Source organism: Labeo rohita, chromosome 6, assembly GCF_022985175.1.
Source record: "Labeo rohita strain BAU-BD-2019 chromosome 6, IGBB_LRoh.1.0, whole genome shotgun sequence".
NCBI classification, from domain to species: Eukaryota; Metazoa; Chordata; class Actinopteri; order Cypriniformes; family Cyprinidae; genus Labeo; species Labeo rohita.
The window spans coordinates 34719470-34830895 of NC_066874.1; the positions used below are offsets into that span (position 1 = coordinate 34719470).

Sequence of the window (111426 nt, forward strand, 5' to 3'; positions counted from 1 at the left end):
AACATGCTCGGGTTCTGCTAGTCTTATCTCCAACTAGAAACCGGTTGCCAACGATTGCATCATTCCTTTCATGTGACTCCCTTACGCCCCAAATTCGTCCTGGCCGTCTTATGACTGCATCACATCTTCCTGCTCACACAAACTCGCGCAGAGCGAGACAACCAGCAAAGTCATCAAGTCCCACCCCTCCCGCCCAGCGCGGCTGCTCATTGGATGTCTCTAAGCAGAAGAATTTCCACCGCCCCGCGCGATTGGCCCACGCTACCGACCATCTCCTGTCAGTTTCTCGTGATCTCGGCTAGGTTGCACCCCGAGATCCTTCCCCCAGAGTTCGGTTGGAGTCACTCTATAAATGTCCCCGGGAGTTTCCGAAATCCACACTCGGTGACTTCAACTGAACAATGGTTAACATGAGCTATCACCAATCTCTACAAAAACACACACAGACCCTGAATCCAAAACAGCCGAGGAAAAGAAATAATAAAAAGAAAAGGGTGAGTGTCATCTCTCTATTTCTCTATTATTTAATGTGTTGTGTTGTACTTTTCTTGCTGGTGTGTGTCAAGCGTTTGCTTTTGGAAAACGGGAATGCGCATGTTTTGGCGACTATCCCGAGCTGTTTTTGGAATACAGTTGCTCAACTCACATTTCACTGGAGATTTTTTTTCCAGATTTACGCCCGTTTCCTTTATTTCGCGCAACGCTGTTGCGCTTTTTGTTCTTGTTTAACAACATTTACTTTAGAGTTACTTGCTTTGAGAGCTACGCGATGACAGCTGTCACTTTGTTACAATCGCGGCACTTCAAAAGCGCACGCTGAAACTTTTTAGCGAACGTTCGATTTTTGTAACATTTTTGTTACAGCGATCGCCACTAACGCTTCCTCAGCGGAACTCAACTTGTTACACTTTAACAAACCAAGCGGCTGCGGTCGTAATGGACAACGCTATGCGTTTTTATATCGCTAAAGTACTTTTAAAGTGTGATTTCGGTCCGGAGTGTTCGCCCTTTGTTTCCTCACTCCTGTACTTTGATTCCATGACGTCATTGGCTCGCTGTCAGTTTCGCGGAGCGCCGCTCCAGATGGGCACAATTAACAGGGTTTATGACAGAAAATTCATTTCAACACATTAAGTGATATAAGAAGTCGCTTAAGGTTCAATTTAATGGCTGTCTAGTCATTTAAAAAAAAAAAAGCCAGAGTAAGCCAGACAACAACAAATAAACCACACATTTTAATGATTTATTAAGAGGTTAATAATATATATTAAAAATGCCTCAGTTTCATTAGGATTTATGTAAAAACAACAACAACAATAAATCACAGGAGTGCCTCAGGAGTTTATGTTAGGGCTGTTTTCGTTCTCACACCGACATCTAAACTAGTTTGTTTGCCGTTCTCTGGTCGTATTTATAATTTAGAAATGAGTTCTACTTTGTTTTGTTTTTTTAACCTGAACGTCTTGGCGTGTTGAGAACGAGAGTCGCTGGGTTGTTTTGACAGACGCCGTGAGCGCACGCAGACTCACGCAGGGGGCGCCATCGAGCACACAATGCGCCTTTGTTTACATAAAAAATACAATGACCTAATTTTAGATTAAAGATTAAACAATCACTAATCGCTGTGGGTCATTTTATCAAACATGTGATCACTTGTAATGATCCAGAAGTGCTCTGTGTTTTTCCATTGTGCTTTCTCTCTTGTTTGTTTCTCAGCTTGTGTGTTTTGTATGAGAATGATTTGTGTTTTATTTTTAAATAGTTTTGCAATCATGTCCTGTGGCTTGAGCTGTTTCATGTTTTACTTTTTTAGAATCATTGGGACAATATACCGCCATCGACTCACATTCAAACTTGATTGACAGGAGACACTTTTGAGGTGAGCATTTTTATAGCTTTGATCTTTTAATTAAAAGCCATTTAATAATAAATGTAATTATTAAAAAAAAAAACATTAAATAGACTAAAAATACATACACACATAATACTGAACAGAAACTTTTGTCAGCTAATGCATGCACTGTTTGAAAGCGCTGGGTTTGTTGTTTGTTGTGCAGTAACGCCGTTCGGCCACTATGTGTCCTTGTTGCACCCGGTGCCCGAGCAGTCAATCTTAATGTCGCGTATAATAGCGGGTCACCCAGATAAATCGGCTATTCCCAAACCCGCCTGCGCAGGTGAAGCTTCACTCCGCTGATGCGTTGATGCACTGAAGCTCCCACTAGACGTGCAGCGCAGCTCAGCACACGGAGGCTCTTTCCTACTTCTTTTAGACAGTTTGTTGGTTTTTTCCTGGTCAGGTCTGGTGTGCTAGGTGTGGGAGCATATCGTGTTGTGTCTGTGGATAGCGACTGATTGGTGCGATGACTGCGGAGTGGCTGTACCCCCCTGGCGTGGGGCCGCTGTGTGGTGCAGAGTTGGAGGCGTGGTATGAAGACCTACAGGATATACTGGGCTCCGACGCGGGCGGGGCCAAACTCACGCGAGCCCCGCCTTGCTCCGAGGTCAGTAACGTCAAACGGCGTTCAACGGTCGCGTCCCTAGACTTCGTCGTTCTAACGGTTTCTCTTGTTATGCAGAAGGAGCCCGAGTTTCTGGATGTGTTGGAGAGCTGCTCGCTCACCTGGTTGACCGAGGGGCAGGTATGGGGCGACGGGGTGCAACGGGTCACCGACGAACCGCCCGTCCACTCGCCGCCACCGCCGCGACAGGATGACCGGAGAGGCGGCGGAAGTGACTCGGAGCACACCTCCTCCGGAGGAGACCTGCTTCCGCCAGAGTTCTTCGAGCTCCTCAGCGAAGGCGGCGTCGGGTCGGTGGAGACGATGGTGACCGGCGGGTACCACGTTTCGCATCACGCCCCTTCGTCGCCGTCCGCCAGCGAGGAGGAGCTCCCGACGGTCCCGGACACGTCGTCGTCCTGCTCCTCGGCGTCCCGCTCGCCCTCCCTCAACTGCTCCCCGCCGCCGTCCCCTCCCGTCTCCGCACGGCCGGGAAAGAGAAAGCGGGCCGGCGACAAAGGAGGAGGCGCACCGTGCTCCCCATCCCCCGGGAAGAAGAGCAGACGGGAGCGCGAGCAGGAGAACGAGAGGAAGGTGCAGGAGCTGACGGATCAGAACGAGCGCCTCAAAGCCGAGATCGAACGGCTGGGAGAGGAGGTGCAGCGGACGCGCCGGGCGCTCATCGAGAGACTCGTCAACACCAGGAGGTGAAGAAGCAACAGGAGGAGCCGAGGGGCCGAAGGGAAACCAACAATTGGCGGAAATTCATCTCGCGGTGACCGTGAAATGCACATTTAGAGGGAGATAAAAGACACGTGGGACGGGGGGAGAGAGAGGAGGTTCGCTGAGCGACTCCCGCCGAGAGAGAAAGAGAAAGTCAGATTGAGCCGTAGAAAAGAAAGAATGTGGAGCCCAACGGAAACGCGGTCAAATCTCAGCCCGAATCCAAAGCAAAGAAGAAATGGTTTTTCACTAAGAAAATAAATTTGTTATTTAAATAGATTTGTTATTTTAGTAAATTAAAAGCAGGGATACATTTAAATCAATGTAACTAAATCAATGTAAGGCGGATGCTACAAAATGTTGCATAAATGTTGCAATTTAACAAATTGCAAATAAACTAAAGAATGAAAAGTATCAAAAGCAAAAAAAAAAAAATAAATAAAAACCAAGCGCAAATCAAGTTCAATTAAGACTTTTTTTGCTGCAGTAAATTAACTAATTTCTTAAACATTAAAATCAGCATAAAGGCGAATACTACAATGTATAAATGTTACTGAACAAATTACAACAGATTTAGATTACAGCAATAAATCTATCAAAACCAAATTAGATTTATCATTAAGAAAATTAAGCATAATTTAAGGAAAAATCTAAAATGACAAGTGAACTTTTTAAAAATGCAAATACCGTTTATTCGTATTGTAACAATAACACATGCTACAATTTAACAAATTATATTACAAATAAGAACAATATGATTTACATTACGGCAATAAGAGTATTAAAAACAAATAAGAAACTTGAAGCGTAATTTAACGAAAAACGACGAATGCAAATACTGCTATTTATTTGTAATATAATTTGTTAAATTGTATCATTAATACTTGAGTAACAAATTATGTTACAAATAAAAACAAATATGATTTACATTACGGCAATAAAAGTATCAAAACCATAAGAAACTTGATTTTTCATAAAGAAAATGAAACCTAACTTAAGGAAAGAAATCGTAGTTTTTGCAGTAAAATAACATTTTTTAAACCATTTAAATCATCATAAATTAAATGCAAATACTACGGTGATGCATAAATGCTAGAGTGTAATGACTGACATTAGGAAAAGATTAAAGAATAAAATGCAATAAAATTAAAAAATGATGCATAATTTTACGAAAGCTTTTTTGCAGTAAATTAAAATGAGTTTAATGCAATGTTTTAAAGTTTAAACCAGCAAAAATGAAAGAGAGGAAAACAAATCTTGTCATTTATGGATATTTTTTTAAATCAGCCAATTACAGAAACATGTTCTGCATTAAATGAATCAAAATGCAGCGTGCAGTTAATTGTGTTTAAAAAAAAAAAAGAAACTGTTACGTTACTAAAAACCGCCTTTTTTCTTTTGCATTCGGGATGTTTTTGACCGGTTTTGTGAGATTGGCCCGCTAATAGCGCTGTATTGTTTGGTTCAAGCACCAACTTTTATTAAACTACCCAAAGGTTAATCAACTTTCTGTGTAATTGAAAGCTGATTGTTCATCAGTGCCGAGGAGTCTTGAGGGAATGTAGCAGAGACGATGAGAGAAATGGCAGAACTGCAATAATAAAGAGAAGAAGAAGAAACGTGATTGTATCAGTGACGGTGATTGTAGGTGCATTTCATTGTAACCAGCCTGTTTTAACTGGTGTAACGTGTTAACGAAGGGCTTTAACCGTGTAAATCCACCCCTAGTTGACAGAGATTAGTAGCTCAGGACTGTTATAGTGAACGACTGTGAGCGTTTCTCTCTGCAGCTCACCATCAACCCGAGGCCTCTAAGAGTGTGTGTGTTTGAGTGTGTGTGTCGGTGTGTGTTCAGATGACGGGGAATTTATGAATGGATGTCCGTGGCGATTTTGCTCTCACTTCCTTCTCTTGAAACTTTTCCAGAATTTTTAGAGCTAGCAGTTTATAACATGCTCTCTGCCTCTGATCATGCCTATTTTTCTATACGCATCTCATAATCATCATTACATATCATCATTTACCTTATATTGTAGTTTCTTAATCTTACAATAAACGTGCATGCCGATTTACTGTATTAGAGTAGCAAACATTTTTATCGGAATTTTATTTAGCCTTACTTAATACGGAATTGTATTACACTCATTTTGTTATTAAAATTTTTAAAAGAACTGAGTCTTTGAGTTTTTTTTTTTTGTCTTTGTGTTTATTGATTGTGTGAATAAATGTTCTTTCAGAGTATTAAGAAACAGTGAGAAATACACAGATTTTATTGCATTTTAAAAAGATCATTCAACAGACTTCATTGCATTTTAAAAATGTTTGGTTGCAGTTTTTTAGGGAGTGGATATATAGTGCAGTAAATCATGTAGTTTTCAGAAAATATTCCTTGTATGATGGATTTTTTTTTTTGCTCATGTTCACCTTTTTACTTCTTTTTTCCTTTCTGAGCGGCCGGCTCTGGGTTTTTGCCCTCCGCAAGAGAAAGCTGTTTTTTCAGTTCCAGTAATTTCTTGACTTCCTCGTCAATAATAGACTTCTCAGCTTTCTGGGTTTTTAGGCCTCGTACTTTAATGCCCTGAAACACAAACACACAGCGATTAATCGCAAACCAGCACTATCAACCGTTAAACACGCCTGTAGTTAACCAAAGAACATGAGCGATTAGAGTAAAACCAAATACAAATATCACACCTTCACTTAACTAAATGAGAATTAAACAAGAAAATATTTTGAAAATATTAATCTCAATATCAGCGTGTTCTCGGGTCATGGCACTGTTAACATAAGGAAATAAAATTACTTCAGACTTCAATAAAACGAGAACAAATTAAATAAAATTAATAATAATAAAAAAATCTTCATGTCAGTGTATTCTCAGGTCACCCGTGTTCAAAAAAATGGAAATATATATTAGAAAATAAATATATACTTATTAAATTTCTACATTTAGTTTTATTTTGTAATATAATCTGTAATATAAATATAAATTCTGGGTTTTTTTAAATAATAAAGATACATTTTCTGAACAAAAGCGTGCTGTATGGATGTTTAAACGGTCCACTGCTATATATAAAAGCCAAAAAACAAATACATAAACAGTAATTTCAGTATATATATTTGACATATGCATGCATGCATGTAGGTGTGTGTGTGTTCGTACTTGTTCTGTCACTAAAGCCGTCAATTGTTTGGCTCTCTCTGGATCCGCGTTTACATTCAGCGAGGCGTCCTGCGCCGCACCAGCGCTGGGTTTGGTCTCGACTGCAGCGCTGCTGGAACTCGGAGTCTAGAATCAGAAAATAAAAATATTTCAAATAGTGGATCATATGTGCATTTTTTAGAATCGAAAAAAGATAAAAAACAAACCCACACAATTAATACATGCATTTGTTGTTCATGTTTTTTAATAAAAAAAAATTTATTGAAAAATTAAAAAGGTAATTATTGATAAAGGGTAAAAAAAAAAAATCATGCATTTAATCTTAAAAAAATAATTTAATAATTATATGAAATATTTTAACTACTAACAAATATATGCATTTTTTTTTAAATCTTAAAATATAATTCAATAATTATGTGAAATATTTTAATTACTAACAAAAATGCATGCATTTATTTTTTCATCTTTAAAAATGCAACTGAATAATTGTATGAAATAGTTGAATAAAAACACAACAAAATTACATTCCGTAATCTAATTTGTGAGAGCAACCACACAAACGCACACATGCAATAATATGCGTTAGTACACACAGGCGTTGAGCGGCTCTGTGAAATCATCGCTCTTAAATACACGTTAAAATGAATCTAAAATGCGGTTTGTTGTCTTTCAGATGTTTTTTTGCTTCGAGCAGCCAGAAGCAGATTGTGCGCGTGTGACTGACAGCATAGGGCTTTGATCCAGAGCTGCCGCTCTTTGAATATAGACATCATCACTGAATCGATTTCACAGTCAGTTCTAGTGAAAACGGAGACACAAAGCCGTGAGCACACAGAGCGTCACACGCACGTCTACCTTCGCTTTTACGCTCTCCTCTTCTGGCTGAGAAAGAGCAGATTAAATCACACAATCAGACAAACAAGCCGTACAATCAATGAGAAAAACCATCAAAACCTGAAGCCGATCTTCATCAGATCATGTTCATGTAATAACCCGTCTGTCCAATGAGTTTCCATTACTCCTCCAGTCGTGCATGAGCATTTTTAGAAATCATTTAATAGAGACAATGCTCTAAAGTAAGACTATATATATGTGTGCAAACACACACATTTTTGTCCTTGTGTGTATTGACTGTATGAATAAAATATGTGGTTATACCAGAGCAACAATGCTGAAAATGAAACGGCTAATACATAAATGATTCCATTTCATAAATAATAATTCAGAATAATTCTCAGAAACTGAAAGTCGTGCACAGGCATGTTTAGAAATAATTCTATAAAGATCAGGCTCAAAAACAGCAGTTTTTAGTTGATAAAACTATATATATGATATATATGTGTGTGTTTGAGTGTGTATATGTTGTTAAGAAACAAATTTGGATACACTTTTATATATTTGAAGACTTTATTTGCAAACAGATAACTCAGTTTTTTAACATTTTAAAAAATCATGTTTTTTTAATTATGTTATCATGTTTATTGTGTTTTATTGTGTTAGCTGTATTTTTTAGTACTTTATATCAATATAACCCAACCACAGTTTGATTGAGATTAATTGGAATGTACAATGGAAAAACATTTTTAACATGACCTGTTTTTGCAAATTATATATATATATATATATATATATATATATATACACATATTTAAATTGTTGTTGTTCACAAAAATATTAAAAAGTTTTCTGTTTAATTTAATAGCATTTTCGTTTTTGTTTTTCTGAGCAAAAATTAAATATCATACATTTTCCCCTAATTTACAGAAGACACCCACTAAAATGTAATATGCTCCCTTAATCTTTTATATATTTTAATATGTATAAGCATGTTGTTTGAATTTTTACATCAATATTGTGTTGCACTGAATGACAGTGTAGCATTATTTCAACCAAATTTTGACATTTTATCCTCCAAAAACATGTTTGAACCTTAGAAGTAGACACTTTCCTTACATTTATTTGTGTGTGTGTGTGTGTGTGTGTGTGTGTATATATATATAAGCATAACTACAGATATTCATATTGAAATATTATTTAATATATTTTAAATTACATTTTTTTTACATTATTTAAAAATATATTTACACATAGTTTCCACTATATATATATATATATATATATATAAATATATATAAAACATTTCAATGACTTCTAGAAGCTGTTTCAGAACGTTAATTTCCATAAACATGTCTGAAAACACTTTTATAGTTTCTGCACAAGAACCCTGATTAATAATGGATGAATGTCTTTTACAAACCTGTTGTCCTCCAAATCTTTTCCTCAGAGCCTCAATCTGTTCGTTCTCCAACTTTTGGAACAAAGGACTGACCTGTAGGAGAGGTCAAAAAACAATTTACAATTTAATAATTCAAATAAAAAAATAAATAAAACAACAATACATTATCTGGCACTAAAGATTAGGTTTTCAATATTTCTTTTTAATAGTTCTGTACTTTTTTTACACACTACGTCACTTAATATTGAACTAAAAATGTTCAAATGAATAACTAGTAATAGCTGGTTTAGTACCGTGCCGATGCGATGTCCGGCGGGCAGCGTGCAGATGAAGGTTCCCGCGGCCTGCAGCATAGCGCCGGCGCAGGTGGGCGGAGCCTGCAGCTGCTCGCGGATGGTGTGACTGACGGTGGGCATGTACGGCTCCAACACGGCCGACAGGAGACACGCCACGTTCACTGAAACGCCCGTCACGGTACCGGCCCGCTGCCTACGGCACAAACACACGCAAACATCACACAACCGCACAGCAGGAGCTCAAAACTGTGGAAGCCCATTACCAACACAGGATAAATATCACACAATTCTGACTTTGTATCTCGCAACTCTGACTTAACCTCACAACTGCAAAATTAAATCACACAATTCTTACTTTATAACTTGCAATTGTGAGGTAATGCCAAAAAAAAAAAAAAAAAAAAAAAAACAGAAAAAAGTCGTAATAAAAAGTCAGAACTGTGAGATTAAAAAAAAAAAAAAAAATTGCAATTATTATTTTTATTTGTTATTCAGTGGTGGAAACAAACTTCCATGTAAAAATCTAAATGAGAGTGTGAGAATGAATTTGTGCTCATGTAATCTCAAATTACTTTTTTCTCTCTGAACAGTTTAGAATTACAGTTTTGTTTAGATTTCATTAACGGCGTGATCGTGTGTCACATGACGTCTCGTGACTTGCCTGTCACCGTCTCCTCCTTTGATCTTCTTCCATGGTTCGTTAACCTGAATGTACTGATTCCCGTGACGAGAGATGTTCAGGATGCACTTCAGGGCGTCACGGATCCTGAACAAACACACGATGAGACCGTAACACACTTACGTCTTCACATGTGCATTATTAAGACAGAAACACGCTTGATGAGATTCTCATCAGAATAAATGCTGCCACTTCCAGTCATTTCATAAGCAGGGTTCTCACTGTTTTTCACAGGGTTCTCAACACATTTCCAATTGTTTGTAAGCAAATACGCAGATGAGGCACAATCTAAATGAATATGCACTAATTAGCATATATTTACAGAACATAAATCTGAAAATTGAATCAATTAAGTATCAAAAGTCTTGTTTGATTTTGTTTTCATTTTAGAGTTGAAGGTTTTTTTCCAGAGGGGATTTTTGATTTCTCTTCTTATTACTTCATAAATCAGAAAATACTGTCAACAGACAGAAACAAATGCATCTGCACCAAGTTTTTAGACGTAAAATGTTATAAATAATTTGCATCATAAATAATGCAAGTGATATGCGATAAGTTTGGTGAAGTGCTGCTGAAGAGGAGAGAAAAATGTAAAAATAATTCAGAATAATTTAACAGTAAATTTGTATACATTTTTATAGTCATTTAGCATTAAAAAATATATTATTTTTAAAATAAATATATATAAATACATGACCTGGATTGACCTGCCTGTCCTTAGACATCTTCAAGAAACCACATTCCTTCCATCTTTATTTGGCCCTCTAACTCGAGCACTCTCTATTCTAATTCTATTCTTTAAAAAAATAAAAAATAAATAAAATTGACCCTTTAACACTTGCACACTATTTGTTTTCTAACTGCTTGTTTTCTTAAAAACAATCAAACAAACAAACAAAATGTAAATGTAAAAAAAAATCTCTATATATATTTTTTATGTAATTGTTTTATAAATTTGTGTTAATGTTTTCTTTTTTTAATATTATATATATATATATATATATATATATATATATTTTTTTTATATTTTTATATATATATATTTTTTTTTTTTTTTTTTTTTTTTTTTTTTTTTTACATTTAACAGATGTTTAAAATAAGTTTTCTTTCCACTATTCTGAAAAGTCAAACAGCACCAAATCTCCAAATTGACCAGTGAAAAAAAAAAAAAACAGTTTTTTTCGTTTATTTTCGTTTATAGTGTCTTGGTTTAAGGATCATTTTATGCAATAATTTTCTAAGCTTTGTGAACCACCAATGACCTGATATTTCCTGGTAATGCTGATTTATAGAGGAATTACTGCCTGCTCAAATATTACAGAGCTGAGCACAACCAGACAAATGTAATTACAGGCTGGAAATCAGAGCTTTAATATTCCCAGATACTGATGTGACTGTGTGCCTCCTGCATCATCTGAATCTGTGAATCTGTTTCTGCACACGTCCGTGAGGAATCGTGGGTAACTGACCTGACTTTATCCAGCAGCTGGATGTACTGCTTGAGCTCCCAGCAGACCTGAGCGATGAGCCGCTTATCGTCTTCATTCAGGAGCATCTCAGGAACGTGGCCGTCAAAAAACTTACTGACGAACATCCCGGCCCTGAGGAGAGACCAGAAGCTGATGAAAACTACAGCTAAACATGCTTTCAGATCAACTGAGATCAAACGTTTGCACGAGAATGATAACCAAAGTGCAATTATAATGTGCACTATTGAAATGCGGGAAAAAAAGCATTTAGACAGAACAATTTTTAACAGATGCTGGATGGTGTGATTTAAATTACATTGCATGCAGACTTTTTACTATTTGTGCAATTATTAATATTAATATATTTTAATCTAAAAAGGGGACATCTGCACATTTTTACTTCACGGCAGTGTCATTTTAGTATAAATGAAATACTATAGTTTTTAAGCAATATTTTAAATCCGTTTTTATATTTATATTTAGCTTTTATTTTAATTTTAGGTTATGTTTTTTGTATTTTTTGTTTTTATGTATGTCTGTAGTTTTTATTCTTTTTTTCTCAGTTTCAATTGTAGTCATTTTAGTACATCAAGTTGTGTGTGTGTGTTTGTGTTAATATAAGATGCTTTGTTTGCTTTTTTAGGGTGCCTTTTTAACATTCTGTCAAGGGTCTACAGATGAAAAATAGCCTTTTAACTAATTCTGGCACATTCACAGTCAAGTACATTGCATTGTCCAATAAACAAATAAACTTGCAAGAAATGCTGCCCTGGCAACTATTTAAAATAAAGTTTTTAAATATATTTTAGTTTATTTTATTTAAAGTTTACTTTACAAGCAAAAATGCTCGTTTAATGTTTTTACTTTTTGTTTCAGTTTGTGTCAACTAAAATAACCCTGCCTTATGTGTTTTTACTATATAACTTGTGGCCAAGTGTAAGTAAAAGGTGCAAACTGATTGAAATCTGATGCATGTGTTATCTGAACAGAAAAGAAAACAAATTTCAAATTTTGTAGACCATAATAACCCTGGGAAAAAGTGTGTCAGTAATTCTGTGGTTTAGTTTAGTGTGTGTGTGCGTGTGTGGACATATTTATACCCAGAATCTAAACCTGACAAAACCTCATTTTAGCAGTCCTCATTTATAAAAACAGTATAATAAATAAAGTTGTTCTGTTTTTTTTTGTGTAAAAATGCACATTTTTTTCTAGCAGGAAAATTGAGAATTGTTGTTTGCAAATAGAGGTTTGCTGAATCCTGAAAGTACATATAGCATCATATATATATATAATTTTTTGTACTTTTTGTTTTTATCAGTGCTGGATGGTCTGGTTTTATAGTTTTGACTATTTAACTATTTCGATCAAGAACTGGATCTATTTAGATGGAAACAGTTTAGTTGACATAGTTTGCTGTTTTATGTGAAAGAAAAAAAGAAAATTAAAATTAATACTGTAAGTACATAGAAACGAAAAAGAGTCATTTATAATGATCAAAATGTGCAAAACCAATCAGAAAACAATCTGATGAATCATGTGTTAATGTGAACTGAAAAGAAAACAAATTTCTAATTTTGTAGATCATAATAACCCTAAGGAAAAGTCTGTTTGCATGTCAGTAACCTGACAAAATGTCATTTCAGCAGTCCTCATTTATAAAAACAGTATAATTATTATTTTTTTTACATTTTTAATCAGTGCTGAATGGTCTGATTTTATAGTTTTGACTATTTCAGTATTTTGATCAAAAACTGCATCTATTTAGATGGAAACAAGATTGGCAGTTTGCTGTTTTATGTGATGTTTAGGGTAAAAAAAAAATAAAAAATTAAATTAAATTATAATTTGAATTAATACTGCAAGTATTATAAAATAAATGGGTATTTATATTGATCAAAATGTGCAAAGACAATCAGAAAACAATTTGATCAATCAAGATGCATGAAGTGACTAAATATAACCAAACCTACTAAAATCATTTCAAAAGAAAAAGAACTTATGCAATTGTAAAAAACAAAAACTGTGATATCCCTGAGAGTGTGTGTGTGTCAGTGATTCTGTGCTGATGTGTGTTTGACAGTTCACATGATAATACAATAATTCTGACTCCAGGAGCACAAACCTGTTGATGAAGTTGCCGAGGTTGTTGAGGAGCTCAGAGTTGTTTTTAAGAGCCATGTCGCTCCAGGAGAAAGCAGAGTCCTGGCCTTCAGGCCGCAGATACAGAAGATAAAAGCGCCAGACGTCGGACGGGATTCCTGTGTCTTTAGCCATGTCACCGAACACACCGACACCTCGACTCTTGGAGAACTTGGTGTCCTCGTAATTCAAGTATTCTGAACACATGAAAACAAACAAACATTACTGTTAAATATCAAAATGTCAGAACATTTTTTTTTAAAGAAATTAACACTTATTTATCAAGGATGCATTACATTGATCAAAAGTGACAGTAAAGACATTTATAATGTTACAAAAGATTTCTATTTCAAATAAATGCTGTTCTTTCGAACTTTCTATTCATCTGTGAATCCTAAAAAATAAAATGTATGACAGTTTACACAAAAATATTGTGCAGCACAACTGTTTTCAACACTGAAAATAATCAGAAATGTTTGTTGAGCAGCAAATCAGCATATTAGAATGATTTCTGAAATATTGTGTGACATTGAAGATTGGAGTAATGATGCTGAAAACACAGCTTTGATCACGTAAATAAATTACATTTTAACAGATATTCTCATAGAAAACAGCTGATTTAAATTATAATAATATTTCAGTATTTTTACCGTACGTTTAATCAAATAAACTGAAATCATCTGTATGGTTTCATGTTATGTGAATGATGTGATCCGTGCTGTGTCGTGAACGGGTCTCACCAGTAGCAATGAGGTGATTCACCAGTGTGTAGTTGTCTTGAGCTCCCAGAAGTGAACAAGGGAAAACGACACTGTGGAACGGAACGTTGTCCTTCGCCATGAAGTTATAGAGCTCCACCTACAGGACACACATCAACATTACAGCCTCAAACAGACCTGTTACGGACAACAGCATTTTTATCAATCACATTAAAGAATTCATGGTTTTCATTAAACTTAGAATTGACACTTGTAATTAATCATAAGCATTAAATCAGCTTTCATTTTCTAAAACACTAATATGACTGCAGCTACACTGATTTTTCAAAGTAGTAAATAAAACAACATTTATTGGAGTAACAAGAAAATACTGGTTCAAAATGCTCTGCTTCAAAATTTCATGTGAATCAATGTATTGCTGTATCTTTGTAATTATTTGTGAAATTCACTAGCAATTTCAAAGTGAAAAATGTTTTAAAGTAAATCCCACAGCATTTTTTTTTTCAGTAAACATCTTAAACATAAGTAGAAACTTCAAGTAGTAAAATTTTAATTCTTCAGAACAACTCTCAAAATGAAATGTTAACATTTTTCTCAAACTAGTACTATTTTTGTAGTATTGAGATACTGCTATTGTTTTCAGTTTTTTGTTTCATAGTTTTCTTTTGATTTTAATTTTAAAGTTCTACTAATGTTGTTGTGTATTTTTGTTATTTTTAGTAGTTATTGATTTTGTATATGTGCATGTCTATATATAGGTTTTATTCATTTGTATTATCGGTTCACTTCATGTCGGTTTCATTTTTAGTATCACTGAGATACTATCAGTTTTCATTAACATTTTGATTACTGTTTTATTTTTTCATATGTGGCTTTCATTTTAATTTTAGTTAAAGTTTTAGTAATTTTGTTCCATGTTTTTGTAATGTTTGGTTACAAAAAAGTATTTTAGTTGTTTTTGTTACAAAAAAGACAGATATGATTTACATCAAATTCAGGAGGATAAATATGATACGTGACCCTGGACCATAAAAGTAGCCTTATGTAGCACGGGTATATTTGTAGTCAATTATTCTTTTATGCCAAAAATCATATTAAGATATTAAGATCATGTCACATGAAGACATTTTGTAAATTTCCTACCATAAATATACCAAAAGTAAATTTTTGATTAGTAATATGCATTGCTAAGAACTTCATTTGGACAACTTTAACGGTGATTTTTTTTGCACCCTCAGGTTACAGAATTTCAGATAGTTGTATCTTGACCAAATATTGTCCTAACAAACCATTCATCAATGGGAAGCTTATTTATTCAGCTTTCAGATAAAGTATAAATTTCAATTTCAAAAAGTTGACCCTTATGACTGGTTTTGTGGTCCGGGGTGACAAATGATTAAGTGATATGTTATTGATCAGCACCTGCTGAGGATTCTTCCACCATTTCTCCCATTGGTCGGTGTAGTTTGCGGTGATGGAGAGGTAGCCAATCGGAGCGTCAAACCACACGTAGAACACCTTCACAGAGGAAAACAGACCGATGACTTCAACACATATTAGTGAAATAACATCTTTTACCACACAACTGTGCGTTCGTACCTTTTCCTTGAAGTCCTCGTGCGGCACAGGCGTCCCCCACTGCAGGTCACGTGTGATGCATCGCGGTTTCAGGCCGTCGCGGAGCCACGAGCGCGTGATGTGCTTCGCGTTTCCCGTCCAGTCGCCGGCGCTCGTCGACTTGTTGAGCCACTGCTCCAGCTCGTCCTCCAGCTATCAAACACACACTCAGACTGAGCTGAAGTCCAACAGATTCACATTACTTCACACAGGTGTGTTTATTACCTTCGGCAGGTTCAGAAACAGGTGTTTAGAGGAGCGGATCACCGGCGTCTGCTTGCACACCTTACACTGGGGATTCTACAGGAGAGACAAATATCACATAGTAAACAGTAAGAAATTAATACTTTAACAAAAGATTTTATTTAAAATAATCGCTGTTCTTTTAAACTTTCTATTCATCTGTGAATCCTAAAAAATAAAATGTATGACTGTTTCCACAAAAAAAAATTGTGCAGCACAACTGTTTTCAACATTGATAATAATCATAAATGTTTGTTGAGCAGCAAATCAGCATATTAGAATGATTCCTGAAGGATCATGTGACACTGAAGACTGGAGTAATGATGCTGAAAATTCAGCTGCGCATCACAGAAATAAAATACATTTTAACATATATTCACATAGAAAATAGCTGTTTTAAAACTTAATAATATTTCAAAATTTGTATGTATTTTGATCAAATACATCATTGATCAAATGAACAGAAAAGGCTTCTGTTTCAAACTTTTAAACAGTAGTGTACTGCTTTGCTAATTCAGTATGCACTACTCTAGAAACCATAAACATATGCAGCATACAAAAATATTGGGTCACTATTAATATTAGTCAATTTTAATGAGTTCCATTTTAAATTTTAAATTTAATTCTCAAATATGGTCAAAATTAGGTTATTTAGAAATGTAATATTTCATAATTTTTACATATTTTAACATATAAGTCCTGGCAAGCAGATTTTTGTCCCCCAGATTCTTTCAGGTTTTTTTTTTTTAAATAAATATATAAAAAATAATAAAATTTAAGAAGTGAAGTTTAGACTGTAATTGCCTATAAACCATTAATAAAACTGTTTACTCATGTCAAGTAAAGTCAGGTTTATTTATATCAGTTTATACAACAGCTAATGTTTGATAATGAAAATCTAAAGTCTTCAGAAATTAACTTGCCTTGAAATAACACAAAAACATCTTATTTGGTCAGGAAACTCATAAATAAATGACAAAACTAAACATGTCATAGTATCTCCAGAGCAGATATTAGTGTTTAAATAAGAATTTTGCACTTAGAGTGAAATATCTGGATAAATAAAGGTTAAATTAAATTCAATAATAAACAAAAGAAAATATCTGTACTGCTGTTCTATGTATTGTCGGTCTGGTTGTGGTCACTGCACAGTGGCTTTTACACATCTCACGTCATCAGTGACACTTCCTAAAAGCAATTCTATGCTTCTCCAAATGCATCTCGAGACGTCTGCGTTTAGCGAACGGCCCCTAAGGCACGTGGCGGTCTCGAACCGTACCCTGAGCTCCACGGCGTTGATCAGACGGCCACATTTGTCACACTGGTCCCCACGGGCCTCTGGGTAACGGCAGTGAGGGCACTCGCCCTCCACAAAGCGATCGGCCAGGAAGCGCTGACAGCTTTCACAACGCAGCTGCTCGACCGTGTCCTCCAGCAGAAAATCCCGCTCATGCAGACGCCAGAAGATGTCCTGAGCGATCCTGAGGAGCACAGACAATCATTCACAGTTTAAAACCTGCAGATCGTTTTGGACTCCTTAAGTCCTGCTAATATGGTGACAGAGCTCAATCAGGAGATCTCCAAATCGTCACGAATCTTCTGACTATAGAACTGAACAATGATGCAAATAACTACATCATAAACATGCAGCGTCACAAGCTTTGTTTATGAGAGTTAAAATATTCTGAAAATATATTTTAGCATCCAAAAATCATTTAATCTAATGTTTTATACCATCACAAGTTGGCTTTGACTGAATCCTTTTATAAAATAAAATAAACAATCAATTCATGCATGTCTAAAAAAAAGTTAAAAGGTTAAAATAAAATACGATAAAAAATTAAATAAATAAAGCACATTTCTGCACTGATGACATCGACATATTGTAAGTCAAATTACATGCAAAATTTATTTATAAAAAAAACAAAAGAAAATAAATGTTAAAAATACTAATTATAAATATTAAATTGAAATCAATTTCAAATTTACTTATAAAGCACTGCATAAAACAGTGTACCAAAGTGCTGTTCACATTTAAGATGATAAAATAACATAAAAGAAACAAAAGAAAATAAAAAAAAATAAACTAAATTCAATTAAAAATTTATTTATAAAGCATTTAAAAAACCGAAGTGCATCAAAATGGTGTACAATTTTAAGAAACTATCATAAAAGAAAGGAACAAACAAAAAGTAGGCCAAAAATAAAATAAAATAAATAAAATAAAATTTCTTAGTAAAACAAGTTAAGCTAAATTAATACAAAGAATAAAATAAAATTAAAAAGAAAATCATAAAAAGGTTGGTTACACTTTATTTTAAGGTGTTCTTGTTACATTGTAATTATACACTGAAATACTGAGTAATATTAATTAACTACATGCACTTACTATACAGTTAGGTTTAGAATTAGGGTTTGGCTTAGGGTTACTTGCATGTAATTATGCATGTTATTACAAAAGTAATTACATGTAACATGTGTAACAAGGACACCTTAAAATAATGTGTTACCAAAAGTTTTTTTTAATTTCAGGTAATATTTATTTAATGAAATGTAATGAAAATATTTTTTATGTTTCATAACACAAATAAACAAATGAAAACTAAAAATACATCAGTTTAAACTGATGGTAACAAAAGGTTTGTCCTTACTCAGTCTGGCGTTCAGTGGTGGTGCGACCGAAGAAATCAAAGTCAATCTGGAACCACTGGTAGATGGCGGCGTGGATGGCGTGATATTTGTCGCAGATCTCCTGCGGCGTCAGACCCTCCTCACGGGCCTTGTTCTCCGTCGCCGTCCCGTACTCATCTGTACCGCAGACGAACAGCAGATTCCAGCCTCGCAAACGCCCATATCTGCAAAGTTTGCACCCGAAAAATAATTTTATTAAACAGTCATACAAAACCAGCAGCTTCTCATTAATGACTAATTGCAAAAAAAATCTAAGTCACCGTGTTATTACTGCATTTACCCTTTTTTAATTTTTAAAAATAACTGTCAAAAAATTAAAGAAAGTAAGAAACAAAGAAAGTGTATTTTGAGGGTTTTCATAGTTTTCTTTCCTTACTAAAAAAAATGCATTTTTAAAAAATGTATATGCATCTCTTCCAGGACAAAACGGACCCGAATGTGTTATGATGGTTAAATTAGTGACTGAGTTACCTGGCGAACACGTCGGCGCTGAGCACACAGCCGATGATGTTTCCCAGGTGCGGCACGTTGTTTACGTACGGCAGAGCGCTGGTGAGCAGCACGTTTCTCTTTCCTTCCTGAGGGAGACTGAGAAAATCACACAATAATGTCACTGACCAAACACCGGCTGAAAGGGCTTCATGTGCAGTGATGAGGTTATAGTCGTACATTGGGTGTTTCCTCTCTGTGGATGCAGGAGAACCTTTGAGTCCAGCAGACCAGACCTGAGCAGCTTCTTCAATCTCCTCCACGGTCATCACGTGCTCGGCATCTTCAGCCTGACAAATCACAAATCGCACAGTTAAACAGTGTATGTGACAATCATCTGGACGACTCACAACATCTCACAAATGTCTCACGAACATCTAACGTATATCTCACAAATGCCTCGCAAATATCTCATAAATGTCTCACGACCATCTTACATATATCTCACGAACATCTCATGAATGTCTCTCGAACATCTCACAAACATCTCGTAAACGTCTCGTAAACATCTCACAAACACCTCATGAATGTCTCACAAACAACTCACTAACATCTTGCAAACATCTCAAACTTCCCACTAACATCTAACATATATTGCACAAACATCTCAAGAATGTCTCGCAAACATCTCACGAACGTCTCACTTCAAATTAACCTCCAAATTCTATAAATAAAACATTATGAATCTCTAGAAACCTGTCATGAACATGTCCAAATCATATTTTACATCTAAAAAGACTGAATAAATATGAAATAACATTTTGCATGAAGAAAATTAAGCCTATTTTCAGACCAGGGAGATATTATTTGCATGACAGAATGTATTTTTGTTATTTTATGTTAACGTTATTTAATGCAAATCATAATTTCTTTTTTTATTTTGGGGTTGAATATGAGCTGGATATTTTCACTAAATCTAAAAATACAATTATTTAAAAAATTAGTAACTGAAATAAAGCTGAAATAAACATTTAGAAATAAAAGTTATAAATATAAATATTAGAAGAAAACCTTAAATGTAAACAAAAATTTGTAACAACCGAAATAAAACAAGTTTCACTTGAAGTACCAGAACTTAAAAATAAGTTGAATGAAGATAAGACATAAGATACATATATATAAAAAAACGTATATAGACATATTAAACCAAAAAAAGAATAAAAATTATAAAAGCACATAACAAAATTACTAAAACTTACAATTTAAATGAAAACTTAAAATATAAAAATAAAAGCAATTTCAAAATATGAATAGATATTTCAGTATTATATAAATATTGCTGGGATTCCTGTGCACCTCAGTGTTGTTGGTGGGACTGTCCCGGTGATGTGTGACTGGGTGTTTCTGAAGGAAAGTTTTCAGGGCTTCAACACCTTTTCCATGCAGGACTTTGTGAGCGGCCGTCTGACACGCCGCAAGATCACCGACACGGTCAAACCAGCCATGCACGGTCCGCAGCTCACCTGCAGAAGAAAACCACGTCAGATACGAGTCCTGCAGTCTGAGCAGACGAACAGATGATTGAGATCTTACCGGCATCAAAACCGGAGTCAGATATGAGAGGATACAGCGCCGCCCACAGGACGACATCTGCAACTGACACGGCCTCCTAAAACACATCAGAACTCAATTACACATCAAACCGTACGCTTAAGTGTGATTACTTCACTTACAGGAATGATTTTTTTTATTGTCTTTTTTTTAGGGTTTTTATTTTATCATTTAAGACAGTAATTGGCAAAACAAACAATTAAAAAATGTTTTCATCAATTCAAATGAAATAAAATAATAAAAAAAATATTTTAAAAATTAAAAAAATAATAAGAATAAAATTAAAACTTATGTGGTCAATGAATTAAGGTTCTCAAATAGCATTTTGACTGCAATCAAAGATGTTTCAAAATGCTTTATAATGTTTTTAATACGCGTTTATATGTTTATACATCCTATATTGTGTTTGCTGTGTGTCGTATCGAGCCCTCTTGCTAACTAATTGCAAACTAAACTAAATTAAATCTATAGTATCAGGCTAAATAAATGATATTTTAGGCGAGATTTGAGATCATTTTTACTGTGATGTCCTCAGTGTTTGTTCTCAAACATGCAGCACAACCTGTGTAGTCTGATTCAAGAACAAATGACTCTCATGAACTGATTCTTTTAAAGAATCGATCTGTCAGAACATTTACTCTCAGCGCTGTAGAACTGATCACCATGATTTCATCAGTCCTGTTTCTCTTTCCATACAAACACAAGTAAGAATAGCTAATTGCTGCCATCTTGTGTCTCAAAACTGCTACTGACAATAAAAATATCCTAAATAGTGAAAACCTTTGATAGATGGACAGAAGTACAGGTTCCAGACAAAACAAAACGAAATAAAAACAGAGAACAGAAGAAGAGCTAACATGTCATGTCCATGCATTTTTAGTGGTTTATAATTGCAAATTAAACAGTTCAAACCCGATCTGTTGTTTAGGGCGTGACGACTGTGTTGTTAAGATTTGCTGAATGTTTTTCTTTCTCTTGGTTTACTTAAGGCTTTATTTTTTGATGATGATCAGCTGACTGTATATGTTATTACATTATTATCCCTTACACATTCTCACAAGTTTATTGCATGTATTTTAAGCCCTGCAGGAAGCACATGTGACACAGATGTGTGCGTTTATGATGATCTGGACTTACTGCAATAAGAAACGGCGTGTTTTTCTTGCTCAGATTCTGTTCCAGCCAGTTCAGCGGCTCCTTCATTACAGCTGCCGCCTCGGCACGCTTCCCCTGCAGCGCCACCATGTGCAGAGACTGCAACACTGCAGGCTGAACACACACAAATGCACATTATAAATCAATGTCTTTCTATAACAAAGACATGTTGGTCACATCTTGGTCCAGAACAAACCTCTCCAACTAACCTAAACCTGAAGCATTGGAGTGTTTTGATCAGAATGTTGTTCTGTTAGTTAAACCCCGTTGTGTGAACATGCAGACTTACAGAATGTCCAAAAAAGCGAACCTTTATTCTAAAGGTGTGTTTTTGATCCAGTGAATCTGACGCAGCTACTGTAAAAATGATTTCTGCATGCTTTATTTGCAAATACATTGTGCTGTATATGTAATCTGTTGCAGTTACCAAATTCTTATAATAATCTGTGTTGTCATATTCATCATTAATCACCTGTAAATGTGTCGCTTCCCATTCCAGCCACTGGTTAGTTGCATCAGTTGCCGCCTGACCACTGACGTCAAACAGGTATCTGTGGAAACATGCAAATTCACCACCGTCATATTTACACGTCTTTGTAAATATTTGTTTCACAAAAACACAATTATGTTTAATTAAATTAGTAGGCATGTAGTCAAAGCTTGCTGTCATAATAATGCTGCTTTTTAAATAATACACCACATTAAATATCAAAAAACTCACATCAAGTAATCAAGGACTTTGTATTACTTTATCTGGTTATGTTTGTCAGTATGAGGCTGTGATAGATGTGTAATGATTTGTACATTAAAATAATTTGATAACTGTCTCTTCAAACAGTTCTTTTTAGTGTTGCATACTGTATATAACTTAAATGAACGTTTAAATGTGCACACAGAGCAAACTGACTAAAATGGATTTATCAGTGAACTTTAGTTCATAAAATCATCTGATTATCAACCTGTTTATCTGCATTACATATAAACTGGACCAGCCGCCTCTGCTGTTTAGGGAGAAACAGTTTTGTTTTTCAATCTTTTTACTGTTAATTGTAGATTTTTTACTTTCTCTTTCGGTCTTTACCCACAGGTGTGTGCTGATTTTCCTTAGGGGATGAATTAACATTTTATTTTGTGCTAGTTTCATTTCGTGGATAATTACGAGCTGAGAATTACCTCAAGACTCAACTTCAGACATTTTTTTTGTTTGCACAAGCATGTCTTTTAATATATATTTGCATTATACTTGGACTAGTAATTTTGGGTGACTTGTAAAACTGGAAGTATTTAAATCTGTACATATTTGTTTAGTTAATAAATGAACTTTTCATACAGATTGTACAGTGCAAATATTGAATACTGAAAAATCTTACCAACATATACAGTCATGTGAAAAAGTTCGGACACCCTATTGAATTTCATGGTTTTCTGTATCAGGACATAATAAAAAAATTGTCTGGTCCTTGGCAGGTCTTAAAATTTTGAAAATAAATCCTCAGATAAATGTCATCACATGACATATCACACAGTGTCATTATTTATTTAAGAAAAATACAGCCAAGATGGAAAGGCCATGTGTGACAAAGTTAGGACACCCTATGAGTCAATTACCTGTAGATCCACTTTTAACAGCAATAACTTGAAGCATTCATTTTCTGTGTGACTTTATCAGTCTCTCACATCCTTCTGGAGGAATTTGGACCACTCTTCTTTTCAACGTTGCTCCAGGTTATTGAGGTTTGTGGGCATTTGCTTATGCACAGCTCTCACCACAGCATTTGAGTCAGGATGAGCTCTGGACTTGGACTGGACTATTGCAACACCTTGATTCTTTTCTTTTCAGCCATTCTGTTGTAGATTTGCTGATGTGCTTGGGATCATTGTCCTGTTGCATGACCCAGTTTTGGCCCAACTTTAGATGTCAGACAGATGCCCTCACATTTGACTGTAGAATATTTTGATATACAGAGCAGTTCATGGCCAACTCAATGACTGTGAGGGCTACAAATCAAGCCCAAAATGATCAGCCCTCCTCCAGCACGCTTGTCTTTTGGTATGAGGTGTTTGTGCTGATGTGCTCTTTAGGTTTTCACTGTGCATTATGGCCAAACATCTCCACTTCAGTCTCGTCTGTTCAAAGGACATTATTCTAGAAGACTTGTGTTTTGTTCAGATGCAACTTTGCAGACCTAAACTGTGCTGCAATGTTTTTTTTTTTATAGAAGAGGCTTTCTTCTGCCAAGTCTTCCGAACATGCCATTTTTGGCCCATAATTTTCTAATGGTATTGTCATGAACTTTATCATTTAACATGTGAACTGAGGCCTGTAGAGTCTGAGGTGTAGTTCTTGGGTTGTCTGCCATTTCTCTGAGCTTTACACGGTCTGATCTTGGGGTGAATTTTCTGGGACGTCCACTCTTGGAAGGAGAGGTGTCTGTTTTAAATGTTTTCCACTTGTGAATAAATGTCAGATTGTTTGGAAATGGCCGTATTTCTCTTTTCAGATTGATGGCAGCAACAATTGCTTCTCTAAGATGATTGCTGATGTCTTACCTCCTTGGCACTGTGTTAACGCACACCTGAAGGCTCCAGACCAGCAAACTGCCAAAGCTTATGCTTTTATAGAGGCGCTCAGACTTGCTGATGATCAGTTAATCAAAGGTATTTGATCAGCAGTGCTTGACTGTTATTTACCCTCTTAATTCCAATGTTGACAGTAAGGGCGTCTTAACTTTGTCACACATGGTTTTTCTATTTTGGCTTTATTTTGGTTCAGTAAATAATGACACGGTGCAATTTCCCATGTGTTTTTGTTCATCTGAGGTTTTACTTTCAAAATTTTAAGACCAGCCAAGGACCAGTTTTTTTTAATGATGTCCTGATACGGAAAACCATGGAATTCAATAGGGTGTCCAAACTTTTTCACATGACTGTATATATATATACATAAACATATATATATATATATATATATATATATATATATATATATATATATATATATATGTGTATATACACTACCGTTCAAAAGTTTGGGGTCAGTAAGACTTGTAATAGTCTTTAAAGAAGTCTCTTATGCTCATCAAGGCTGCATTTATTTGATTAAAAATATAGAAAAAAAACAGTGATATTGCAAAATGTTTTTACAATATAAAATAATGTTTTTTTATTTTAACATACTTTAAAATGGAATTTATTCCTGTGATGAAAAGCTGAATTTTTATCAGCTGTTACTCCAGTCTTAAGTGTCACATGATCCTTCAGAAATCATTCTAATATGCGGATTTATTATTAGAATGATCAATGTTAGATATTATCAACAGTTGTGCTGCCAAATATTTTTTGGAACCTGTGATTTTTTTTTTTCAGGATTCTTTCATGAATAACAAGTTTAAAAAGTACAGTGTTTATTCAAAATATAAATATTTTATAACAATGTAAATTATTTATTATTAACTTTTAAGAAACTTTTAATTATTAACTTAATAACTTGATGAATAAAAGTATTAATTTCTTAAAAAAAAAAAAAGAAACAATAAAAATGTACTGACCCCAAACTTTTGAACAGTAGTGTATATATATATATATATATATATATACACACACACACACACACACACATATATATATATATATATATATATAACAACATTTTATTTTTAAAAAAATGAAAGGAAAAAAAATAATATGCTCATTTACAATAAAAATCTCCTCTTTAAAGTGTAATGATTGTACTGTAATGTGCAGTCCGGCACTCACTGGCAGATGCTGTTGGGGCTGAAGAGATGCTGACCGCCGGGTAACAGCAGGACAGGTAACACAGGGTGACTGAGGTGAGGGACCACTTTCTCTGTAGGACAAAAACACAAAGAAACACACGTAAAAGCACATCTGTGAGAGATTCAAGCTGAACAAAAACACACTGAGCAAATACACCTTTACAAAAGTACTGGAACCTACCATAGTACTAACATGGTGCTTTGCTACATACTATAGTACTGTGGTACCACCATAAACAGACATATTGGCTATCACACTATGCTATTATACACCATGGTACTTTTTGTTTACTATATATCAATAGACAGCTGCATTACCATCAAGCTAGTGTCAAAGACATGCTATTATTAGTCTGACTGAAAGTAACAAACTCGATATCTGCTGGACAGGAAGCATCAACAGCATCGACTAGCAACAGAACATCAACAAAAAGTTCGCCTCAGACTTCGGTAACGTCTCTCACCCTCGTGGCTGACCGTTTCTATGTCACATTTCACTCCAGTGAGGTCCAGCGCCGCCAGCACTTTAATACAGTGCGGATTCCCGTCGGCGATATACAGTTTCATTTGACCCTCTGTCACTTTTGGACACTCCTGAATGAAACTACTTTGACAGGTCAGACAGACACACAGCTGAAATCGACTACAGTGAACGGAACCGGTGTCTGAAACTAGTATTCACGCTGATGCAACCGCGCGTCAGACCACGTGGCCGCGTCAGAGGAAATTGTAGTTTTTAATCGTCGTTCGTCCTTCGGAATTGGCCTGAACTCACGTTGGCGGAAGACTACAATGCGCATAATGCACCAGCGCAGGCGGGAACCTCTGCGTCACGGCGGGGTTAAGCTTATTGGTTAAAGAGCGTATCGCCTCAATATAATTGGTCAATGCCGTTATCGAATCCTCAAATCAGTGCGCACGATTTTTATTTTGACATTTACTGTTTAAAGCGATATCACTCATAATTCCGAGAATGTTCATTTGTTTATGGAATTTGTTAATGTTTTCTTTTTCTAGAAAACATTTATATTTATATATTTAGACTGGGCCAAAAATATGAGATGCCTAGTTAAAATGCTTCTCTTTTGAATTTTTTTCTAATTTCTTAATTTGGACCACAGAACCAGTCACAAGGGTCGATTTTTGAAAATTTTATACATAATCTGAAAGCTGAGACTCAAATATTTGAAAATCTGGAATCTGAGGGTGCAAAAAAAATCTAAATATTGAGAAAATCACCTTTAAAGATGTCCAAATGAAGTTCTTAGCAATGCATATTACTAATCAAAAATTAAGTTTTGACAAATTTACATAATATCTTCATGGAACAAGAAAAAAAAAAATCAATAATTTTGACCGCGTAAAAAAAATTACGCAATTGTTCTTTACAGTTTTTTATCAGTATAACAGACTGAAAGTATTAAAAATAAATGTGCACAAATTGTGCAAAATATGAAATATTTATTTATTTATAGTGTATTTTTTGTACATACAGTCTCTAAATGAAAGATAAATTGTTTAGTATTTTATTTAAAATAACCTATAATATTTATATGTTTAAAAAATAGCAATTTTACAAACTTTTTAGTGAAATTTTAAGCTTTGTACACCAGCAGTAATGTGGCACATGCAGATGAAAATTATTTATATGTAAATTTATATTTATATTTAAATGTTCCAAGAAAATCTGACCTAAACATAGAGCAGAATCTGAAATATTTATTTTGTCTTTTGGTTTTATACCATAACATTTCTTTGTTACATGTGTGTGTGTGTTATTTTATTTTATTGTATCTTTATTTTATTTTATGTTATTTTATTATTTAATTTAATTACATTTTTAAATTGCTTTTTTTACTCTTGGTCCACACTGTATGTACTAACATTTATACATACACCTAACATTGCCTAGTGTTTTTTTTTTTTTTTTTTTTTTTTTTTGGTTTGTTTGTTTTTTTTTTTTTAACATAATATAATATCATTATGTTACATTATTATATAGTCATATGTTTTTTCAATATATATATATCAATTTGTATATATAAAAAAAAATACTTTAAGGGTGCAATGAGAAGTTATCAAATAATATACTTTTAATTATAAACAAGCCCCAAATATGCTGTGAAAAATGACTGCAAATAAATTATAGGAGTGTGTTTTACAAGATAATAATATTTCAGCCTTTCAAAATTTCGCATTTGGTTCAATTTGTAATTGTTTGTAAAATTTACTAGCAATTGCTAGAAAATTGTTTCAACCCTTATTTATGGGACTCTTGTTTTAAAAGGTCTACGCTTTGCTACAACCATCTACAACATATTACAATATAAGTAAACACTGTCATAATTCATCAACAGTAAATCATAAGCAATCTAATGTCATAAATGCATGCTATTTTTTTATTTTAAAATGGTCAGACTGAGAAAATGCACAACAACGCCATATTTTTACTTTGAAACATGCACCACGTTTTTTTTTTTTTTTAAATATAGTTAATTGTTTTAAACAACATTTATAATTTTCTTTCATCAGAAAAAAAGGACAGTTCTCAGGCTTAATAAGCAATATTGCCAAAGCATTACACAACACAGTAGTACAGGAAACGAATAACCAAACAAGATGCAGAAGGAGTAAAACAACACTGGCTTACGATGCCTCCCTCTGGTTGGCTGTTCTCTGTCACGTGACAGCACCCAAACAGCCCCGCCCCTCGCTGAACGGAGGCCGCTCGTGAGAGTTTGAGCTCGAGCGCCGTCCGGTTCACTGACACCTGGAATAAAGCGCGCGGATGCACCTGCAGTTACCGGTAAGCCACGAGCACAGCATCACAGCTCATAAACAAACACTTTTACGACCAACAGCTACTTTACATTTCAAATATTAATTATTAATGCAACACTTAACAATTATGGTATAAACAAATAAATCATTTGCATGTCTTATACAGAGATAAAAAACACTTTACTAATATTTACTTCTTCATTCCTACTTAATCATACGTCATTTGCATTGTCTACTTAATAGAAATAAAATATTATTATAAAGTGTGCATGCTATTAAAGTAGAAATCTGTACATATATCACTAAAATGAGGTGTTTATGTAAATTGTTCACTATATAATTCACAATAAACTACAGTATTTTCAAGTTTTAATAAACATTCATTTAGTGCACCATTTTTTTCAACACAGTCATGTGGCAAACACAGATAAACAGTGTGTTTCATAACAATGTGCTTTTATCTTATGTTCTATTGTATTTTAATCTCTCTCTCTCTGAATATTCAGATGCATGTTTGACCAATATGATTTTTTTTTTGTGGTTGAGTTATTCTTGAGTTATTGCATTTGGTAACATGTGATGGTATCTTAGGCTTGCTCTAAGTGAGACTCCCGCTGTGCTGTCACTTCGAATCTGAGAGGAACCATCGAGCCGTGAGACGTTCTGGGTTGCGTTCGGAGTGAAATATACTGTATGACACGAGTGTGAGCGTCACGGGCCGACACGAGCCGATGATCTATAAGCTTGATCGGCTCACTGATGGCATTTCATTGCTTTGAGACTAGATTATAACATGACACAGATGAGTCACTAAACATCACAAAGTAGACTTCAGAGCTCTAAAATGAACCCGAACAGCTCAGAGCATAAAATGTCAGAGTTTATGTTGAGATCTAGAACTTTTGATGGCAGGCTTTAGTATTTAAGTTGAGCACAGTTGAGATCTTTTGTGAGAAGCAGGAAATGGAGAGACAATGAAGGCTTGTTGTCTGTAGGAGAAACGATTCAGATATTTCTGATTTCTGAAGAGTTTTCTTTCCAGGCCGGCTGGAGTCTGATCTGGTACCAGGAACAGCATTGTGTTCATTTATATAAGAAGTGCCACGTTTAATGTAAAATTGCGTAACAGTCTTTTGCACAACTGGAGAACAAAGCAAATGTGCTTTGCTGTAAAGTCGTGCCGTCATAAATCTGGTGCATAAACGTTTTCTTTCTGAAAATCCCATGAATGAAGCAGATTATTTTTTGCAGCGTTTCCTCGCCTGTTAGTTTCAGATTGACTGTGGCTTTATCATCTCGTCAGAACTGCTGAATGCCTGCTGTTTGTCCATCCGGTTTGTCTTATGAAACGTGTCCTAGAACACACACTCACACAAATCCGAAACGCTGTACATAATCTGTATATTTAGTGCGTTTATAACTTGAGCTTTCGGTTGACATCCAGTCGCAGTCGAAATCTGTGATTTTAGGGTGAAGTTCACTGACTGTTCTTAAGAACTTTCTGCACTGCCTTCTGTATTTCTCCAAGCTAAATCACAAATGAATTGCTGCCTCAGTTCTGCAGTTCCTACATAAACAGGAAGAGGAAATATGCCGTAAAACATTTCAGCCTACTAAATTTGAAACGTATGTTTAGTTGATGCCCTACTTTTATAAAGTGCTGCCAAAGTTCATTGCACTTTCTTTACCAGCCAGTTAAAACTCTAAATGCTCAAGCACTCATGACATAAATGATTAAAGAAATGAAAACAAAGACGTTTTAATGGCAAAATCATATTTGTTATTGTGTAAGATTATGAACAAATGCACTTGTGTGATTGATCTGTCTATCTGGGTCGTGTTTCACAAAAACAACAGAAGCGGTTGAGAAATTTAGGAGTGTGATAAGAGAAGTTATCAAATAATATAGTTTTAATTATAAACAAGCCCCAAATATACTGTGCAAATAAATTATAGGAGTGTGTTTTACAAGATAATAATATTTCAGCCTTTCGAAATTTCACATTTGCTTCAATTTGTAATTGTTTGTAAAATTTACTAGCAATTGCTAGGTGAAAGTTGTTTCAACCCTTATTTATGGGACTCTTGTTTTGAAAGGTCTATGCTTTGCTACAACCATCTACAACATATTACAATATAAGTAAACACTGTCATAATTCATCAGCAGTAAATCATAAGCAATCTAATGTCATAAATGCATGCTATTTTTTGATCGGGAACTGCTTTAAAATGGCCAGACTGTAAAAATGCACAACAACGCCGCATTTTTACTTTGAAACGTGCACCGCTGATATTTATTTCATGAAATCTAGGACCTAATCTAGACTTACGAAGTTTAATTAGCACATTAGGCTATATCACAATTCCTGTTTTCTTTTCTGACTCTAAACTGAATTTTTTAGACTTTTTAGTGAAATCTCATGCTGTCAAGTTCTAATAAGCCAGTTTAGATCATCAAACCCACTGTCAGCAATGATTTTATGATCTACTTATACATTTAGGTGCATCTGTCTGTTACTGTAGTGTTGATTTAGTGTTGGATGTGTCTGTCTGTCGCTGTAGGTCGATCTGACTGTGTTCAAAAGATCGTAATGGAAAAAGCTTACAGCCATGGGGCTCTTCCTGCTGAATGCACACACACACGCACACACACTCTAAATGAGGACACATCATAGACTTCTGTTATTTTTATGTAAATCTAATTATAACAACTGCAAACTAAACCAAACCCTAAAAGATTTTTAGTAACACTTTGCATAAAGCCTTTATATGCATGCATTATAAAAAGACTTTAATGCATTAATTAAATATGCCGTGCAGTGCACCTTATAATGCATTGTATGATCTCTTGCAATTGCAATCACAGTTATAATGCATTATAATACATTGCTACAGCGTTATACAGTATAATGCATTCAAACACATGACAAACAAAGCTTCAGATATTAGTATGCATTTTAAATGACAATTATTTGATAAAAGATATAATGCATTATAATGTTTATTATGAATACCTTTATAATGCATTATACATAAAGGCTGTAAAGGGTTTTATTTAATTAAATAACGTGTTTAATTACCTTTTCATCAAAATGATTAATATATTAATGAAATATTTTATTTAAGAACAGTTTTTCTGATTGAGCGCATCTCTGGATGTCTCCAAAGGCAGTTTCAGTCAGATTTAACCTGGAGCTATAGCTAAATAAACACAAGTTCATCTGATAAAGCTTCAGTATCCAGCAGAGACGCTCAGAGACATTTAGAGCAGCTTATGAGCTGAAGCTTTATATCACAGCAATATAATTCATTAAATTAGCTTGATTAACATCTATTAGGCTTGTCACACTTTATGTTTGGGTTTTGGGGTTTTGTGTTTCTGTTTCTTATTTCACACATTAGTATCTCACACTGTTTATCTTTGTTACTATTAAAATTCAGTGTTATCGCCAGAGCAGGACACTGTTATTTCAGTATTATTTTTTAATATTATAGTTTTTGAATCACGTATCTTCATGTTTTCAGTTTTCTTTAGTTAGTACTTGTTTTATTTTAACAAAAGTGTTTTTTTATTGGTTTAGTTTAATTCTAACAAAGGAACAGAGCATTGTACCACAGGCTTAAAAGCAGTGATAACATTATTAATATTATGCTTGTAAAACCCAAGGTTCACTAGTGGCTTTAACCCAGGGTTACATACTCATTAAATACTGTTGCATGATTGCTGTAGAAAGGCTTATGCTTTTTATGACACAAATACTTTCCACTAGCTGTACTTTTAGAGTCGGCATGTGACATATTTGCATTTTATCAACGCTTGTTCTCTATAAATGATGCCTCTGGCTCTCTGAGCTGTTGGATGTGATAGTTATAATGTCTGATCTCTATAAAGAGCTGCGTCAGAGTGTTTGTCATGTCAGTGTCAAACTACAGATGAACTACATTTACTGTACACTAATGTCTCTTCTGCTCACCAAGGCTGCATTTATTTGGTCAAAAATACAGCAAAAATTGTGAAATATTATTAAAATTCAAAATAACTTTTTTCTATCTGAATATACTGTAAAATGTAATTTATTTCTGTGACGCACAGCTGAATTTTCAGCATCATTACTCTGGTCTTCAGTGTCACACGATCCTGCAGAAATCATTCTAATATGCTGATTTGCTGTTTAAGAAACATTTCTGATTTGTCGTTATTTGAAATAGTAATCTGTTCTAACTTTATAAATGTCTTTTCTGTCTCTTTTGATCAATTTAATGCGTCTGTGATGAATAAAAGTATTAATTCCTTACACGTAATAATTCTAGAAGTTCAGTTTAATGCCTTCTCAGCATGAGCGGAGTTTAATGGTTTTTCCCTGAAATTGCATAATGATGACTAGTTAAGTCTGTGAATTCTAGTTTGTGGGTCACGACCAAATGTGACGTGTTTGTTTAGCAGTTCAGATGTTTAACCATAAGTTTACCGCCATCTGATGCGTTGATATTATTAGACATGGTTGCTGACGGGGTGTGTGTGTGGTTTTGTATTTGAGGTTGAACAGGATAACATGAAGAGGTAAATGGCACACTACAGCAGCCACAACCTCATACCTCAGTCCTTATTACCTGATCAACTCGACAATATAGAGAGAAAACACAAAGACACAAACACACACTCACACGGATCAGTTCGCATCAGTGATTCATCCATTGATTTGTGCTCGCTGTGTGTTTGTGGATACCAGGACTCATCTACACAACACTAGTCACATGTAGTGTCCAGAGTGGACAACAGCGGAGTTTTGATACACACACAATGCAATCGTACACTCTGTGCCTGCAAACGAGGTTAATCAATTAATTCACCAGTCAAACGGATCATAATGAGTCATTGTACAGTGACCGAATGACACAGTGTTCCCTTATGTGTGTGTGTGTGTGTGTAGGGTAAATGTCTCGCTGATTTAAGATCATTGAAGACAAACACCAAAGCAAACGCTGTAATTATGAAGACAGTGAAAGTGAGTGTACGAATGTCCCAATCTTTGCATCACATCAAGCAATATCATCTTTCACGACTGACCAATCAGCAGCGCCGAAAGATTTCAGGCGGAATTCTATTGGTGGATTCTGACGCACAGATCCCGAGCAACACAGCAACAGGGCAGAAAGAGTGAAGGGCAAAAGTGGAGCTCAATGGCACATCAACAACACCATCACACACACGCCGCCCGTATCGCACATATAAACTTTTCTGAATGTTAAAGGAATATTCTGGTTTCAAATTAACTTAAAGGAATAGTTTAGACAGAAATAAAGATTCTGTTATCATTTACTCACTCTAATGTCGATTTCTTCTGAGAAACACTAAAGGAGATGTTTAGCAGAATGTTCACGCTGCACTTTTGAATATGAATGACTTGCGTGCTGTTACTTTAGAACAAATTAGGAACTTTGTAGCAGTGCCCTAGCAACCAACTGGCAACCACCCAGAATACCCTAGCAACAGACCAATTTGGAGTAGACGTCACAGTTACTTCACCTGCAGCTGCGCACGCATAGTGGTTGCAGAAAAACACTGGTAACAAGTGGAGGCAAATGGGTAAAATCCATGGAATAAGAGGAAAAATCTATGTTTGTGCCTTTTGATGTCAAAATCAGAATGCAAATCATTTTTATGAAATACTGTCATCAAAGACGCCATTTGAAGCTAAACGCATATATTTAAACAGACATGCTATGGATGAAAACTGCTATGAATACTGTACTTTTAAAGCATAAATTTGATTTAAACAATAGGTCTACGTAATATTCACATATGCTGTTCACATATTAGCCCTACAATTACTTGTAACATTTTTAAATAACATTTATTTATTTTATCTCACAATTCAGACTTTTTTTTTCTCACAAATGCAAGTTCATATCTCCTAATTCTGACTTTATAACTCGACTGAACTCAAAAATAGTGAGTTTGTCGGTGAGTTTTTTCTGAGCCGAGGGGAAAAGAGAGAATGACGATTTGTTTTTCCTTATTAGAATTGTGGGATATAATCTCTGAATTGCAAGAATAAAGTCAGAATTTTTAAATATAAATCAGATTTACCTTTTTATCCATTGCTCTATAGACTGCCACTTGAAAACCGTCATCTTCTGTCACTAGATAAAAACATCATCCCTGTTTCGGATCTGAAAGACTATCCCACTATTTAACATCAATTTCGTTTAATAACAGTGCTTATCGCTGGGTGACAAGCTCTCGTAATATGCAGAGAATATTTCGAAAATTACATCTAATCAATAAAATCTATCATCTTTTTAAATGTGACTATTTTGTACCGTATCTGTGTAATTGCATCCCGAATGTTTACGAACTTATAGCAGGTTCTGGCAAACACCATTTGCACTTCCTTCCACAAATGTGAAATCTAGTTTAGCGTTTGACATTATTTTAACATTATCATGCAGACGCTGTAGGAGTAAACACACGCGTGTTCGTGTGTGTTGAGATGGAATCATGTCTCGTTTTCTCTCTTTCTTCATGTAAGGTCAGGCGTGAGATCGGTGACCTTCACTCTTGGCACAGATGGAGCTTACAGCAGATTTGAGCTGCTCTGTAGGAAATCACTTGTTTTTGCCACAATGCGTGCGTCTGTTTTTGTCTGTGTGAGTGTGTTCTTGTTTTGACTATAGTTGTTTTGGACCAAATGTCCTCACTTACAGTGTGACATATTTTGCCAACCGAATAGTGAGACATCTGACTGCTACTCACTAGTTAAAACAGCTTATAAATCAAAAGATGTTCTGATGTAAATCTAGTGTTCTGCACATGTTTGTGTGATGGGTAAGTTTAGGGGTACAAGGTTATGTTTTCTGATAGAAAATATCCTTAACCTGATAGAAAATCAGTGGAAGTCTGTGCAATGTCCTCACTAAAACAGCCAAACAAACATGTCTGTGTCTGTTCTTGTTTCTGTGTGTGTGTGTGTGTGTGTGTGTGTGTGTGTGTGCTTGTTTTTGCTACATTGTGGGGACCAAATGTCCCCACAAGGATAGTAAAACCTGAAATGTCCCCACAATGTTAAAAAATGATTAAAAATAGTAAATGATGTTTATCTGAAAGTGTAACGATGCAAACATGTTTTCTGTGAGGGCTAGGTTTAGGGTTAGGGTTGGGTTAGGGGATAGACAATATCGTTTGGTCAGTATAAATCTATAGAAGTCTATGGAAAGTCCCCACAATTCACAAAAACAAACGTGTGTGTGTGTGTGTGTGTGCTCAATCCTTCAGTGTGAAACTATGAGGTGTCTGTGAAGGCCTGTCGTGTGCGTGTGTGTTTTTTAGCATATGTTCTAAGTGAGTCAGGCCGGTGAATGATGAAGGAAGGAGGCTTCTGAGTGTTTTCTGGTTAGTTTCTCGTTGCTGGAGCCGCTGTGAGTCTGTTGGACTCTGGTGCCGGTGAAGCGCGTGTGGTTTCCTGTTTTCTGCATGTTACGTTTCATCTCCTTATTTCTCACAGAGACAATGTTTGCTTTTGCTATCGCACACAACCGTATTACTCTGACATTACAAAAGGCATCCGAGCGTTTGTGTGATAGAATCACTACAGAAACACACAGAAACCATGAGCTGAAAATCTGAGATTCAAAGCCACATTTAAAACGAATGTTTATTGCTTAAAAAAAAAATAATAATAATAATAATTATATATATAATTATAGATTTTTCTTTTATGTCAAAAATCATTAGGATATTAAGTAAAGATCATGTTCCATGAAGATATTTTGTCAATTTCCTACCATAAATATATCAAAACTTAATTTTTGATATACAATTAATTTTTCATTTGGACAACTTTAAAGGTGATTTTCTCAATATTTAAATTTATTTGCACCTTCAGATTCCAGATTTTCAAATAGTTGGATCGCGGCCAAATGTTGTCCTATCATAACAAACCATACATCAATAGAAAACTTGTTTATATAGCTGTATCTATAAATCAGACGGTCATTAGGTGTGAAGAACATTTTAATAATCCAAATATTTTTCCATTATAAAGATGCTTCTGTGCATTCAAAAAGGTCCATGGATGTTAAAGGTACTTCATGGAACTATCAATGCCAGTAAAGCAATAAAGATCCTTTATTTTGAAGAGTTTAAGTAGATGAATAATTGATCATTTTACAGCTGAAGAGACAAAATACGGAGACATTTTCATATAACGCAACTCAAGTTGTTATGTTGCTAAAACAATTTGTAATGAAAACAATTAACAAGAGATGCATAAATGCATTTTCTCTTGTGGTCTCAGACGTTTGGAGCCCATGTTACATTAAGGGTCATTTAGCATCCTACTTTGTAGTGAGGATTATCAGAACATGCTGAGGATTATCAGTAAACCCACCCACCCACCCACACACACACACACACGTATTCCTATCATTATCCTTTTTTCTACTGTCCAAACTGTATTTAACCTAAACCTACCCTTCACACAAAACTACAGGCATTTTTACATTTTCAAGCACTTCATTCTGTGATGTATAAGCTTGTTTCCTCATTAAATATCTCAACAAGGACAAGGATTTTGGATATTTCCAATGTAGGGAACGTACTGTGGGGAATACCAGGTACACACACACACACACACACTGAATGTTTGTGTTAAAAGCCTTTCTGTGTTGCCAGCGTAGAGCGTGCAAACTCTCAGTCTATCAGCCATCAGTTCACACACCACAAATATCGGCGGTGCATTAATGCCCACGTTAGCATCATCGTTGCGAACTGATGGTTGAGCAGTTCTTCTGAAGTGTGGATGGACTAGATAATGGATTCTTGTTCATTATAGGACTGTTGTTGTAACTTACTTTTATTGTCTGAGATTTTAAGTTAATATTTTAATAAAATATTTAAATATTTGTGACCCTGGATCACAAAACCAGTTTAAAGTAGCACGGGTATATTTGTACCTAGAGCCAAAAATACATAGTATGGGTCAAAATTATCAATTTCTCTTTTATGCCAAAATTCATTAGGATCATTTTGCAAAATTCTTGTCGTAAATATTTCAAAATTTCATTTTTGATTAGTAACATGCATTGCTAAGAACTTCATTTGGACAACTTTAAAGGTGATTTTATCAATATTTTGAATTTTTTTGCACCCTCACATTCCAGATTTTCAAACAATTGTATCTTGACTGAATATTGTCCTATTCTAACAAACCATACATCAATGAAAAGCTTATTTATTTAGCTATCAGATGATGTATAAATCTTAATTAAAAAAAAAAAAAAATCGACCCTTATGACCTTCCACGGACACATTTAATAAAATACTTCATGATTCAGTTAAGTTATTTATTCATTTATTTATTCTTCATTTTCTTTTTTATGATATACTTAATTATTAGCTTTTCACCAACTCTCAAGCCTCAGTTTGGAAAACCCTGCAACTAGACAATGTGTTTTTTTAATGTTAAGTTATTTTATGATCACTAACATGCCAATAACATACAGTTACACGGACAAGTAAATTTTGAACACAAAATAGATCAATATATTGGTCAAACCAATTAACTGTACATTTTGAGCTTTCAAAATTTGAGTGAATTTTAAGTAAAAACAGCATTTATTTCCAGTTTTCTAGAAGCTACTTTTCATATCCTGTCATATGAAAATGTGCTCACCCTTAGTTCATCCAAGATGTAGTTGAGTTTGTTTCTTCATCAGATTTGTACAAATGTGTCATTCCATCACTGTCTCAGCAATGGATCCTCTGCAGTGAATGGGTGCCGTCAGAACGAGAGTCCAAACATCTGATAAAACATCACAATAATCCACAAGTAATCCACACCACTCCAGTCCATCAGTTCACATCTTGAGAAGGCAAAAGCTGAAACAAATCCATCATTAAGACATTTTCAATCCATTATAAAACTTCCTGCAGTGAAAAAGTGGTCTGGTCTGAATCAGGAGAGAAATCTTTCAGTGTATAGAGTAGTATTTTGCGCAGTGAATGTTTGCCGTCAGAATGAGAGAGAAATTTTTAAAATTTGCTGAAAATGTCCTCAATCTCAGGACATCCAAGATATAGCTGAGTTTGTTTCTTTATCAGATTTGGAAAAATGTAGCATTCCATTACTGTCTCAACATTGGATCCTCTGCAGTGAATGGGTGCCGTCAGAATGAGAGTCCAAACAGCTGATAAAACATCACAATAATCCACACCACTCCAGTCCATCAGTTCACATCTTGAGAAGACAAAAGATGAAACAAATCCATCATTAATGAGTTTTTAACTGCAAACTGTTGCTGCTGGATAAATTATGAGTCCATAAAATGATGCTTCCTTCAGTAAAAATTCAGTCGGTCTGAATCAGGAGAGAAATCTGCACAGATCAAGCACCGTTAACAGTCAAAACAGCTCTAAACAAATATGTGGCTGGATTTTGATGTGAGAAACAACAGGAGAGAATAGGAGATTCACTGACATTATCACTGGAGGAAGTGTTATTATGGATTATGGACTCAGATTTGAGTTAAAAACGTCTTGATGGATTTGTTACAGCTTTTGTCTTCTCAAGATGTTAACTGATGGTCTGGAGTGTTGTGGATTATTGTGATGTTTTTATCAGCTGTTTGGAATCTCATTCTGACGGCACCCATTCACTGCAGAGGTGTGATGGAATGACACATTTCTGTGTTTACTGGCATAATATCAGTATGTTATTTTGTGAGTGTAACAAGCCTTTTTGTTTCAGATCATGGCACTTGTGTTGTCGCCCTGCGTGCCCGTCCTCTCATCTCACTCTGGCGGTGTCCGTGTCCAACTATCACCCTCCGCGTGTCACTGAGAGGAACCATGCTGTCGGGCAGCTGGCGCCGTGGAACCGTCATCCCGTCCGTGAGCAGCCCGGGCGCGGGTAAAAGCGGGTCGGGGTCCAGGCTGGGCAGTACTGTGATTCTGGAGGCTCAGTATGATTACTCGTACCGCGCCGCCGACGGCCGGCTGGTTTCCATACACGAGGGCGAGCGCTTTCTGCTGCTGAAGAAGACGAATGCGGACTGGTGGCAGGCGCGGAAGATCGGGGTCGGAGCGAAGGTCAAACCCATATATGTGCCGGCGACGTACGTCATCGAGCTGCCCGTCAGCCAGTTCCGCCCCGCGCTGTCGTCCAGCCAATCAGCATGTGAGAGTTTCAAGATGATTCCACGAGGTTCCCTCACACCCTGTATGCAAACGCACGGCTCAGGTATACAAGCTCCTTATATAGTTAATTAGAAACAATACCATTCAAAAGTTGGGAGTCTGCTTCTGCTCACCAAGGCTGCATTTATTTGATCAAAAATACAGTAAAATTGTGCAATATTATTAGAATTTAAACTAGCTGTTTTCTATGTGAATATCTGTTCAAATGCAATTTATTTTTGTGATCAAAGCTGAATTTTCAGCATCATTACTCCAGTCTTCAGTGTCACATGATCCTTCAGAAATCATTCTAATATACTGATTTGCTGCTCAACAAACATTTCTGATTATTATCAATGTTGAAAACAGTTGTGCTGCCCAATATTTTTGTGGAAACGGTGATGCATTTTATTTTTCAGGATTTACAGATGAATAGAAAGTTCAAAAGAACAGCATTTATTTGAAATAAAAATCTTTTGTAACATTATAAATGTCTTTACTGTCACGTTTGATCAATTTAATGCAGTCTTGAGGAACAGAAGTATTAATTTCATAAAAAATAAAATAAAAACTAACCCCCCCACAAAAAATGTTTTTTTTAATGTTTTGGCAACATATGTATTAAATGTGAGCACAAAGTTCATCCAAAAGTGATCAAATTTTTTTTTTGAAAAATATAAACTAAAATTCTAAATCTAAAATATAAATAGGTATATTATTTATTTATTTATAAATAGGTATATATTATTTATATTTGTGGAACAAGCAATATTGAATTAGTTGAAAAAAATTAGACTGAAAAAATTATTTATATATGATAAATATATCAGTAAAAATGTATAATATATGTGTATAATTTATACAAGCAATTTTTATATATAGTTGGTAAGTTCACTTCATTTCTGTGAATAAGTCAAAATTGTTTGTGTTTTCACTCCAAAATGCACTTGAAAGTACAAAAGAACATACATTTTAAGTACATAAGGGCGAGTTTTGGATGAACTGTCTCTTTAAGGTCTAATTTGCCTGTTTTGTGTGTCGTTTCTCTCAGTGCCTGATAAGCAGTTCTGTCGTTCCATGGAGAATCTCAACTGCAGCAGTGCCTTGATGGACAAACACTCCGGCGGAGTCTCAGCGCGAGGACGTTTCCCGACGTTACCCCTCTCCGGTTCCTCCGCCTCGCCCTCGGGTCACCTCTCGGTTCCGGCCGGCTTTTTGAGTCCCGGGGTCCCGATCGCCCGCAGCCAAAGCTCCAGCAACCTGCCCCAAAACCCGTACCAGGACCCGAACCGGCCCAACCCGGGCCCGAGCAGCCCGACCAAATCCTACAGCCAGTGGGACGTGAACGCGGCCACACGCAGACACACGCAGGGACACATACAGGTAACGCACGGGAGTCATCAGATTAATATAACTGACGCTTATAATCTCTCAATATCATGCAAATCAGCTCTTTTTCCTTTCTCTCCAACTGTTTGACTGTTTTTTCTGGTTTCCTCGTGTCTTTAAACTCAATAATCAGGGATTACAGACACATTCAGGCCACAAGATACTCATTTCTAAGCAAATGCTCTAATTCATGTAGTAAATTGTAAATAAAACAAAGATTGCTGGTGTGTTTTACAAGAAAAAATTATTTCCGTCTTTCTCCTTTAAAATGCAATATGTTTCTTGTTTTTCTTTTTTATTGTGATTTTAAATTATTTAACTGTTTTCACATTCATTCAAGAATCTGCATCAATGTTTATAATGAAAACATAATATAATATAATGTAACTATAAAATATATATTTTATGTAAGATATATACTTTTAAAAATCAGTCAATCAATTTCTTATTTTCAAAATGCACTTACTTAGAATCAGCATAAATGTTTATTATGAAAACAAATACATTTATTTAGTTAAAATGTATGAACATGGTTGAAATGTATATAATATTCACTCAAAAAATGTTATAAAATCATATTTTCAAAATGCATTTAAATCGCTTAGAATTAGCATAAATCTGTAATTATGAAAATAATTACAATTAACAATAATTAGAATTAATTAAATACATACAAATTAATTAATTACATTTTAATTACTGAATTAAAAAGTATGAATATAGTTAAAATGTCTGTGGAACAAGCGATATTCAATTGGTTAAAAAAATTAGGCTAAAAATTTTATTTATATATGATATATATATCAGTAAAAACGTATCGATATATAGTGATAGATATATAATATATAATAACAATATATTATAGATAAAAAGCAATATATATATATATATATATATATATATTTGAGTTTAAGTTTGTCTAATATATGTGTGTACTGTGTGCAATAAAAAATACAATATATAAATTGTAATTAATAATTATATTAATAATATAATAAATAATAATATAATATATGTTATATAAATATATAATTACAAACACATTCATGTATATATTTAAGAAATATTTACAAGTATATGTATTTATTATAATTTTTATATAATTTCTAAAAAATATTTTGTACACAACATATTTCTCTTAAATGTATACATTAATTTGTGTGTATTTATATATACGTAATAATTACACAGTGTACACACAAATATATTAGGCAAACTCAAACTTGTATTTTGTGTGCGATTAATCATGATTAATCAGTTGACAGCCCTAATATATTTATAAATCACTCATTTTTACTTTGAAATCACTAATCATAATTAAATCCCAGACTTAATTTGATGTAGAAACATTTTTTAGTCAGAAATTGCTAGTAAATTTCACAAATGATTACAAAAAATGGAAAGTACCACTGAATTAAATGGGAAAATGTATAGCAGAAAGACTGAAATAGTATTTTCTTGTAAAACATGTTTGAATATTATTTGATTTATTTACTTTTTGGCTATATGCACACAAAACAAACACACACTCTCATATTTCACATAAGTGCGTGTCTCACACTCGTACTGGAGTTTGAATTTTTAAGCAGCTCTCGATATACTGTACAGTAGATCCTTAAATACAATCCCTGCTGAAAGCCGTGGTCGCGGTGTGCCAGAAAAGACTTTTTCTAGGCGATCAAACACAGAGGAGCCGTTACACAACACACACACACACACACACAGAGCGATGCCAGCCTGTGCCGGACCGGCCCGTCCCGTCCTACATCCCGCCTGAGATAAAGAGGCCAGCAACATCACTGACAGCCAATCGAGCAACACTTACACACACCACAGAGAGAACGTCACCCAAACGTCGCTCTTTATAGCTCACGAACCTTGTTTCATTTGAGTATCAGGTTTGTCTCCTAACATTCCTCTGAATGAGTTTGTCGTGTCAGCCAATGTAAATTATTTTTATGAGACATGTTTGAGCTCATATTCAGACTTTGGGATCTTAATCAGTTTGAGACATCATCGAGATCTCTTCTGGAACTCTAAAGGACCAAAAAACAGTCTTAAGTAGCATGGGTATATTTGTAGCAATAGTCAAAAATACGTTGTATGGGTCAAAATGATTGATTTTTTTTAATGCCAAAATCAAGTAAAGATCATGTTCCATCATAACTTAATTTTTGATTAGTAATATGCATTGCTAAGAACTTCATTTGGACACTTTAAAGGTGATTTCCCCAGATATTTTTATTTTTTTTGCGCCATCAGATTCCTGATTTTTAAATAGTTGAAAAAAAAAAATTTACGCTTATGACTGGTTTTGTGGTCCTGGGTCACATAGAGAGAAAGATTGAAGAAGCCACAAAAGTCTTTATTTTGTCTCATTGCTGCCTATGAGAAACTACGGAAGCCTGTTTCTGCCATTTATTCAAAAATAAAAAAGGAACTGGGATTTTTTTTCCCTTGCTATTCTCACTCTTTTCTCAGAACAGTGAGATACAAACTCACATTTGCATGCTGCAAAGTCAGAATTGAAGGTTTGAAGGTCAAGCAATTCTGAGAAAAAAAGTCAGACTTGCTTCAGATAAAAGTTTCAACTACCTTTTCATTTTTTATTCAGTGGTGGAAACAAACTTCCAATAACTGTGTGATTTTTTATAGTTATTTATTTATTTATTTTAATTCTATCTTGTGGGTTAAACAGATGAAACAGCTGAAAGCATCAGATTTCTTATAGCTACTATTAAATCCAAGGCCGTAATCATGTCTTGTTAAGTAAGCAGTTTGAACCGTTTCTAAGTCATATTTGTATGCTTATGTTAAAAATGCAAAATATTGTTTTGTCCAGTCACATTCAGTTATGAATTAGTATATTTTCAATTTAAAACAGTGAAACAGTAAAGCCCCGCCCTCTTTGAGGGTCAATTTGATTGGCATCTCAATCATTTTGTCATCGATGAGGCAGAGCAGCCTGAAAATGTAACTTTTAAACATTGTGATTCTAATAACAAGCGGAGCGTCAGTATCAAATATTGCGGGGGATAATTTGTCCATTTCTACTAATTGCTGAAGACTTGTGCCACTCATGGTGATTTCAGCGGTTTAGATTGTTATTGTTGTAGTGCTGAAAAGCTCTACAGTCCTGCAGCTGAGTTTAGAGCATTGCCACATAGAAACTGACAGGAAGTGACATCACTCTGCATGTACACAATAAAACGGTTACTTCAGTCTATATATATTTGGACACTTAGAGATGGCACATGCACACTTTATAACTCTACAAAACCAATTTCTAAAGCTCTAAATGTTGCACACATTTTTATCAAGTAAAAGTTCTTATAGTGTAATTGTACAAACGTCCACATCTGATTTTTCTCAAGTAAACGTCAGAATAACTATAGTCATATTTCCAGACTGAACACTTACTGGACTGAAGCAGCTTGACTTGATTCTCCATGAATCATTTTTTAGTCTCAAATCTGATCACCAGGATCTTTTGAGGAACATTTGTTTGTTCATCTCTCAATCATCATTGGATTGCATTGCATTATATGTTTGGATCATTTCAAATTCATCTTACTAAGACACATTATTGGAGATATAGAGTGACCACTCATATTTACATCATTTTATGCAAGTATCTGCTCTACTATATTAAAGAAGTTCACTTCCAGAGCAAAAATTCACATATAATGTAGTCACCCCCTTGTCATCCAAGATGTTCATGTCTTTCTTTCTTCAGTCGTAAAGAAATTATGTTTTTTGAGGAAAACGTTTCAGCAGTTTTCTCCATATAATGGACTGATATGGTGCCCTGATTTTGAACTTCCAAAATGCAGTTTAAATGCAGCTTCAAACGATCACAAATGCGGTTGTAAACGATCCCAGCCGAGGAAGAAGAGTCTTATCTAGCGACACAATCGGTTATTTTCATTAAAAAAAAAAAAACAATTTATATACGTTTTATTCTCAAAGACTCATCTCGTCTTTCTCCCCCTGAACTCTGTGTATTCTGACTCAAGACAGTTCGGGTACGTCGAAAAACTCCAATCATATTTTCTCCCTCAACTTCAAAAATCATTTTAAAATCATCCTACATCGCTGCAGAAGAACAGACACAGTCTTTGCAAAGTGAACATGCAAAGAAGATCAAACACCCTTAACAAAAAAGGTAAAACAGTGATATAGGATGATTTTGACGTTGAGGGAGAACATGAGATGGGAGTTTTTCGACATACACTAACTGACATGAACCGGAACAAAAACAGTCCAGACAGAGTGAGACAAGACGAGCATTTGACATTAAAAAGTATTTAAATGGTATTATTTTTATAAAAATAACCAATCGTTATGTTAGATAAGACCCTTCTTCCTCGGCTGGGATCGTTTACAACCGCATTTGTGATCGTTTGAAGCTGCATTTAAACTGTATTTTGAAAGTTCAAAATCAGGGGACCATATCATTATGGAGAAAAATCCTGAAATGTTTCAAAGAACAATTTCTTTACGACTGAAGAAAGAAAAACACGAACATCTTGAATGACAAGGTGGTGACTACATTATATGTTAACCTCTGTTTTGGAAGTGGACTTCTCCTTTAAGATCTCATTGATTTACATCACAAGCATTAGAATTTCATGATATAAATATCAGCATCTACAGCAAATTCATATTTTTGCTGAGTTTGAGTCTCTGAGTAAAACAGCTGTTCATCTCATGGATCAGTAATGATACATTTGTAACATTTAATAAATACACTGTTGCATTTTAAACATTATTTCATATAATGCCAGGGTTAAATCTCGTCATGTTTCATGCACTAGTTTGTTTAACTCTGTCGATTCTAGTGTTTAATTTCTGCATTTACGGTGATAATGTCACCGTCTGCTTGTGTTTCCAGGGTGTGACGCTCTCATACGCTCACACACGGCTCAGTGGAAAAAGTTCAAGGCTTCATTTTAACCGTTTCCCCTGCAAAACAACATCAGTGTTTGAGCTTCAAACGAACCGACTCGCTTTCAACAGCCTGTTTTATTCCGTACTGAAGCCTGTAATACTCCTGAATACTGTATTGTGATCCAGGAGTCAAACGTGGCCGATGTCAGAGAGAGAGACACCTGCTGTTTGTCTGTGGCATGACGCTCGTCCCGCTCACGCCGCGTGGCCATATGGCATCACAGAGATGAGTTATATAATCCAGATCTACAGCGTTCTCACCTCAGGAAACATCCGTCCGTACGCAGCATCTCCTCAGAGATTTACAGCACATAAACGCACCCTAATCCAGTCGCCAGAGCTTTTAAGTGCATGAAATGACATCAGCAAACCTTTTATGTTCGGCTTTTTTATTGTTCGCTGGCATCTAATGGTTTTTCTTCCTTCTCTCTGTATTGTTCATATTGTCGTGTCTGTCTGTGTTTTAGGCCACTTCCTCTTGACAGTTGTGGCTTCAAGCTGTTTTCTTACTTAGTGCTTGTACGTCTGAAACCGCACTGATACACCACGCTCGCTCTTAGTCCAAAAATGCACTCTTTAAGTTCACCTCTGTCCACCTTTAAACCTGGATAATCTTGCATACGTACTAATTAGTCCCACATACACAAATTAGACGCACACTAAGAGGATTGCATCAGAAATCATGGTTGCATGAACCAAAAAGAAATGCAGTAATTGCTTTTTAAACAGGTTTAAATCCCGTGATTGGCTCAGTGAGTGTTGCTGAAACAGAACAATGTTTTGAAAGCAAAATTACATCAGCGTTAGGGCTGAACTCTCACTCTCTGAGATTGATTTCATGCATCCTTGTGCTCCAAAATGTGTTAGAAACACTGTTGTTATTCTTCACTAAAACTATTAAAAATGGTTTGTCAGTAATTGAAGCTGAAATAAAATATTTAAAAAATAAGAAGATTAAGTACTAAATTAACTGAAATGAGAAAAACAAACTGTTCAAAATCATTTTTGGTAATAAAGCTGAAATAAAATATCAAATATGCAAAAGAAAAACTGAAAAAATAGAAATGAGAAAACTGAAAAGTTGAAGTACTAAAATAAACTAAAACTGAAATAAGAAAACTGAAACTAAAGCTACTGAGGATCACTTTTGGTCATTAAAAAATAACTTAAATAAAATATAATGTGGAAGTACTAAACTTACTAAAGCCGAAACTAAAATAAGGAAACAAACTAAAATGATTAAAATCTAAAAGATTATTTTTGATATTTTAAAACCACAAACTTAACAAGAAAACTAAAAAAAAAAAATGGTGAAACTGAAATAAGAAAACTGAAACTAAAACTATTAAAAATTTTTGCGCAACTGAAAAAAAAAACCCTGAAATAAAATAAAAAAAATTGAAGTGCTAAAAATACTAAAACTAATACTAAAATAAGAAAAACTAAAAATATTAATGTTTGTAGTTCCTGAAAAAATATATACATTACATGAACTTAAAAAAAAAATAGTAGCTGAAATAAATGAAATGATACTAAATAATACTATAATAATAAAATCAAACTACATAGAAATGTTTAAAAATAAAAAAATATCAAATAATATTACTAAAATGAATATGGAAACTGAAAATAGAAAAAATAAAATCCAATTAAAAAAAATAAAAGTTTAAAAATATTCATAAACGCCATAATAATAATTCTGTGACTGTACATGCTGCATTCGCAGTAAAATATGGACCGTATTTCTGTCTAATCTCTTTAACATTTCTATCCTCAGATCTCATCCTCCGCCTACATTTCCCAGAGTTCTCTGTCAGAGCAGGGGAAGCGGCAGTGGGCGGAGCCTCCCAGGCCGTTGCCAGGTCAACGGCCCCTGCAGACGCTGCAGCTGTGGGACCAGTACCGTGATCCCGGCACCGGACGCTGTTACTACGTCAACACCGTTACCGGGGAGCGCTCGTGGAAACCTCCGCGTAGAGCCCGAGAGAGCAACACCAGCGAAAAGGTAAGCGACCAATCAGATTCCAGAAACAACGACTGTACCAATCAGAGACTGTATTAATCAGCCGTTTGAACGAATTGAGTGAGTCAATGATTCAGTGACTCACTAATAAAGGCAGTCACTCATTCATAAAGAGTCGCTCGCTTCTTTCTGATTGTATCACTAGTTTGAACAGAACCAAGCGAGTCAGTGATTCAGTGACTTAATCATAAAGAGTCTCTCTCTTAGTTTCTGCTTTGTTTCTGAATGATTAAGTTGTTTGAACAGAACCAAGCGAGTCAGTGAATCAGCTGTTTGAACAGAACCAAGTAAGTCGGTGATTCAGTGACTCATTCTTAAAGAGTTGCTCGCTTTGTTTCTGAATGTATCAGCTGTTTGAACAGAACCAAGCGAGTCAGGGATTCACTGACTTAATCATAGAGTGTCACTCGCTTAGTTTCGGAATGAATCAGCCGTTTGAACAGAACCAAGTGAGTCTGTGATTCAGTGACTCATTCATAAAGAGTCGCTTGCTTTGTTTCTAAATGAATCAGCTGTTTAAACAGAACCAAGTGAGTCAGTGATTCAGTGACTCATTCATAAAGAGTCGCTCGCTTCATTTCTGAATGAATCAGCTGTTTGAACAGAACCAAGCAAGTCAGTGATTCAGTGACTCATTCGTAAAGAGTCGCTTGCTTCATTTCTGAATGAATCAGCTGTTTGAACAGAACCAAGCGAGTCAGGGATTCACTGAATTTATCATAGAGTGTCACTCGCTTAGTTTCGGAATGAATCAGCCGTTTGAACAGAACCAAGTGAGTCTGTGATTCAGTGACTCATTCATAAAGAGTCGCTTGCTTTGTTTCTAAATGAATCAGCTGTTTCAACAGAACCAAGTGAGTCAGTGATTCAGTGACTCATTCATAAAGAGTCGCTTGCTTCGTTTCTGAATGAATCAGCTGTTCCTATAGAACCAAGTGAGTCAGTGATTCAGTGACTCATTCGTAAAGAGTCGCTCGCTTCATTTCTGAATGAATCAGCCATTTGAACAGAACCAAGTGAGTCAGTGATTCAGTGACTCATTCATAAAGAGTCGCTCGCTTCATTTCTGAATGAATCAGCTGTTTGAACAGAACCAAGCAAGTCAGTGATTCAGTGACTCATTCATAAAGAGTCGCTCGCTTCATTTCTGAATGAATCAGCTGTTTAAACAGAACCAAGTGAGTCAGTGATTCAGTGACTCATTCATAAAGAGTCGCTCGCTTCATTTCTGAATGAATCAGCTGTTTGAACAGAACCAAGCGAGTCAGGGATTCACTGACTCATTCATAAAGAGTCGCTTGCTTCGTTTCTGAATGAATCAGCTGTTCCTATAGAACCAAGTGAGTCAGTGATTCAGTGACTCATTCGTAAAGAGTCATTTGCTAAATTTCTGAATGAATCAGCCATTTGAACAGAACCAAGCAAGTCAGTGATTCAGTGACTCATTCGTAAAGAGTCATTTGCTTCATTTCTGAATGTATTAGCCGTTTGAATGAATCTATTAAGTGAATGATTCAATGACTTACTCATTAGGTTTTAGTTTCATGTTTAGAGTTTTGTTTAATTTTTAAAAAAATCATGTCATTTTGCAATATTCATAAAAACATTAATATTCATGTATTTTCCTTATTTATGCAATGCTGAATCTAATTATTTCTTTTTAAGGCTACTTTTTGTAATGTCACTTTAGTGCTTAATTCTCAGCCCAAAGTGATGTGTGATTAATTTGTGTTAAATTTGATTAATTAACCAGCAAATAATGTAATTAATGAGATGTAAAACCTTTGCTTGAGGCTCTATAAATTCTGACCATGCATGCAGCCTGTTTCTGATGCACCTCCGCCTCTCTCTCTCTCTCTGTCTGTCTGTCTGGTGTGTTTGTAGGTCGGGGTGGTTCAGCGTGACATCAGACACCTGTCGCTCCCATTACAGAACTCAGGAAGCAGCTCAATGCACAGGGTACAGCGCGTGTGTGTGTGTGTGTGTGTATGTGTGTTTGTGTGTTTGTAGGTGATTATGGTGTTATGATGTGATGTAATGCTGTATGAAAGTACATCATCTGTTTAATGATCTACTATCTATAGAAAGTCCATTACTGAGAGATTATATGAACAAAGAGCATTAGAAACACTAGAAACTCCAGCACACACATTCACAGTCACAGATTGTTGAGGCCGATGCAGGAGAATCTGCTCATGTCACGGATTAGAAGAGGAAACACGGCCAAATGAAAAAGGGGATTATGCTCCCTGACACACATTTATTTATTTATTAAGACTGTACTAACAGATTTCTGCGCTGAGCTCATCTGCACTGAGCTTCTTTTAGACCCTGTTAATGGTTTGGGATGGATAATCGTACTTAATTACTGGAGTGATTGTCCTGTTCGTACAACAGCATTGTTAAATATCATTTTCATTCATGAAATAAAATGTAAGTATTAAATGAAAAATAATAAATGTGACATTGGCAACCAATTATATATAAAATATATATAAAATAAGATTAAGTTGAAGTACAAAAAAAAATTATAATAATATTGGTTTAAATTTAAATAAATAAATACATTTTATATATATATATTATGTAGAGGAAATGTTTGCAAAAAAAAAAAATAAATAAATAAATTATTCAGTTTTACAAATGAAAATAAAAACTGAAAATATATTTTAAAAAATATTTATAAAATTGTTTGGGATTGACAGTTTTACAAATGATCCTGTTCATACAACCGCAGAGCAGTGTTGCTATTATTAACCTAAATTATTAAATAATTAATTGAAATAAAATATACATATTAGATGAAAAAACATTTAATTAAATAGAAATTATAAATATGACATTGGCAACTAATTATATATAAAATATATATAAATAACATTAAGTTAAAGTACTAAACAAAAAAGTGTAACAAAATTACAAACAAAAAAAGAAATGTAATAATATTGATTTAAATTTAAATAAAGTATTAAAATGTAAAAATGAAAAGGAAACCTGAAAATATATATAAAAAAAGTAAAAGAAATGTTACATAAAATTCTAAAAAAAAAAAAAAAAAAAAAAAAAAAGAAAATCAAATTGATTAAATTTATAAAAAGAAATGATTCAATTTTAAAAATATAAATATATTAAAAAATGATTTGGGATTGAGAATTTTGCAAATGATCCTGTTTATACAAGTAGAGCAGTGTTGCCATTATTATTAACCAAAATATTAAATATAATTTTCATTAATTAAATATTTATATTTTATTTCAGCTTTATTTCAATGAAAAACTTAAACTTAAAGAAAAATTAGAAATGTTGCTTTGGAAACGAACTGATATAAAATAAGGTTAAAATGAATGACATTGAAATGACTAAAAATATAAAATAATAGTAATAACAAAATATAAAATACTAAATATTAAATAATTGAAATAATTAAAATAAAAATTGAATTGAAAGTGAATTCCTATATTTATAAATATTTGAATAGTAAGATAATACTAAAGTAACACTGCAGTAGACAATGAAGTGGATAAAACAGATGAAGAATGTGTCTATTTCTATTATGTCCTGAAGGATTTCATTTTATTGCTTTATACTTGGTCTATATTTTGACTCTGATCGTACAGTTTCTCGTATTTTCTGCATTTCTTCATAACCTGAGAGATTTGATTGATCGTTAGTCATTGGTTAGTGATGGTCATATACAACTAGTCACCTCAGTGTGAACAATCCGCATCTTGAACTCGCCTGTAATCGTAATGATAAAACAGATTCTATTTGTCCTGAAGGATTTAATAGATATTTTGCATGCATGTGTGGTGTATGTGGATTCCAGATCTTTCGGAGCGAGTTCAGTCTGGTTCGTAAGCGAAGCGCGTGTGAACAGAAGCGCGTTTGATCAGAACTGCGTGAATGAAGCCATAGACGAGCAAATTTGTCAGTTAAAGAAGAGCTTCCTTCATGCACGTGTGAATTTGACTTTCACACCCTTAACGACTCAACTTCCTTATTGACACAAACGTTTCGAGTGAGAAACAGAGCGATGTCTTCCTCCTGCGAAGAGGAAGTTGATCTGGCCGTGAGCTGAGCTGGATCTGACTCTGACAGACAGATGAGTGTGTGACTTTATGAAGACCGGATTAAACACGGCTCTCGCTGGATTACAGGAGATCTGCGGCTCCGTAAGTCAGCCTGACGCTTTCATCTTGAAAGAGGAAGAAACGCTGAGTTTCACATCTGACACGACTGATAATCACACACACATTTGCATTGTCGTATTTCATGCGTCCTCATTAGGAACAAAAGCATAAGTGTTCATTTCTCGGATTGTTTCTTGAAGTGAATATGAGTGTGTTTGAATTGATTTGTGGATATTGAGGGCTTTGGTAAACCGTTTTGCGTCCCACTTCTGGTCTTGGTGAAAGCAGAGATAGAAGAGTTTCCATCATTTCAAACGGTCGCTTTCAGTCTGACTGTTTCTTCCATTCTTATGTCAACTTTCTCAAATCAACCAGTTCATCTTTTCTTTCAGCTCTCGCCTGACCTCACCTACATTACCCATGATGCCAACGGCTGGCAGCTGAGTCAGGTGAGACTATCTATCTATCTATCTATCTATCTATCATCTCTTTTGTTTTCTGCTTTTTTCCTTTTCGTCTTGTTTCTCGCTTTTTTTCACTTTTTTTGTAAATTCATGACCAGTTTCACTTTATTTTACCATTTTAACATTTTAATGTATTTAATGGTATATTTATTAAAGCAAAGTCATTATCTTAATAATTTCAAACTTTTTAAATTTATTCCAAAATGTCTATTTATTGATTTCTTTCTTACTTCCTTCTTTTCTTTTTCTTTGTAATACAATACTAATACAAAAGCATTTAATTTAGTATTTATTACAACCAAGTATTAATCTCAGTTTTTCTTTTTCAAGCTTTTTTTCTACTTTTGTATTTTCATACTTTCCTTGTTTCTGTTTTATTTAAATTTCTTTTTTTTTTTTTTTTACCTTTTTTGTATATTCATCTTCTAATTTCAAGTACACTGTAAATTTGTTGAGTCAGCTTAAAATAATTTGTTACCCTGTTGCCTTACAATTTTAAGTTCAGTCAACTAAAATAAGTTTAGTCAACTTGAAATGTTAAGTTGTACTAAGTAACAACTTAGATATTTGTGTTTGCTAAACTTAACAGATGGGTAAGTAACCCAGCGGCCTTAAAATTTTAAGTTGATTCAACTCAAATATCTAAGTGGTCACTTGGTATAATTTAACATTTCAAGTTGAATAAACTTTTTTTTTTTTTGAGGCGGCCAGGTAACAAATTATTTTAAGTTGACTCAACAAATTGTTTTTTACAGTGTAGTTCTGACATTTTTCAGGTAAAATAAATGTGAAATCCTTTTCTTTTTTAATACAAAACAACCAATACAGTAGTATTTTGTGTTTATATTAACAATATATTTAATGTAAGAACAATTGTTAATCTAAACATCTTTTATTATCTAAGTATTTATTCCAAAATATTAAATATAAGAATGTGGCAATTTTATTAATCTCCTTTTTTTACTTTCCTTTTCTATCAGTCTTTTTTTTTTTACTTTTAATTTTAACTTTTTTGCTTTTTTTGTAAACTTAAGTTGCAGTTTCAATGTTTACATAAGCATTGTATTTATTGGTATATTTATTAAAACAATGCAATTATTTTAATAATTTAGTGTTTTTACATTTATTCCAAAACATATATTCATTGCTTTCTTTCTTCCTTCTTTTCTTTTACTTGCTAATACAATACTGAGGCAATAGCATTTTTTACTTTTTTTTGCAAACTCATGTTTCAGTTTCAATGTTAACATCAACAATGTTAATGTTTAATGGTGTATTTATTAAAGCAATGTATTTAGTGTTTTTAAGCATTTCTACATTTATTCCAAAATTTCTATCACTTTCTTTCTTGCTTTCTTCTTTTCTTTTTTGCACTTTTGCAGTACGGTTTGTTTATTTATTTATTATTTTTAATTACATTTTAATTTAGTATTTATTAAAACCAAGTATTAATCTCAGTCATTTAGTGGGGGTTTTATCGTGCCGTTTATTTTAATAGCATTTCCATTTAGACCATCAGTCGTCAGAGTTCTTGATGCTCACAGACCTTTAATTTCACTCGCTCTCGGATCATTCAAGTCATTCAAGTTTGATTGTTTGTAAGAGAAATGCATTGCTTCTGTCTTGTATTTGTGCTGTTGTTTCTGGGCCGTGAGCGTGTGATCCGGGTCTAATCCGCAGCATATGGACGGATCGCGGTCACGCGCCTCACTGGGGTTTCAGTCTGTCCGTTAAGCCGCTTTTGAGCACTAGCGCTGTAACTGAGTCTGCTAATTGAGTTGAGTGGTTGGAGGATAAACAAATTAAACCCAACATTATTGAAATGAAGTGAGGCGGATGTAATGCGACTGGACCGAATCTAATGTAATTGGATTGAACTGAGCGAAGCTAACCTGATGTCGTCTCGCGGCAGAGCATGCAGCGCGCGGCGTCTTCTGACACACTCAGCTCCGCCTCCAGCGCGTTCGAGGATGCTCATAGGAGGAACTCCGGCTTAGCAGGGGGCGTGGCACATGTGGGCCACTCCTACTCCATGTTGCTGCCCTCAGAGGCACAGAGAAACCCTGCAAATGGCAAGGTAAGAGGAACTGCATTTGAGAGCTTTTACATGCATGCTCAAATGTTTATTCCCATTCATTTGAATGGCAGACGCTCACCTGCTGAAGTATGAGAGCTGTGTGCAGTCACCTGCTGTAAATGCCATGTGACTAATTACACAGAAGTCCTGATTGGCTGGAAGGCAGCAGACAATGAAATGAAATTAAATTAAAAAAATATTTATTTGTTTATTTGTAAATAATAATTTAGAATAAATAAAAACAAAAATAGATAATGCACAAATAATAAATAAATATTTTTTACATTTATTCCAAAATATTAACTATACGAATGGGGTAAAAATTATTTCATGTGTGCTGTTTTTTTTTAAAGTCAATTTCAATTTAATTTAATCTAATTTTAATATTATTAATCTAAATAATTGGGTTTATATTCCAAAATATTAAAAATAAGAATGTTTTTTTTTTTTTTGTAAACTTATATTCCAGTTTCAGTGTTTAAATCAGCAATGTATTTATTGGTATATTTATTAAAACGATGCAATTACTATAATAATTTAGTGTTTTAAGCATTATTTATTTATTCCAAAATTATTATCGCTTTCTTGCTTGCTTGCTTGCTTTCTGGCTGGAAGCCAGCAGACAATGAAATTAAATTATATTAAATTAAATTAAAAAAAGATTTCTTTGTTTATTTCTAAATATTAATTTAGAATAAATAAATACATAAATATATAATGCACAAATAATAAATAAGTAATTTTTGCATTTATTCCAAAATATTAACTATAAGAATGTGGTAAAAAATTTCAGATTTTGTGTATATTTTATGTGTGCTGTTCTTTTTAATAGTCCATTTTAATTTAATTTAATTTAATTTAATTTAATTTAATTTAATTATTAAATTCAAAATGTAATTTAAGTACATTTAAACAATAAATATTTAATTAGAAATATTTGTTATAAATACACATTTAATTATAACAAATAATAAATACATAAATAAGTTTATAAGTAATTCTTCTCGTCTCTACAGTCAGATTACAGGCTGGTGGTGGAACCTCCTTCATCTGACAGCTCACCAGACAGTGAGGGAGTCACACCGGTGAGAAATGCACAAAGTCACTATATATATAACCAACCTGAAAATTCAAGATGGTCTTAATCTGCTTTTTCCAGCAGGGTAGATGCATGTTTAAACAGTTTAATCCAAACTATTTTTGATGATGTCATTCTAAACCCGTTTACAACAAAAACTGAACACACACTCGTGACACACACACACTGACCAACTGTGTCATGACAGGAACTAGAAAAGGCCGGTCTGCTGAACAAAACCAAGATAGCAGAAGGAGGCAGGAAACTGAGGTGAGCTTATCTACACATGCACACACACACACACACACACACACACACACCTGAGCTGCAACAGGCAAGACACACACAAGACCCTAAATAATATCACTTCAGATGGATCGAGATTACAGGCCGAGTTTGCCTTGTGCTGCAAAAAAAACCTGCTTCTTAATCAGCATTTTGTCTTGTTTTCAAGTTAAAATGTCTCAACATCCTTCAAACGAGATCAGAAGTTCTTGAGAAGCAAAATTGCAGAAGTTATTAAGACTTTTTCTGTCTTAAAGTGTTTTTTTCTGCCAGATTGGCCAATAGTTTTTCTTCTCGTTTTAAGTAAAAGTAAGTATAGTGAGGATTAGGCTGGTTAATGTAAACCAGTCAGATATGTTAAACTGTACAGTATGGTAAATTATGAGTGTTTCAGTGGATGGATAAAGTGTTTTTTTTTTTTATTTACTAACATTTTTGAGCCATTCAGGCAGCAGACATGCAATTAAATAAATTAAATTACAGTAATTATGAGAATGTGGTAACAATTTTCAGATTTTCTATATATTTTATGTGTGCTATTTTTTCATAAGATGTCATGAAAGTCACAAAAATATTTAATAAGTAACATTTTTGAGCCATGTACAGTAGAAACAATGAAGGACAGTAAATGGGTGATTTTGACCTTTTGACCTCTGGCTTGTGCTCCTAAATGGACTCTCTCTGTACTATTTGCTCAAGTTCTCAACTGACCTGAAGCAAAAATGACGTCTTTCGTGTTATTTTCAGGAAAAACTGGAACCCGTCATGGGTGGTGCTGGTGGGAAACAGTCTCGTCTTCTTCAAAGACCCCAAAAGCCAAAATCCTGACAGCTGGGTGAGACTAAAAGGGAATATAATGGTGTCAATTCAGCATCTAATGCTTTAAAAGTGAAATCTTTGTGAATACGTGTGTGCGTTTACATGCAGAAACCGGGGAACAGCCGTCCGGAGAGCAGCGTGGATCTGAGAGGAGCTCAGCTTCAATGGGCCAACGACCTGTCCAGCAAAAAAAACGTCTTCAAGGTGAGAAGGATTCAGATCTCTGAGACAGAAATGAGATTCAATGAAACTTATACTAAAGGGGAGTGTCTCAAACTCAGATATGCTCAGATATGTCAGACACTAAAAGATGCAATCAAATATCAACAAGTGTCTTTTTATTTCTCAAAAGGAGCATCTGTGACAAAGCAAACATAACATTATTAGTGTTTGTGTTTTTGTGTGAACCATTAACAGTAACATTTAGTGTTTAGTTCCTCAGGAACTTCCTCTGTTATAAATTTAAATAGTGATAAACTTCACGTTTGCATGTGTGTGTAGCTGAGGACAGTTACGGGAAATGAGTTCTTGCTGCAGTCCGAGACAGAATCACTCATCAGAGAATGGTACAGAACCATCCAGAACGTCATCGACAGACTGGTGAGGCTTAAACACACACACACACACACACTTATGCAGTATTTTTAAAAGAAGCAGCTCGCCAAAGCTGCATTTATTTGATCAAAAATACAATAAAATTGTGAAATATTATTAGAATTAAAAATAGCTATTTCCTATGTGAATATGTGTTAAACTGTAATTGATTTCTGTGATGCGCAGCTGAATTTTCAGCATCATTACTCCAGTCTTCATTGTCACACAATACTTCAAAAATCGTTCTAATATGCTGATTTGCTGCTCAACAAACGTTTATGATTATTACCAATGTTGAAAACACTTGTGCTGCACAATATTTTTGTGGAAACTGTCATACATTTTAATTTTCAGGATTCACCGATGAACGAAGTTCAAAAGAACAGCATTTATTCGAAATAGAAATCTTCTGACACATTATTAGCAGTGTGTGGGGGGGTGTTACTTTTAAAGGGAATGCGTTACAATGTTGCGTCACTCCCTAAAAAAGTAACCAATTACATTACTACGTTACTTTTTTAAAATGTAAAGTAATGCATTACGTTACTTTTGTGTTACTTTTTCTCATCTGGCTTGGCCTCATTTGTCTCTCTTCAGACACAAAATGAAACACAAACATGTTTTGTGTTTCTCTAAAGTCATTTTTACTTTGATCACTGAAGGTGAGCAGCAAAGACATTGGTTAATAAAATGGGATTTAATATATAAAGGATATTTGTGTTATTTAATTTAATTATTGCTGGTTTGCATTTCACCGTTTTTATTCCACTGAGTAAATGCATGCAAACTACAGTAACGTCATGTTCACACAACGCCTCTGCATTTACCCGAATTCTCTCAACATGGCAACACGAGAGCCGTCAGTACATGGGGAACAAAGTAACCGTATTTGAAAAAGTACCTTAGATATTTGCTTGTATATTAAGTAATAATGCTTAATGCTTAGTTACTTGAAAAAAGCAATCTGATTATGCGTTACTTGTAATCCGTTACCCCCAACACTGATTGTAAGTGTCTTTACGGTCACTTTTGATCAAATGAATGTGTCCTTGATGGATAAAAGCATGAATTTCTGGTGATTTCGTGTGTTTTAGGATAAAGAGAATCCTCTTGATAATGTGCTGCTGTATTCTCTGAGGAGAGCCGGATCGGTCGAGATGTTGGATCAGAGCGGAGACGAGGATGAAAATCGCAGCGGAAACAAGGCGTCGCGTAAGTTTCAACATCTGTGTCTGCAAACAATGGCCCAAAGCAGTGTTGTTAGGCGTCTCTCTGTCACTCTGTGTCCCTCCCCGCAGTCCCTCGTTCCACGTCTTACCTGGAAAACTCGGAGCACAAGCGAGTAAAGAGCCGCTTGAAGAAGCTGATTCTCAGGAGGCCTCCGCTGCAGACGCTGCAGGAGAAAGGACTCATTAAAGGTCAGCAGTCTTTACCATAGTAAACCCTAAAAGTCTGTTCACACCTAGGCCGATAACTATAAAGATAGAGTTTAAATAATCATTCTAAATTGAAAAGAGTTCACACCACAGCTAGAATGATAATGGCACGAATCATTGGAATCACTTTCAGAGCGATTCTCGAGCTGATGAACAATAAACAACGAGAGCCAATCAGAACAGACAACAAAATCATTATAGTTGTCTTTAGAATTATCGTTCTTGATGTTAAAGAGCCTTAAAGGATACACATCACAACATGTCAAAACTACTGTAAATCAATCCCTTTATGCCCAGTTACATTAGTTACTTTTTATGGAAAGTAATGTGCTACGTTACTTTTGCGTTACTTTCTCTCATCTAGCTTGGCCTTTATAGCTTGGCATCATGTCTCTTTATTTATACAGTTTGTCTGAAATAAAATAATTTTATTTACATTCACCGTGTATGTTGTTTGTAATGTATGGAAATGAAGTACTTGTCAAATGTTTGGAAACATTACGATTTTTAAATATTTTGAAAATAAAGTCTCTTCTGCTCACCAAGGCTGTGTTTATTAAAAAACCATAATAATAAAATAAATAAATCTAATAATGTGAAATATTATTACAATTTAAACTAGTTTCTATGTGAATATCTGTTAAAATATAATTGATTTCTGTGATCAGAGCTGAATTTTCAGCATCATTACTCCAGTCTTCAGTGTCACATTAGAATGATTTCTGAAGCATCATATGCTAATTTGCTGCTCAATGATATTTTAATTTTCTCAATCATTATTTACTTTAAAAATAATTGTACTCTTTTTGCTGTATTTTTGCAGCAGAAGAGACTTTAAAACATTTAAAAATCGTGTTTCCAAATTTTTGAGAAATACTGTAACTTCTGACCTTTTCGATACACTGTAAAATATGATTTTCAAAGTTTTCAAAGTAAATAAAACTTTAGTAAAGGATTATTAGAGTATGGTTTACAGGAGAATAGTATTTAAGTCTTTAAACTTCAAAATTTGATGTTTAATTCACTGTTACTTTCCATTTCTTTGTGATTTCTTTGTGAAATTTAGTATAAATTTCTAATGTTTCATTTACTAATATAAAATAAAATTAAATAAAATAAAATTAAATTATTCATTTATTTATAAACATTTCTTTAATAAAAAATATATATAAATAAAAAAACAATAATAATTTTTGTTATTTCAAAACATTAATTATGAAAATGTGGTAAAAATTTTCAGATTTTCTATATATTTTATGTGTGCTATTTTTTCAGAGCCCATTTTTGTTTTTTAATCTTATAAGATAGTCACAAAATATTAAAAATAACATTTTTGAGCAGTATTTACAGTAGAAACAATAAAGGTCAGTAAATGGGTGATTTTGACCTTTTGACCTCTGGCTTGTGCTCTTAAACAGAGTCTTTCTGTACTAATTTCTGTAAAGTAAATCTACACCATTTTATGAAAAATAGCATGCTAATTTTTGGAATTTGGAAGAATGTTTTACGAAGAAATATTTTATTTAGTTTCAATAAAATAACTTTTTTTTTTTTTTTGCCTTGAAAAAAAAGCCAGGCATTAAAAAAAAAAAAATAAATAAAAAAAAAAAATAGACAATTAAAATGACAGTGGAATCACTCATTTTGCTGTGTTTGTTCTGACCTGTTCCTCTGGGTTTCTGATCTCAGATCAGGTGTTCGGCTGCGGGCTGGAGCTGCTGTGTGAGCGGGAGAAGAGCACCGTCCCTCAGTTTGTCAGGAAATGCACCGACGCTGTGGAGAGGAGAGGTGTGTCACTCATTCACAAACATGTCAATGAAAAAAAACACTAGGAAAGGAGGAAATTTTAAAATAATTAAATGCTTTGTGTCAAGTAAAACATGATCATTATGTCATTATGATGCTGGATTTGAGAGTGAATCTTTTTTGTGAATCAAAATGAATCATCTCTAATTGGTCTGCATGTTTCATTCAAGTGTTCTGAATCAAAGTGATTTTTTACAACTTTTATCCTCTAATCTGAACAAGTTTTAAAAATATGTCTGATGTTCTATTCCTGAGAATAATTCATCCGTGTGCGTTTATTCAGGTTTGGACACTGATGGGATTTACAGAGTCAGCGGAAATTTGGCCGTCATTCAGAAACTGCGCTTTGCTGTCAATCATGGTGAGAGAGAATCAATATCACATCATCAATGTCACACCTATAACTGTCAGGAAGAGGATCTGTCATTCACTGCAATCAAAAGCAACATGACATCAAAACTGTTGTTTTTTAGCTACATAGAAATCTACATTTCTCTTAAATTTAAGATTAAGAAATTTGTTTTTATACAGTAACTTTTTATACTTTTAAAGTGTACAGTAAGTTTTTTTTTTTTTACAGTAACAGGTTTAAATGGTTGAAAACTAAGAACACTGACTGAGATAAATTACTTTTCTCCCAACATGCTGTTGAAAAGACCCAAATTATGTCACCCAAATTATGACTTCCTCTGTATTATTATTATTTGAAGGAATTGTACATTTTATGTAATTGGGGGAAATTGTGATTTGAGGAAGTTAATCATACGTATTACATTTTTGCACTACAGCGAATTAATGATTGATTCATTTACTCCAAATGTGATGTACTGTAAGATCAGGGTCAGAAGGTCAGAAGGGTTGAGTTACAGAAAGCACTCATCGGCAGGTCACAGAATAACGGCTTGTCACGTGACGTGCGAATGATGTCATCAGTCGTGTGCGTGAGGTCACGCGTGTAATTCCTGTTGGTTCTTGCAGAGCGAGCCGTGACCACAGACGGACGCTATCTTTTCCCTGAGGATTTAGTTCAAGGTTTGTCTCTTATAAACAGGAACGGGCTCTTTTTCACTGATCTTACAGCGCTTTACCCTCCACACTTATGATGTGAATCATCGCTGCTGTCGCTCACTCCTGCTTCCTGACTGCGATTGCTGCTCACTTCTGGCTTGATGTTTTGGTGCAAGAGATCTGTGGCGTGTTTGACCCAGGCGCTTATGGGTTTGGATCACAGAAAGCGTTTTATAAGCAGATATTCCAGGTTCAGTAAAAGTCTGTGACGTGCTCAATAATCTGCTGTAAAGACAATTTTCAAACCATAATTTGCAAAAGTAACAAAAATAATAAAATTTAAATTTTAGCATTTCAGAAGTTTCTTTAGGATTTCCACTGTTTTTAAGCATTACATTTACATGATTTTTCCAGTCGTTACTGATTTACTATATAAGGATAAGGATATTATATATATATATATATATATATATATATATATATCCCTCATATTTTTGAGGATTTATTTTTATAAAAAATATATGATAATTATTTTTATAATGTATTAAATTATATTATTTTTATAATGTAAATATTTTTTACTAACATTCTCAACCAGGGTTATCATCATTAACTAAACCCAAAACTGCAAAAAAACAAAAACAAAAACACTTGTTACTTAAATAAAATAAACATTAACTGAGATTATAAATAAATAAATAAATAAAGTGAATAAAGTAAATAGTAGTACTAAATCTGAAAAACAGCAAAATTTTACATTTTAAGTTAAAATGAAAAATAAAAACTCATTAAAAATATAAAAACTAAAGTAGTATATTAATGATGAAAATAATTAAATTAAAACAAATAAAATTTTAGCATTTCAAAAATTTCTTTAGGATTTCCACTGTTTTTAAGCATTAAATTTACATGATTTTTACAGGCATTACTGATTTACTATATAAGGATTAAGATAATAAGAATATTTATTTTTTATATTTATGAGGATATAATCATTTTTATAATAATATTTTTACTAACATTCTCAACCAGGGTTATCATCATTAACTGAACCCAAAAACCAAATAAATAAATAAATAAATGTGTTACCTGAAATAAAATAAACATTAACTGAGATTAAAAATAAATAAATAAACAATTTGTAGTACTAAAACTGAAAACAACAACAACAACAACAACAACAACAAAATTACTAAAAACTATAGTAGTATATTAATGGTGCTAAAATAACACTTATTTCTACTCTATAAAATATTGTATAGCTTGGCACCATTAAAAAAAAAAATCTATATTAATGATTAAAAATTATTATTAAAATTTGATTAGCTTACATGACTTTTCCAAGACCATGTGAATCCTGGTTCTTCAAAGAAAAAAAAACACTTTTTAGGGAGGTGAATAATTTCTATAATAAATCTAAACATCGTGATTTTTTAGTTGTTTTGCTTATTTAAAAGCTATTTTTGTTTTTTTTATTTTAAATCATTTTTTCATTTTTTTGTCTGATTTTTAACTCATCAGATTTTTAACTCATCAAAATCTGTTACAAAATTGAGATGCAATGTGTGTGTTTAAACGATCTCTGTTCATTTCCTTCTTCACCTTTTCTTGACCTTTGACCTTCTACTTCTGCAGATCTTCAGCTGTAGCCTGATGCCTAAAAACATGCAGCATCTTTGTGTCACACAGCATTTATCACTCACATCTCCCGTCTTTTTCTCCTCCAGAGCGTCTGGATCTGGACGACCCGCAGTGGGAGGACATTCACGTCATCACCGGAGCGCTCAAGCTGTTCTTCAGAGAGCTGCCCGAGCCGCTCGTCCCGTACGGATTCTTCCACGACGTCGTCGAGACCGTCAGTGAGTGATGCGGAGAAAACCAGAGAAGATAAACCAAATATGATTCATTATAATGATTCAATGCTTCTGTGTCCTAGAAATACCTGATTACCTGGAAAAGGTGGACAGACTGAAGCTGCTGGTCATCAGCATGCCTCCGCCCAACCACAACACCTTAAGACACATGATACAACACCTCAGACGGTACGAACACTCAAATCATACGCACATCTGAAGCGGTATCAGTGTCAGAATCTTTTCATGTTTTCATGTTCTTAATACAGAGACAACGCAAAGAAATTATTCACTAAAAAATTATTCACATTGTAAGTGATTCCTTGTGTGAAAAAAAGAAAAAAAGCACACGTTTCAGACCATCTTCAGTGCTTAAACAGCACTGGTGAATAATGTTTATACAAGTTGAGGCACTAATTGGAGACGCAAGATAATCAGCTAGATAATTAGTGACAATTACAAACAATCATCAAATAAATAAATCAATAAATAGACAGATAAAAGTAAAATAAATAAATAAAATAAAAATAATTAAAAAAAAAAAAAAAAATATATATATATATATATAATATTATTATTATTATATTTATTTATTTTTATTTTTTTGATGATGATGAAACATGCTTTTTGTTTCCTGTTCACATTTTTGTTAGTGCACTTTGATTTTTTTTGTGACTGTTAATGTAAGTCTTCAGTAAAATAATTTTCAATGGCTTTGATTTTTTTTTTTTTATTTTTTTTTTTTTTGGTGTGCAGATTCCTTTTTTCTTAATCTTAATGTGTTTGAATCGGGTGATTTTTAATGGACATTTTTGTCTTGTTCTTTAGTGTGTGTATGTATATATATACACATACACACAATATATATCAAGATACATTTATTTGAGAAGTAAACTTACTTTAGATATTAAGTCTTGCTTTCTGATTTAAAATTTAAAAAAATACCAAAATTAAGTGAGCATATGCTTAAAACGAGAAGAAAAAAAACCTCCTGAAAATGTGCAAATGAGCTCAGAAAAATAAACAATTCAAGAGGAAAACAAGAGTATTTTTTCTGTCCACACTGATTTTTGTTCTTGTTTTAAGCGAAAACTCCCTTAATTTTGATACATTTTTCTTTGCATTTTGCTTTGTAAGTAAATATATCTTGATTTAAGAACGTTCAGATATTTGTACTGAAAAACAAGACAAAAGTAAGAGTATCATTTTTTGTAGTTTGGTAGAGGAATCACAGGTTTAGAGAATCACATTAACTATCAAAATCATCCATGAACTAGTGATTTTAATAATGAAAATACTTGCTTGTTTTGTAGAATCTCGTTTTCATATTTCTGCTGTTTTATTAAGTGAATCATTTGCAGAGCTCATGACTCATTTGATATAAATTCTCAAAAAGCCTCCTTTCAGCCACTATTCACAACCACATACTTTTTGTTTTAATTTTCTACTCTTGTTTTTAATCTCAAATCAAACGAACTCTGCCCTGCTCTGTGATCCAGTCATAACTAGACTCACCTCATCACGCTCTGATTGGATCACTGTAGTCTCCGCCCGCTCGTCCTCCACCAGTGAGAACGCACGAGCTCTCATTGATTTCAGCTGATCTGGATGAGGAGACTTGAACCTCCAGATCCCATTTGAGCACTTTTTTTAAAATTTATCTGTCTGTCTGCAGTACGTATTTGATAATAAAATGATCTCCGGTCTCTGCTGGGTTCACATTTTGTGTAGTTGTAGTTGATGCTGGAAGAGAGTGAATCTTTGCTGTCAAGGTGTTTTGTGTTTGAGACACTAGAGGGCGCCGTGTGTCTTCGTTACAAACACATTGATGAGACCATTCAAGCAGCTCAGATAAATGTTGAGAAATATATATGATACAGGCTTGTTTTACACCTTTTTTGTCTGTTTTTGCTGTTGTCAGTGTTTAGTTTCGAGTGCATAAAAACAATGAATCATTTGATTCAAATGTTCAAAAATCCTGACTTCCATCGTCGCTATCCACAACCACAGCATACGTTTCATTTTTAACAAAACAATTAAAGCAATAACAGTTATTACAAAACTGAATTGAGTCTGTGTCCTAATACAGACAGAAAATATAACATGCAGGTAAATTGTGCTGTAAATAAGAAAGGTGTTTAATAGCTTGATGTCACAGAGAATCGTTTTAAAGTACTTTTAGTTTTGTAGTGTCTCAGAAAAGCTTTAATGATCTGTTGCTTTAAAGAAGCCAGAAAGAAAACTCCGAATGAAGAACTTCCAATAAAACATCAAGAATCTTCATCTGCGACTGAAGAACCACGAAAAGCCACAACTAATGCACAATTGTTTTGTGCTTGCGTGTTTTTGTCATATTTTTCTTGTTTTCTGTGGTTACTTTTGAGTGTCAAAAGAGTGAGTCATTTGCAAAGCAATTGATTCCTTTGATTTACATTTTGAAAAATCCTTCCTTCAGCTATTGGTTTTTACAAACACAAACTTTTGTCTTCACTTTCAACTTCAGACACAAACGATTCTCGGTTAGAAGAAACAGAGCGTAGAAAGATCACACGGGAGAGCTCTTGAACATCTCAGTTGTTTCTCCAAGTATCTAGTGACACTTTTGTTGAGATGTTACTCTGGTAATCTCTTCAGATCTGCCAAAATCAATCAAAAGTCTCAGTAGGAACTCAAAAATTTCTCGTCGAATGATCTGAGCTGCTCCACATTCATTTGATAGATTATGCATCAGTTCAAAGCGACTTGCAATTTAAAAGCAATTCGTCAAAGAGCCGACCGTATTCTTAATATGCAGAAGCAGGTTTAGTTTTTTAGGCAAGCAAAAAAAAAACTGAAAATGATTGTACTAAATATTCAAATTGAAAGTGATTCATTGTGTGACTAAACACAAAGAAAAGAAAGCAAAACGCACACATTTCGGACCATCATCATTGCTAAAAACTTCAGCATTAGTCAATAACATTTATACAAGTCCAGGCACTAATAAAACGCAAGATAATTAGCTACATCAGCTGGATAGTTAATTGGCTATGCAAACAATTTATTATCAAATAAATAAAATAAAAATAATTACAAATAAGCAAGTAAATCGAAATAAAATACATTTTAAAAAACACTTTTATGTTTATCACTTTCAATATCAATCTACAGTAAAACAATTTTCAATGGCTTTGATTTTTTTGATCTTTATTTTTTGGTATGCTGACTCCTTTTTTCTTTTCTTTCATATATAAACTGAAGCAGAACTTTTTCATATTAGACGACTCAACCAACTGGGAACATTTTCAGAAAGTTCTGGCAAGATTCTTTCAAAGTTATGAACAAACACTCACAGTAGTGTTGATTGATCGTTCATTCAGTGTTATATGGCTTTCATTTACTAATTAATGTTCTCAAAACATTGGCACAAAAATGCGATTTATACATCATTCAGTGTTTTCAAATGTTACTCGTTACAAGTGAGTGTTAAATGTTACATGCGACGTTTCAAATGTTACTTGTTTGAGAATGTTCAGAGAGCTTTCAAAAGTAACATTCTCATAATGATGAAATGGAATGTTTTAAAACATTTAAAAAATCTGGAGGTTTTGAATCTTTAGAGAACATTTGGAAATAATGTTGTTGTTTTTTCAAATGGGAACATTACTGAAACGTTCAACAGTTTTTATTAACTGGGTAGATTAGGAGACCAGCTAGAAGAGAGAAGTCTTCCAGATCTGTACTCTTCATGACCAGAGACTGATTTTTACTGAGGAGACACATCTAAGACAAAGTTGAACTAGACGCAGCTAGAAAACATGAAGATCTTCCTGTGGTTTGGTATCTCTGGAGGAAGCAACCCACAGGAAGCTCTTAGTTTCTCTTTTACTTTCCTTTTTTAATGTGGAAGTTTAGAGCCGTCGCTGGATCGGCGGTTTGGTAGGAACGCCGTTTTTAGCCGAACGTCTCGCACATTGACAGTAACCCTTTGCTGTGTCCTTTCAGGGTGATGGAGTGCTCCGACAGCAACCGCATGACGACCCAGAACATCGGCATCGTGTTCGGCCCCACGCTGATGCGTCCGGAGAACGAGAGCGGAAACATGGCCATTAACATGGTGTATCAGAACCAGGCCATCGAGCTGCTGCTGAGCGAATACGAGCAGATCTTCGGAGCCGAGCAGACGGGATCTTACTAAATCTTACTGGGACAGCAGCACGGTTCTGGAGACGGTGCCGACGCTCTCGCCGGACGGACTCGTGCTGCCCAGTGAAAGATCTGCTTCATTAGTCCATAAACTCATCAGATATATGAGAGGAGTTTATGAATGGATGGATCTCATGAAAACACGACCGGGTCACATTTCAGCTCGCATGACGAAAATAATAACAGAAAAGAGGAAATTATTTTTTGCAGAGAGAAAATGAATCGTTTGGATCATTAAGATAGCATAATGATATTATTTTATTATTAATTAAACACATTTTCAACACAAATTCTCAAAGCATCCAGACATTATAATTATTCATAATTATTTTAAGTTATAAAAAATGTCAATGAAGTTTTTGCATGAAGAAAATACATTTTTAGGATTATTAAGATAACGGTATGGTATTATTTTAATCAGAATTAAACACATTTTGCTATAAATGTTTAAAGCATCCAGACCTTGTATTTTTGAAATTCTTTTTTTCAATACTAATTGAAATTTTTATTGAATTTAGTAATAGCTATCTTAAGTTCTAAAAAATGGAAATGATATTTTGCATGATGAAAACAGCTTTTGGGATCATTAAGATAACTGATATATATATATACATTTTTGCCATAAATTTTCAAAGCATCCAGACATTTTACATGTTTAAATTTTATTTGACAGTAATCATTCTTTTAAGTTCTAAAACAAATCTGAATTATATTTCAAATAATTTTTTTAGGTTAACATTATGACATTGTTTTAATGGCAGTTAAACATATTTTCACCATCAATTTTCAAAGCATCCAGGCATTTAGTTTTATTTTATTTTATTTTATTTATTTATTTTTTGATGGTAATATTTTTTTAAGTTCTAAAAATATAAATTGCATTAAATTTTAAGGGTTTTTTAGTTAACATTATGATATTATTCTATATATCATATATCATTTTTGCCATAAAGTCTCCAAGCATCCAGACTTTTTATTTCATTTATTTATTTAGATTGTAATAATGTTTTTACGTTCTAAAAAACATCAATTATATTCTGCAAAAATATATATATTTTAAAGGTTTTTAAGTTAACATTATGATATTATATTAATGACTATCAAACACATTTTTACCATAAAGTCTCCAAGCATCCAGACGTTTTTTAACAGTAATAATAGTAAGTAATAAAAACAGTAATAAAAATAAAAGGTTTTAAGCTATTGTATTACAAAAATAATAGTAATAGTAATAAAACAATAATGCAAATTAATTATAAATTATGACTAATAGTAATAGTAATAGTCATCTTTATGCAAAAATATAACTTTTTTCGTTGTTGGTGGACCTGGTGGTTTTTGTGAGATTCACTCAAGCTTATATGTGTGTGTGTGTGTGTGTGTGTGTGAGAGATGCGTCTTTCAACTCTTCAGATTTCATCCCTAGTGCCTTTTAACTGTTTTTATGTCAAATGATTCCTCGCTCGGAGCTCGTGCAGATTTAATGCAGAAAAACACAAAAGACAAAGCGGCATCAAATAAAGGCGTACGTGTCACTCAATAATCATAAGATCAGCGCAGGTCAAGCGGTTCAGCCATTTAGTCGCCTTTTAATGGAGAAATAAAACTGGATGCAATTCTCTCCAAAATGTACGTAATTCCCTTTCCATTGTTCCAATGAGTGTGTGTGTGTGTGTGTGTGTGTGAGATAGAGGAAGTTCAGAGGTGTGTGTGTGTGTGTGTGTGCCAGTCTGAGCGCGGGTGGAGCTCTTTGCTGCCATTTCTCCAAAACTCTGCTTTTAATAACAGAACAAAAGAGGAACTAAAAATGCATATGTTTAAAAAATGTGCATCCCCCTCCCGCCCCACGCCGTGGTTTGGTAATTTTATATGGACTGTGGCTTTGGCTCGCGACTAAAAGAGCCGGGCAGAAGAAAAAGCACCGGGAACGCGTACACACGTTTTAATGTTCGATTTTATATATTTATTCATTTTTATTTTCTTATTATTTCAATTCCACGAGGGGCCGCAAAGAAGGTTTCCAGGGGAGAAGAGGAACAGAGAGGACCGATGTTCTAATATGCCTCTTCGTTTCTGACATCGACGGAAGGCACGCGTTATTACGAACCTTCAGGGCCTGTTTACTGACTCAGAATAAGACGTCTGAAGGACAGTTCGACTGAAAATGATCATTTTGTCTTTTACTCACCTTCATGTCCCTCCAAACCTTCTGTCGAACATTTTCATGTGGCTCCTAAAAGGAAGAAGAAACAGAATTTACTCAGTGGAAATATTCTGTCTGTCACTGTATTGAAAGCAGGCGTGTGAATGTTGTGCTAAACTTCTCGTTTTGTGTTCATTCAGAAGAAAGAGAGAGAATCGGGCTCGTGGACGTACGTGATTCATCGTCTGACTCTGTTTCTGACACTTTCCTACACTCGCTCGATATTTTATTTTAATATGAGAGCTCTCAGTTTTGTGCGAATGTTTCCTTTTGGTAATGTGTCTATGATGAAGACGACTAGTCATAAAACATCCGTTCCTCAGACCACATCCATAGCCAGAGTGACTTGCTTTTTTTCTCCCTTGAAATTCTGCATTTCAGAATTATGACAATAAAAACAGAAAACCTGTTTGGAAAGAGCTTCTGCTTTTGATTTGTTCTGAAGTGACACAATGATATAGAAATGGGTGGATCCCATAAAACACAACCATTTCAGCTCAGATGTCAGTTATAATCATTTAAAAAATCTGTTTTTTTTTTTTTTTTTTTGTTTGTTTGTTTGTTTTTTTAGAAAAATAATTTTAGGATTATTAAGATAACATTTACAGTTATACACATTTTAGCCATAAATTCTCAAAGCATTCAGACATTTAATGTTTTTTAGTTCAGGTTCTAAAAATAAAAAAAAATATTTTTTGCATAAAGAAAATAATTTTGACAGTTATATTGACATTATATTATTTTAATGACAATTTAAACACAATTTTGGAATAAATTCTCAAAGCACCCAGCATTTGTTTATTTATTTGCTTATTTAGTTTTTCATTTTATATTTTATTTACAGTAATAATTCTCTTAGGTTCTAAAAAATAGAAATAATATTAAATTAATTGATAAATTAAATGATAAAATTAATTTTAGGATCTTTAAAAAAACACATTATAATAATATTTTAATGACAAACACATTGTTGTCATATATTTTGAAAGCATCCAGACAGTTTTATTTTTATTTATTTATTTATTTATTTTTTACAGTAACACTTCTCTAAGGGTCTAAAAAAATAGAAAATATGTTTTGCATAAAGAAAATGCATTTTTAGGATCATTAAGATAACATTAGGATATTATTTAAATCACAATTACAGATATTTTTACCATAATTCCTCAAAGCATCCAGATATTTTATGTTTTTCAGTTCAGGTTCTAAAAATAAAAAAATAAAAAAACGTTTTTACATAAAGAAAATAATTTTCTACAATCATTAAGATAACATTATATTTTTTTTAATGACAATTAAACCAAATTTTGGAATAAATTCTCAAAGCACCCTGTGTTTGTTTATTTATTTATTCAATTTTTATTTATTTACAGTAATAATTCCCCTAGGATCGAAAAAATAGAAATGATGTATAAAATGAATTTTAGGATCTTCAAAAAAAGCATTATGATATTTTAATGACAAACATATAATATATTTGCCATATATTTTGAAAGCATCCAGACATATTTATTTATTTATTATTTTACCGTAATACTTATCTAAGGGTCTAAAAAAAAATAAATATATTTTGCATAAAGAAAATACATTTTTAGGATCATTTAGATAACATTATGATATTATTTTAATCACAATTACAGATATTTTTACTATACTTTCTCAAAGCATCCAGACATTTTATGTTTTTTACTTCGGGTTCTAAAAATAAAAAAATAGTTTTTGCATAAAGAAAATCATTTTCTACAGTCATTAAGATAACATTATATTATTTTAATGACAATTAAACACAATTTTGGAATAAATTCTAAAAGCACCCAGTGTTTGTTTATTTATTAAATTTGTATTTATTTACAGTAACAGTTCTCTTAGGTTCTAAAAAATAGAAATTATATATAAAATTAATTTTAGGATCTTTAAAAAAAAACCATGATATTATTTTCATGTCAAACACATTTTTGCCATATATTTTGAAAGCATCCAGACATTTTTATTTATTTATTTATTTATTACAGTAACACTTATCTAGGGGTCTAAAAAAATAAAAAATATATTTTGCATAAAGAAATACATTTTTAGGACCATAAGATAACATTATGATATTTTTGTAATCACAATTAAACACATTTTTGCCATAATTTCATTTTATGTTTTTTAATTCTTTTTTTCAACTGTAATATTTCACTACAGTTGTGAAGAAATAAATATTGAATTTTGCGTTAAGAAACTAAATTTGTAGGATCATTAAGATCATTATATTATTTTATTTGAATCGCAAACACATTTTTGCCATAATTTCTCAAAGCATGCAAACATTTTACGTTTTTTATTTCTTTTTTCAACAGTAATATTTTACTACAGTTCTAAAAAATAAATATTATATTTTACATAAAAAACAAATAGTTTGTAAGATCATTAAGTAACATTATGATATTATTATAATAACATTTAAACACATTTTCCATTGGGAAAGCGCTGTTTTTGATTTATTTTGAATTGACGGGCATCAAGATTTATTTGACTTTAATTAAAAAAAGAAAGAAATAAAAGTCAAATAAATCCTGATGCCTGTCAATTTAAAATGGTTTAGTTTAAGATGGTTTACACACATTAATACTGGTCAAATACAAGCAACTAAATAATAAACTAATCATCCCTTGACCCACATATGACCCACACATGCATGTTGTTTCACGCAGCAGGAACATCATGTCTTGTTCTCAGCAGATGAGCAACATCTCTGAACCGAAAACCATTATATATATTATTAAAACTGTAAAAACAACATCCGTTTGCAACTTCTTTGACTTCAACCACACTGTTTAGGTGGAGGCCTGAAATCAGTGCTGATTTGAGTCAGTGGTGTAAACGGGCTCCCCCGCCGCACACGCACACGCACACGCACACACACACTTACCTCAACGACACTCATTTAATGTCATTAGAAAGAAACGCAGCAGAGTTCAAAGAAACTGACGGCTGATTTCAGTCCAGCGTTCCCGCTGTTAGATTTACGATCTGGGGGACCAAGCGTCATAATAACCATGAAACGCCATTATTTAGTCATTACAAATATTGCGTTTTTAGAGATGTGACTTTGTTTTAGAGCAAAATGATTAGAGAGATTCAGCACTCACAGAATCTAAAATAATGCGCAAAAATGTCAACAAAAAGAAGTAATGATGTGCTAAAATGCTTTTTTTGTGTCTAAAAAGCACAATAAATCCTCCAGCGTCTGAATTTTCCAAAATATGTACAACTTTATTACAAAGATTATGTATTAACATTTTAACAAAGCTTAAAAATTTGGTATAAAAATAACACTGGTGAAAATAGTGCACAGTTCTGGTGTGCAAGAAGCATTTGGTGCCACATCCATGTTTACACAGAGTTAATAGTAGAAAAAGTCGAGCACTAAATGAATAAAGGCAGATTTAAAGCACCATCTGCATTTCGCTGGTTGAATGTCGCTGTTAATCAAACTCCTGCATGTTTAAATAGCAGACATTTGCATAGTCGACAGCATTGTAAAGCTTCCTGACTCGGTTTCTAAACTCGTATTCAGTGCAACACGTGCTAGACTGGCTGTTCCAGTTTTTTCTTTCTCAAAAGGACACTTTATGAAGAGATTGCATCGCATCATGAACACATTATTTTGGTGCATCAGAGTTTGTGCGCATCAACAGCTGAGAAGAAGGTGAATCTTCAGTTTGAGGTCTGAATGTCTGCCATTATCGTCCAATTTGACTCTTTTTCCAGTTAATCGATGTCAAATCTGCGTTTAATCTTGATTTGAGTTATAGTGCAGTTTGACATAATTATGTCAGAGGAAACCATAAATGCCGTCTGAACGATCCGTAAGCACAACCGGTCATTAACTAACCAGCGATTATTGCCCCTCAACGGCGAATTCTGGTCAAATCACAGGGTGTAAATAGCTTTTATACTGAAATATTTAATATTTCACTACATACGGTTGTCTTGTGTTAATAGCGGCTCCTGAGCTCTTAAAAAACTTCTGGGACATATTTCACTCCAAAATAATAATAATAAAAAAAAAATTAAAACTATATATGTATATATACACACACTTATAATTGTATTAATTTTAAAGGTATTTTTTTTTTATTTTATTTTCCTTACAGTAATGACAATTTAATGCCAGTGCGAAATGGTTCTAAAAACATGTATATTTTCTTAATGCAAAACATAGTAATTTTTTCATTATTTTGGTGTTAAATATGACTCTGACTTATTCTTGGAAGAATGTTTCTTTTTTTTGAATTATATTTTGCATGAAGAAAATAAAGCCTCCTTACAGAACCGTTTCAGATTTTTGCATTGTGACATCTACGCAATGCAATTTTTTAAAAATACATTTTTAGATCAGCATTAATTTGTCGTGCCCAAATATCAAAGATCATGGTGTGTATGCATTTTTATTTTGTTTAATTATTTTGCTTTTATTTATTTAATGCCAGTGTGAAAAAATCTTAAAGGTTATAAAAACAGGTATAATTTTCTTCATGTGAAACATCGTTCCATATTTACTTAATTAATTAAGCTTTTTTATTTTGATGTAAAATACAAAATATTCTTGGAAGAATGTCATTTTTTTTTTTAAAATGTGTATGATAAAAAATAAAGCCTCCTTTCAGAACCATTTTAGCATTTTTTGCATGATGACATGCAATTATTGCAATTAATTTTTTATAAATTTTTGATTCAGCATAAATGATGCAGTCCAATTATTATGAGATATATGAGTCTAAATATATAGGTATATAGTTTATTTATTTATTTTTTGCTTTTTTAATTAATGCCAGTGCGAAAATTCTTAATGGTTCTAAAAACAGGTACAATTTCCTTTATGCAAAATACAATTCCATATTTATTCATTTTTGCATTATTTTGGTGTGAAATACGACTTTGACATCTTATCTTTTAAATAAAATGTTGTATATTTTTTTTTATAAAAAAAAAAATTAATAATAAAGCCTCCTTTTCAGAACGGTTTCATATATATATATATATATATATATATATATATATATATATAGTGCGAAAAATCTTAATGGTTCTAAAAACAAGTATAATATTTGTTATGTAAAATACAATTTCATAGAAAACATTATTATTTTGAATGTGAAATATGACTTTGGCAGGTTTAGTGAGATTATTCTTGTCTTTGCCTGATGCCATTTCTGTATGTTAGTATTTGTTATTTATCTATTTTTTTTTTATTAATTTAGTAACGTCGCAGACCCGTTTCTGCCTCTCACAGTGATTTTCAGCGCTGTAGGGAAGCTCTGGAATACGATGATGAGTCTTTGTAGAAACGTGTTCATGTATATCTGTCTTTGGCCTAAAATCGCTCAGATGTGTTTGTTCACAGTCACGTCACAGTTCGGTCCGTCCGACACGAGGCACAGGGGTTTGAACACTAAAGAGGACGCGTCAGTCATTGAATGTACGTTTCACATCTTTGGTAAACACTGGAGTATTTCTCATCTCACTCGGTTCTCCGCACATCTCCGTCCAGACTTTCCTGTTGCTCATCTGCAGGTTTTTCCCCAGTTTGGTCCTTCACCTGCAGGGAAACTCGTCCCGTCCTCATCCCTCCGTCGTAAGCGTGGCTGCTGAGGGAGTTCTCCTCTTCCTCGTATTCCTCCTCCTCGTCTCTGAACTCGAGCGCCGCTCCCTCCATGCTGGAGTCGCTCAGATAGGCGCCGCTGTCCTCCAGCGCCGAAGCGGGGGCCTCGGTCCCGGCGTGCGGCTCCGTGACGGGGCTCCGGTAGGGAACGGCGTCCTCCGCGGCTCCGTCGGGGTCGCTGTCGCGGCTGCAGAAGGCGTAGCGGTGGTTCATGTGCTGCGAGTACGAGCCGGAGTGGGAGAAGCGCTTGCCGCATTTGTCGCACTGATACGGCTTCTCTCCGGAGTGCAGACGGCTGTGCTCGATCAGATGATGCTTGTGCTTGAAGGCTTTCTTACAGATCTGACACTCGTGAGGTCTCTTCCCTACAGAAGAAAACGGAGTTAGATTTCTGTCTGCTCATTTAATATGTCTCTCTGTCTGTCTGTCTGTATATACACTTAAGAACACTAGCTTTTTTATTATATATATGGGTCAAAGACGATGTCCACATCAAAAGAAATTTACAAAAGTGATTTTATGTCCATAGAAAGCACATTAAATGTAAGTAAAGTGTTTACTTTTAAGGTTTCAAATAAGATTTTGGAGAATGTCAAAATTTGGTTGAAATAATGTTACATTGTCATTCACTGTAACACATTTATGTAAAAATTCTAACAACATGCTCATTCGGACTTGTACATATTAAAATATATAAATAGTACATTTTATTGGATTTTAAATGAGTAAAAAAGTCTTACTAGAATAGTGGCAAATTTGTAAAAATGTAGAATTACAACTAATTAGTCATAAATATTTTAATATGTCATAAATTGATTTTTGTTGTAAATATGGCTGACAAGATTGTTACACTGAATGACATTTTAGTGGGTGTCTTCTGTAAATTAGGGGAAAATGTATTATATATATTTTGTGCTGATAAAAACAAAAACAAAAATTCAATTAAATTAAACAATTTTTTTTTTTTTAATTTTGAAAAAAAAATTATGCTTAAAATATTTTTTATATGTCTTTATTTATAAATAGCCCCATAAATGTATTTACATAATATTTATATAATGTTTATAATACAATATATATATATATATATATATATATATTAGATTATGAAAAAATATAATTATTATTATTTATTTATTTATTATTATTATTTATTTATTATTATTATTATTATTATTATTATTATTATTATTTATTTTTGGTTTTTAAATTATTCAATATTATTAATATCGTTATAATATTCATAAGTACATATAATATATTATTATATTTATAAATAAATATTTAAATATTATTGATAAAGATTTATATTTATATTTATATTTATAAATGAATATTATTTTAATATTATTATCATCATAAATTATATAATATATAATAATACTGTACCTGTGTGCTCATATTTATGACGCAGTAGAGAGCTGCTCTTCTGGAAGGTTTTGTCGCAGATGTCACAGGCATACAGTCCTTCCTCCGTCTTCTTCAGCCTCTTCCTCCCAGGGCCGATCTCTCCATCCATCCCATCATCCATCAGAGACAGATACTCCAGACCGCCACGATTCAGTGCTTCCGCCTGGACGAAGAGAAAAATGTAAATACCAGTTATTATTACACATGCATGCATTTCTTTTCATCTGACACTGCAAATCAAACCAATGAGGTACAAGACATTTCTCGTCATAAATGTTCTTGAATATTTTGAATATCCAGCCCGTCTGTTCTCACAGAGACCATCCGTAGTGAAAGGGTGTCATGCAGAGTGCAGATATGAGTGTGCAGGCGTGTGGAAACGGACCCGCGCTCTCTCTGCCCTTTGACATGAAGTGCAGGGAATTTCCCTGTGCGTGGCGCGTTTGTTTACAGCTCAAGCAGAGGAAATCATTCATCTTCAGAGGACAGCAGAGCACATGGATGTCGGCGCAGCAGCTGTTGCAATATGATGCGCCCTTGCATTATGTGCGTGTGTATATATATAGTAAACGGCTCATATTCTGCTTTTGTGACTAAGAGTGTAAAATCGGTTTTTCTCATTCTAATATCATTTAATTTGCTTACTAAGTACTAGCATTTCCAAAGAACTTGGAAGATTAAAGCTAAAATTGCATTAATAAACAATATAATTGATTAAAATTATTCGATTTTGAACAATTTGTAAATAGTGGTCATTGCTGATTTCATAAATAATTGGTGTTTGTTTAAATCATAAACCATAAATACAAACTTTTTATGGCTTTTAGTTAAAATAACTCTTTTTTTGAGGCAAATCTAACTCTTAATTTGATAGACATTTAAAAGTCTTTTTTTTTTCTAGGTAAATAAACCAAAAATAATACTAGTGCTCAAGGTCGTTTTCGATGTTAGATTAAATATTCTTCACTATGATGTAAAACAGAGGCTACTGGATTACAAGAATAATAATAATAATAAAAATAAAAATAAAAATAATGATTGTTAAAGATAATGAAAATTAAAAAATAATGATTAAGTTAATAATGACTACATGTTCCTCCCCAACTTCCTGTTTCAACAGGAAATATATCTACACAGGACAGGAAACTATGTTTATCGAGCTGTTACATTTGTTTACACATAGAACACATTATTCTATAATGGATTTCATATTTTTATTTCAATATTTTAGAATACATTTTTTTTGTTATTATGAATATATCATTTATTGTACATTCTTTTTTACATATTTAGAATATCTTTTATAATGACTATCATATTTTTATAATTATATGTAAAATACATTACTGTTATAATGAATATCCTTTTAGTTTTTCATTTTCTATGATATATATTTTGATTATTTTTTGTTATAATAAATATAATATTTTTATTTTTGTATCTTATTGCACATATTTAAAATACACTTTTGCAAGAATATTTTCATTTTTATATTTTCTTTCACATATTTAAAATACATTTTTTCAATAACGAATATCAAATATTTATTTTTACATTTTATTATACATATTTACAATAAATTTTTGTTATTATGAATGTCATATTGTCATTTTATTTAACATATTTAGAAGACATTTTTGTTATAATTAATATATTTTTATCTTTATATTTCATTATACATATTTACAATACTTTTTATGATGAATATCATATTTTTATATTTCATTATACACATTTGGATCACATTCTTGTTATAAATATAAATTTATATTTTATTATACATATTTATAATAAACATCATATTTTTATATATTTTTTATAAATATTTAGAACACCTTTTATAATAAATGTCATTTTTATTTGTATTTTTTACTATAAATATGCAGAATGCATTTTTGTTATAATGAATATCATATTTGTTGCAGTGTTGCCAAGTCCACAGTTTTTCCGCGGAATTGGGCAACTTTTGAGAAGCATTTGGGCGGGTTTTGTTGTGAAAACCTGGCAACCCTGATTCGCAGTATGTTTTGGTGTGTTTGCTCTTACCATGAATGAATGTCTTTCGTGTTGTATTCTCTTCAGCACTGATTCTGACTCCGCCTCCACCATATACGCCACAGGAGACAGGAAGCCCGGACTGGGCGCGGGTGGCGTGAGAGGAAGCGACGTCAGACCGTTGTGTCCCAGACCGGCAGGGATCATGTGATTGAAGAGCGGGAAGCTGCTGAACACTGTGTTGCTGAACAGCGGTGATGCTGCGTAGGCCCCGCCCACCTGCTGCTGAGTGGGCGGAGTCAGTCTCTTGAACACGCTCTCTCCGTCGCGCCTCTCGTGATGCGGCGAGTAGCCGTTACACGCCGGATTGCGTGGTGTGACGGAGACCGAATGCGCTTTAGGAATAGACAAGTCTAAAGGTTCGCTCTGGATGTGGTTCGGTTGCCGTGGCGACGTGTTGATCGACAGGTCCAGGCCGGGAGGAGAGCCGAAGCGCGAGCCAATCAGATGCTGGCGTTCGGGTAAAGCGGGCGACGTCGGTTTTCTGGGACTGATGCTTTCTTCGCTCGGCCAGTGTTTATCCTGCGACAGCTGCGCGGGTGTCGGAAGAGGCACGAGGATTTGCTGCGGCACAGAGTGCCAGGACGCGCGCTGCGGCGACGACAGATCTCTATAGGGGGCGTTATTGGTTGTGGGCGACGTCTGGGCGTCGTACGGTCGAGAGAAGTTTTCGCTTTTCACTTGTTTTTCGTCTCCCACTTCTCTCCGCAGCATCTCCTGCAGCAGGTGTTCGAATTTGCTGCGCGAATGCAGGAGCGGCAGAAGCGTGGTGCCCTTAAACACGCCCGTCCTCAGCGCCAGATCCTCCGCCGGGTCCCACGACGCCCGGCTCAGGACGGGAACGGCCGACTCCAGCTGAAACTGAGCCAGCGGCCCGTACGGAGACCCCTTCCCTCGGCTGCCGTTCCTCCCGCCGACAGCGGGGGGCGACGTGGGCGACGGGAAGAGGTACGCGGGATGGGCGTGGCCGTTATAATGAGATCCGTTTCCTGCCGTACCGCCGCTCAGGCACTTCTTACTGCTGAGGTGGGAGCTGTAGGAGCCCGAGTGACTGAAACGCTTCTTACAGTTCTGGCATTCGTACGGCTTCTCACCTGCACAGGAGAAACCGAAGACAAGGAGGAGAAATTGAGAAATTGAAGGAGAAATTGAAGATGACTTTGACATAAGGTGTATTTTTATTCTTATGCATGTAGTTGTTTGTCATCATTTATTTTTAGCTTTAATTAGCATCATAATGGTTGTAGTTGTAGATTTAGATATAGAGTGCATATAAAGATGATTTTTTTAAAGAAATGTTCAGTTCCTATGGAAGCCAAATTCTGCCACACGGAGAAAAAAAAATTATGCCATAATTTTGAAAAAGCCATAATTATGAGATTAAAAGTTGAAATTCTGACACAAAGTTTAATTATGTCTTAAAAGAAAAAAAAAAAACTGACAACAAATGTATGTCATAATTTTGACTTTATCCCATAATTAAAACTTTTTGTCATATTTACGATTTGCAAAAGCATGTTTGTGTGGCTTAGAATCTCATAATTTAAACTTTTAATGTCATACTTCTTACTTTTATGTCATAATTAGTATTTACCAAAGAATGACTGTTTTCCTAACTTTTTTTCTTATGTGGCAGAAATGGAATTCCACACGTCACTCTAAATTCATATGATTTGTTTTATTTGAACTATTTATTACCTTAATATTTTTATTTCTATTAATATTTTATTTTATTATGACAGTAAATTTGATCCCCTAAAATGAAATAAATAAATAATAAAAAAAATACACCTAAATTAAAAATAAACAAGAAAAGCATTTGTGTCATTACTGTCATTACTTTAAAAATAACAACATTTTTGGACATATATATATATATATATATATATATATATTTTTTTTTATTTTTAAAGTAATGAAAATAACCCAAATTTTTTACTATTACTACATTAACATTTTTTTTTTCTTTTTTTCTTTTTTTTAGGAAATTAGGGTAGTTTTAATTACTTAAAAAAAAATCCCACTATAATAATGAGACTTTAGTAGATAAATGTGCTTAATTGCCTAAAAAAAATGTCACGGCAGAGAAATCCTTAAAGTTCTAAAAATACGCTTTATTTTATTTAACTATACTTAACTTTATTTTATGTACAATATAATTTAGGGTAAAATATGACTTGGGGCTTTACTGGTGATATTCCTTTTGCAAATTTTGCAATCATTTGCTTTATTCACTAAAGTGCAGCTCTCTTACCGCTGTGAATGCGCAGGTGTTCTTTGAGGTGATGCTTGTATTTAAAGGCCTTTCCACACTGATTACACTTGAACTTCCTGTTCTCCATACCGGGCTCAGACATGGAGTTCTGGAACAGATGTGAAACAATGAGCACGTGTTTCTGTATTGGTGTGGTTTGTTACGCACGCGTCTGATGTCAGTACCTTCTCGTGAGTCTGGCTGTGGAGGGTTAAGTGCCGCTCCATCTGAGCGCGGTACGGCGTACTGTATCCACACAGAGGACACACGCTGTCCCCTCCATCCCTGTCCTGACAGAACTTCATATGTTCCCGCAGAGACGCGTCACGCCGGTACGTCCGCTGGCAGTATGGACACGTCTGAACGTCCGTCTGCGGGGCGTCAGGGTTTAAGATTCCACCGTCTGCATAGACGCAAGAGAACAGAGTCATTTTTAGTTTTGGGGATCAAAATTCCATCAAAATTCAGTTTTTCATTAGAAAGAAAGAATTCAAACAGCTTTGGACCCTGGTAAAAAAGTATAGTTCAAGTCTATTAACATATTTACTGACATATCACTCGAGAATTACTGATAAGAAATTTTAATTAAACTTTATTCGGAGTACTACTTGTGCACAATGCACATTTCTTAAGCCTAAAATATGTTTTAATGTCACTATTGCATGATCTTTAAATAATATCAGTCTTTAAACGCAAATATTTAAAGAGTACCTAAAGTATACTTGCAATAGTTCCACTTTAGCACAATCAGACATACTTAAGTATATCTTTAGTTGGACTTCCACACAATTAAAGTGCATTAAGTACAAAATTACTTGTTCCAATTTAGCAGACTTTAAATATACTAGTTTAGTATACTAAAAGTACTACTGTAGGATATTTTTATTAAGTACAGAAATGTAAATTTGTAGTATACTTAGCATAAAATAAATCTATTTTAAATATATTTTAGTATATTTATTTTTCACCAGGGGAACAACATCCCAGGGAACAAATAAAATTAAAATAAATAAAAACATTGAACATTGTTATGAAATGTTTCTAAAACATCTGGTTTTCTTCTGATGATTGTAACATTATTTAAATGCTACAAAAATTATTCTTTGATGACGACATTCTACTAATGTTACTTTTACCCAAATGTAACATTATTTGAATGATTTTTTTAGTAAGAACATTAAACATGTCTGGGTTGCTTGTTGTGATTGTTACATTGTTTAAAAGTAACAAAAATGTTTCAGTTACATCAGTTTTCAAGAGAGTTCCACATCTAATCCTCATTTCATATGCAAAGATGTCAGCCAATCATAGCAGTGGGCGTTTACATTAAAGTCTCAAAGCAGACACACCCCTTCCAACAGACTATTTATATTTAAATGACCATTTATATCTAAATTGTAACTGTTTTTGATGAAAAAAAAAATACAAAGATTATAACTGCACCTCAGGAAACAAAATAATTGTAAAAATTAATGAATTTCATGAAAAGCTCTACTAGTTGACCTTTGCCCTCAGGTGACTCGTGTTCTCCTGGTGACCAGCAGACGGGCGACATGTCGCCGTGTCTGACGTCTAAGTGGTACGAGCTGACGGATCCGTTGCGTTGTTGCGTGTGAATCGGGCTGAGCAGATGCGACACTTTCCTTAGCTGCACCACAGAGTCATAATGCGGAGCACCGTCCATCACACCAGTGCCAGTCTGACCTGAAAGAGACACATGTCTCAACATTATCATCACGCTACTGGATTACATTACCAGAACAAACATCAATGTTGACATCGTAATAACTTTTAAACACAAGTCATACTGAAGTTTGAAAACATTTTTGCCTGGATGAAAACATTAAATGCCTTAAAAAACTAATTACCCCCCCCCCCCCAACACACACACACAAAAAGAAAAATTGTTGTTTTTAAAAAAAATAGTAAAAATAAATTATTTTTAAAGTAAAAACAGTAATGACATTTTTTTGTACACATACTGTAAATAACAAATTTGTTACTTATAACTGTTGTTCAGCTAATATAATGTATATTTAAATTTAAAACAGAAGTTAATCATTTTAAATGTACTTTTAAAATGTTTTAAATATATTTAAATACCTATTTTTAAATATTACTTAAATGTACTATTCTTAATGATATTTTGAATATTTTGGGGGCAATATTATGCCATAAATAAATACTTTTATTTAGTCCAATGTCAATTCATGTTTTATTTCATTTGACCTTTACATCAAGCCAGGGTTTAAAGTAACATGTTTGCATGCTTATATTAGCATATTTATGTTAAAAAAAATCAAGCAAGTTAATTTATATAGTTATATAGTTCATATATTTTTTTACATTTAAATTATATATATATATTATATTTTTTATATTTAAAATAAGCATGACAATCACAACAGATGCATAAAACATAAAAACAGTAAAAGCAAAAATTAAAAACTGATTAACTGATTTCAACTAATATCTTTTCTAGGCTGGCGTGCTTTAGTCTATAATAAAATATAAAAATGAGTAATTGTAAACAAAATTTGTCTGGCTATAAACAAGTAAATGCTGTTTGACTTTTCTGTTTACATCACAGTTATCAGTTTCCTTAAATCAGCCAGTTGTCATTCGTTTAGATCAGAGATGCTGTTATTGCGATTCTCGTTAACGAAATATGAAGGATGCTTCAGCATGAAGAGAAAATGGCTCGAACGTTGCCGAAATCCTCCCTCGAAACCAATAAGACTAAAATACAAGCAGAAGCGCGCGAGGAGGGATGCCAGCGCTGCGCTGCGACGCAGGACGAGCTCTCAAATGTTTGCAGATGTTGGCATGGGCTTTCCAGCTCTCTCATGTGGCCGTGGAAGAGTCCGCGCGCCTCAGCGCCGTAAATAGTCTGTTGTAGGCGAACCCTGCGTGTTTGATCTCCGTCGAACAAAAGGGAAACGCTCACACGCTCGGTTTTGATTTCAGAGGAAGACTGTCACCTCGTTTGATGTGAGGAAACATTACGAGGCCTGATGAGCGCAGCACTTTTGCCTGAAAACGCTTTCTCAGAGAGTCAGACTCATTACATTCAGGATGATAATTACTCTTAAACGCGTCATGTCTGTATTGTGTGAGGCAGACACGAATGTGGGCCGCTCACTCATCTTTGGCACACTTTCAGAACTTCCTGATCACATCTGATAAGTTCAAGTTAAAATGCAGAATTCTAAGTAGTACAGACCCGTTCATTACTGAGAAAAAATGCTAAAAATGGGTTTTAATGTCACTTCAGGTTGCTCAGAATGAAATCCCAGCATACTACTTACTAAGTACTGCACGCTACGTATGCATACTGCAATTTTCTAAAAATAACCTGTGAAACACAACATGACCTCAATATGAGAATAGCATCCGGTCGTTATTAATGTACATTAATTCTTATTCTTCATTTAAAATTTTAGTATTTAGTATGGGCCAGTTCTAGGGGGGGAATAAAAGGGTTTAAATGTCACTTCAGGGTACTTTGTTCAGAATGCAATGCTATACACCCTTCCAAGGGTCACAAAAACACTAACGCTAATGTCACTTTAGGTCACTTCAGGCTATTCAGAATGAAAATCCTAGCATACTACTTACTAAATACTCCACACTAAATATGCATACTGCTATTTTCTAACCAAAACATATATGTAAGCAAACAAAAACGGTATGCAGTATGCAACACTTCCTGACAGTAGAATGCTAGGTCACATGACCTCAACATTTTATTTTTAACTTTTGTACTTAGTATAGACCAGATCAACAATGAGAAAAACACCATGTTGTTAAAAATAAATAAATAAATAAATACTTTTTTTTTTATTTTTCATCATTTATTCATCAATTTATTAATGGATATTTCAAGTTGAAATTCAAAAACTTGTTTTTAATGTCACTTCAGGCTGTTCAGAATGAAATCCCAGCATACTACTTACTAAATACCGCACAATGAGTATGCATACTGCTATTTTCTAAAAAAAAAACCAAAAAAAAAAAACTAATGTCACTTTAGGTCACTTCAGGCAGTTCAGAAAGAAATCCTAGCATACTACTTACTAAATTCTGCACACTAAGTATGCATACTGCTGAAAAATGAGAGTAGCATCTTGTCATCATCATTAAACAATTTTTATTGTGCATTTATAATTTGCTGTTTTAAAACACTTAAAAAAACACTAGGTTTTAATGTCACTTTAAGCCCCTTTGTTCAGAATGCAATCCCAGCATACTACTTACTAAATACTGCAAACTAGGAATGCATACTGCTATTTTCTAACCAAAACACAATATGTGAAACAGTATGCAGTATGCAACACTCTCAGACAGCAGTATGCTACATTGTTTTCATGACCTCAACATTTTATTTTAAATTTTAATACTTAATATGGACTCGTTCAAGGGTGAGAAAAACACTTAACATTACTCTTAAATAAACAAATACATACATACATAGTATGCTTGTATTTTATTTTTTTTAAACTCTTTTTTTAGTATGCTGCATTGTTGCCATCCCATATATATATATATATATATATATATGATGGCTGGATGCTCTTTCATGTTGAGGTCATGTGACAACAATGTAGCATACTACAATGGTGACTGGATGAAGTGTACTTCATACAGCATCTTTGTTTAAACTGTTCTTGATGTTTCATTATAGGTTCTTTAGATCTTTTATTCTGGAATATAAAAAGTTCAAAGGATTCTCCTGTAAAAGCCTGTTTTGGTTTTAATTGGAGTCTTTATTTTGAGTTATTTTGCGTGAGGTTCCTGTCGTCGAGAGGCGGGAGTGACTTACCGTGTTCGGGGTCTGCGGCCGTGATTTTCAGCGGAGTGGTTTCGGTGTCGGCCCAGCTCTCCGCACACTGGACAGGACTGCCGGGCTCCGTGCCCTCGCTGGGCGTCAGACTGACTTTATCCTGAGCATCTCTGCTGTCCAGAACCTCCATCCCCCAAACGCTGCCCTCATCCTCACCTTCAGAGCCCAGACAGCGCTCCACCTCACCTGAGAAAACACAGCATTGGCAATGACTTCACAATAATAATAATTAAAAAGAAGTTGATCATGCTTGACCTAATGGATGACATTTATAAGTGTTGCCATGGTATTTATCAATTTACATATTAATTTATTAACTGTTCAATATCTAATTTGTCTAATGTGAAAGCAGTGATTTTACAATTAATAAAAACTGCATTGCAAAAATAGCTCGGAAATTGATCACACTTGACCTAATTAATAGTGTTTCTACAGTATTAATCAATTTATATATTCATTTATTAACTCTAGTTAATTTTATTATCTCTGCTCAATATTTAATTACATCTAATGTGAAAGCACTGATCTTGCAATAAACAAAAAATACATAAAACATGCATAGAAAAAAAATGCATTGCAAAAATGCCTCGAAAAATGGACTAAACTTGATCTAATTAATGCTATTCTCACATTTATGAGTGTAAATCCTGCATTTTTAATTTTTGCATGTAGTAGAGACCCATTCAAGTGTGAGAAAAGGACTTTCATTTACTGTTCATGCAGTCCTAGAATGCTACTTACTGAATACTGCATACTAAGTATGCATACTACTACTATTTTCTCACTTTCTCTCTCTTCTCTCTCTATATGTGACCCTGGACCACAAAATTAGTCATAAGGGTCAATTTTTCCAAATTGAGATTTATACATCATCTGAAAGCTGAATATATAAGATTTCCACTGATGCATGGTTTGTTGTGATAGGACAATATTTGGCAGAGATACAACAATTTGAAACTCTGGAATCTGAGGGTGCAAAAAAATCTAAATATTGTGAAAATCACCTTTGAAGTTGTGCAAATGAAGTTCTTAACAATGCATATTACTAATCAAAAATTAAGTTTTCATAAATTTACAGTAGGAATTTTACTAAATATCTTCTTCGAACATGATCTTTACTTAATATCCTAAAGATTTTTGGCATAAAACAAAAATCAATAATTTTGACCGACACAATGTATTTTTGGCTATTGCTGCAAATATACCCCAGCGACTTAAGACTGGTTTTGTGGTCCAGGATCACATATATGAAACGGTATGTGGTGGCCACAGTATTTATTTATCATTTTATTAATTTACACATCCATTTATTATTCTGAAAAAAAAAAAATCACATTATAAAATATTATAATGTGATCCCTCCACAACATAAAAAGTGTTGCAGGAATTTAATATAAGCTGACTAACAGTTTTAACCTTAAATGTCAGCCAAAAGTTTAAGATTAAGATCTTGTGAAAAAAAAAAGTTAACATTAAAAGGAATAGATGAAAAAGCAAGACAAGTGTGAAGTTCTCAGAAAGCCCGAGTGCATGTGTGCAACATGTTTTTAAAGCAAACGAGTGAAAATTAAAATTTATGTCAGTAGCAATGTGAATGCAAAGGCTTTTTAAATGAATCTTGTAGCATCTGATATAAGAATTAATCCTCACGCACACACACACACACACACACAGATGTGTGTTTAATGTTTGAATTTTTATTCGGCCTAATCGCTTAAATCTTGTAAAAAGTCACAAATGTGCAACATGAAGTTGATTAAACAGAGAACAGGCTGTGATTTACATCAGCTGGCTTTTATACATTTATAAATACACTTGAATGGATTGGCAGCCGCAGACTCACGGCATTATAATTTTCCCAAATGGGAATTGGGGTGTGCAGTATTTTTGGGTGAGGAGCGCATGAGAAAATGAAGGCCTGAAAGCTGTTAGGACGGCAGATAGTTTTATTTAGACTGCGAGCGAACGCAACAGGCGCTTTTTCTTTGTTTCAGAGTTCACTTGGCCTGACGTGACGTGTTTGTTTAATACGTACCCCGTGTAACCTATTTTGTCTTTTTATGTATTCATCAAGAAACATATGACTGCGCATATCTGTGGGCGAAGCGGAATCGAGAGCGAGCGCTTTCACATCGTGAAACTGGACATTATTCGTCATGCTGGCCTAATTACTGGAGAAATCATACACTAGTAATATGACATTTAATCAATGCACTTTCACTATGAATCATCATTTAATTTGATCTGTTTTTTATGTTCACACCACACTGTTCACAAGCTCTAAACAGGTTTAGAAACACTCATTTTTATTAGCACTATTTTTTGTTTACCATTAACAGCAGTAAATACAACACAGTTACATCACAAATATGCTAACGAATCACCTTTTGCATTGATGCAACTGTATTCATAATTACATTAGAAAAAAACAGTAAATCCATAGATTTCACGTGAAATATTGCAGATTTGTGTAATATTCTGGTTTTGTTGCACTACTAATATTGTTGCACTTTTAATCTTTTAATATTTTTCTTAATTTGTAGGTTTTTTGCATGTCTGCTAAATGAATAAAAGTAAATATAAACTAGTTAATTAATGCAAATGAAATATTTGTTGGCACTTGTGTAAAAGTGTTATGAGCTCAACTTTTAAATGCACTCAAATCTAAAATAAATAACACTGGCATTTATTAATAAATATTTTTGATCATCAGATCAGTGCTACACTGTTCACAAGCTCTAAACAGGTTTAAAATGCTCATTTTTATCAGCAGTATTTCTGTTTCCTATAAACGGCAGTAAAAGCAACACAATAACATCACAAAAACATTACTTTTGCAGTGTTTTTGTGATGCAACTGTGTTCACAGGCTCTCACGAAAATAAAAATGCACGTAAAATTGTTGATTTCTACCATCCTGGTTTTGTTGCACCACAAATATGGTTGCTTTTTTATCATGAATATCCTTCATTTGTAAGTTTCTTTGCATGTCTGCTAAATTAATTAATGCAAATCCAAAAGACTTGGTTAATGCAAATTAAATTTTTGCTGGCACTGGTAAAAGCACTTTTAAGTGCACTTGAGTGTAAAAATAGCAGTGGCATTAAAACAGTTGTGGGCGATCTTTCATCATTCTGACGCTGAAGTATGCGAGTTTATTAGCGTCTCTAATCAGTTGGTACAGCCGGGCAGGAAGCTACAGTTTCAATTCGACTGTAATGGAACAAACAATGCATCGCTGACGCATGCAGGAGTGTGTGTGTGTGTGTGTGTGTGTGTGTGTGCGTGAAGACCCACTGCTGCTCACGTATGAGTAATACACCTCTGCTCAATGTACACGTGCTGTTCCCACCGGTGCTGTGCAAACATACACACACACACATACACACACACACTCCTGCACCCGTACTGCATATTATGACCAGGGCCTTTTCAGTTATGACTGTGCAAAACAGGGGCGATCAAACCATCAGCACAGATGAGTGTTACAGCTTTCATTTCACATGGAAAAACATATTTTATGAGTGCTATCGATCTATCTATCTATTTATCAATCTACACCATCACTTGAAGGTCTGAATTTGTTTCTCATGATCTTAAAACTTGCTGATTTAACACTTCTGGTTAAATTAGTTTAGTAGATATTTTTGTGTTTGTGTGTGGTTTTTTTACATTTATATTTTATTAAAGTGTGTATGTATACACAAACACATTATAATATGTGTACACACATATTTTATATGCAAATACAAAACTGTATCTGCTAAACTAAAGTGAGTCAGCCAAGAGAGAGAGAGATTAACAACACTTTTTTTCTTTTTCTAAGTATGAAATGTGACCATATTGTCATGCAGTGAAGCTGAAGCATCATGTGTTCATCACACACATTTTTCTTCATTTCTAGTGTTCAAATGCATCCCATGATGCACCTGTCCAGCGTTCAGACCTGAAATCTAAAAAACGAAGTTGCTCGACTCCAACCACCAATGTTACTTTTGCATTACAATTTCGCATTACTCCCAGAAAAAGTAACTAATTACGTTACTTAGTTGCTTTTTATTGAAAGTAATGTGTTGTTACTTTTGCGGGGGGTTTTTTTAGATCGGGGCAGGGCTTGCTTCTTTGTTTTTAATATAAAACAATTCTAATGTAAAAGCCCTTTTACACCAAAAGTGAAATGAATTCACCTGAAAGAAAAGTACATTTATGCAGGAGATCAGCCATAAAAAAATGAGGCACAAATGTAAGTAATTTTTGCTTATTATTATATTATATATTATATGGTTGAATTGCATCATCGAAGGTCAGCAGGAAAGACACCGGTTAATAAAATGGGACTAAATACATAAGGGATATTTGTTTTATTTAACATATTTAATTATTGCAGGGTTGTGTCATATTCTGAGTTTACATGTCACTATTTTTATTCATTTTTAGGAATACTGAATCTGTTTTTTGTGAGTGAGATGAATTAATGCATGTTCACATTTAGTCTAGAATACAGTAACATCATGTTTACTCCCGATTTCCCGACAGGAGGCTTGTCAATCAATGAATGGGGAAAAAAGTAACTGGCGTTACTTATTTGAAAAAGTAACTTATTTGAGAATGCTTTTGTATTTTTAGATTTTTTTTTAGCTCACCTGTCTAATCTATGTCCGAAGGCTTTTTTCAATGCATTAACGTTGCGTATCTTTAATAAGCGATCAAGATGAGCGGACGGAGTCTCTGGGGTTTCCCTGTAAGCGCAGCAGGGGTCGCGAGCGCACAGAACCGGGTCTGGTCCGCATTACGGTGTAATTTGCTGTAGCAGTGAGTGACAGCGGCCTGCCTCATCACGCAGGATGGCTCATATTATCTCTCTGCGTTCAAGCACATTCTTCACTCAGGCTTTTATTTCACTCATAAATCTCTGTTGAGACGCAGGGGGCCGCAGCTCGAGAGAGAGAGAGAGAGAGAGAGAGAGAGTCGGTAAAACACGGATCAGATGATGCTTTAATGGCAGACAGCATGGAAATTAGACTGTTTTGTTATCAGCATCACATGAACTGTGACATAATAATTACAGCAAAACATTTAAACATTTTTTAAACGTTAAATGGTTTAAAAACAGACTTTTGCAGTTATTTATTTTTTTCTTTAGTCCAACTTTGCTCTTTCTTTTTAAACGATGTTTATATTTTGTGTTCTAATTATGAAGTAGGAAAATTGCTTTTTTTCGTCTCTCATTTGATTTTACTAAACGATTAAATTAGATCTAAACACTAATACAAAAAAATTCCAAAAATCTGACTCACGTTGCAAAGATTCCAAAGTTAAGTAACGAATATTTGCCGCCATTACAAGACAAGCCTGCAGCATCAACATATTCAACTGGAAAACCCTAATGTCGATATATTCTGGGTGTTTCGCTCATCTCAGGAAACAGTTCAGTTAATGTGCGAACTTGAAGCGTTTACTTTTCCTTTTTAAAAGTGTGGGGTAAATTGTGGTTACACTGAGGTAAAAACATCAAACGGGAATTGGAAATGAACAGCAGTAGGAGTCGCAGTGTTGTGTCATGGTGGATGGAGGTGTTTCAAAACTTTCGTTTCTTGCCAACACAAAATCCACTATGACACATGCTATTTATCATTCCACACTCATTTACCACTACCTGACCTACAAAATGCATTACTCGGCATTAATTTATGAGTAGGAAAGCACGCTTTAAAACACAAAATGCCACATGTCAGAAGGAAGCGGCACGGTGTGTCATTTTGGCTTGTTGCAACTTACTAGAACGCACAGCTAGTTTAAAAGGTCAACTTGCAGATATTGTGATGAGCAACAAGAGCTTTGCCACAAAGGTCACAAAAACCACATTCAGCTTTACCTTCGACGAGGTCACGTGTGCCACGGTCCGTGATTAGTATCCTTTCAGCGAACATCCAACAATTCCAATGTCTCGAAGTTGTTCGACAACACGCCGTCAATTATCTGACTCGGCTATTTTCACACTATGACAATGAGTCACAGGCGCACCACATCACAGCTACAACACCTCCCACGGCTCTACACCATACCTCACACTAGACAGACGTCACCGGCACGCTCACGGCGCCCTCCGTTTGGAGCAGGGGTCAACCCTGGACAGAAGAGCCAACGCGCAGCTCACGATCATAGTTGCTGTTTGCATCAGCTCCTGTCCCCGTGCGATTCTCATAAGTCACGCAGGAGGTCAGTCATCTCACAAACGCTCTGATAAGCTCTGATAAGAGAGCGCTTCCTCAGCTGAACACATGCAGGTGCCCGACCAGCAGCCTGACAAGCATCACCTTCTCTCAGTGTGTGTCACCAGCAGAGTGTGTGGGTCGACTGATGTCGTTGCTCACTGGTTGATCTTTCACAGCTCTGAATGGAGAGTCCAGTGTGTTTCATTTAAGAACTGTGTCGGTGTGTGGGGAGAAAGAACAGTACACAAATACAGTACACAAATGGGTCAATAGTTGACATGCTGACAAAATTTGGTCAAATTTAAACTGTATGTGTTGTATTGCATTATTTGATTAAATTCATTAATAAAATAACTGTACTGATTATAATATTTACTATGATTATATTTAATGTGTGTATATTGATTAACTATGAATATTTATTTAAAAATTTCATATCATATGTATATTTTTTGTTATTTATATTATTTATAAAGTGAGTATATTTTACATTTATCACATGCATCATATAATTATTGTGATTATATTATTATATTTAGTATGATTATATTTCATTTAGTTATATTATTTCATCATTAATATTTAAGATTTTTCAAATATTATTTGTATATATATATATTGTTATTTATATTATTTATAAGTTGTGTATATTTTACATTTATCACATGCATAAATAAAATACTTAAAGTGATTATAATATTATATTTAATATGATTCTATTTAATTTAGTTATATTGTTTGATCATGAATATTTCTTTAATATATTTCATTATATGTACATATATTTTTTGTTTTTTAGATTATTAATAAATTACATAATTTACATTTAATATATCATATGCATAAATGAAGTAATTATACAGATTATTTTATACAGACTTATATAAATGATAATTATACCGAATATGCATTATGAATATTTCTTTAAATATTAAACATATCATATTATATATATATATATATATATATATAATTTTTTTTTTGTTATTTATATTATTTATAAATTGCATATATTTATCATTCTAAGTAGTGATTTATTGGTTTATATATATATATATATATATATCAAGCTGCAGTTTGGTTATTTTGATTAAGTGAAAATAACTACAAAAATACAGCAAACTAACTCAATAAAAACATGAGAACATAAAAAAAAACATGATTTTTTAAAATAAAAAAAAGTGGAGTTGTGTTTTCGCAAATAAACTCTTCATATATATATATAGATAGATAGATAGATAGATAGATAGATAGATAACATCAAGAATCATCTTAAGATCTTAACAGCTTACTTAATGTACAAATCATATCATTTGATAAGAAAAAGTTTGAGATGTCTTCTGAAACACTAGATTACTGGGGTCCTTCCGTTAGGACTAAAAGCCAAAAAGCCAATTCTTGATTTAATTCCTGTTTCGAAGACTCAGTTGTGATATTTAGGTGATATTTGCTTGTGATTGAGATATTAACGAGGCTTTCAGAGTGTGTGGGAAGATCTTTCACAGCGGCTTCATGAAACGTGTGTTTGTGTTCCAGATGTAGTATCAGTTCCAGGTTTGGTGCATTATGGGAACCCGTAAGAAGAACGACAAATCAATAATGACATCTCTGTATCTCAGATGCTCCTCCAAGACAGCAGCGAGATTAATGGAGAGCAAAAGAGTCTCAAAAACACCCAGAAATCTCACGTGTCTCCTCTAGTGCTGCAGAAGAGATCTCAACAATGATTCGCCCACAAACAACACTTCAGATCTCAATAAGTGCCATTACTGTAGGTAATCTATTGACTCATTTATGCTTTTATCTGTCCTCAGGCGTTTTAAGAGAAACACCTGAAACCAAGTTGATGCTTCAGTAAAAGATAAATTAGGTAAAAGCAATAAATCATTTCTCTAGTAATAGCTTGCTTGTGCATCTGTGTTGAAATGCAAGAGTTTTCTTTCTTCTCATCAGTAATTAAACATTTCATGCCCAGTTTGTCATCTTTAAAGCAACATAAACAAACACCCAATACAATTAGATGTCAAAACGCATGTGTTGACCTCTAAACATGTGACTTCACCAAATCAAGTGTCTCACATGCTGCAGGATGTTTTCTTCTCACTAACCTCATTTTTCTTCTTCATGTTTGTCTCTTGAAGTGACTGAATCAGGTTTTTTCAGTCAATGTGTGAAGTGAATTCTCACAGGTGACCAGCAGAGAAACCACAGGTGTGGAGAATCACATTAACTAGCAGCAGCATCCACTAACTAACCACTAACCACACTGATTGTTTTCCAGTGTTTTAGCACTTAAAACCCAACAAAAATCTTCTTATCTCAAATATTTTGTTTTTAAAGTGCGTCTCTGTGTCGTTCTTCACAATTAATAACATTTGATGTTACATTCGTGCATCTGGCAGATGCTTTTTATCAAAAGTGATTTACATTGCAATCAAACTGCACATTCATATTCATGTTTCCTCGGGAATCAAACTCGTGATCTGGCGTTGTTAGCTTTGTGATCTACAACGTGAGCCAAAGGAAAGCCTATTTAGTATATGATATTTTAGCCGTTAAAACCCAACAAATATCTGCTTCGCTTTTGAAGTTCTGTTTGTGCATAAATAAATGACACTTGATGTTTGATATTTAGCAGTTAAAACCCAACTAAACGGCAAACGGAAAACTGTTTCCAAACAGTTCTAGGGCTCATGCAGACATATAGCTCAAAACATAATTATTATAAACACAACAGTAAACAGAAAAACATTGAGTTTCACTGCATGCATAAAAAAAACCCACCAAGACATTTTTCTAAATATCTGCTGGAACATCTTGAGGGTGGGTAAATGAGGACAGCATATTCATTTTCTGGTGATTAAGTGCATCATTTGATATGCATGATCACATCGATTACAGTAAAAGCACCTCATTTTGTGAATTTAGCGAAGTGAAGAAATGCCCCAAACAGAAATAAGTGAAGCACAAGACATGTTCTCCGATCCGTTTCCACAAAGAAAGCCTGATTCCTGATCTGCACTGATTAAGCTGCTGTTTTAGATCAGGAGGTCATGACTGCATGTGTCGCTCTGAGAATGCAAAACGCTCTCCTTCAGGGTTGGCCCCGCTGAATCACAAACTTCAGGTTTTACCGTAAACGCGACGGGAAGAACACCCTCACCTCCGAGCAGATCAGCCGAGCGCAGAGAACGTCAGACTGCAAAGGTGTGATTTAGCAAACGACAAGAAAAAAACACCTGAAGAGAAAACACGTTTGAGGAAAGTGTTTGCATGCAGATGAAAGGAGGATGTGTTGTGTGTGAGAGAAACAGAAAGGGGAGAGACGTGGGACCCCTGACTCAGATGGTGCGAGATTTTCAAACGACAGCAGCGGAAATTCCCTGCACTGAAATCTGGCGAGAGGCACGATGACAAAGACGTTCACGCGGCGCAGCGCGGCGCTGTGCTGCATGACAGTATGTTCCACTGCGCAGATCTCTGCTGACAGACAGCATCTCGCTGTTAATCTTTCTGCTAAAGAAACTATTCAGACTTACCAGAAGCATGAGATGGTTTGAGCTGAACTGGTTTGAACTGACCTAACTAGGCTCATTAGGGTTGTGGGTGAAAAAGGAAACGATATCAGTAGATTTTATCATGAAAACAGCATCATACACTAGATTTCATGTATGTACATGCAGCGTAAAACATTTTGGAATTACTTTTTGCATTATTACTATAGGATTATTTTTTTATATGCATGTATGTATATACAATAAAAAGCTAAATTAACAATGCATATAGTGCATAAAATGTATATATGTGACCCCGGACCACAAAAACAGTCTTAAGTAGCATTTGTAGCAATAGCCAAAAATACATTCTGTAATGGCAAAAATCATTAGGATATTCAGTAAAGATCACGTTCCATTAAGACATTTTGTAAAAATATATATTAAAACGTATTTTTTGATTAGTAATATGCATAGTTAAGAACTTCTTTTAGACAACTTGAAAGGCGATTTTCTGAATATTTGATTTTTTGCACCCTTCAATATTCAAGTTATTCAAATAGCTGTATCTTGGCCAAATATTGTCCTATCCTAACAAGTGGAAAGCTTTTGTGTGATCCTGGGTCACGTATAAATATTAATTATAATAATTACTATAATCACAAAAAAAATATTTCTGATATTAAATTTCATCTTATGCATTTTGTAAATGCATGTTAATGCATGCATGTTTCTTCCACGTTAAATGTAAAAATTGGTAATAAAAATATCTCTGTATCTTTTTTGACACATGCATGACTTCTCAAATCGTTTAGTTCACGTAAACGCAGCATCTTTCTTACACTTGACTCACATCCGAAAATCCAGATAAGCAATTTGAACTCTGATATACGCCACAATACAGAAGAAAAGATCAGTAACTTCCACTCGTCGTGACCTAAAGCCTAAAAACAAAGTACCCTGACCTAAATTACGACGAGCCCTTATATCCTTCGTTTTGGTGGCTCGAAGTCAAGAATGTGTCGTCACAGTTCGGAAATGAAAGAAAATCAAACTTTTGGCTTTGTAGATGATCTTAAGCCACATTATGAGGTAAAAATAGTAAGAAGACGCGTGATTTAAGGCAGATGTTTGCTTTAGTAAGCACTTGTGTCTTTGATTTTGATTTGATTAGCTCACATCATTTAATGACCTCCATGCAGATCATACTATCGCTCTTACGTTGTAATTTAAACCATGTATTTTATGTTGCAATTAATAAAACGAAGAGGAGCCAACTGTTTTATTTGCATGCCAAGGGCAATTTTTAACTTGCATTTGGCGAGTGCTTTTTGTGGTTTCTGTGATCGCCTCTGTCATGTCAAGTTTTTCTGTCGTGAAATGTAAAGCGTGAGTGTTTATCAGTCAGATTCATTGGGTGTGTGAATGCAGGCCTCCTGAGTTTACTGCTCGGTCAATTTTTGACACGCATAGCATGCATAGTTTGAGTTCATGTCGAGATCTCTTGATTTTGATTGCAGATCGTTTGAGAATGCATTTAATTTCATCGCCTCTAAGAGGAATGATAGCAAGAGGCCTCATTCATGAATCTTCTCTGTTTATCGTGCAGACCCGGGACAAAGCGAACCGCAATCGTGCTGCAGAAAGCTTCGGCGCTGCGTATCTGTGCATGCACTTTTTTTGTGCGTGTGTGTCCATGCATCTGTGTTGCATGTGTGTGTGTGTGTCTCTGGTTAGCGCTGCAGTCCAGGAATGTCGCAGCGAGTCTATGATGGCAAACACACACCACACTCTGAATCAAACCAATCCCTCGTCATTACTGTCTTGTCTCAAATCTCTCTCGCTCTCACACCGCACTATAAATACCTTTGCTTCCCCCCCAAATTTGTTTTCCTCCTCGTTTTTTTCCGTCTCTCGACGCAAGAGAATGTTTGCAACATCTTCCAGGCTTTCTGATGTGGCTCTTTATTTTGTACATTCGCACAGACCGCACAATAGCGGTCGGTGAATATTAAAACATTCTCAGGGCCCGGCGCGAGAGGGAACGGGGCCGTTTTGAAGTTTTAATGGCGGGGTGGGGGCTAAATAAAGCTCCTCTTTGAGCTGGATAATGTGAAAGTTGGTTAGCTGCACATCAGTTGCGACATTCGCTGAGAAATTAGCGTTGGGGTTTCGCAAATATGCCCGCTATCCGTGGCGAGAGCCTGCGCTGGCTTTTACGAACTCACAAAGCATTTCTACCTCGAGTCGTTAAAGAATCCGCAATCTCGCAGCTTGTGTTGTTTAATGCGAGGAGCTCAAACCGCTCGTGCTGAAAAGAAGAAGAACATCAAATGACTCTTGTGTGATCTTTGCAGGGCAGGTTTCTGTGTTCCCTCGTGTTCTGCATTGACAGAGCACCACCTTGTGGGAATGTTTGGATCTGCAAGAGACCACATCACATTCTACAGCACACAGAAGTGTTTTTAATTAAGCAAAACTGTTACTTGCTGAGTAAAAATGTATGCCATTCTGGTGTCTTGGATTAAACTCAGTGGAAAACTACAGAAACTAAGAAAATATAATCAGGTTGACATGGATGCATACTCTACTTTTGAAAAGTTTAAGGTCAGATATTTTTTTGGAAAGAAATGAATGCTTTTATTCATCAAGGATGCATTAGAAGGATCAAAGGTGACAGTAAAAGCATTTATAATGTTACAGAAAATTTCAAATAAATGCCTTGAACTTTCTTTTCATCAAATCATTCTGAAAAATAAAATGTATGACAGTTTGCATACAAATATTGTGCAACATAACTGTTTTTAACATATCTAATAATCAGAAGTGTTTCTTGAGCAGAAAATCAGCAAATGTGACCCTGGACCACAAAACTAGTCATAAGTATCACGGGTATATTTGTAGCAATAGCCAAAAACACATTGTATGGGTTAAAATTAAAACAATCATTAGGATATTCAGTAAAGATCATGTTCCATGAAGATATTTTGAAAATGTCCTACCCTAAATATAGCAAAACTTAATTTTTTGGTTGCTAAGAATTACATTCGGACAACTTTAGTGGTGATTTTCTCAGTATTTTGATTTTTTTGCACATTCAGATTTCCAAATAGTTGTATCTCGGCAAAATATTGTCCCATTTTAACAAACCATACATCGATGGAAAGCTTATTTATTCAGCTTTCAGACGACGTATATATCTCAGTTTCAAAAAATTGACCATTATGACTGGTTTTGTGGTCCAGGGTCACATATTAGAAAGATTTCTAGGATCATGCGACACTACAGACTGGAGTAATGAAGCTAAAAATTCAGCTTTGATCACAGGAATAAATTACATTTTAACACATATTCAACATTTAACAGCTAACTTAGATTCTAATAATATTTCACTATTTTTACTGTATTTTTGATCAAATAAATGCAGCCTTGGTGAGCAGAAATGAATGTGAAAATATATGTCTAAAAAAAACCCTCTCATTTACACGGCTAGATAAACTGTGTAAATGTGTGTTTATATATATCGCAGTCCGCATTCGTTTGATTTGATTTCATTTGCGTGTTAATGAGAATCTAAAGCAAAGTCTTAAAAACACTCTAATTAAAGTCACCGAAAGTGCAGAGATGGCAAAAAACTCTAAAGGAACTGAGTGTGTGTGTGTGTGTGTGATTGCTGATCCTCTCGCCAAAAAGAGAGAAAGAAAAGTGGAAAAAAGAACTAAATAAAATGAAATTGAGTGGGTTGGAAAAATGGGAAGTTTAAAAAGGCAAACGGGGTTTTTAAGAGAATCTTTGATGTGTATCACTGGAGCACTGTGTGTGTGTGTGTGTGTGTGTGTGTTACTGTAAGTCAAAGCAGAAGGGCTCGTGGGCCGTGTGTGTTTGATGTGTGTGTGATGTGGTTTCGGGGGGGAAGGGAGCTGTGTGTGGCGTCAGAGGGACCGAACGGAGCGCAGGAGTCTCTTTCCCCTTCAATCGCATGTGTGTGAGTGTGTGTGTGTGTGTGTGTTTGTGTGCGTTACACGGACATTCACACCTCTGTGACGCATCACTGCTCATATACGGTGAATCACTGCCAAATAACTTCATAATCAATAATATTTCTCTCTCGTTGTCGCTCTGCCATCAACCACAGACATTTATGTGTTTTAAGGAAGGCCCAGTTTTGTCTCTCTGGTTTGGCAGCGATTAAAAAACGTGCTTTTCCGATCCGATCCACGCTCAAACCCGCTGGAAAGACAAATCCGAAAATCACAATGACTTCTAAACTTGTTCAGATGTGAAAAATACCCAGTAATCTCACATCCCAGCGATTAGAAATAGAAATGTTTTCTGAACGTTCTCGTTAAGTTATAAAAATGTTATTTCTGCATGTTTTTTTAAATGTTTTAACATTTTTTAGGGTTATGTGAATGTTGAAAGAACATTACAGTTACATATGTTGCAAACATTATGAGAATGTTACTTTTAAACATTCTCGGAATGTTCTGAAACAAGTAACGATTTAAAAACATTAGATGACTGTTCAATGTTTTAGAAAATGTTTCTTTGAAGAAACCTTGCCAGAACCTTCTGAGAACATTCCAGAGAAGAGTCATAGATCTCATTATGAACCGATTTCTCATCAGATCTCTACATTGTACCGTTTGACTCATTAGCGACTATTTCTATTCCTCCTGAGGAATTCTATGAGAATCACTAATGCTAGAGTTTGTGTCCGACGATCCGCGCGTTTGATGTTGCATCGCTGCTCTGTGATGTAATCGGATTCGTCGCTGACTTCCTTTCTCACGACTCGACTTCCTGCCGTCAGATCCCTAGACTTATCAAATCTGACCATCTCCATTATCACTTCATACACACTCGCTCCTGACCGCAGCGCTGGAGATGTGCGACGTTTACAGGAGAAACTGCAAGACAGATCTGCTCGAATTCTCTAATAATCAGACTTTCCAGTGAAACGTGTTGGCTCGATGCTTCGACTTGTTTCGCTTTACTTACAATGTCCTCACTAGTCAAAAATGTCCTTGTTAATACAGTGAGACCTGTGGAAGAGCTGGAGTTCACTATTGTAATGGTTCATGTTGCAATTCCTAACTGTTCGTTTGTATCGACGCAAAAGGTCATTATTACCCAACCCATGAACATAGAGATATTATAAAGATTAACATCATGATTTTCTGTAAAGCTGCTTTGAAACCAATCAAACTGACTTGCCTTGAGAATTAGAGGTGTATACATATAACTAACGTCATATTAAACCCATTGATTTTGCGATCGATCCTCACTCATAAAGCTTTAGAGGAGTGTGTGCGGGAGTGTGCGTGTGGATTTGTACCTGTTGACTACAGGTACAGTGTGAGGGAGGTTTAGGGAGTGTTTCTTGCTCCTTCAGTCTCAAAGCTCAAGGTCTTCACGTGCTGAGCTGAGCATAAACCTGCGTTTAACCGTCTCAATTTACACTCTAGCTCTTACTGTTATTTATTCATTAGTGCATGCTGTTCTAAAGAAAAAATAATGTCATATAACCAATTTTCTGCATATTTCATGAACTTGACTAGGGGTTTTCAATTCCCTGAATATATCATATCATCACAACATTTAAAAAGGCAGTTACATATATTTTCATGACTAAAATCTCAATTTATACTGTGAAATATTAATATTATAAATGCTTAAAATATTATTTGGAAAATATTTAGCTTCCATCACGTTTCATGTTTTTTCTGCTCTCTATACACAAAAAATCTACTGTCAGATGTTTTGCTTATTATTTAAACTGTTTTTTATATATTTATTTAGTTTATTCTTTATTATATTATTATATTTGTTATTTATTTATTTATTTATTTTTATTTTTATTATTTTTATTTTATTTTATTTGTTCATAGTTTTCCTCTAATCTCTTGGTAAAATAGTGCAGAGGATTTTACTGGTGGGATTTATGATTACAAATATGATTTTTTGTTCATAATTATGCATGCATGTTTTCTGATGGATGTTAGATTAATAGTCGGATTGCACCGTTCTGTAATGAACATGGTGCTGCTTTCACACTCAATGATGCACACAGCAGGACGGCCTATTTAACGTCTTTTTTTAATTAAATAAGTACTTCGTGTTAAAGCATCTGACTGTGATGTGGCTGAAAGTCAAGTTAAAAAATTATTAAAACAAAATGCTGATGAATCACTCACAGGAACGTCAGTTAGGACAGTTGAAAGTATTGATTTCATGAACGAAAGGGAACGACTGGAGTATAATGCGTTTTACTCATGGTATGTTTTACAACACGACCACATGACTATAAGAACAAGTCAATCCAGGACAAAACCAAATGAAAACTTCTAGTTAAGACGAGCTATTCCATTACGTACGATCTGTGTGTGTGTGTGTAAATTGAGCATGGCAGTTCGCTACCACAAGACGCAAACAGGCAAACAGACTTCACTCAGCAAAGATACACTGTTTACAGCCGCGTCAGTCCATCACGACACATTGCACACAAACAAAGATCTCTACGGGTGTATGCGTTCGTGTGTTTACCGTGGTGGGCGAACTCAGTGTGCGTGTGTGAATGTTTAAAGCGGCCGGTCCTGCATAGGTGTGTGTTTAGACTTACTTTGACAAGCAAACAACAATATCAACACTGCAAATGCATCAGTTGGGTGAGTGTCAGCGGTTCATCCTGCGTTAAAGCATGGCACACGTCGCCTGTTTACTTCACGATACTTCAAACACAAACCCACAGGGAAAATGTTATTGCTTAGAGCTTTCCTAAAGCTCAGGAGACTGAATGGACTTTGTCTCAAATGCTTCTCCTTAAACTCATCAAGAACAATACAAACAGAAAAAAACACAGCCTCCATTGCTTTCCAGCTGAGGTCTTCTGAGTTGAAAAGTGTGAGTTTTCTGTTTCAAAATTCCCAAATGCAAATGCCAAAGCAATTTAATGCTGCAGGACATTTTATGTGTTTCTGTTTTTTATAAGACGCTGGACTTAATGTGACCGAAGCCGAACATCTGAGTCACAGCAGCGGCCACACACAGACGTGACCCGAGGAAACGCACGTAAACCGCAGCCTCTCACGCACACGCTCACACACGCTTATCATGTACGATCGTAACATGATTGTGCTTCTCATGTATGAGAACTTCAACTTTTACTATTTTAATTAAGACCAGATCTGATGATGACACCCAGCTAATGAAAACATGTGAAACGTTATGAAAAGTTAGGAAAACATTGTTTATTCAAAACATGCAGTTTTTACTAAATGTTCTAAAAAATGTTATAGAAATGTTACATTTGAATGTTCTGAAACAACTAGTAACATTTAAAAAACAACATACAAGCATCCAAGTAAAAAGTTTCATGAATGATGTTCAAATAACGTCTTTGTGCTAATGTTTTGAAAACATTATTAAAAACCAGATAACTCTGAATAAACCTTCTATTAAAATTACTATAACTGTACTGTTCATAACTACCAGAATGTTCTGAGAACGTTCCATAATTTGATGTTTTACTTCCAAATATGATATAATGAGATGATTTTCACTTTAATTGCACATTCATTTTTATATAATATATAAACCATAAAAGTTTCAAATAGAATGCATTTTTTAATATTACGAATATTGTTGGCTTTTTGATGAATTGCTTTTGTTTTGCTTTCGCTACAAGCATCTGCTAAATACATGGTCTTAATTAATTTACTCAGCAATCTCACAATGAGATGCACATCTTCCGAGACACTTTTACTGTCTCAGTCTCTAAAAGTTAAAAATAGAATGGCTTTTTAATAACTAGAATGCCTATAGAGTAGAATAGAATGCCTTTTTAATACCTTTTTCACAACTATATTGTGATGGGGTCACTAAATGACTATTTCGGTCCAAGCAAACTCACAATAAAACACACACAACTTCTTGAGAAGACCTTTTTACTGTCTCTAACAGGCTAAAATACAACATATTTTTAATATTTGTGACCCTCGACCACAAAACTAGTCATAAGGGTCCATTTTTTTAAAACTAAGATTTAACAAAGCTGAATAAATAAGCTTTCCATTGATGTATGGTATGTTAGGACAGAACAATATTTGTCCAGATATACAACGATTTGAAAATCTGGAATCTGAGGGTGCAAAAAAAAAATCTAAATATTGAGAAAATCACCTTTAAAGTTGTCCAAATGAAGTTCTTAGCAATGCATATCACTAATCAAAACTTATGTTTTGATATATTTATGGTAGGAAACGTACAAAATATCTTCATGGAACATGATCATTACTTAATATCCTAATGATTTTTGGCATAAAAGAAAAATTCATTTTGACGCATACAATGTATGCTCAGCTTTTGGTACAAATAGTGCTACGAATGACTGGTTTTGTGGTCCAGGGTCACATTTTTTTAAGCAGAAATAACTGTACTGCGATATATACAGTTACACAGCGTTAAAATAAAAATTTGTCAGTAGTTTCACAATTAAAAAAGCATATCTTCTGAGCCACATCTACTGTCTCAGTCTCTGAACAGAACATTTGTTACTAAAATGGCCATCAGAAACAACTATACTGTGACATATACAGTTGCGCAGCATTTTAATTTGGTCCGAATGAATTTAGTCGGCGATCTCGCAGTGGAACACACACATCTTCTGCGCCACTTTAACTGTCCCAATCTCTGGCCCTTTCTTTTATTTCTCCTCTTTCTCTCTCCTGCTGCGTCTGACGCCTCAGCTCTCTCGTTTGGGGAGCGCCACTAATAAACCTTGGAGCCTGGACTCCTCGCTGTCTCGCTCTCGCTCTCTCTCCGCTCAAATCTCTCTGATTCCTTGCCCAGTTCTCTTCTGTTGTCCAAAATGACAAGCGACTTTTTCTTAGTCTCTCTTTCTCTCTCTCTCTCTCTCTCTCTCTGTCTGTCGTTTTCTCGCATTCTGCCCACTGTGACAAGACTGTGCCAGAGAAACACACACACACACTCGACAGCAGACACACAGCTGGACCCCAGCTGCCTACAAAGGCTTGGGTTTGGAAATCAATGAAGGCGAATGAAGAAAAAGGGAAAAGAGTTTAAATAAATTGGCACTTGAAAAAAGAAAACGCAAAGAGGCAATCGAGAGAGAGAGAGAGAAAACACGCGTGCGAGCGAATGCAGAGAGACAATAGGCAAGGAAATGAGCTGTAACTGCAGCGCTACGTCAAAAGCGAAGGTCAAAGACCATCCGTAACGGCAGATAACAAAGATGCGACGTTTCAGATCGGATGACATCTTGCATTAAGATGTCTAAAATCTAACATCATCCAATCACTAACTCGGCTCGAGTCATGACGAACGAGAGTGATGCGGCCGCCACCCTGGAGTCGGTGCGTTTTATAACGCAGCACGTCACAGTATCCGTATTCCTCCATAGAAAAGACTTTCCCTCTCGCTACTGAGGATGATGTTGAAGCATTGAACAACATCTGCGCTTCTCATGCTCATTTTGCAAAGCGTTTTATGTAGCTGGTCAGATGAAAGCGCTCGGTCTTGAGTGACACCGGCAAAACACAAAACAAAAGGACGGAAAATGTTTTGCTTCATGTTTTAGAGCGGATGCAAACGCCCAGCTAACAAACATATGATCTAAGAATGTTTTGCTAATATTATAATAACTTAATTTTCTCAAAAGGTAAAGCTTTTTTGAATGTTAAGGGAACATTTTACAAACATTATGAGAATGTTACTTTTAAAAGTTACTTTTGAATGATTTGAACATATATTTGAAACAAACAGTAACATTTGAAAAATGTTAGGTGAACGTCCTCCTAACATGAACGATAACATAATTAAAAAACAGATCATTTTGAACAAGGGTCCTATTAATATTATTGCAAGAACATTTGTTTGAGTTTTGAGAACTATCCCCCTGTCCACTCTACATTATACAAAACATGCACACGCACACGTGCACATAGTGATCATTAATCTGAAACTGCACTGTTTAACACTTAATAGTTGAGAAATGTGCTGATGAACCATGAAACAAGCAATGAACGCGCCAGAGAATTCTCACTGTTTGTTGCGACTGTGTCTTTTCTCTCATCACAATCATCTGTTCTGCATATGCACACACACACACATTTTTGTTAAAGAACGGGAAAGGGAGAGATAAAGCAAGGCTGCGTTATCTACAACTTTTGCATGTTGTCGCTCAGTGTCTTCCAACATTTTTTTGACAGTGCGACACTGTGTGTCATTCTACAGTCACCCCAAAACCTCTATGGACGCTTGCGTCACATTTCACATGTTGTCACTCATTCGAATTTAAACACTAAAGTAAGTGGCATTTATTATAAATATGCACACACGTGCTTTTCAAATAAAAACATTTGACTTTTTTTTTGAACTGCTAATAAATGCAGTGCTGAAGACAAAACCAGCTAGTGTATTAGTTTGTGGTTAGTTAGCAGATGATGTTGACAGTTAATGTAATTCTCCACACCTGTGGTTCTTCTGATGAACACCTGTGAGACTTTCAGGAGAACCGGTGCTGTTTGCATAAACTTACAACTAGTCTGACCAACTAGTAGTTAATCAAGGAGTAATTGGTATTACTCTCAGAGCATTCTAATTTAAAATAACCAGTATTAAAAGACACATGACTTCTAAGACTAGTCAAATTTTATGCAACCAGCCGCTGACTTCATACATCTACTAAAAACCTGCTGATTCAAACACACTGAAGAGAAAAGATCCTGCAGCATTTGTCTGATCAGATAACGCTTTGATAGTTTGACTTTGATAGGCATATTTAAATAATTTATTTACACTAGTTGTCTTGTAAACTGAACACAAAAGCAGCTAGTGTCTCAAAACTAACAATTCATGATACTTTTTCACATCGGCGGTTGTCAGAGGAATTAGGGAAGCAAGTTTATAATTGGCAGGGTCACGTCTCGCAGTTACTATATGAGCACCATGTTTTTACATGTGAGGTGAGACACAGGGCTTCTGTCCGTTAGCTCTGGCCATCACACACGGGTGCGAGGTCGACAAAAATGACACTAATGCCACATCCAAATGAGGAAGTTCTCTAACCACACACACACACACACACATGCACTCAAATACACACCGTCCTGCATACATGTCAAACAAAACGCCTTCGATCGTGAACAGCTGTTAAGAAACACAATCACTTAAACAGTCCAGCAAAGCACTTTCACACTTCTTCACCTTTTCTAAACCACTAACGTATCTTTGGAATGTGCAGTGAGCACCGTGAACGACTGTCTTGGCTTTGAGCTTGTCTTGCGTTCATGGGTATCTACACGCAATCTAGAAAGAAATGTGAAAAGTGAAACTAATTAGTGTTCTGAGTGTGACTTTTGTGGGATATACATTTAAAACCTACGAGTGAATATTTGAGACTATGTGAAGATGTTCAGAGCTTGAGATGGAACTCTTGTAGGCCTAAACAGAGCGACTTTTCTTTAAGAAAACCAAAGGTATTCAGTTCACTTAGTCTTGTTTACTGAGAAGTTGAAAGACATCTCATTACAAAAAAATAGATGGGCTGTAGAAAGTCTTTAAAGCTAAATACAATTTAAAATATAAATGTAATTTAAATAAGCATTTTAATAATTGATTGCACAACAATTCCGGAACTTTACAAAAATAGTTAATTTCTACTCTAAATAGACAGAATAGTTTTGATTTGCGATAAACAATTATATGCTTGCATTTATAATAATGCACGTTGTTCACGTTAACAATAAAAATACTAAGAATAACTGAAAAAGTCAGTCACATTAATTTTGAAAGCCAGCTAAATATATAAACAAAATCACTGTCTGCCTATTTAAACGATTTAAAGAGAAAGTTTAATTGACAAATTGACAAAAACAAATCGAAACAATTTTCTCTCCATCAATAGGCCTAATAAGACACGACAATGTGAGGAAGTGCAAGAAACAGTGCAGCTGTATGTTGAACTCAATGAAAACGTGATGCTGAGGACTGCAGAAAAGATGCAAAGCGGACCGCAAGTTCTGCAAACTTTAAAGCTGACAAGCAAAAAGTACTAAGAAAAATAAATGCACTAATGTATTAAAGTAATGCAAACATGGAATATTCGTGGAGTAGCAGCTTAGGGAGTGCTGATGTCTAGCTACGGTTGCAAACGCGTTAATCTAGTTTTCCTAGCGGAATGAATGAGTGCAGAAATAAACCCGCACAACTTAAGAGACTTCTCAAGGCAGCTGCTGAATTCACCACTAACCTTGGTTTCTCCGCGGGTTCGCCTGTTTCCTCCGCTTTCCTCGACTCCTCTCTGCCATGTCGTGGCCGTATTTGTCCGGTGAAGGCGCGGACGGATCGTGGGGATAAATGACCGAAGTGTCGCTCCGCATCGCTCGCGCCCTACAGCGCGTGACTGCAGTAGCGCTCAAACCCGCGTCGCGTTCAGCAGCGGCTCTGATGTCGTCATCGGAGGCAGGTCTGGTGTCAGCCCGTGTCACCCCAAACTGTGAAGTGTGTTCTGAGGAAAGGAGAATTTGCGCACTTAAAAGTGTTATTTCCTAAGGTGGAGTTACTTTTTTATTAAGGAGAAAATCATGTTCTGATTTTTTTTTTTTAAAGTCAGAAACACCACCGTTAGGTATAATGCAGCTTATAAGTAGGCCATGTAGGCTTATACTTGCGCGTAGCAATTATACTAGGTGCGTTTTATTATTTTATTCTTCAAATTAAATATATGCATGTAGTTTGATAGCTGTTTGTTTTTGGTGAAAAGTTTATTTTTGCTTTGCAAAAGTGCTGAAAGTTCACTTTTTTCATCGCAATACATATGCAGTACCCGTTAGCGTATATTTACCTTTTAAAAAACATCGGTTAAACGTTGCAAACGCTTTTAATGCGCAGGTACGCGTTTTATTGGGAGCGAATCGCACCTGTTCCCGCGCCCCCCATCAGCGCCTTCTCCTGTTGATCGCTGTAGGAAGTATTGTATTGTCACCTCTTTTGTGCGAGTAATTGAACGGTAATCTGTTTAGCAACTGAAAAAGAAAACATCAGAAAAACTCAAACACACCGTTCCAGGACCCCTACCTTGGCATTCACACGCATCAACCCCCACCTGAAGGCGCAGCGGTGCCGGAGCGCACTGTGTCATGATAATGCCCGCGCAATAGGGTGGACCTTGATCCCTAAGCGCTCCGAAATAAATGACTTTTTCCACTTTAAATGATGTTAATGGTTAAGTAATTCTGCTTTCTATTTAATGACAATCTTGTTAATTATTATTATTATTAATACGAATGTCATTCTGTTGCCTTACAACAGCAACACACATTGATCTGAAACAACTCGCCATCTGTGATATATTATAATATGTTCTGCTCTTTGAAAACTATCGATTATGTTCACGTTGTCTTGATTATGGCTTGTTTCGCGCCAGAAAAAAAAGCGCGGCAACGGATTCTGAGGGGAAAATAACTTTATCTTAATTGTTGTTTTTACAACAGCGGGCGGATTTCTCCTTTTTGTCTGGAAAAAAACATCTTATAGACATTACAAGAAAAGCCACAACACTAAATATTACCACAGGATGACCGAGATTTGAAAGAAAAATGGTTTGTATAGTTTACTTGGATATTTTGCTTAGCATAAACGTCGTAAATTACGACTCACCCGTGATTTGCAGGCTGCTTTCTTTTATGTCAGGTTTTTCGCAGTTTGTCGTGTGTACAATCTAGCAAAAATACTGTTGGTACAGTGATGATATTAAAAGGTAATGCTGTAGTACTTTAATTTCCATTGAGAAAAAGAATAGTTAGCTAACATATTCTTGTACTATGGGTTTTACGCGAACACTAAGATACTTTAAACAAACAAGTATTACCATGGTACTTTTTAATAACAAATCAAGTGCATTTACCACAATGCTAAGCTTGTGTTTATCGCGTATAGCTACAGCCTTACAAAAATAAGGTACAGGTACAGTGATGATATGTGACCATGAACCACGAAACCATAAGGGTTAATATTTTAAATTGAGATTTAGTCATCATCTGAAAGCTGATAAAATAAGCTTTCCATTGATGTATGGTTTGTTAGGATAGGATGATATTTTTTTCCCTAGATACATGCTATTTGAATATCTGAGGGTGCAAACAAATCAAAATATTGAGAAAATCACCATTAAAGTTGTCCAAATGAAGTTCTTAGCCATTGGATATTAAATTTTGATATTTACGGGAGGAAATTTACAAAATATCTTCACAGAACAACATCTTTACTTAATACCCTACAAAATACCCTTTTGGCATAAAAGAAAAATCAATCATTTTGACCCATACAATGTATTTTTGGCTACTGCTACAAATATACCAGTGCTACTTAGGAGCACTTTTGTGGACTAGGGTCATATATCAAAAGGTAGTACTATAGTACTGTAATTTCCCATTGAGTTCCATATTTGTGTACCAAGGTATTTACATAGTACCCACAGTTGTATGAACCATGGTAGTTTTTAGTAGTGAATCCTAGGCATTTTAAAGGCAATATGCTAAGCTTGTGTTTGTTGTGTATAGATACAACCTTACAAAAATACTGCGGTGGTACAGGTACAGTGATGATATGTGACCATGAACCACAAAACCAGTCATAAGGGTTAATATTTTAAATTGAGATTTAGTCATCATCTGATCTGATAAAATAAGCTTTCCATTGATGTATGGTTTGTTAGGATAGGATGATATTTTTGCCCTAGATACATGCTATTTGAATATTTGAGGGTGCAAACAAATCAAAATATTGAGAAAATCACCATTAAAGTTGTCCAAATGAAGTTCTTAGCCATGGATATTACTAATCAAAAATTAAGTTTTGATATTTATGGTAGGAAATTTACAAAATATCTTCACAGAACATGATCTTTACTTAATACCCTACAAAATACCCTATTGGCATAAAAGAAAAATCGATCATTTTGACCCATACAATGTATTTTTGGCTATTGCTACAAATATACCTCTGCTACTTAGAAGCACTTTTGTGGACTAGGGTCACATATCAGAAGGTAATACTATAGTACTTTAATTTCCATTGAGTTCCATATTTGTGTACCAAGGTATTTACATAGTACCCACAGTTGTATGAACCATGGTAGTTTTTAGTAGTGAATCCTATGCATTTTAAAGGCAATATGCTAAGCTTGTGTTTGTTGTTTCTAATGGACATTTGTCTTTTTAGGGACATAAAATAGAGGGTTTCAGGTGGAGAAAGCTAAAGAAAAGGAGAAGGGATGAGAGGTCACAGTCCTTTTGTTCAGGAGAGGAAAGGAGATGGAATGGGTCATAAACCTACACCCTGCTGTGGATCTTGGATGAGAGGAGTAAAGGAGGACACAAAGAAAAGCCTCATTCAGCACTTCACCTCTGCCCCTGCAGATGATGGTAAGAAAGTGTTTTTTACATGAACGTTATAAACCGTTGTCAGACAAAGAGTGCAGTTTGCTGTGTGCAGTGAGCCTAAAAACAGCCAGTAAGTGCAAGAATCTGGGCACCAAATGGTCCCGAACACCTCCGTAGTCGCCGAGGGACGCCCTAGGGTGGGGTGTCCCGTGGGGTTTCCAGCGTGCACGAGTTTGGCAGGGGTTCAGAGAGGGAGCAAAGGGAGGAGTCTCCCTTAACAGCATATTAAACAGGAGTTAATTATATGCCAACCTTTGTGACAAAGAGAATAAAAAGCCTCGACTTGAATGGCGAACCAAGAAAAGAAAAGTCATTATGCTGGTTTCACTTCTTTGCAT

At 34.6% G+C, this 111426-nt stretch overlaps 4 protein-coding genes across 10 annotated transcripts; 2 read left to right on the plus strand and 2 right to left on the minus strand.

Moving 5' to 3' along the window:
- The first annotated feature begins 266 nt into the window (after nt 1-266).
- ddit3 (DNA-damage-inducible transcript 3) lies at nt 267-5395 on the plus strand. The gene is made up of 4 exons (XM_051112711.1): nt 267-494; nt 1814-1879; nt 2301-2504; nt 2580-5395. Exons 3-4 carry the CDS (start codon nt 2364-2366, stop codon nt 3210-3212), a joined length of 774 nt encoding a protein of 257 aa, XP_050968668.1. The 5' UTR covers nt 267-494; nt 1814-1879; nt 2301-2363; the 3' UTR covers nt 3213-5395.
- A 230-nt stretch (nt 5396-5625) lies between these two features.
- Nucleotides 5626-26147, minus strand: mars1 (methionyl-tRNA synthetase 1). Of its 2 annotated transcripts, XM_051112704.1 has the most exons (22): nt 25912-26147; nt 25428-25518; nt 22144-22222; nt 21654-21785; nt 20499-20574; nt 20262-20428; nt 19146-19255; nt 18948-19064; nt 18437-18640; nt 17065-17266; nt 15768-15842; nt 15525-15695; nt 15348-15443; nt 13947-14064; nt 13190-13403; nt 11068-11199; nt 9577-9685; nt 8917-9108; nt 8645-8716; nt 7243-7269; nt 6388-6513; nt 5626-5802 (listed from the first exon to the last, which is right to left on the minus strand). In XM_051112704.1, exons 1-22 carry the CDS (start codon nt 26012-26014, stop codon nt 5653-5655), a joined length of 2763 nt encoding a protein of 920 aa, XP_050968661.1. In that variant the 5' UTR covers nt 26015-26147; the 3' UTR covers nt 5626-5652. The 2 variants fall into 2 exon arrangements, with proteins under 2 accessions (XP_050968661.1, XP_050968662.1); XM_051112705.1 differs by lacking the exon at nt 7243-7269 and having other exon boundaries at nt 25912-26146.
- A 1997-nt stretch (nt 26148-28144) lies between these two features.
- On the plus strand, nt 28145-70124 carry arhgap9 (Rho GTPase activating protein 9). 2 transcript variants are annotated; one of them, XM_051112095.1, is made up of 20 exons: nt 28145-28253; nt 38977-39468; nt 40456-40787; nt 47521-47748; nt 49651-49725; nt 52289-52345; nt 54273-54437; nt 55454-55522; nt 55724-55785; nt 56548-56635; nt 56728-56823; nt 57121-57219; nt 58308-58425; nt 58512-58631; nt 60339-60437; nt 60739-60816; nt 61434-61487; nt 63191-63322; nt 63400-63505; nt 67301-70124. In XM_051112095.1, the coding sequence occupies exons 2-20, from the start codon at nt 39078-39080 to the stop codon at nt 67491-67493; spliced, it is 2562 nt and encodes an 853-aa protein (XP_050968052.1). In that variant the 5' UTR covers nt 28145-28253; nt 38977-39077; the 3' UTR covers nt 67494-70124. The 2 variants fall into 2 exon arrangements, with proteins under 2 accessions (XP_050968052.1, XP_050968053.1); XM_051112096.1 differs by lacking the exon at nt 61434-61487.
- Nucleotides 70125-72937: 2813 nt separating this feature from the next.
- Nucleotides 72938-108098, minus strand: LOC127167332 (zinc finger E-box-binding homeobox 1). 5 transcript variants are annotated; one of them, XM_051113316.1, is made up of 9 exons: nt 91791-91886; nt 90559-90851; nt 85896-86102; nt 82577-82777; nt 81259-81476; nt 81074-81182; nt 78811-79913; nt 76744-76927; nt 72938-75719 (listed from the first exon to the last, which is right to left on the minus strand). In XM_051113316.1, the coding sequence occupies exons 3-9, from the start codon at nt 86044-86046 to the stop codon at nt 75214-75216; spliced, it is 2472 nt and encodes an 823-aa protein (XP_050969273.1). In that variant the 5' UTR covers nt 86047-86102; nt 90559-90851; nt 91791-91886; the 3' UTR covers nt 72938-75213. The 5 variants fall into 5 exon arrangements, with proteins under 5 accessions (XP_050969273.1, XP_050969269.1, XP_050969275.1 ...); XM_051113312.1 differs by lacking the exons at nt 90559-90851; nt 91791-91886 and adding an exon at nt 107896-108098; XM_051113318.1 differs by lacking the exons at nt 90559-90851; nt 91791-91886 and adding an exon at nt 94239-94313.
- Between the last annotated feature and the right edge of the window lie 3328 nt (nt 108099-111426).

Excerpts from the sequence above, each read along its gene's own strand:
- ddit3 (XM_051112711.1), top strand. The coding sequence starts at position 2,364 with ATGACTGCGGAGTGGCTGTACCCCCCTGGCGTGGGGCCGCTGTGTGGT. Across the intron at positions 2,505-2,579 it reads GAGCCCCGCCTTGCTCCGAG|AAGGAGCCCGAGTTTCTGGA; the intron begins GTCAGTAACGTC and ends CTTGTTATGCAG.
- LOC127167332 (XM_051113312.1), bottom strand. The coding sequence starts at position 108,025 with ATGCGGAGCGACACTTCGGTCATTTATCCCCACGATCCGTCCGCGCCT. Across the intron at positions 82,778-85,895 it reads GGCCGCAGACCCCGAACACG|GTCAGACTGGCACTGGTGTG; the intron begins GTAAGTCACTCC and ends TGTCTCTTTCAG. Across the intron at positions 75,720-76,743 it reads TCATAAATATGAGCACACAG|GGAAGAGACCTCACGAGTGT; the intron begins GTACAGTATTAT and ends TTTCTTCTGTAG.
- arhgap9 (XM_051112095.1), top strand. The coding sequence starts at position 39,078 with ATGCTGTCGGGCAGCTGGCGCCGTGGAACCGTCATCCCGTCCGTGAGC. Across the intron at positions 47,749-49,650 it reads AGAGCAACACCAGCGAAAAG|GTCGGGGTGGTTCAGCGTGA; the intron begins GTAAGCGACCAA and ends GTGTGTTTGTAG. Across the intron at positions 60,438-60,738 it reads CGACGCTGTGGAGAGGAGAG|GTTTGGACACTGATGGGATT; the intron begins GTGTGTCACTCA and ends GCGTTTATTCAG.
- mars1 (XM_051112704.1), bottom strand. The coding sequence starts at position 26,014 with ATGAAACTGTATATCGCCGACGGGAATCCGCACTGTATTAAAGTGCTG. Across the intron at positions 22,223-25,427 it reads AGCCCCAACAGCATCTGCCA|ATACCTGTTTGACGTCAGTG; the intron begins GTGAGTGCCGGA and ends ATGTTTCCACAG. Across the intron at positions 20,429-20,498 it reads TGACTCCGGTTTTGATGCCG|GTGAGCTGCGGACCGTGCAT; the intron begins GTAAGATCTCAA and ends TTTCTTCTGCAG.